This window comes from Oryctolagus cuniculus, chromosome 17 (genome assembly GCF_051225735.1).
Source record: "Oryctolagus cuniculus isolate XC-2025 breed Fujian yellow rabbit chromosome 17, ASM5122573v1, whole genome shotgun sequence".
NCBI lineage: Eukaryota > Metazoa > Chordata > Mammalia > Lagomorpha > Leporidae > Oryctolagus > Oryctolagus cuniculus.
In genome coordinates this window covers 25,520,938-25,642,833 of record NC_142883.1, presented here as the reverse complement: position 1 = coordinate 25,642,833, position 121,896 = coordinate 25,520,938, and the positions used below count along the sequence as shown (strand labels likewise).

At 49.8% G+C, this 121,896-nt stretch overlaps 2 protein-coding genes and 3 long non-coding RNA genes across 11 annotated transcripts; 2 read left to right on the top strand and 3 right to left on the bottom strand.

The window, feature by feature from the left end:
• Nucleotides 1-1,111: 1,111 nt before the first annotated feature.
• LOC149121156 (uncharacterized) lies at nt 1,112-2,070 on the bottom strand. The gene is made up of 2 exons (XR_016224181.1): nt 1,889-2,070; nt 1,112-1,774 (listed from the first exon to the last, which is right to left on the bottom strand). It is a non-coding gene; the product is annotated as an uncharacterized LOC149121156 (long non-coding RNA).
• A 60-nt stretch (nt 2,071-2,130) lies between these two features.
• Nucleotides 2,131-79,320, top strand: SPOP (speckle type BTB/POZ protein). 7 transcript variants are annotated; one of them, XM_089318138.1, is made up of 12 exons: nt 2,269-2,426; nt 18,958-19,127; nt 44,364-44,414; nt 59,272-59,415; nt 60,105-60,226; nt 62,423-62,574; nt 62,978-63,105; nt 69,482-69,659; nt 72,745-72,800; nt 73,299-73,421; nt 76,725-76,867; nt 78,049-79,320. In XM_089318138.1, the coding sequence occupies exons 4-12, from the start codon at nt 59,338-59,340 to the stop codon at nt 78,191-78,193; spliced, it is 1,125 nt and encodes a 374-aa protein (XP_089174264.1). In that variant the 5' UTR covers nt 2,269-2,426; nt 18,958-19,127; nt 44,364-44,414; nt 59,272-59,337; the 3' UTR covers nt 78,194-79,320. The 7 variants fall into 7 exon arrangements, with proteins under 7 accessions (XP_002719349.1, XP_089174265.1, XP_051680839.1 ...); XM_002719303.6 differs by lacking the exon at nt 18,958-19,127 and having other exon boundaries at nt 2,131-2,426; XM_089318140.1 differs by lacking the exon at nt 60,105-60,226 and having other exon boundaries at nt 2,281-2,426.
• An 11,494-nt stretch (nt 79,321-90,814) lies between these two features.
• LOC149121155 (uncharacterized) lies at nt 90,815-95,372 on the top strand. Its single transcript, XR_016224322.1, has 2 exons — nt 90,815-91,087; nt 94,669-95,372. It is a non-coding gene; the product is annotated as an uncharacterized LOC149121155 (long non-coding RNA).
• Nucleotides 95,373-96,513: 1,141 nt separating this feature from the next.
• Nucleotides 96,514-99,735, bottom strand: NXPH3 (neurexophilin 3). Its single transcript, XM_070060026.2, has 2 exons — nt 99,550-99,735; nt 96,514-97,359 (listed from the first exon to the last, which is right to left on the bottom strand). Exons 1-2 carry the CDS (start codon nt 99,601-99,603, stop codon nt 96,655-96,657), a joined length of 759 nt encoding a protein of 252 aa, XP_069916127.1. The 5' UTR covers nt 99,604-99,735; the 3' UTR covers nt 96,514-96,654.
• Nucleotides 99,736-109,449: 9,714 nt separating this feature from the next.
• On the bottom strand, nt 109,450-110,153 carry LOC149121154 (uncharacterized). The gene is made up of 2 exons (XR_016224213.1): nt 109,946-110,153; nt 109,450-109,764 (listed from the first exon to the last, which is right to left on the bottom strand). It is a non-coding gene; the product is annotated as an uncharacterized LOC149121154 (long non-coding RNA).
• Nucleotides 110,154-121,896: the final 11,743 nt, after the last annotated feature.

Here is a 121,896-nt window from a genome sequence, read left to right as displayed (position 1 = left end):
CCCGATAGGCAAGAATAGCTCTTTGTCTTAAGTGGGGCAGACATGGTAACCACATCACTGCAACATTTAAGAGATCTCCATTTTTCTTTTTTTTCATTATTTTGGATGACGTGCGGGTTGTGCCAGCTGTAGGCGTGTTTGGACCATGATTCCTGGGGAATTTTAAGCTGTGGGATTGTAGGGTCTGCTTCTGTGCTTGAAAGTGGAAGACAGCCTGGCACTGTCAGGGGATTCTTTCCAAAACCCCCTGTGGCTTTGCCTGTGGGCTCCCAGCCTTCCCCACTGAACAGACACCTGGCGCCAGGACACACGTGGCAGGAGGCAGTGGGTACCGTCTCCTGGAGATAGTCCCACAGGCCTGGAGGCAGCACGGCTCCCGGAAGCCGTTCCCAAGGCAGGGCCCACACCTTGTCACCTGTGTCAGGGTTCAGCAGGTTGCATCCTACGCTGGGTGCACCTGCATCATGTATGTGTATGTCTGCAGAATGACCGAGACGGTGCCTGCTCTGCAGTTTCTGGCTTCATTCAGTAAGGCTAACTTTTCAAAGTTTGAGCTAAAGGAAAGAATCGTAGCAGTAACAAATACCCCATCACTGCCCCTCTAATAGGGAGGCGACATTTTCCCTCCCAGGGCCATGACCTCTGAGATTTGCTTTTTTAAGATTTATTTGAAAGGGGAGTGAGAAAGAGCGAGCGAGCGAGCGAGCGCTTCCATCCACTGGTTCACTCCCCAAATGGTTGCATCCGCCAGGGCTAGACCAGGCCCAAGCCAGAAGCCTGGAACTCCACCCGGGACTCCCACAAGGGTGCAGGGGCCCAAATACTCAGGTCATGCTCTGCTGCTGTCCCAGGTGCCTCAGCAGAGAGCGGATCAGAAGTGGAGCAGCTGGCGCCTGAGCTAGTGCTAATATGGGGTGCACGTGGCCCAGGCTGCGGCTTAACTTGCTGCACCACAACCCTGGCCCCAGGTTTTTCTCTTTCACTAACATCAGGCATCATTTTATCCCGTCGGGGAGCTAGGAGAGACCGGGGCCAAGCCAATGGTCATGGAACTGCTTCCTTCCAGCGAGGCCACCTAAAGATCCCGCTGCCTTTCCCAAAAGAGGGGTCCTTTTTTTTTTTTTCTTTTTTAGAATATTTATTGGAAAGGCACAGTTAGAGAGAGAGGGAGAGACAGAGACATCTTCCCACAGGCTGGTTCACCCCCCCCCAAACAGCCTGCACCGCTGGGGCGGAGGCAACCTTGGGAGAGACGCCGGGTTTCATCCGGATCTCCCACGAGGGTGGCAGGAATGCCAGCTCTTGGGCCGTCTTCCGCTGCTTCCCTGGAACGTCAGCAGGAAGGTGGAGCGGTTGGGACTCAAAACGACGCTCGAATGGGATGTTGGCGCTGCATGCAGCAGCTTACCCCGTTGTGCCACAACGCCGGCTCCTTCCTCTTGTTTCCAAGCGCTAACTTTCAAAGGAGGCTTGGCTGGCGCCGCGGGTCACTAGGCTAATCCTCCGCCTTGCGGCGCCAGCACACCGGGTTCTAGTCCCGGTCGGGGCGCAGGATTCTGTCCCGCTTGCCCCTCTTCCAGGCCAGCTCTCTGCTGTGGCCAGGGAGTGCAGTGGAGGATGACCCAAGTCCTTGGGCCCTGCACCCCATGGGAGACCAGGAGAAGCACCTGGCTCCTGGCTTCAGATCAGTGCGGTGAGCCGGCCGCAGTGGCCATTGGAGGGTGAACCAACAGCAAAAGGAAGACCTTTCTCTCTCTCTCACTGTCCACTCTGCCTGTCAAAAAAAAAAAAAAAAAAAAAAGAGGCTTAAAAGGACCTCTAGCATCACCCTAAAGTCCCAAACCGATGTTCCTGAAAGGGCTGGTTTAAAGAAAATGAGCTCAAGTACTTGGCAAACCATAAACTGCTTGCAAGTGGAAGCTGCTGTTGTGAGCCTTTCTCGTTCCAACGACGCCCTGCCCCTCCACTTGGTTTGTCTCTCTTCGGTCCTCGCGCCTTGCCACGTCCTACCGCGCAGGGCACGCGACCCCCGCCGAGTTCCCGCCTCTTTCGACCCAGGCCCCTCCTCCCCGTCAAGTCCCCGGGCCTGGGCGAGGCCGCCGGGACGCATGCGCGTTGGGGGGAGGAGGCGGAGTCTTGAGGAAGCGGGAGGAGGGGCGGGAGAAGCCAGGGAGGGCAGGGAAGCGGCCCGGAGGGGAGGGGAGGCGGCCGCGCGGGGTGGGGCCCGGCGGGTACGCGTTCGCTGCGTCGACGTGCTGACGCCAGGACGCTCCGGCCGGTGTGTGTCGGGGGGTATGTGTGTGAGTGTGCGCGTTCCGAGTGTATGTGTATTTGTGTATCGGCGGTCCCGCAGGTCCCGGATGTTGCGGACAGTATGAGGCGAGCGCAGGGGGACGGGGACCAGCAGCTGTCGCCGCCGCTCTCAGGTGAGTGGGGGGGAGGAGAGTCGAGGGAGGGGGTTGTCGTGTCGGAGTCGGGGGGCGCCTCCCTTAAGAGGTGATTGACCTCCCACTCCCCCCCCCCCAACACACATATGCTCCTCTCTGCCCCATTTCCTGCACCGGGTTACTTGGCTCGCGAATGCCAGAGCCTAATCAACCGTCCTTCTCCTTATCCCAAGCATTCAGGAGACACAAACGCGCCCCCTGCCTTCGGCACCCCCCCCAATCATTTCCCAGCCCCATCCCCCTTGCCAAATAGTGAGCTGTCGCCTGCGGCGAGATGGGTGACTGCGCATGCGCGAGTGTGAACGAGCTTGGGGTGCCTTCTCGCTGCCCTCGGGGCGCATGCGCATCGCGGTGTTGCAGGGACCTGCGGGATAAAGAGCCCCTTGACCACGCGCCCGCCTTCTTCCTGGGCCGTGCGCGAGACTTGCCCGACTGTGAGCTCGTGCTCCTATCCAAAAGGGAGAATTTAAATTATGCGAGGGACTTGGAGACAAAGCCCTGTTCGCATCTGTGTTTCCCTAGAGACTCCCGGGCTACAGACACCTCCCGGAGCTGGCGTGTCCCACGCTGACCCTGCTGTTGAAACTTAGCTGCGACTTGCAAGTTACTTTTCCTTTCCTCGACTCTTAGGAACTTCCCCTGTGTTTAGGAGTAGACGCCCAACCCATTCAATTCTTTGCGCAGGGATTTTGGTGGCCTTGCTAAGGAGGCTAAAGGTCATAGGAAAGAAACTTGAGTGTGTGTCGGAGGGTTCCTCTTGGTAAAACTCTGGTTATCTTCAGAGAACCAGATAAAGTGGAGATGCAGAGCCTGCAGTTGGAGGCGTTGGGAATCCAGACAAGGTTCTCACCTCCCCCTACCTGTGTGACCTGTGGCCCCCACCTTTTTTTTTTTTTTTTTTTTATTAAAGATCTCCCTTAGCACTTTGGTTTTAGCTGTACATTATTGAAGCTCTGTGATCATCACATGAAAACAAAGACAGTTAGAGACTAATGGTGGGCAGGAACTTGACCAGTGGAAGTTTTAAGTAATAAAAATGACTTTTCTTTCATTTTGGCAAATAAAAAGAATTAAAAAACTTTAAGCACCGTGGGATTTTAGTGAGCTGGGACCTGGGTTTCCAGTTGGCAGTTCAAACGTGGTCCTTAAGTGTGCTCCCGTGTTGCCACTCTTCTGTTTACCTTGTAGCTTCTTACTGCTGCCATCAGGACTCTATGAGGAAAAGAGAAACTTACCAGCAAAAGGTTTGCTCAGTAGCTTTGGCAGGAATAGCTCGATTGTTGTAGGAGGGACAAGGGAAGAGGGAGGGGCGTTTCTGTGTGTCGCAGTTTGCCTTGCCAACCCTGAGCCCCAGCTGGACCCCTGAGAATGGGACATATTAGTAAGCCTTGTTTCCTGTTCTCTTCCCTTCGCATTCTGCTTGCTTCACCTCCTTCGGTAAAGGCATTTTTGGCTGCCATTCATAACTCCAAGACTTTATGTTCTTGGACCTTAAAGTGTGTGTGTGTATTTTTTCTTTCTTTCTTTTTCACTTACCTATTTACCCCGGCCTTTACATAGTTCAGCTGTCTTTTGTGGTGTTTCCAGTTGTCATGGTTATAGGTGGATCCAACAGATGATGTAGGAATTCGGGGTGCATGTATCCTCCTGTGTCCTGGGGAGGAGGTGGAAACGTTTTTCTCCACATGCATACTAAGGAGTTTAAATTTACTGCGACAGCTCCACACGTAGGATCAGGGCAGTAGGTGTTGGTACTTTGGTGGCTGCTTCTAAAGCTCTTCATAGTAGCTTGTCTGGTACCTGGGAATTTTTGTTTGTTTTTATTTATTTGAGAGACGGGAGTGTACGAGCAAGCGAGCTCCTGCTGGTTTACTCCCCAGTAAATCCCTTGGGCAGGCCAAGGCCTAGAGCTGGAACTCCTTCATGGGGAGCAGAGACCCAACAGCCTGAGCCATCACCTGCTGCCTCCCAGGGTGCGCATTAGCAGGAAGCTGGAATTTGAAGTGGTGTTCCAGTTGGCATAGGGGTATCCTTAGCGGTTTCTTAACCACCAGGCCAAACACCTGCCCCTTAGAGATTTTTAAATTTTTATCTATTTATTTTCATTTTATTTGAAAGACAGGAGGAGGAGAGAGAGAGAGAAGGACCAATCTTCCATCCACTGGTTCACTACTCAAATGCCTGCACCAGCCAGGTCTGGGCTCCATGGAAGTCAGGAGCCTGGAACTCAGTCTGGTTCTCTTACGTAGACGGCAGGGACTCAAGCACTTGAGCCATCACCTGCTGCCTCCCAGGGTGTATGCCAGCAGGAAGCTGGATCGGAAGCAGGGCCGGAATAGAGCCAAGCACTCTGATATGGTACACAGATGTCTCAAACAGCATCTTAACTGCTGTGCCACTTATCCCTTGATTTTAAAACATTTTAAAAATGTGTTTTCATTTTGTTTGAAAGGCAGAGAGACAAAGACAGATAGATATCTTCCATCCACTGGTTCACTCCCCAAAAGCCTGCAATGACCTAGGCTGGGCCAGGCTGAAGCCAGGAGCCCAGAACTCTGTCTGGATCTCCCCTGTGGGTGGCAGAGATCCCAGTACTTGAGCCATCATCCACTGCCCCCCAGGATGTGCAGTATTAGGAAGCTGGATTGGTAGCAGAGCTGGGACTCAATCCAGACATTCTGATGTGGGATATGGGCATCCCACACAACTTAACTGTGGATCCAAACACCTGCCCCCTTGGAGATTTTTAATGTTGCCTATGTCTGGACTTGGATCACTTTCTGGTAAAATCTAGAAGTAAAACTATTGTGGTAATAAATGCCTGTCTTTTCTTCTCCATAGGTGTCTGTCTGCTAGGATACCTTGTTCTTTTTTTTTTTTCTTTTTAAAGATTTATTTATTTATTTGAAAGAGTTACACAGAAAAAGAGAGGCAGAGAGAGAGAGTGAGCGAGCGCGCCTGCTGTTTTCCATCTGCTGGTTCACTCCCCAATTGGCTGCAACAGCCGAAGTTGTACCAGTCTTAAGCCCTGTGCAAGGAGCCTCCTCCAGGTCTCCCACATGGATGCAGGGGCCCAAGGACTTGGGCCATCTTCTACCACTTTCCCAGGCCATAGCAGAGAGCTGAATCGGAAGTGGAGTAGCCAGGACTTGAACCAGTGGCCATATGGGATGCCAGCACTGCAGGCAGCAGCTTTACCTGCTATACCACAGCGCTGGCCCCAATACTTTGTTCTTATCTGGAAGCATTTCACTTAGTTGAATTCACCAAAGCCTCATTTAAAATTTTGACAATACAAAGGCATGAAATGCTTTTAGGATTAAGATGAATATCATTAAATAATTCATATTGGTACAGTACAGAGCATAGTTTTAAAAAATCACTCTTTAAAATGGGAAGCACGTACATATGAGACAACATTCAGAAAGTACACAGCACGGGGAGTGACAGGTCTTCCTCCTGCCAGCCCCCTTCATCCACGTAGTTCTCCTGCCCACAGGGAACGCTCTTGTTGGTCCTGCTAGAGGTAGTGTGTTTACGAGCACGTACGCCTGTGTGTTCTTTGGTTTTTGTTCTACACGGATGGCAACGTGCTACACCTGGTATTCTGTACTTTTCTTTTTGCACTTATCTTGGTGATCACCCCATGCAGTGTTTACAGTACCTCTTCCTTTTTGAAAACTGTTAGATATTCCATTGTATTGACGGGCCATCATCCATCCAACTTTTATTGGACATTTAGGTTTCCATATAAGTATGGAGTTCCATGTGTAAGTGCTGGGCCAATGGCAGTGAACATTTTTAATGTTTTAGATATTGCTAAGTTGCTTCCCACGGAAGCTGTCTCAGTTTATGTGAGTGTTCCTGCCAGCAGTGCGAGTCTGCCTGTTCCTCACCACCAGTGTTGCCACATTTTTTGACCTTTTATACAGTCTTTTTATCTAAGATTTCAAAGTTCATTATGAGCTTGTTAAGAGGAGCTGTGGGTAAAAACCGCCACTCTTCTGCAGACGAGGGGATGGTGGAGGGTATTGCTGAAATGAAGAATAAAGTCATATGCCTGGATAGCACAGCAAATCCACAACAATGCTAAGAAGTCATAGAACCTGCATTCCAATAATTGCCTTTAATACTTAGCTGCTAGTTTCTATGTGTGAAATTATCTATGCCCATAAGTGATTTAAAAAATTTTTTTTTTAAGATTTATATATTTATTTGAAAGGCGGAGTCACTGAGAGGCAGAGGTGGGGGGCCACCTTCCATCCATTGATTCACTCCCTAAATGGCTGCAGTGGCTGGAGCTCTACCGATCTGAAGTCAGGAGCTTCTTTTGGGTCTCTCACATGGGTGCAGGAACTGAACTGAAAAGGTAACACAGTTAGTTAAGGTATTTTACTGAGTGCTGTCTCACTACAGAATATTGATACTGGCACTTTAATCTGTTGATGAGGCAGACATGGTGTGGTGGGTTAAGCCGCTGCTTGGGAAGTCTGCATACCATTTTGGAGTTCCAGCTGCTTCATGTCTATTCCACTTCCTGGTTCTGCATCCTAGGATACAGGATGTGATGGCTCAAGCGCTTGGGCCCCTGCCCTCCGTGTAGAAGAATCAGATGAAGTTCCAGACTCCTGCTTCAGCCTGGTCCATCCTTGGCTATTGTATGCATTTGAAGAGTTAACCAGGGGCCAGCACTGTGGTGCTGTGGCATAGGTAAAACCGCAGCCTGCAGTGCCGGCATCCAATATGGGCACTAGTTCGTGTCCCAGCTGCTCTACTTCCAATCCAGCTCTCTGCTATGACCTGGGAAAGCTGTAGAGGATGGCCCAGGTCCTTGGGCCCCTGCACCCATGCAGGAGACCCAGGGGAAGCTCCTAGCTCCTGGCTTTGTATTGGTGCATCTCTGGCCATTGTGGCCTATTGGGGAGTGAACCAGTGGATGGAAGACCTCTCTTTCTCTGCCTCTTCTCTGTGTAACTCTGACTTTCAAGTAAAATAAGTAAATCTTGAAAAAAAAAAAAAAAAAGTTAACCAGCAGATAGAAGATCTCTGTCTGTGCTTTTCAAGTAGTTGAAAATAAATAAACATTTTTAAAAATTCAACCTAAAAGTTTTTAAAACATCTACTGGGGGCCAGCGTCGCGGCGCCGGCACCCCAGGTTCTAGTCCCAATCGGGGCACCGGATTCTGTCCCAGTTGCTCCTCTTCCAGTCCAGCTCTCTGCTGTGGCCCAGGAGTGCAGTGCAGGATGGCCCAGGCCCTTGGGCCCTGCACCCGCGTGGGAGACCAGGAGGAAGCACCTGGCTCCTGGCTTTGGATCGGAGCAGCGTGCCGGCTCAACATGCCGGCCATAGTGGCCACTTGGGGGGTGAACCAATGGAAAAAGCAAGACCTTTCTCTCTCTCTCTCTCTCTCTCTCTCTCTCTCTCTCTCTCTCTCTCTCTGTCACTCACTGTCTAACTCTGCTTGTAAAAAAAAATTAAAAAAAAAAATCTACTGGTTAGGGACAGATGTTTGGCTTAGTGGTGAAGGCACCATGGTCAGGATGCCCATGTCCCATATCAGAGGGCCTGGATTCAATCCCTGGCTCCGGCTCTTTTGTTAGCTTCTAGTTAATGCGGGCCCTGGGAGGCAGCAGTGATGGCTCAAGTCACTGAATTCCTTCCACCCATGTGGGAGGCCTGGATTGAGTTGCAGGCTCCTAGCTTTGGCTCAGCTCAGCCCAGCCCCAAGCTGTTCCAGCATTTGGAGAGTGAACCGCTGGATGGGAACTTGCTGCTCTGTCCTCTGCTTTTTTCTCTCTGCACTTCTGCCTCTAAAATAAATAGTTACTACTTCCAAAAAAAAAAAAAAATTTCTGTTGATTGCAGAATACTTCACTATGTGCTGCTAAGAAATAGAAATTAAAAAGATGTCTGTGCCTGAAGGAGTTTACAATCTTGTTGAAATACTAGAGCAGCTGAATATATGAAATGAGAACAGTTAGGAAATAGTACTCAAACTGTAATAAAACACTGTGTTCCACGCTAAGAGGATTTTGCAAAGGTGTGATTAAGGGTTAGAGGCGAGTCCATTTGGGAGGACTTCCTGGAGGAAGTGCATGTTTTTACAAGTGTTTGAAAAATTTTTAAGCCTACAGAAAAACTGGAAGAATAGTATAGGTATCTCCTTTATACTTGTCAGATTCAACAATTGTTCTTATTTTGTTACATTTGCTTTATACATGTTTAGATGTATAGTATGTACATTTTTTTCCCTTTTAAGATTTATTTGTTTATTTGAGAGGCAGAGTTACTGATAGAGGGAGAGACAGAAAGAAAGGTCTTCCATGTGCTGGTTCATTCCCCAAATGGCTGCAATGGCTGGAGCTAGGCCTGTCCAAGGGCCGGAGCCAGGAGCTTCTTCAGTTCTCTCACATGGGTGCAGGGGCCCAAGCACTTGGACCACCTTCTACTGCTTTCCTAGACACAGTAGCAGGGAGCTGAATCAGAAGTAGATCAGCCAGGACTGGAACTGGCACCCATATGAATGCTGGCACCACAGGCAGAAGCTTAACTTACTGTGGCACAGCTTTGGTCCCTAGTATGTACATTTTAATATTGAAAACATCATGATGCTTCCTTCTTAAATACTGAGATGCAGCCCTTAAAAATGAAAACATTGTTTTACTTAATTGTTCTTAACAGTACTCAACACAGTTAAAATGAATCAATGGTAATTCTTTTTTTTTTTTTTTTTAATATTTATTTATTTATTTGAGAAGTAGAATTAGAGAGGGAAGAGGAGAGACAGAGATCTTCTATCCACTGTTTTACTCCCCAGATGGCTGCAATGGCCAAGGTGAGCCGATCTGAAGCCAGGAGCCAGGAGCTTCTTTCAGCTCTTGGGTGCAGGGATCCAAGCTTTTGGGCCATTCTCTATTGCTTTCCCAAGCCATTGCAGAGAGCTGGATCAGAAGAGGAGCAGCTGGGACATGAACCAGTGCTCACATGGGATACCACAGACAGATGCCTAGCCCACTGTGCCACAGTGCTGGCTGTAACAGTAATTCTTTAATATCGTCTGATGCCTAATACATGTTCAAATTTTCCCAGTTGTTTTAAAGGTTTTTAGTTTTTTAATTGTTTGTATTTTTTTCTTCTAAATATATCTCTTTTTAAATCTAGAACAGTTTAGAAGCTGTGTGATACTGGTTTGTTTTTTGAGTAGACCAGGCCATTTTCTTATAGCATATGTCACTTCTGGAATTTTCTGGTTGTTTCCTTATGGTTTCATTTAAGTTGTCTCCTTATACCTGTTTTTTCCATAAACTGGTATTGAGCTTTAAAGGCTTAGCTGGATTCTAGTGAAATATGTTGGTAATAATAGATGTTGCTCTACTTCTCATTGCATCGTAATAAGAGAAACAGTGTCATAATGTCCCACTATTAATGGTGCTGAGTTTGATCATTTGTTTAAGGCAATAAATTCCAGATCTCATCATTGTTAGCTCATTTTTTCCTTTGTTAATTAGCAAATTAACTGTAGATTGGTGTCGCTTTGGCTCCATACTTCTCCAACTTTATCTGGTGATGGTGAGCCTTGCTTTGTATCAGTTTAATTTATTGGTTGTTGCACAGTGGTGATTTTCTAATTCTAGCATTTCTTTCCATTCCACTAGCTTTCAACCTTCTATAAGGACTTCCCTCATCAGGAATAAATTATAATTTGTACTAAAGAGTTGAGGTAAATTCTGAATTATTTTTCTTAACACTTTTCTGTTTAAGGAGATGGTATATGTAATAGTCATCTCTCATGTCAGTGAATGAATTGTTTTCATTTCTCTGTTTTAGTGTCATCATGAACTCAAGGATTTTAGTTTTTCTTCCAACAGTTACGGAGATTCTTTTTGGTGCATACCGTGTCTTGGCCTGTGAGGGCCATCTACATTTGGTGTATGAGTGCTTGATTTGTTCCTGGCTCAGAAGTGGATCCCTCACCTTGTCATTATATATATATCACATTTCTTCCCTTTCTATACATTAGGTTGCTCATTTGCCTTATGGAGCTTCTGGAGCCAAATTTTAAACACTAAAGGTGGCTTTATTTTAATCAGTGTATCTTGTGTTTGGATCACTTCTCTGACACTGGCATTGCTGAATTCTAGATCTTAGAACCACAGCTTCCTTGTCTTAAATGTTCTTCATGAAAAACAGGCAGTATCTCAGAGGAGAGCATTGTGCCAACCCCCCTCCCATCACTCATGCCTTAATGTAAGGTTTGCTGTAGAAGAGATTGGGGAATTTATTCTCTTATGAGCAGCCTTGCTTTTTTCTGAGATGAAAGATAAACAGTGCAATTTGGAGACTGAAATTATGTTTAGAGGCTTTGTTGGGAGTGTGGGTTTTTATCATTATATAAAAACATGTTTGTGTATATATGCACAAGTATCTGTCTTCCCTTTTCCTCATTTTACACACATCTCTGCACAGTTGGAGGGTTATGTAAGATTATGCTGTAATAGCATATTTTTTTCATTATCACTAGGTTTTTATCATTAAAAAAAGGTTAAGACAAATTGTTCTTAATTAGGGTGGATTTTCAGCTAGGCCATGAACTGTTATGTCTAGCTGTCTTAACTCAGGGTCTGGGACAGTGTTGAATCCTGTGGACTTGAGAAACGTTGGTGTATCCACTGTGTTCTCTGAAAATCCACCCCGCTAATGAAGTCAATGCAAATGGAAGGTACTGTGCAACTGCATTGTAAAGCTGCCTTCAGGGACTGGACTAATTCCTGCCTTGTGAAAAAATGTTTTGTTAGACTCCTCTCATGTAATGGTGTTTTGCGTAATCTTACTGACTTCAGGTTACTCAAAGCCAGACAATAACAGTATTCTGACATTTATGTGAGATTCATTTTTCAATTTCTTTCTACCATCTTGTCATATTTACAAGGTTATTCCCATCCTGGTTTCATAACATTACTGGCCCCATATTAAATTCTGATTGTGTATTCAGGGAAGCGCACCTGTTTCTTGTGTTTGTTTTCAGGCGTGGCGAATCACTCTGAAATGAAAGGCTGTGCTGACACATTTGCTAACAAGATCTAGTAGCTTCTTTATATTTTTGTTTTTGAAAAGCTCCCGTTGCAGGAAAAAATTCTAAAGTACACACTCTTAGGAAGTGCTTGAGCCGTCATTCTTCCAACCACGGTCATATTTTAATAGAACTGACAAGCAGTTACCTAGGTGCTTTGTGTGGCAGAGATGGTCATGCAGCTTTGAAAGAGCCGGCTGCAGACTCAAAATGAGAATTTAATATTCAGACAGGAATTCTTGCTTGACCATGAAGACTAGTGTTCTTGGCTGTTTCTTTCTAGGAAGCTGTTGGCATAATTCTTCCTGCCTCCGTCAGTGAAGGCCTTACAGGGATTCTTTGAAAGGCTCTGGTTCCTCCTATGTATACATTATTTTGTGAGAGGAAAAATGTGTGTGTAGTCATTTATCTCTTGAGAACTGAGTTTTATATACTTCTTTACTTAATATATTTAGAAACAGGTGGCCATGTAGAAATTTGCTGTAAACAAAAATGAGTTTTTCCATGTATAACATCATTTATGCTACTTAGGTTTTAATTATTTATTTTTATTTTGTTTGAAGAACATAGAGACACACAGAAACAATGACAGAGATCTTCCATCCACTGGTTCTCTCCCCAAAGACCTGCAACAGCCAGGTTGGGCCAGGTCAAAGCCAGGAGCCTGGAACTCCATATGGACCTCCCACATGGATGGCAGGGACCCAAGTACTTGAAGAGCCACCATCTGCTGCCTTCCAGGGTGTGCATTAGCAGGAAGCTGGAATTGGAAGCAGAACCCATCTGGTTCTCATAGACCCAGGAATGGAATATGAGCATCCCAAGCAGCATCTTAACCACTGTACCAAACACCTGCCCCTGCTTACAATTTTCAATTATGAAATACCTTCAGCATACAGAAGGAATGGGGGTTTGGCCTAGAGGTTACACTGCTGTTGGATGCCTGCATCCTCTGTTGGAGTGCCTGGGCTTGAGTTCTGACTCCAGCTCCTAATTCCAGCTTCCTGGTATGCACACACTGGAAGGCAGCATATAATAGCTCAAGGAGTCTGATTTCTGCCACTTGTGTGGGTTGGTCTCAGCTCTTGGCTTCGCCCTGATTCAACGTTGGCTGTTGCTGGCCAGCAGGTAGAAGCCTTCTGTCTATCTGTCTAATATCTCTGCCTCTCAAAAACAAAATAAGAATGATATTACTCATATACCCATCTATATCAAATCTTTTTTTTTATTTGTTTATTTATTTGAAAGTTACACAGAGAGAGGAGAAGCAGAGAGAGAGTGGTCTTCTATCTGCTGGTTCTCTCCCCAGTTGGCCTCAATAGCTGGAGCTGCGCCTATCTGAAGCCAGGAGTCTCCTCTGGGTCTTCCCACGTGGGTGCAGGGGTCATCTTCCACTGCTTTACCTGCTACGCCACAGTGCAGCCCCTATATTTAATGTTAATGTTGCTATGTTTGTTCCCAGGATTTTTCTTTTCTTTTAAATATTTATTTTTATTCATTTGAAAGAGAGTTACAGAGAAGTAGAGACAGAGAGAGAGAGAGAGGTCTTCTATCTGCTGGTTCACTCCCCAGATGGCTGCAATGGCCAGAGCTGCGCCGATCCGAAGCCAGGAGCCAGGAGCCTCCTCTTGGTCCCCCACATGGGTGCAGGGGCCCAAGGACTTGGGCCATCCTCCACTGACCTCTCAGGCCACAGCAGAAAGCTGGATCAGAAAAGGAGCAGCCGAGACTAGAACCGGTGCCCATGTGGGATGCCGACACTTCAGGCCAGAGCTTTAACCCACTGTGCCATAGTGCCGGTCCCTGGAATTTTTTTTCTAATAAATTTTTTTCATATTTAGGTCTCTGATCCACCTGGAATTTATTTTGATGTTTGGTGTGAAGTAAAAACAGTTTTTTTTATTAACGTAAGGATATCCTGGATTATAGGTCTAATTGTCTTCCATAGGAAGAACCCAATGCCTCAGCATCATCTGTTGAATTGTCCATCTGCTCCCTACTGTGTGATACATTTACGTGTGCCTGTATGCCTGTGTGAGGCTGTCTTTGTTCTGTACCTTGGGTCTTGTCCTGGTACTGCACTGCTTTAATTACAGCTTTGTGATAATTGTACATACCTGGTAGGGCAAGTTTCACTACCTTGTTCTGTTCATCAGAATCCCTGAAAAGCTGTTAGACTGGTATATTTTAGTGAAGCCACTTATATTAGCTAAAATGTATTCATGTGCTATATGATAAGCTTCTCCAAAAGAAAAAAAAAATTATACTAGGTCTTCCTTATTTGCAAATGAATAGTTGTTCTGAATGGTGCTGTAATTTGTACATAAATTTTAGTTTTGTTGGAGTGATTTTTGATTTTTTATGATCTTCAAATGGAGGAGAACCTTATCATAATTTGGTGTCTTGAGTAAGGACACCTAATAAGACTGTTTTGGTAAAGCATTGAGGCTGTATGGTGTTAAGGTCTTCTGGAGCATAAGGAAATGAAACCCATTTAAAGTGGCTTATGTAAAAGAAGACTTCTCAAAAGTAGCTGCTCAGAATGGAAGGGAAAGCTGAACCGCCAGGCCTCAAAGGGCTGCAGCCAAAACAGCTCCAGGAACTTCAGCAGACAGAGTTAATGGACTCCACTGTCCCGCTATAAATAGACTTCAGTCTCCATGAGGCTCAGTTCAGGATCCTTGATGTCCCCCGGGCCAGATACCTGCCTTAGGTTCAACTCCACTTGTGGCTGGAGGAGGTTTGGGACAGACAGAGCAATTTTGGGGGTGACTGGAATCAAAGGCAGGTTTTCTCAGAGCAGTGGTATCAAGACTGCTTATACTCTTAAAAGTTATTGGGGACCCTAAAGAACATTTGCTTATGTGGCTTATATCTTGGTAATCATCAGATTAGAAATGAAAATGGAAAACATTAAAAATGTTGCTTAAAAATAGTAAACCTATCACCTGTTAACAAATTTTATGATTTATATGAAAAATAACTTCAGAGATTAAGAAGTGTGGCATTGTTTACATTTTTGCAAACTTCTTAAATGTCTGCCGTAATGGAAGACAGATTCTATATCTGCTGTGTTCAGTCTGATGGATTGTTTAGATTGAAGTATGTGAAGAAAGGAAGGCTTCAAAAGATATATTGTTGGAAAAGGGGAAAGTATTTTCTAGCTTTTTTCAGATACTTTTATGTATTCTGATACTACACCAAAACTTGACCAGTGTTAGTTTCTTACAAGCTAAGCTGCTGTGAGGAACCTGAAATCATAGTGATGTTACTGTTATATTAAAATCCATTGGTCTGGAGCCGGCGCTGTGGCTCAGCAGGTTAATGCCCTGGCCTGAAGCGCCGGCATCCCATGTGGGCACCAGTTCTGGTCCCGACTGCGCCTCTTCCGATCCAGCTCTCTGCTGTGGCCTGGGAAAGCAGTAGAAGATGGCCCAAGTCCTTGGGCCCCTGCACCCACATGGGAGACCCAGAGGAGGCTCCTGGCTCCTGGCTTCAGATCGGCACAGCTCCGGCTGTTGCGGCCAATTGGGGAGTGAACCATCAGATGGAAGAGCTCTCTCTCTCTGCCTCTCCTCTCTCTGTGTAACTTTGACTCTCAAATAAATAAATCTTTAAAAAAAAAAAAAAAACCCATTGGTCTCTTTCTCACTTGAAAGGATCTTTACCTATACATGGTTTTATATTATGTATTGTTCATTTGGGAAACATCTCCTCGTTGAGTTAATAAGCAGGTCATCCAAATATTTGGACAGTTCATAATACAATATTTTTAAAAACCCACACTAATATCACCACCCGTTTCATCAGTAAAAGTCTGTCAGTATTGGGAAGCTGACAAGCAACTACAAATTTTCCAAAATTGTGATTTTTTTTTTCATTCAGAGCTTGGATTTTATCATTGGCAACAAGTGCTGTCAGTTGTTTTCCTCGAAGTGAGAGACTTACTTCATTTTCCGCAAATGTCTGCTGAATATTCATATCTGAATAGCCAGTTTGTTCTTTGTTCCAAGTAAGAGTAGTGTTCCGAGAAAAAAGTAGCTAATTCAGCTCACAACTTAAAATCCCAAGTGCTTTCCCTTGAGACATCTAGTGCTTGACTAATCTGCAGGAGTGCTGTGTGCACGCTTCCCATTTCCTTACACAGAACATTTAAATGACCTACACTTGCATTCAGTTTTAATAAAATTAATACTTTTTATTTATCAAGAACATTTTTTTTAGAAAAATATTTTATTTTGAAAGAGTTCCAGAGAGATAAGGTGGGAGAGAGAGAGAGAGCGAGCGAGCGAGCAAGCGATATCTTCCGTCCTTTGGTTCACTCTCCCTATGGCTGCAGTGGCCAGTGGTGGGCCAGGCTGAAGCCAGGAGCTTCAGCTGAGTCTCCCAAGTACCTGAGCCATCCTCTGCTGTTTTCCCAGGCCATTAGCACAGAGCTGGATTGGAAATGGAGCAGCTGGGACACGAATTCATGCCCATGTCGGATGCCGGTGTCGCAGGCTGGGCTTTACCTGCTATGCCGCAATACTGGCCCCTATCAAGAACATTCTTAAGTGCAATGGACTTTTTCCCACTAAACACCTATAAATGGTGGTGAAAGACACAGTGACTATGGTACCATTTGATGTCCTTACCTTGATTTATGCTAAGGCACCAGGAGTTCTACCTGTTACTGCTTTTGTGCCATTAGTTTGAATGTCAACACTGAGAAAAAGACAGTTTCTTAGTATAATTGAGAAGATAGTTCTGACTTCAAGGACCCTTTGAAAGAGACCTCCAAGGAGTTTTAGACCCCCACTTTGAGAACCACAACCTTATGAGAGGGTCCAATCAGCTTGAAGGTCACATAGGCTGTAGCTTTCCTGATGGGCCTGGGCCACACCCAGGAGCAGTTTACCTGATTGGTGGGGTGGGAGGGTGGGGAGAAATGTGCTTGGGGCTCCCGCCACCTATCAGCAGCCAGGCAGCGGGATCCCTCCCAGGAGGTTTGGCACGCCATGCCCTTTAACCTCCTGCATGGGCAGGGCAGGCAGACTCCCTATCAGGTACAGGATCAGCCAAATCCCGTGGGATAATTTTACTGCATTACTTATACAGTCACTTGGCACCACATTTAACATGTCCAAATGGAATGGGATAACTTCTAGTTAAACAGAAATGTTTTTCTAGAAATTATTTTCAAACAGCAGAACTTAAGGCATTGAGATGTTCAGCCAGTTATTTGAAATATATGATAGTCTTATGATAAACTATGTCTTTTAATCACATTTTCCGTGAACTTTAAAAAATATATAGTTATTTGAAAGGCAGAGAGAGGGGGAAAGAGAAAGAGCAGGAGGGAGAGCGCAAGCTTCCGTCTGCTGGTTCGCTCCCCAAATGTCCACAATAGCCAGGACTGGGTCAGGCTGGAGGCAGGAGCCAGGAACTCCATCCTGGTCTCTCACATGGTAGCAGGGCCCCAAGCACTTGTGCCATCTTCTGCTGCCTTTCCAGGCTCATTAGCAGGAAGCTGGATCAGAAGCAGAGCAGCTGGGACTCAAGCTGGCACTCTGATGTGGAATGCTGGTGTCACAAATCCCAGTTTAACCCACTGTACCCACAGTGCTGTCCCCCCGATGCAATTCTGAGTGCTGAAAATATGGTTAAGGAACAGAATAGACAAAAATCCTGTTCTCATGGAGCTCATATTCAGGCAGCAAATAAGATAAATAAAATACATGGTATATTTAAAAAAAGTGTTCGGGCCCAAGGCAAAAAGTAAAACCCGGGAAGGGGATAGGGAGGGAGCCGGTGTTGCAGTTGTAGGTAGGATGGCCAGGGAAGCCCTCACTAGGGTACTGCAAAGGCAATGCTTGAGTAAGTGTCTGAAGGTGAAGGAGTGAAACAGTGCTCCTGCATAGGGGAAGCAGGGGCAAACGCTTGGCGGCATGCACAGGCCTGGCCTTTCAAGGAACCAGCAAGAGAGCCGGCATGGCTGCAGTTCAGTGAGCAAGGGTCGAAGTGTCGAAGTGAAGTCAGAGAGGCTAATGAAGTCCACGTCCTGCAAAGCAGCGGTTCTCACCTGTAGCTGTTGCTTAGACTCACCTGGGGGCTTTGAAAGCCGAAACCGAGGCTACACCTGTGCCACTTAAATAAGACTCTGTTCAGGTGGGATTCGGTGGTAGAGGAGATATAGAGAAATGGATGTATTTGAGAGTATGGTAAAGAATCCATTTAATTATAGATGGAATGTGGGGGTTGAGGGAGAGGAAAGTGTCAAGAATGACTCGGGTTTCTGGCTCCAGCAACTGGATGGGTAGAGATGTCACTTACTGAAATGGGGGTGGGAGATAAAGAGAAATGGGAGCAGTCGGTGTGGGATTGGAGGCAGGAAAGAAATGAGTTCAATTTTAGACATGTTAAATTTGAGATGCGAATGAGGCTAAGTATAAGTATGTTAGGTAGGCAGATATATGAATGGAGCTTCAAGTGAAGTCAGAGCTTCAGTTAATAAGTTTGTTTATTGGTGGTAAAAAAAAAAAGAAAAGTTTCCAGCAGCTGGTGTTGTGGTAGGTACAGCGCGTTAAGCCTATGCCCATGATGCCAGCATGCCTGTGAGTGGCAGTTTGAGTCCTGGCTGTTCCACTTCCAATTCAGCTCCTTGCTAATGCATCTGGGAAAGCAGCAGAAGATGGCCCAAATACTTGGACCTCTGCTACCTGTATGGGAGACCCGGATGGAGTTCTCCCTGGCTGCTGGCTTCAACCTGGCCCAGGCCTGGCCATTGTGGCCATTTGTGCAGTGGACCAGCAGAGGGATGATCTCTTTTAATCTCTCTCCCTCTCTTTTTCCCTCCCTCCACTTACCCCCCTCCCTCTCTCTTTTTCTCTCTCTCTGTAATTCTGCCTTTCAAATAAATAAACTAAATCTTAAAAAAAAAAAATGTATCCTGTGGCCTGCATTGTGGCATAGCGGGTAAAGCCACTGCCTGCAACTCTGGCATTCCATATGGACTGTTTCATGTCCCGGTTGCTCGACTTCCAATCCAGCTCCCTGCTAATGGCCTGGGAGAAGCAGCAGAAGATGGCCCAAGTGTTTGGGCTCCTTCTGCCCATGTGGGAGATCAGGATGACGCTCCTGGCTCCTGGCTTCGGTTGGCCCATCCCTGGCCATTGTGGCCATCTGGGGGGTAAACCAGCAGATGGAAGATATTCTCTGTCTCTCTCTCCCCCTTATTCCCTCTCTTCCTCTATAACTCTAACTTTCAAATAAGTCGTCTTCTTCTTCTTCTTCTTTTTTTTTTTTTTTTTTTTTTTTGACAGGCAGAGTTAGACAGTGAGAGAGAGACAGAGAGAAAGGTCTTCCTTCTGTTGGTTCACCCCCAAAATGGCCACTACAGCCGGCATGCTGCGCCAATCTGAAGCCAGGAGCCAGGTGCTTCCTCCTGGTCTCCCATGCAGGTGCAGGGCCCAAGCACTTGGGCCATCCTCCACTGCCATCCTGGGCCACAGCAGAGAGCTGGACTGGAAGAGGAGCAACCGGGACTAGAACCCGGGGTGCCGGCGCCACGGGTGGAGGATTAGCCTAGTGAGAGCCGCAGCTCCGGCTTCAAATAAATCTTAAAAAAAATGTAAGTATCCAAATGGCATCACATAGGATAAATTTGGTGCGTAAAGAACTGAAGGTGTGGAAACTAGTTCTCCTATTTCAGTAATCTGAACAAAAATTGGTGCTAACATGAACTGAGATAGTGGCAGTGGGACTAGATAAAGACTAGATTGGAGGTTTGAGGATCTGTGGCCCCTGTGTGTAGTGGGAGTGGACGATCAGTGAAGAATTAAAGACAACTTTGAGACATCAAGCTTGGGTGAGTGATCGGTCATTAGCAGATATAAAACAGTCAAGAGGCGCTGGTTTGGGAAAAATGATGGTGTTTGGCTTTGGGTGTGTTGACATTTAGGAGAGGCTGCCTAGCAGGCAGGCTGTTGAGTCTGTTGCACTGAGTTTCATAAGAGCAGATGAGGTTCAAAACACAGATCTAGACACTCATTTCCATACATTAAAAATGAAACGAACTGATTTCATTTATACAAAACTGATTCAGATGGGAGCAGCAAAGTTTATGAAAATAACAACATCCGTGGTCTTACCTAGGACCTGTTAGACCCTCTGTGATTTGAGTCCTTGCCTGTTGACATAGGTCCTGTATGAAATAGGCCCTATATGAAATAAGTCCTTGCCTTTTTTTAGATGGTATATCGTATGTTCCTTTCATAACGTGTTCGAGCTGCACTGCGTCTCTGTCACTCCAGTATACCCACCTGGGTCTGTCTTCAGGGCTTTTGCTTTTCTTGTTTTCTTGTCTTGCCTTTTCCCTTCTTGGTAGAGGGATGAGTTCAGAGAAAAAAAAAATCAGAAGTTGTTATTTGGGAAGTAGATAGAGAGATCCTTACTAAAGAACAGGACTGTGGATGAGCATCTGAAATGGAATGGCTTGAAGTTGAAATCCTGTCAGCACAAAGACGCAGAGCGCTGTGTTGGTCTTAGTGTTCCCCAGCACTCAGGTCCACTGACCAGAGCCGCTGACGTGGTGGTGGGTCCCCTCCCCCTTGGGGGTCTGACGAGGGAGTGATGGTGTTGGAATATGACTTGACTTGGTCTGGACCTGACTCATTGCCCTCTATCCTGCCTCACTTGTGGAAACATCCTCAATGTAAGCGGGACACTTCCTTTAGTGAAAGTTATTGATAAGTTACTACAGAAAGCCCTGGCTTGAAGAAACAACATAGAAACAGAAGGGAATTAGTTGTGTGTCCACTCTAATGCATTGCTGGGCATGACCACTCTCTATGAGGGACTGTGTCACTATTTAAGTGATGATGATAGTAAACAGGAGTATTGCAAGATACACGAATCTTTAAACAGTTATAATTTAAACACTATTTGTTTCCCAGAACAAAAGTATCTTCTTTAAAAAAGAAAAGTATCTCCTTTTTCTGATAATAAAAATAATTCTGGGGGCCAGCACTGTGGCATAGTGAGCAAAGCCACCGTCTGCAGCACCAGTGTCCCATATGTGTGCGAGTTCAAGTTCCAGCTGCTCCACTTTTTTTTTAAAAATAAAGATTTATTTTTTTATTTGAAAGGCAGAGTTAGAGGCAGAGAGAGAGAGAGAGAGGAGAAGTCTTCCATCCACTGGTTCACACCCTAGATGACCACAACGGCTGGAGCTGTGCTGATCCGAAGCCAGGAGCTAGGAGCTTCCTCCATGTTTCCCATGTGGGTGCAGGGGTCTAAGCAGTTGGACCATCTACTGCTGCTTTCCCAGGCCATAGCACGGAGCTGGATCACAAGTGCTGCATGCAAGACTCAACCACTGCCCATGTGGGATGCTGGCACTACAGGCAGGAGCTTTACCTGCTGCATCACAGTGCTGGCCCCCTTTGCCACTTCTGATCCAGCTTCCTGTTAATGCACCTGGGAAGGCAGAGGAGGATGGCCTAACTGCTTGGGCTCTTGTACCCATGTGGGAGACCTGGCTTCTGGCTCCTGGCTTTAGCCTGGCCCAGTCCTGGCTGTTGTCATTTTGGGAGTGAACCAGCAGATGGAAGATCTCTGTCTCTCCTCACCCTCACCCCCACCCCCATAACTCTGCCTTTCAAATAAATAAATAAATCTTTAAAAAAAATAATAACTCGGCCGGCGCCGCGGCTCACTAGGCTAATCCTCCGGCTAGCGGCGCTGGCACACCGGGTTCTAGTCCCGGTTGGGGCGCCGGATTCTGTCCCGGTTGCCCCTCTTCCAGGCCAGCTCTCTGCTGTGGCCAGGGAGTGCAGTGGAGGATGGCCCAGGTGCTTGGGCCCTGCACCCCATGGGAGACCAGGAGAAGCACCTGGCTCCTGCCATCGGATCAGCGCGGTGCGCCGGCCGCAGCGCACCGGCCGCGGCGGCCATTGGAGGGTGAACCAACGGCAAAGGAAGACCTTTCTCTCTGTCTCTCTCTCTCACTGTCCACTCTGCCTGTTAAAAATAATAATAATAATAATAATAACTCATGGAAAAACCAAAGAAGTATAAAGGAAAGCATATGTACCCCAGTCCCACCACACAGAGTTAACTACAGTTAATACTTTCTGAATCTTATTGGGCATTTCTCTAAATGTGTATGTGCATGTAGATATTTATGTCTTTAAAAAAGTTGGATTATTTGTGTTGTAAAAATTACTATGAAATTATATATAACTTATATAAAATATATTTTATAGACCTATTTTCATGCCTGTAAAAAAAGTACATAAAAATCTGTTGTATGGATATATCACATTAGGTTTTTCTGTTAATGAGCTTTTTTCTCTAGTTTTTGTTTATAAATTAGGCTATGATGAACATCCTCGTGCCTAAATCTTTGTACACTGATGAAATTGATTCATTAGGATTGATTCCTGAAGTGGAATTGCTGTGTTAAAGGATGTACAATATCACATTTATTCTCATCTGATGTTTTGTTTTTTATTGCTTTGTCTCACTAGACCTACTAAAGGTGAATTTTGTAGCAGGGGAAATACCGAAAAATTACAGTTCTGGGCATCCCATGTTAACTGGCAACAGTGACTTAAAAATAACATTTGTTAACTTCAAAGAAAGGGATAATTTGTGTGATAGGAATTCAGAGAGGACTGGATAGCAGAGTAGACCTTAACCTGGATCTGGAAAGACACGCAGATAGAAGTAGGAAGACATTGCTGGCCTTCAGAGTGTGGTATCATACGCGTGAGAAGAACATGCCGTGGAATACACGAGCTGACAAACAGGCTGGTGTCAACTAATTGCAGAGGAACATTCATGTTGTGATGTCGTGGAAAGGCTTATATAGAATTTATGTTACATGGATCCCAGAGGACTGATTTTATTTTCAGTACATCTGAAGTTGTGCAGTGTGTAATATAAAACAGATACATAGATATAGCCTAATTTTAGGCAGACTGGATACATTAGATTTTCTCTTCTTACATGAAATATAAGAGGAGGATTACTTATTTAAATGTTAATTATATAATTAATAAACTTCCCAACATTTAAATATTTATTTTACAATATAATTTGACAGACGTAATTTTTGTGGGATCTCAGTTTCTTCTGTAAAATCACAGGGATTGGGGTGGACATTTTGCACAGTGGTTAAGACACTGCGTGGGGCTGGCGCCACAGCTCACTAGGCTAATCCTCCACCTGCGGCGCCGGCACCCCGGGTTCTAGTCCCGGTTGGGGCGCCGGATTTTGTCCTTGTTGCTCTTCTTCCAGTCCAGCTCTCTGCTGTGGCCCGGGAAGGCAGTGGAAGATGGCCCAAGTGCTTAGCCCTACACCCGCATGGGAGACCAGGAGGAAGCACCTGACTCCTGGCTTCGGATTGGCACAGCACACCAGCCGTAGCAGCCATTTGGGGGTGAACCAACGGAAAATGAAGACCTTTCTGTTTCTGTCTCTCTCTCACTAACTCTGCCTGTAAAAACAAACAAACAAACAAACAAACAAAAAAAAACACACACACCGCCTGGGATGTTGACAATGGTATCAGAGTCCTGGTTCAAGTCCCACCACTGCTTCTAATTCACTTCCTGCTAATGCTCACACTGGGAGGCAGCAGATGATAGCTTAAGCACTATCATGGGTTCCTGCCACTCATGGAAGACCTGGATTAACATCTGGGCTCCTGACTTGGCCCAGTCCTCGCTATTGTGGGCATTTGAAGAGTGAACCAACAGATGGAAGACCTTTCTCTCTTTCTCTGCCTTTCAAAGAAAATGAAAAAAAAAAAAATGAAGAAGAAGAAGAAAGGAGAGAGACATTCATGGGCCATAGTGGACACTCATTAAATGATAGTTTGAAAAAAAAAATCAAGGGGGTTACAGAGGGTGGTCTGTAGAGTTCTCTCTGGCACCAAGACTGTTACATAACTTTTAAGAGCACCTCCGCTTTGCATATATGAAGTAAGGTAGCCTGTAGTCAGGCTGGTACCTGCTCTGGCTCCATAGGTGAAATAGCATCTCCCTGTCTGGGAGCAAACTTCTCAACTGAATGATTCGCTAATGGACTCCAGGCCTAGACTAATTCACCTTTGGAATTTGAGTTGTTCTCATCTTTTATTTCTAGGTGACATTTAGAGGTTTTCATTTGGAAGAATTTTATAGCTAAGACTGAGCTGCAAGAGGATGCTGTGAGGTCAAGAGGAATTATTATATAACAGTTGTAAATTATCCTCATGCATATTGTTAGTTCAAGTTCATCTCATGTTGGCTTCCTCATTTATCTTGAATTCAAGCCCATGATATCTTTAATGTATGTCTAGGCTATGTAAATATTATTATTAGTTCAGCCAAGGTATAATTTTGAATGTAAATCTATAGGAAAAGTTACATAATACATCCCAAAGTCAGATGTTAAGAATTTATGTTTTGGCCGGTGCCGCGGCTCACTTAGCTAATCCTCCGCCTGCGGCGCCGGCACCCCAGGTTCTAGTCCTGGTTGGGGTACTGGATTCTGTCCTGGTTGCTCCTCTTCCAGTCTAGCTCTCTGCTGTGGCCTGGGATTGCAGGGGAGGATGGCCCAAGTACTTGGGTCCTGCACCTGCATGGGAGACCAGGAGGAAGCACCTGGCTTCTGGCTTTGGATCAGCGCAGCGGCCATTTGGGGGTGAACCAACGGAAAGGAAGACCTTTCTGTTTTTCTCTCTCTCTCTGTCTAAATCTGCCTGTCAAAAAAAAAAGATTTATGTTTTACCATCTGTTTTGAATTATTACTTTTTACCTCCCTTAGTGTAGATAATTGAGAACTGATTAGTCATTTTCTAAACTCAGGGAATTGAAAGTACATAATCATGTTCAGAGCTAATTAGTGGCATAATTTAAGTTTCTGCCTCCTACCGTCACATTCTTTTAACTAAATTATACCACTTTTGACCAAAATCCTGCATTTTAAAGAGAACCAAGTCAAGGTGTCCTAAACTGAGCTACAAACTCTTCAGATGGTTGCCCTCAGGATGCTCTGAGCTTGCTGGGGTCTTCAGGATTGCTCAGTGTTGCACATAAACTCAGTCTCTTTGTCACCGCATTTGATTGGTCTCAGGGAAAGTAGCTAACCTAACACACAGAGGCCAGCAGATAAACCAGAATTCTATTTTATGAATGTACATTGAGAGGTAGTCTTTACCATAACCTAGAAAACATGTCTGTTCAACCATTCCCTTCCTACTGTCAGTATTATTTAAGAAGTAATAATAGCTCCTGCTTACTAAGCGTATACTATACAGGCATCGCTCTAAGCGTTTTATAAGTATTTAACTCATGTAATCTTTACAGTGCCCTTCTGAGGGATGTATTTTATTTATTTATTTAAAAGGAGGAGAGAGAGAGCTCTCCCATCTTTTGGCTCACTCTGCAGAAACCACAAGAGCTGTGGCTGGGCCAAGCTGAAATGAGAGCAGAGCACTCAGTCACCACATGGGTGGTAGGGACCCAACGACTTAAGCTGTCATCTGCTGCCTCCCAGGGTGTGCATTAGCAGGAAGCTGGAATTAGTAGCAGAGCCAGGACATAAGCCCAGGCACTCTGATATGAGATGCAGGCATCCCAAGCAGCATCTTAGCTACTAGACGAAACGCCCAATCCAGGACAGTATTCTTATCTGTATTTTACAGTTGCGGAGTCGAGGCACAGGGAGTTTTTTTTTTTTTTTTTTTTTTTTTTTTTTTTTGACAGGCAGAGTGGACAGTGAGAGAGAGAGACAGAGAGAAAGGTCTTCCTTTGCCGTTGGTTCACCCTCCAATGGCCGCCGCGGCCGGCGCGCTGCGGCCGGCGCACCGCGCTGATCCGATGGCAGGAGCCAGGAGCCAGGTGCTTTTCCTGGTCTCCCATGGGGTGCAGGGCCCAAGCACCTGGGCCATCCTCCACTGCACTCCCTGGCCACAGCAGAGGGCTGGCCTGGAAGAGGGGCAACCGGGACAGAATCCGGCGCCCCGACCGGGACTAGAACCCGGTGTGCCGGCGCCGCTAGGCGGAGGATTAGCCTACTGAGCCGCGGCGCCGGCCACAGGGAGGTTTTAAAGTAACTTTTCTGAGATCGTACAACTAGCAAGCATACTGTGCTTTTTTTTTTTTTTTTAAGATTTATTTATTTATTTGAAAGAGTTATACAGAGAGAGAAGGAGAAGCAGAGAGAGAGAAAGAAAGAGAGAGGTCTTCCATTGCTGGTTCACTCCTTAGTTGGCTGCAATGGCCGGAGCTGCGCCAATCTGAAGCCAGGAGCCAGGAGCTTCCTCCAGGTCTCCCATGTGGATACAGGGGCCCAAGGACTTGGGCCGTCTTCTGCTTTCCCAGGCCATAGAAGAGAGCTGGATTGGAAGTGGAGCAGCCGGGACTCAAACCAGTGCCCATATGGGATGCCAGCACTGCAGGTGGCGGATTTACCTGCTAGGCCACAGCGCTGGCCCAGCATACTATGCTGTACTCATCAAAAAATCACTTGGTAAGCATGGAACCTTAGCAAAGGAAGTACAAATCCTTGAGACCATTTTGTGCAGATTCCAATGTAATTACTCATTCCTTTTTCTTTTTTAGAAAATTTTAATTTATTTTCACTTTTACTTGAAAGAGATTTTCCATTCATTGCTTTACTCCCTAAATGTCCACAAGAGCCAGGGCTGGCCCAGGCCAAGGCCTGGCACCCAGAACCCAATCTGGATCTCCCAGGTAGGTAGTAGGGACCCAAATACCAGAGTCATCACCAGCTGCCTCCCAGGGTGCCCATTACTAGGAAGCTGGATCAGAAGTGGCGTGAGGATTTGGACAGGTGCTTGGACATGGATGTGGGTGTCTCAGGTGGCATTTGACTGCTGAGCCAAATGCTCGATTTCACTCATTCCTTTTCCAAAGATGTATTATGCACTGACTATTTGCTATGTACTGCCTAGACACCAGCTAACCACAGTTAATAAAACACAGTAAGTGCCCTCTAGAGACTCTCAATATCTAGTGAAAAAGAAAAATAATTACAATAGCTAGAGATCTGCACATTGAGAGGGAGGAGGAAGCATTTAATTCTTTTTGTAGAGATTGGAGTAGATGTTTACAAAGATGGAAGAATGGCATTCTAGGTAGAGGAAACATTATGTTAAAAGATGCCATAGCAGAAAACAGATTTCTCTATTTTCAAGAATGGAAGCCTTGCAGTTCAAGCAATAATGCAGTGTACTAGTGTGCCAGACTAAGCTTGTTGGTGGTTGTGGGTATAAAAGGAAACAGATGAGTTTGGAATGTATTTCTGAGGTTAAATTCACAGGAGGTGGTGATTGGAGTAGAGGTGGGAAGTAGAGGCAGGGGTGGTGAGGGAGAGTTGGGAGTTAAGGTTGACTCCTGGACTTGTATGAGCACTGAGATGAATGAGTAGGGTCACTGGAAGATGTGCTTCCATCTGTGTTTGCGGGATAGCCATATGGACATGGCTTACAGCAGCCAGTTGGTTTGCAGTATCGAAGAGATAGGTAGCCTGTAAATGTGACTGAAGCCATGGGAATTAGCAAAAATGAGAGAGAGTGGAGCTTTGGCTGTTGTGGCCATTTGGGGAGTAAACCCGCAGATTTGGGGAGCAGCCATTTGGGGAGTGAGCCAGCACTCTGACCCCATTAACTCTGCTTTTCAAATAAATAAATAATTTTTTTTTTTTTTTAAAGAAATGATTTGAAGAGGGACAGATAATGTGGGTCAGTGGGTTGGAGCACTGCTTTGGACATCCACATTCCATGTCAGAGTGTCTGGAATCAAATTTCATCTCTGCCTTCTGATCCAGCTTCTTTTTCCTGCTAATAGGACTGAGAAGGCAGTAAATGATGGCCCAGTTACTTGGGTTCCTGCCATGCATATGGGAGACCAGGCTGGGTGCCTAGCTCCAGGTTTTTGCCTGGCCAAGTCCTGGCTATTGCAGCCATATGGGAAGTGAACCGGCAGATGGAGGATCTGTCTCACTTTCTCTGCCTTTTGAATGAGTAAATAAACCTTTTTCTTTTAATGAAAGGAACTGATGAGTCTACAAACTGGGTAGGAGTCTCTGGACTGACCTCAGTCTTTGTTTTTCACAATAAATCATAAATGATTTCACCATAGATAATCTATAGCTTGCTCTAAAATAAATTTATTGAAGCTATTTTTGAATGTTTTCTATTTCCTTTATGGTAAGAATTAAAATTGTTGTAATACATTCCAGAATAAAGAATGAGGATAACAGTATTATCTTTTTTATACTTTTAAGATTTATTTATTTGTTTGAAAGATAGAGATCAAGTTCTTTATCAACTGGAGTCACTCCCTAAATGACTGCAGCAGCTGGGTGGGGCCATTCTGGGACCAGGCTGAAGCCAGGAGGTGGAAACTCTACCTAGTTCTTCCGCTTGAATGGCAGGAACTGTAGAATTTGAGCCACTATCCATTGCTCCCCAGGCACATGAGCAGGGAGCTGGATTGGAAGCAGTGTAGCTGGAACTCAGACTGGTACTTTTATATGGGATTTGATGCCTTAACCCGCATGCCACAATGCCTGTCCCAACAATATTAATTTTATTGCCAGCTATATTATTTTGAATTAGTTAAATTAACATCAGTTGTGAAAATCAAAGTTTCTAGACATGGATATCTGTAGAAATGAGTTGGTTAATTATAAATAATAAGAAAGTCTTAAGAACATTGGAAATCAGTTTCAAACTGCTTACTTTTGGAAGTTATTTGTATTACATGATCTGATTGGATAAACTTTTCTGGCAGCTGTCTGTAACCAATCATGATCTATTACTTTCTTTTATGTCACAGTAATTTGCCTTGTAACATAGCAACTCAACCGATGCTTTAGTTTGTTCTTGACAATATGAGCAAGTTCAGTGTTACATTGAATGTCTCTGGATTTGATTTTTGGATTAATTTCAAGTAGTCATTTATTTTTCTCTGCTTGATCTGTTGCCACTCACTACCAATCTCAAGTCCAAGAAACAGATTCTTCTGTTTTGTAAACAGTAGATTATATTGAGAGATGTAACGGTTTCATCTCCATTTGAGGCCTGCCTCTTTGTCTGATTGAAATACTTTTCTTTTGCTTAAAGTTTTTATTCAAAACCCTTAACCACAAGTTTTTATCTGCTAATCCGTGTGATTCAGTCTGATAAATGGGGTGCTGAATTCTATTATGTAGAATTTCCCAGCACATTAGAGCACTTTTTCTTCTGTTGCAACCAGTCAAAGCACCTGCCCAGATTACATTGCAGCAGGTAAGGGTTTCTTCATTAGTGATAGAAGTTCAGGACCTCCTGAAATTTTTGGGCAATCCTCAGTGGGACCCTTGCCAGGTAACACTTATATTTGACTTGCCATCCCATGTAGTTCAACTCTCTATACCTTTTTCATCTGATACCCTGTTGAATGGCTGGAACTATCTGCTCTGAGCCCAGTGTCTACAGTTGGGGCCCCATCAGTAAATTGTATAGTCAAAGCGGGGCTAGAAGACTTTTCATTTTGAAAGAGATTTCTGACCTTTAGCATGGGACGTGTGCTTGGTTAGTTTTGCATACATAGAAGTGTATGTGAGGTCAGATTAGACTTGATACTTAGTGCTTCCCTGAATGCTTAAATTGATAAGGCTTGTGTTTCAGTGATCTCCGATAATAAAGGGGGGAAGTTTTCTTAAGAGGTTTAGTGTTAGGCTGGCGCCGCGGCTCAATAGGCTAATCCTCCACCTGCGGTGCCGGCACTCTGGGTTCTAGTCCTGGTTGGGGTGCTGGATTCTGTCCCGGTTGCTCCTCTTCCAGGCCAGCTCTCTGCTGTGGCCCGGGAGTGCAGTGGAGGATGGCCCAAGTGCTTGGGCCCTGCACCCGCATGGGAGACCAAGAGAAGCACCTGGCTCCTGGCTTCGGATCAGCGTGGTGCGCCGGCCGCAGCGGCCATTGGGGGGTGAACCAACGGCAAAAGGAAGACCTTTCTTTCTGTCTCTCTCTTACTGTCTAACTCTGCCTGTCAAAAAAAAAAAAGAGAGAGAGAGGTTTAGTGTTGGCTATAGTTGGTTTTCTTGGGTGAAGAGAGGAAAGAATGTGTTGGGAATAGTCTCATAATGAATATTCATAAATTGTATTTCCATTTATAAAATTACCGTGTTTCTCTGATTCCAAATCAGCATTTTCCCCATATTTCAAGGTTTTACTTTTTGTTTTTCCCTCCAAAACTTGATGGCATGCTGTGGTTGAAGATTTAATAAATATTTATAATAGCAAGTTATAGGAAAGTAAAATCAGAACTTTGTGTCTATTTACTTTGTTTTTGGAAATTCATGTTCCCTTCTCTGCATACACACACACACACACACACACCCATACTGCTGGAGTTGTCTGGTGTTTATATGGTTCTTTAAAATAAAAACAAAGATGATAATTTTCAAAGTGATGCCATGAATCAATTTAACAGTTACTTATTGGGTATCTGCTACATGCCAGACACTATATCAGTTTTTTTAAACAAGAATTACTTCCTGTGTGCTTTATTAACACATTTTTCTCTGGAATTATGCACTGTCCCATTTAAACCTGGGAATAAACAGCTGAATTGATAAAGATCCTTTGCTAGTGACTGAAGGAACTAAATTGACTTTCACTGTGTTAACCATTTCTAGGTGAAAGTGGCCTGTGTGGGAGGAATTTAGCCCTGTATCTTCTTAGATACACGTTCTGATCTCAGATAGAACTGGGCCTTCTTGGAAGGCATTGACTTTGCAATGCTGTCATCTGTTTCTTTGAACAGAAACTTACTTTTTGTCAATATCTCCTTTTACAAGCACCGCAGGGAATCTTGTACACAAACAACAAACAAGCACCACGTATTATGTCTGCTGTGTTTTGGGTTGGAGTTTGTATACTGACTGAATTCGCAAAAGACATTCCTGGCCTCATTGTTTTGTTTTTGCCTAAATATCTCTGGCTCTCTTAGTTAAAGGTTTATATCTTCATATCTGTGACTCTCTCTGGTCCTCCCAAATGGATAAGGTGTCAGGAGAGGGGATGCTCAGGCCTCATTTTCCTGCACATCTTAACCTCAGACGCTGCGAGTCCTGACCGTGGGACTCCCAGAGGCACCATTTGAACCATCGCAGTCTCCCTTTCTGCTCCCCCACCCCCAGTCATTGAAGGCCTTAGCCCTAGTGTCTGAAGAATCCAGAAGGCTGTGAGTAAAAGGTCCTTTGTGAGACCAGTGACAACCCAGAGATTCTTATTATGCTGCCTAATCCTGGTGGCCACCCCACCTGCAGTGCCACACCACCCATGTCCCCGCAGGTGATGTGCACCTCAAAGCCACAGCGATGTGCACCTCAAAGCCACAGCCATCTTGCTGGGTCTAACTGTATCTGCTGTGAAGGCTCAATCCTGAGCCCTTGGCCTGGCCTTCAAAGCTCCTTGGAGATCATTCCAAAACCCAGAAGCCACCATCAGTCCTGCCACAGGACTTACTCTGTCCTCTCCACCTGTCAGGACCCAGTGTCATTGAAGGAGGAAATGGCCCATGCTGTAATCAACAGATTTTTTAAAAGAAATTCCAGATTCAGTTCAGCTTTGGTGTTGCACACATTTATTTGTGTCACACCTCTTCCACTCCCTACCTAATAATTCTAATCCACTTATAAAACAAACAAACATGGGATCAGCTTTGTGATGCAGCAGGTTAAGCCACTGCTTGTGAGACCAGCATCCCATATCTGAGCTTGGGTTCCAGTCCCAGCTGCTCCACTTCCTATCAAGCTACCTGCTAATGTAGCTGAGAAAGCAGTGGAGGATGGCCCAAATGCTTGGGCCCCTGCCACCCATGTGCAGATCAAGATGTCTACATGGCTCAGCCATGGGTGTTATAGCATGAATCAGCAGATGGAAGATTTGTCTCTCCCTGTCTTCTGTTGCTCTGCATTTCAAATAAATAGGGGTGGGAGGGATAGATGCACAGCTGAGAATCGCATTGGAAGTATATGTATGTACATTTGGGAGGGCAGTTTGGCAATGTCTATCAAAATAAACAATGTTCTGGTCCTTGGGCCTGTTGGTACTTATGTTCTAATACACTTATTACATTGTTTGCAGTAGCAAAAACCTGGAACCCACAGAGCAGGGTACAATGGAACTCTGCCCTTATTAGAAAGAGGTATAGGTGTGTCTACAAGGAATGTATTATTCACTGGTACAGGTGTTTTTTGTTTTTGAGGATACCAAACAATTAATTTTTTAAGGTTTTATTATTTGAGAGGCAGAATTACAGAGAGGGAGAGACAGAAAGGTCTTCTATCCGCTGGTTCTCTCCCCAAATGGCCGCAATGGCTGGAGCTGGATCAATCTGAAGCCAGGAGCTTCTTCCAGGTCTGGCATGTGGGTGCAGCGGCCAAGCACTTGGGGCATATTCTACTGCTTTCCCAGACCATAGCAGAGAGCTGGTTTGGCAGAGGAGCAGCCAGGACTTGAACTGGCACCCATATGGGATGCTGGCACTGCAGGTAGAGGATTAACCTACTATGCTACATTGCCGGCCCATGATTTTTTTTTTTTTTAAGATTTATTTATTTGAAAGGCATAGTTAGAGAGATCTTCCATTTGCTGGTTCACTCCCCAAATGGCCATAGCAGCCTGAGCTGTGCCAGACTGAAGTCAGGAGCCAGGAGCTGCTTCTGGGTCTCCCATGTGAGTGCAGGGGCCCAAGCACTTGGGCCATTTTCTGCTGCTTCCCCAGGTGCATTAGCAGGAAGCCAGATCCAAAGTGGAGCAGCTGGATCTTAACTGGCACCCATTTGTGATCCTGGCCTTGCATATGGCAGCTTGCAAGCTTGCAGGTATACCTGGTATGCCACAGCATTGTCCCCAATTAATTAATTTTAAAAAGCAATCATGTCTTTAGGCTAATTTAGAGAGGAGTTTGGGAGTCTAGAACAAAACTTTTAGAGCCTCCAGTAACTTTTAAATTATGTTGTATATGTATTGCTTTTAATTTTAGAAAGCACAAATGAAGAGAGGCAGATTCGGTTTTATATTTTCAAAGGGGCATAGAACTTTAGCACTGGAAAGGGACCCTAGTCCAGTTGCCATCAATGTAAAGATAATTCAGATCTTGGAAGCATCTGCAATGCCTGCACTGGAGTTCAGGCCCCGAGGACAGCAATGTCTTATGAATATCTTGACTTGTTCTGTTCTGCTAGCCGTCAGTTTAACTGATGACTGTTTCTCATTGTGAGGAATTGATTTTGGATGACCTAATAAAATCTTGACCTTCGCAGGACAGTTTTTCAAGTTACTCCAGGCAATAATGATAAAGTGGGGGCAATGCTAACTCTTCCCCACATTTTGTAGTTTTGAGGAACCTGGTCCCTGAGAAGTGAATTTATTTATGAGTTCCTTAAGTATTTTTTGAAGTAATTTTCTGTCTAGAGTCCACAGCTTCCCTTTTGATTTGAATACCTACCTGACTATTCTAGATTTTTTAAATCAGTTTTTATATGTTTTTGTTCCATCTGATATCCAGAGCTGAACAGATGGAGTCTTAGTAATTTCTAATGGCTTTCTGTTTTAAAGGCAAAATCTATAAGTAAAGGAGGAAATGATAAAAATTGCAGAGAAGCTCCCAGTTCTTGAAAATATGAGCAGTTCTTTTAACTATGAGTTGAGTCTTTTCCTGGCTGTTCTACTCAGACCGAGGAAGGAAATTGGTAATGGGAGGATGGCAGTTCAGCATGGAACTGGACATTCAAACCACATTCAGTGAGGATTTTTTATGGTTGATTGGCTTTAGAGCTCAAGCAGTAGAAACACAATTACTAGTGTTAGGATTAGTTGTTAGATTTAGGATTAAACCTATCTTTACCTGAGACTCTACTAGTATCGATGGGGAAAATTTGTTCTTCTAAATTTAAGTGATTCATAGGCTTGTCTCAAAATGGGTTCTCTAAATATTTGATAATCATTTGATTAGGATGATAGGATGAATATTTGTTTTAAAGGAATGAGGTTTCAGGAAATAAAGAAGCCTTTTCACATCTTGAGCATTTGAGTCCAATTAACATCTGTGCTATTCTAAGCAGTATATTTTCAAAGGGGCATAGAACTTTAGCACTGGAATTCAAAGGGGAAAAAGGTTATAAGGACTAAGAACAAATAGCATCGCAAATTTATCTGAGTAACCCTGTATCCTTAGGGAGGGGTCCAGTTTGTGTAGCCACTTTAATTTGTTGTGGATGTAGACTGACCAGTGGAATTAGGTAGCTCAACAGTTGACTTAATACCAACAGTTGTATTAGATAGGACTGGAGGCCGGCGCCGTGGCTCACTAGGCTAATCCTCCGCCTTGCGGCGCCGGCACACCGGGTTCTAGTCCCGGTCGGGGCACCAGATTCTGTCCCGGTTGCCCCTCTTCCAGGCCAGCTCTCTGCTGTGGCCCAGGAGTGCAGTGGAGGATGGCCAAGTACTTGGACCCTGCACCCCATGGGAGACCAGGATAAGTACCTGGCTCCTGCCATCGGATCAGCGCAGTGCGCCAGCCGCGGCGGCCATTGGAGGGTGAACCAATGGCAAAGGAAGACCTTTCTCTCTCTCTCTCTCTCTCACTGTCCACTCTGCCTGTCAAAAAAAAAAAAAAAAAAAAAAAAGATAGGACTGGAATGCTGGGTTGGGAGATGTCAGTACTCTCTGTGTTTTCTGATTTGCTTCTGATGTCCTGTTTCATAATGGTGAGAATTTGGTTGGTCTGTTTGGACTTTAAGGGTAACTGTAGTGCCTCCCCAATGTGTTTCTTGCCTTGTTTCAATTTATTGCCATTGAACCCAGTGTCTAATTAGAGTCTGATTATAGTTTTTTTTTTAAAGGTTTATTTATTTATTTGAAAGAGTTACACAGAGAGAGAGAGGAGAGGCAGAGAGAGAGAGAGGGAGGGAGAGAGAGAGGGAGGGAGGTCTTCCATCTGCTGGTTCATTCCCCTAATGGACACAACAGCCGGAGTTGCGCTGATCTGAAGCCAGGAGCCAGGAGCTTCCTCCAGATCTTCCCATGTGGGTGCAGGGGCCCAAGGACTTGGGCCATCTTGTACTGCTTTCTCAGGCCATAGCAGAGAACTAGATCAGAAGGGGAGCATCTGGGACTTGAACCAGCGCCCATATGGGATGCCAGCACTGCAGACAGCAGCTTTAGCTGCTACGCCACAGCACCAGCCGCTTGTTTTTTTAACCAGTGCATTGTTTTTCATTTATCCACATTGAATGTCTTGAGCCTAACATCTCCTTTTCCCAACATAACTGAAGAGAGAGAGTGTGATAGCCTGGATTCTGATGTGTCAGCCCGACTGCTGCTTTCTGTCCATAATATTTCAAATTGGGTAAGCTGCCAGGCTGCTTTGGGATTCAGTTTCCTGATCTGTGAAACCCAATCATTTGGGTAGTATTAAGTCATTTTATGTTCCTAGAATTATTTTTATTAATTCCTTTATTAAACATTTATGATGGACCTTCTATAAAGAAATGCCAGGCACAATACAGGATGCTCTGGGTACAGTTACCTGATTTATGTTTTAAAAGCTCAATGTTACTGCTATGTGGATAATAGATTGGGCTATAAAAGAATATGGGAGATAAAGTAAGAACCAGTTAACACGGTTCAGGTGAGAGAATATTGCAGCTTGAACAGATACAGATAATATGGAATATGTGACAGCTTACAGGATTTGCTGGTGGGATATGAAAAGGTAGGGTTTTTGGCTTGAGCAGTTGGGGTGAAGATGGTAACAATATTTTAGTCATGTTAGACATCCCTAATGAATATAATTAAGGAATGGTGGAAATTGTGCTTTTGAATTCTGTAACTTGTTGGCAAAGGAGAGAAAGATCTCTAGGGGGAAAGACGTTGAGTTTTTAGAAACTCAGAAAATTCTCTAGCATATTAATTTGACTTGTAGTTGTTTTTTTTTTTTTTTTTTTTTTTTAAATAATGATGATGATTAGGTACCAAAGCATGAGAAGTCTTTCTGAAAGAATTAGGACATAGGATTTTGTTCCCTGTTTCCGGTGATGGAGAAGGAGGCATGAATCCATCAGTGATTTGCTGAGTCTCCATTAATCATGTTGCTCAGAATTCATTAGAACACAAGAGTAAACTTTTCGACAGAGCTGAAAATGAAATCAGAATTGAAGGTTAGGTTATAAAAATATTTTTTCTCTGAGATATTTTTCCAATCCTACATGTTGAGTAAAAGACCATGTCTGATCTAAGAAGCACTGAATCAAAGGAATTACAAAGTATTGGATTAGGAGTTGAAAGACTTGAGTTCTGAACTCAAGCCCCTTAATCACCATGTGACCATGACAAATAGGAACCTCTGAGCTGTTTCCTTATTTGTGAAATACTTGCTCTGCAAGCCTCACAGAGCTGTTAAAATCCCAAATAAGATCCTGACTGTCAGAGTCCCTGAAGACTGTGAAGCCTGGAAACAGTGCTGCTCTTGAGGGAGTGGTTGTATAGCCTAAAGCCAAAAGCGTTGACCTCAGAAGGGCCTGGCAGGTCCTCTAAAAGAGACCAGGAGGATGGGCTGGGAGTGCACAGCCTGTGCCTCTTCTGTGAATGCTGACATTGCGGTGTCCATTAGCCTGTGGAACTCAACTTCAGCTCTTTTCTCAGTGCCTGTGGTTCTTAACCAAAGGGCTTTGTGATACAGAGGATCCTGGGTAAGCTTTGTGCCATAAAGATGATAAACCGTCCAAGTCAATTGGATTTTGTTTTCGGTAATTAGAACTGTATTCCTAGCCATAGTGCCAAAATGAGAAGCAGCAAAATATGGTTAGTATTTTTTACTTTTTAAGTTTTCCCCTCTATTTGACCTTTGGGCTGGAAGGAGTGGGGCTTTGTTTTGTTTATTGGAAGTACTTTTTCCATTAAGAAAAAAGTATAAATGTGTCAGAAACTTGCTGGCAGTTAAAAGTAGCCGGTGGTCAGAAGGAGAATGAGGGGAAAAAATGAGGTTGGGAACGGAGAAAGTAAAGGAAGGAGAGGAAATTAAACTATATTGGAGAGAGGAGAAAAAGCTCACACCATTTCAAGGAGAGAGAGAAAAAAGAAATCTCAAGTGTTTGCAGATATTAATATTTGAGGTGATTTTAAAAGGAGGGATTTGTTCTTAGAAATAAATGTAGTTAAGGCAAAGGAGAACCAGCTTCTTGGTTAGAAAGGGGAGAGGGGGCCATGTGGCGCAGCGGGTTAACACCCTGGCCTGAAGCGCCGGCATCCATATGGGTGCTGGTTTTTGACCCAGCCGCTCCACTTCTGATCTAGCTCCAGCCAGTGTGGCCAGCTGGGGAGTGAACCAGCGGATGAAAGATCTCTCTCTTTCTCTCTCTCTCTCTCTCTTCCTCTCCCCCCACCCCTCTGCCTCTCCTCTCTCTGTGTAACTCTGACTTTCAAATAAATAAATATATCTTTAAAAAAAAAGGGGGGGGGTATGAGAAGGTGCTCTAAGGACACTGTGTTATTGTCAGTATTATTTTTATTTCAGACATACTTTCTTACTGAAGTCCATGAAGTCATCTCATCTCTCTGCTTAAGTGACCCCAGTGCTGTGCAATATCCATCAACTATAAGAAAAATACTTTGCCAACCTGGATTTTCACTAGTGAGATAATCTGAACTGAATTCTCATTGGCTTGATTCAGACTACACTGTTGTCTATTTAAAATATTACTCCATTGTTATTGTTGTTTTTCAAGCTTCTTAAATTGACCATTTTTCCTGAATTCACAGATTGGAAAGGCTTCAAAAGAGAAAGACAGGATGACCCTGTCAGCTGAAATCCTCTTCATTCACTTTCTCACTTGTGTTTCCCACCCTTGCTCCACACAGAAAACCCATGCTGTGAATTAGTGTGTATCCTAGTCCAGTGCATTGTAGATGTATATGCAGATATACAAATATATTCCTTTATGTGCTTAACTGTTGCATGACAAATGATATGAGAGTTTTTATGTTTCAGTTTTTATAAATTCTCTAATAGTCACAGTTTTCATTTATTCTTGTGTCCTAGACCCTATGTATGTTGGTACATACAGATCTAGGTCTTCCATTTTAGCTTTTATTATTTTATTTTTTTAAGGATTGATTTATTTATTTGAAAGGCAGAGTTACAGAGAGGCAGAGAGAGAGAGAGGTCTCTCAACTGCTGGTTCACTCTCTAGATGGCTGCAATGGCTGGAGCTGCGTGGATCCAAAGCCAGGAGCCAGGAGCTTTCTCCAGGTCTCCCACGTGGGTGCGGGGGCCCAAGGACTTGGTCCATCTTCCACTGCTTTCCCAGGCCATAGCAGAGAGCTGGATCAGAAGTAGAGCAGCTGAGACTTGAACTGGTCCATGTATGATGCTGGCACTGCAGGCCTCGGGCTTTATCCACTATGCCAAAGTGCTGGCCCCTTAGTTGTTTTATTTTTATTTCATTATATGATTATGTTTAAATTGTTTGCAGGGCTGGTGCTTTGGTGCAGCGGGTTAAAGCCCCAGCCTGCAGCGCCAGCATCCCATATGGGCACCAGTTCAAGTCCTGGCTGCTCCACTTCCAATCCAGCTCTCTGCTATGGCCTGAAAAAGCAGTAGAAGATGGCCCAAGTCCTTGGGCCCCTGCACCCATGTGGGAGACCTGGAAGAAGTTCCTGGCTTCAGATCAACTTAGCTCTGGCCGTTGCAGTCATTTGGGGAGTGAACCAGTGGGATGGAAGACACCTCTCTCTCTCTCTGGCTGTACCTCTCTATGTAACTCTTTCAAATAAATAAAATAAATCTTAAAAAAAAAATAAATTGTTTGCATCTTTTGGCTATTACCTATAGGACTCCAGTAAACAACCTCTTTCATACCCCTTCTGGCTTTCTTTTTTCTTCAGGAGTTTGATTACGCTCTAAATATCTCATTATTTTAATTCTTCCTCTTGGCACAACACTTTGGTATTTACAAGTCACTATTGAGGGAGGGAGAATGAGGGAAAATATTTCATGATTTCGAATACCAATCTTTTTTTTTTTTTAACCAGGGCAAGAGGCTCTGAAATTTCTTTGCTTGTTGATTCTTTTTGGAATCTGATAAATTTGGCAACTCTGCATTTTAATATTTTGTGTTTTTATTGTCTCATATCCAATAGCTGTTTTTCATAAGCTTCAATAACTATTAACCTCTTTTCCTCCTCTTAAGTTTTCTTTTACTACTTTTTAACTCTCAGAATATTTTCCACTCTAAATGTGGAACTGCTCAGGGATCTCCAATCCAAGGCAAGTCTTGTGTTACCTTATAAGTTCAGCGTGATTCAGACTTCGCTGATATTTATGGAAGAGTTCCTTGGAGCATTCTTAGCCAAAGGAAGCATTTTTAAAATATGCCTTTGCCTTGATAATCAATTAAAACTGTTACATATAAATTTGGCCATTGGGCCATGTGTTTCAATGACCAGTTGTTTTCATTATTTATTTATTCTGCAGTTTTTAGTGTGCTTTATTCTTATTGTGAGGTTTAGTATATTTTTAATTCTTATGCTCCATGCCTTTCCCCTTTTAAACCTGGATCCTATTCAGAACTTTGAGCACTTGCAATCCTGAAGTGTTACAAATGAAAACTGTTACTCTTCTCTAATGACATACTCTGCCTGCTGCAAGCCTTTGAGTATGACTTCCTTTCTTAACAACTAGTCTGGGCAGCCACCTGTCTCCTGAACATATGAACTATCTTTAAGAATTTGAGAATTTTTGTACTGAGAATTTTTTAAAACATCCAATAAGACCTTAAAATGGAAATCAGCATAATAAATATAACTAGAATATCAGATGCCTGAGAATTTTCTTTGAGATTTCTTCTTTGTACATGATTCAGGTCGTAAGAATTGTGGCTGGAAAGTTACCTTTATATCTAGGTGTACTTTGATTTTCATGTAGATTAATTATCCTCTCAGAAGTATAAGTGTGTGGAGGGCCGGCATTGAGGCACAGTGGGTTAAGCTGCCACCAGTTTTGGTGCCGGCATCCTATATCAGATTGCTGGTTCAAATCCTGACTGCTCTGCTTCTGATCCAGATTCCTGCTAATGAGCCTGGGAAAGCAGTGGTGATGGCCCAAGTACATGGGCCCCTGCACCCATGTGGGAGACCAGGATGGAGTTCCAGGCTTTGACCTGGCCCATACCCAGCTGTTGTAGCCATTTGGAGAGTAAATCAGCAGATGGAATTTATCTCTCTCTGTCACTCTGCCATAAAAATAATTTTTTTTATTATAAGCATTATCTTATACTCAGAAATCGCTGTCATGGCACCCTGTAGGCATTCCTGTTTAGCAAATCATCTTCCTTACACGGTCGTAATCATTGAATTTGAATGGGTTTGGTTACCTGCTCTTTGTCATATCAGCCTCACATTTTATGCCATGGAGAAGTGTTCCTATTTTGAATCTTTGTTTAGAAGAAAAAACCATGTTCTTATATGGAACACTAACACTGTAGAATTCTCCTTTCCCTTCCACTCTGGAAACACTATTATAAGACTTTTTTTAGTTCTTAAGTAAAAAATATTATTTTTCCTTAACTGTAGTCACCCTCTTGGGATATTTCATTTGGGTATATAACAGAGGCCTTTATTGTTTCTGTGGCAGTCAAAATATAATTCAGAACTTTCTTGTGGAAATTTTATTTTGTTTGCATAATTCATTCTTTAAAAAGCTTTTTTTCTACTTGAAAAATAAAGCATGCTCATTTTTTGGAAACTTAAAAATAACAAGAAGTATAAAGGAAGCAGGCAGTCAGTGCGAGTGGTGCATGTGATAGGTAAGCCAGTTTACATAGCACCAGCATCCGTGGGAGTTTTTGTCTCTTTGTGCCCTCAACAGCATTGTTATTAAAAACAGATACTGCACATTTGTTAGGGAAAATGTAATTATGTTTGTATCAGCTTTTAGAAGCCTTATCTATGACTCATATTAATAAGGCATAAACCTAAAACTTGTTAGTAAAATAAACTTTGTTAATTTGACACACAGAGAGGGGAAACAGTCTGTCTTTTGAGCATGGAGAGTTACTGTCTAAACTTTCAAGAATGAAAAATCCACAGGAAAAGATTAATTCAATCATTTATTAAATAAATATTTGTTTCTGGCCTTCCGTGTGCCAGACACTGTGTGGGTGCAGCAACAAAACAGACAGGAATCTGCCTTCTTGGAGCTGCTGCTCCCAGTTACAGGAGACGGGTCGTAAAAGATACAACATGGTATGTGCTGTAGGGAAAAAAAATAATGAGGCAGGAATAGGGTTGTGGCTGTGGAGGGGAGAGGATTACATTTTTAAGAGTGTCAGGGGAGGCTTCACAGAGACGGTGACAATTAAGGAAAGACCCAGCCATGGTGAGGGAGAGGACCCCGCAGCCTCTAAAGGTGGAGTAATCCAGACAGAGGGCAGAGCCCCGCGGCAGCACGGGGCCTCTTCTGTCTGAACAGCCGCCACCAAGGGGCAAGCTCTGGGAACGCAGATGAGGCCACGGGGATGGCAGAGTACAGCTTGTGCGGGGCCATGTGGCCATTGTACTCACTGCGGCTTGTGCTTGGCATGTGGTGGGATGTCACCGGAGGTTTCAACAGAGACCACATTCAACTAGTGCAACTCCGAAGTCCTTGGGTCCCAGCTGGGCTTTTTCAGAAGCATTTCTTTCTTACAATAATTTGGTTATTAACTAATGACTCCTGGTGAGGAGTCATATGTAGATTGAAACATTTGTGTCAGTACAGGAAATTCCCCGAGTTACAGACCTTCTGCTGATTTAAATTCAAAGAAGACAAGTATAATAGGAAGTCCTGTCTGTAGGTGTTCATCCCTGGGTGGTCCCGCTTTATTACTGAGTTCTCCTCCTGAATTCTTTTTAAGAAAGAACTCACAGGTGGAGTCTGTGCAAGGCATTGTATTCACTCTTAGATTTGGGAGGCTAGATAGGCAATGGCCTCTGTGGGTTTTTTTTTTTTTTTAATGTATGAAATATAGCAGAAAAACAAAACATGACCATATAGTTTAAGGATTAATGATAAAAAGCAAGTAGTTATATAGCTATCAAGTAGACCTAGAAATACATCACTGCCAGTGCCCAGAGGCAGCCTGCTGTGTGTCCCTCTTGAGATCATAACCCACACCGTTGCTCAGTGGCAAGCACTCTTCTGACATTTCTGATCATTTCCTTATTTTTCTTTATGAATTTACACCAAGGATTCATTCCAAACCAACATATTTTAGTTTTGTCGGTCCTTGAATTTTTTCTAAGTGGAATAATACAACATGTTGTCTTTTGTGTCTTCTTTCATCCGTGTCGTTACGCAGAACCACACTTCAATTTCATTGTCAGAGGAATGTGGTGTGCCACAGTCGCTCTGTCCACTTGGATCATGCCTGGTTGCTAACTGTAGACGTTCCCATGTGCATGTGCTGATAGATAATCAGGGCTTCCTCTAGGCCGTTTATTTGGGAATGACATTGCTGGATCTTCAGTTTTATTAGATAATCACTGTTTGCCCAAATGGTGGTACCCAGTTTGGCCTCCTCCCAACACTGAGTGTATCCCTGCTCCTCCCAGCCCTTGCTAGTATTGCCAGACTCCAAATTTGCAAGTTCATTGGCCAGAAAGTATTAATTCTAGCAAATTAGCTGAGAAACAAAACCTTAAGCTTGGAAAAAACTAGAGAGTGAAGGACTAAAGATACTGCTTTGTGCTTCAAGAATCAGAGATCCCGAGCATTTTCTAGAGTGGGTTGATAAGTCTGCTGCCTGGGAATAGTTACGTACAAAGTCCTGAAGGGATTTGTCTTTGTACAGGCAGAGGTCAGGAGCCTTATCTGTCTCTTTCGTCACTGTGTCTCAGAGAATGCCTCGCACACCTGACGGCCAGTAAATATTTGCTAAATGAATTCATCCTGGCCCCTGTTACCCTTAACAACTCGGCAGTTTTGTCAGCTTTATTCTCTGGTATCTGATGGAGACTGCCCTGTTCACAGTTTGTGGTGATGGCTCATTCTGTTACTGCTAGTAACTGGGAGGGGTTTACCAGAATCTGTTTTAGTCTAAGAGAAGCTTGTTTGTACTAGTGTACTAACTTAGTTAATGTTGGCATGTACATATCAGGAAGAGAGTCGGTTTTTAAAGAATCATATACCTCACGATTTTGACAGGATTTCATTTTCCCACGAGAGGGGCCTTAGTACCAGGATTTTCTGCCTAGGTTCTGCTCTGCGATGCTTCCCAACGATTCTTGTCCCTGTGTCTCTGGGGAACCCTTTTGTAAGATACGGCAGTTCACTGGAATCGTAGTCTTAATCCAGTCTTTGGGGACTGCCCACCCACCCTTCTCAGTATAGCAGCTGTTTATTAAAAACATGGGACACACAGTTGTGTTTAAATGTGTTTCACTTTTGTCTTCTTTGTACTCAGAGCAGTTTTTAATTTATTTATTTGAAAGAGATGTCCCTTCTACTGGTTCATTTCCCAAATGCTGGCAACACCCTGGCTAGGTGAGGCCAGAGCCAGGAACCAGGAGCACAGGCCTGGTCTCCCAGGTGGGCCTTGTCTTGCTGCCTCCCAGGGTGCACATTAACAGGAAACTGGAATCAGAAATGGAGTTGGGACTTGAACTCAAGCACTCTGACATGAAATGCAGGTATTGGAAGCAAAGTATTAAACATTGTGCCGGGTCGGCACTGTGGTGTAGCGGGTAAAGCCGCTGCCTGCAGTGCCAGCTTCCCATATGGGCACTGGTTCGAGGCCTGGCTGCTCCACTTCCCATCCAGCCCCTCTGCTATGGCCTGGGAAAGCAGTGGAAGATGGCCCAAGGCCTTGGGCCCCTGCACCTGTGTGGGAGACCTGGAAGAAGCTCCTGGCTCTTGGCTCCTGGCTTCGGATCAGCACAGCTCTGGCCGTTGCAGCCAATTGGAGAGTGAACCAGCGGATGGAAGACCTCTCTTTCTGCCTCTCCTTCTCTCTCTGTGTAACTTTGACTTACAAATAAATAAATAAATCTTAAAACACACACACACATTGTGCCAAATGCCTGCCCCCAGAGCAGTTTTTATTTATTTATTTTTTATTTATTTACTTAAGAGTGAGAGAGACAGAAAGGTCTTCCTTCCATTGGTTCACTCCCAAAATGGCCGCTATGGCCAGAGCTACACCAATCCAAAGCCAGGAGCCAGGTGTTTTTTCCTGGTCTCCTATGTGGGTGCAGGGGCCCAAGCACTTGGGCCATCCTCCACTGCCTTCCCAGGCCACAGCAGAGAGCTGGACTGGAAGAGGAGAAACAGGAACTAGAACCCAGCACCCATATGGGATGCTGGCACCACAGGCAGAGGATTAACCAAGTGAGCCACAGCACCAGCCCCCCCAGAGCAGTTTTAAGAAGACAATTTTACATAAAGACTTAATAGTAACTCAGCCTTTTATTAGGGAGCTGAGCTGGCAAAAGTGATCACTCATCTCTGTTGACATGGGGCAAGTCATTTACCTCATTTTTACTGTTCTTATAAGCCTAGTTATTGGAAGAGCTTGGATTTTCCAACTCTGATTTCTAATTATCAACATTTAGAGAAATAACTAAAAAATAGTACATTCAGAACTAGTGACAAGCTGTAGGAATGGTAATTTTGACTAGCAAATCATTTCTTACTAGGCATTTCTCTGCAGCTGTATCACCTGTTTTTTTGTGAGTTTCCCTTTTACGATAACAGCCAAAGTAACTAAAGACTTGTATGAGGTTCTGAATTTAAGTCTGATTCATCGGTTCTATTTCCAACAGAGGTTTCCTGTTAGAGAAGACAAATTGGAGTTTTCCTACTGACTTGATTTGGTGAGTTTTTACTAAGTTTTATTTTAAATATGGTTTAATTATTTAAAAAAACAGAATGAGATGCATAAAATATTTACCATGACTTTTAAAAATGCACATTTTGAGTGTAATCTGTTTTATTTCAGTGTAAATGGTAGGTAAAGTTGAAGTTATAGTAAAGTAAGCATGTAAGATTTTTCTATTAATGAGCATTACAAATAGTGCTGAAATGCCTTTCAAAAATGGTTCATAAAAAGTTTTATTCTAAATATCCTGGCTGCTGGCTTCAGGTTGGCCCAGCCTAGGCTGCTGGCAGCCACTGGGGGATGAACCAGCAGATGGAAGATACCTCTCTGTCTCTCTCTCTTTCTGACACTCTACCTTTCTGATAAACAACAACAAAAATCTTACCTGATATAAACCAGAACTGTTTCTTTGGATTTAAACTTCTGATCACTGGTTAATAATGCATGATATGGAAACTAAGTGTAGTAGTAGTATTCTCCCTAGAAAAAGTCTTCAGGGTAATTAGAATTATAGTTTATTAAAAAAGATAGTAAAGTGGGCTTCATTTTACTTTGAAAAAGGAGTTTGATTTTGAGCAGATTGCATGAGTGTCTTGCACCTTACATCTCTTCTCTCTACAGGTAACAAAAACAGGCAGGCACTTGCTGGCAGTTAAGAATCTCATGTCCCGAACCACATTACCTGGGTTCGATAGCCAGCGCCAGCTCCTGACCCTGGCTTACTGCCAAAGCAGACCCTGGGAGGCAGCAGCTGTGGCTCAAGTTACTGAGCTACATGGAGAGACCTGGCCCGCATTCCTGTCTTCTGGCCCAGGCCCAGCCCTGGCCATTGGAGACATCTGGAAAGTGAACCAGTAGATGGGAAGCTCATGTTCTCTCTGCTTCCCAAATAAATAAAATTTTAAAAAATTTTTCATCAAATAAATTTTTGAAAAATCTTTCTAGCATTTTGGATACCACCTTAAAAGTTTTACTTTGTGATTTAAGATTTTTACCTCAGATGCTTCTAGAATCTTGTTAGGTAAAATAGGTGGGTAAAATAGGTGTTGGTGCATTTAGTCCTAAGTCCTAATACAGATTGTCAGGATCAGGAAAGTCTGTTAAAACAGACGTTCTGTCTAACTTTCCTGTTTTGTGTGCCAGTGTGGTTTTACTTTTTCCTTGAGTCATGAGTTTTGGAATGAACATTTAAATCTGAGCACTTCTTGCCTATCCTTTGTTCCAGTTAGTTTACTTAGAACCTTAACATTAACACAGAGTTTGGCTTATTTTTACTAGCTTTAGGAGTTGGGGGAAGAAGAGGGAATTTGTTTTCTTAGGTAAGGTCCATGCGTGCATAGACCTCCCTCTGTCTCATCTGTCTCAGTCACAGGGAGGTCTGAGTGCTTTCATAAAAAGAATCATTTCCGGGGAATAGTAATTCTGTACTGCTAGATAGTAGATAGTAGTAATTTTGAATGTAATTGGTTGCCTTTGTTGTAGATCAAATTCTCTCTGGCAGGAGGGCCTTTTCAATGTTCAAGTTAATGCATTTATTCCAGATTGTATACCTTAAGACAATTTAGATTTTCTCTTTTGAAATTAATTTCTTGGGCCCCTTCTGTAGCCAGATAGTTGTTAGCAAACTGCTCTGAAGGAGCCAAAGTTGTGGCATAGCAGGTTAAACCGCCTGCAACGCTGGCATCACATTATGGGTACCCATTCAAGTCCTGGCTGCTCCACTTCAGATCTGTTTCCCTACCAGTGCACCTGGGAAAGCAGGGGAAGATGGCCCAAGTGCTTGGGCCCCTGCACCCATGTGGGAGACCCAGAAGAAGCTCCTGGCTTGTACAGCTTGGCCTAGCCCTAGCCATTGTGGCCATTTGGAGAGTGAACCAGTGGATGAAAGCTCTCTCTCCCTCTCCTTCTCTCTCTCTAACTTTGCCTTTCAAATAAAAAATAGACAAACATTTTAAAAAAAGAAAATAGCAAGTGCCTATAGACTTATTAAACAAAAACTTCATAAAAAAGATTTTGAAATGGCTTGACTGAAGTATAGAAAGCCAAGGAGTACACTCCACCCCTCACCCCTGGTTTGGCTTCTGCAAGGCCTCCAAGGTCGACAAGGTCTTTTGGGTCCAAGGTCGACAAGGTCTTTTGGGACTTGTGGGGTTATGCAACCTCTCCTGTTTGTTTCATGAAGTGACTGTTCTGTATTTGAATTCCTCAGACTGGACATGCTTAGGTGGTATCAGGGCTGCCTCTTTCATCTGTTTACCATTTACTGCTTATATTTTATAAGGTTCTTAATCATAAACGACAGGGTAGAAGACCACAGCCTCTCAACTCCCAAAACAGCTTTGGGAATATTCATTATACAACAAATAGAATCTTAACAGGGTTTCCCCTCTTCTTTCTCTTTCCTCCCTTTATGGATTCTTTTTCAGCTCTTGTTTCTATTAAGTAGATTTTTTTCAACCTAGATGAGAAATTTTTGATAATATGTGGGATGTGTTAACATATTCATCTTTCCCAACTTTGCTCTTCGTGGCCCTAGAGATTTGTGCCCAAGCTATTCCGTGGAATCAACACATGATTCTAATTTGTGAGAATGAAAAAGTTGCTGATTGTTTGGTTTTGCCTTTCTAAATTCATTCCTAAGGATGTTTTCTTTTGGAACGGAGACCCACTTTGAAGTGAAATAGCCCCTTTATAATCACGTTTTGTTTCCTGGCTTGGATCATTGTAGCTCTTTTTCGGATATCTCCCAAGTGATGGGTTTTGAAAGTGATGCGTGGAAAAGCTTAATCTGATGAACCCTATCTGCTGGTTTTGTTTTTTGTTTTTAAACAGCTGCAGGAGTTTTTCTTCCTAGCGGGGGCTCTGTTATTAGCAGCAGCAGCACATCACCTATGAGACCTCTACTTGTGCAGCCATGGTTGAGTCTGCTGGGTCCTCCACCCAACTGTAGATTTTTTTTCCCCTCTGATGTTATGGGGATATATTTAGCTTAGCAGTCACTTGTGCCTAAATTAGAAAACCAAACAAAAAGTCTTCAGAAAGATCTAAGGAGTTGCAGTCCTGCAAGGTGATTAAGTGGCATCTGCCCCTTTCCAGGACAGATGTCTGCGTGTGGAGCAGAGATGTGTTGCAATCTTCCTGGACAGATTTTGGGGTAGAGAATCGTGCTGATATGTCTGTATCAGTAGCTCTTACATAATGAACAGCTTTTAAGGAGAAGGAATGATTTCCCAGCTTAATTTAAATTGGCAATAAATTTTTCTGCTCTTTGTTTTTGCTAACTAAAAAAAAAAAATGCATCCACAGTGAGAATTATCCTGCATTTTAACCTTTGAGCTAGCTGCTAAGGTCTCCTTGGGGACAAGGACAGTTTGTAGTTATTTATAACCTGTAAGAAGGGCAGTAAGGCAGCAAACAGCCAGCACACACTGAGGCTTGCGAGGCAGGGGGAGCAATCTGTTGTTTTCCTACTGGATGTGCCTCCTTGTTCGTCTTCAGCTCGACTTTGCCTGGATGAGCTTTGCTAGCCAGGCTATTTCTACAAAACACTGTGTCTTACTATCTTCTAGCTGTACTCTGTCCTTAGATCAAGAAGGAGGTTGAAGCCTGTTTATATACAAAAAAGTTTCTAAACTTCTTCATTTCAGCATGTCTACTGCATAAGAAATATCTGTGAGCCAGGGGCACTGACTTGCACAGGAAATACCAGTGTCTGATTTGTCCTTACGTAAAACCGTTGGGAAAGCAACTCAGAAATATGTTCTGTGCATTAGCTTCGTATAGTTGTGTCTGTGTATATTTTAAGATATGTCTACATATTTACATGTTTGAATTGTGTGTATATTAAATGATAATTATCTGTTCTCCACTTGGCAATTTTAAGGGACTCAAACCCAGTGTCTGATATGAAAATCATAAGTCAAATCTAAGAAAATGCTAAAAATCTGCCTCAGCTGACTGTCAGCATATTGAAATTTTATTATATAGAATTTAACTTGAGATAATTTAGAGGTGTAGCCTGGGCTCCTGGCAGCTGCTGTAATGGTACTTTCTGTAGCCAGAATTGACTTATTCCAGGAAGTGTGCTTCTCTCACTTTATCTTTTGGTTTCAGGAACTCCCCCATACCCCTTTCAAGTTTCCCTTCTCTTCCAAGTTTTCTTGAATTAAAAAAAATTTTTTTTAAATTAAGGAAGAGTGTAATTTTGAAATGTATTTTAAATTGGAGTGAACTGAACTGATAATTTTTTAAATGTATTGTTTCAAAAGAATGCTTAGATTCCTATAGTTGCATTCATTCAACTCCCATTTTAACTTTATAACTAGAACTCATTAAGGAAAAATATGATTTCAAAAGAGAAAATCTATTTATTCAACCACAATTTCATTGACCAGATTTTTGTTTAATTAATTTATTTATTTGAAAGTCAGAGTTGCAGAGAGAGAAGGAAGAGAAAGAGGGATCTTCCATCCCCTCTGGTTCACTCCCTAGATGGCTGCAACTGTCAGGGCTGAGCCAAAGCAAAGCCAGGAACCCAGAGCTTATTCCAGGTCTCCCACATGGATGCAAAGGCCCAACCACTTGTTCCATCTTCCACTGTTTTCCCAGGCACATTAGCAGGGAGGATCAGAAGTGGAGCAGCTGGGACACAAACCAGTGCCCAAATGGGATGTCAGTGTTGCAGGCAATGGCTTCACCTGCTATGCCACAGCACAAGCCCCATGAATTTATTGAGTGCCCATTAGGATTCCATCCTGGTCACTGAGAATGGTGTCTTGCCAGGTAGGCATAACTTCTAGTCAGGGAGACATAAGGGAAAAATCAAAGATCATTTCAGATAGTGGTAATAAGAGAGGCAGTGTGATGGGAGGAGCAGGCCAGAAGGGGGTACTACAGGTTGAGTGGTTGGGGAAGACCTCTCTGAGGATACTCCACTTGGAGGGAGAGCTAGATGACAAGAAGAGCCACTGTGAAAAGCCCTGAGGGAAGGAAGAGCTTTCAAGGGTGAGGAAAAGTGCCTGATGTGGCCAGAGAGCAGAATTCACCGCTTGGTAACTAAGTGGAGGGCTGGCAGTGTCGGGGAGGCGGAGGCAGTCCTGATGAGGAGGTGGGCCCAATTCAGATAGCCATGGAGCCACTTGAAGAGCTCCACTTTGTCTCTCACGTGGTTCTGACTTATGAGCCTTCCTACAACTTGGGAAGTTTGTAGAGGAATTATCCTCCTAAATGTTTTTATTTACTCCTTGAATAGGTGATAAATTCACACAATTCAAAACTGTAAAGTACCAAACTGAATTTTCCTTCCTAGGAAGTAACCACCGTCCTTAGTAATACATTTTCTATTTAAAAAGTAGAAATAACTTCCTTATTCTTTTTTTTTCTATAGATGCTTATTCTACCATTGTTGATGGACTTTTAAGTTATGTCCTATTTTGTATGTTTACAAATAGTGCCACAGTGAAAACCCTTTGATTCTTGTCTTGTAAAATATATCAGCAAGGTTACATTTGTAGAAGTGGGATTGCTGATCAGAGGGGGTGTACATTTCTTATTCTGAGACATTGCCCTTCACAGGGATTGCAGCAGTTTATTCTCCAACCAAAAACGTTCTCCTTACCCTGAGCAAGTGTTACCAAACATTTTGATCTTTGCCAATTCAGTGGGTGAAACAGTGTGTGGTTTAATTTGCATCTATCTTAGTATGAATGAGGGCTGAACATCTTTTATATATCTAAGAGCCACTGGTGTTTCCATTTCTGTAAACCGTTGTCTCCCTCTTCCCCCGTTTTTCTGTTAGGCTGTTGCTTTTTTTCTTCTTAATCTCTAGATTCACTTAATATTGCTAAATCCCACTATAGGTTTATTGTTTAAGAATTTAAGAAATGAAAAAAGCAGTCATCTTTATCTTGTAAAATTTTACAAAGCATGAAGCCGATGAGAGACACAAGAGAAAAACCCACCCTTTCCCTTGCTGCTTGAGGACTGTCTCCCTTGTCTTTGGTTCCATTTTAAGAAGTGTCTCTAAATTTAAAAACAAAAAAGGTGCGTTTAGTATTTTGTTAGACTAGATTGAACTACAGAAATTTTACTCATAACAGATGTTCAAACAGCATTCAAACCTTGCAACAAAAGAAGTCAGTGTGACCTGTAGTAACTGTCCTTGGGGTAATGAGAAAGCAATGTTTACCTCCTGGGCTGTATATGATTGAGTACACTGTAACAGAAGAAACACAAAGCTCCTTTTAGATCACATTAGTTTCTCAAAAATGAGTATACCCAAGTCTTTCATAGTTTTTTTTTTTTTTTTTTTAACCAACAATCTTTTTGGCATCTTCTTTTTTGGAAAATGCAAACGTCTCTCAGGTTTAAAATAGTTATAACATTGGGATTTGTTTTCTTACTTGGAAACGGTGCTAAGCTTTAAATGAAAAGAAAGAGAGAGAGAGGCTTTTAAAAAGTCCCTAACCAGAGTGGTGATGTGGTGCCTCCTGTGGCGCCAGCACCTCATATGGGTACCTGTTTGGGTCCCAGCTGCTCCATTTCTGATCCAGCTCCCTGCTAATGTGCCTAGGGGGGCAGGTGAGGATGACCCAAGTGCTCGGGCCCTTGCCACCCATGTGGGAGGCCTGGAGGAGGCTCCTGGCTCCTGGCTTCAGATTTGTCCAGCTGTTGTGGCCATCTAGGGAGTGAACCAGTGGATAGAGGATTTCTCTGTTCCTGCCTCTTTTTCTCTGTGGCTCGGCCTTTCAAATAAATGAGTAAGTCTTTTATTTTTTTAACCCCCTAACCATTCTCTAGCAAGAAGTTCCATTTTCATGCTGTGCATTATGTCGAACTACTTGAAATTTCCAGTATTGCACTGTTTATGCCATATGAAACAATAGTTTCATGATTCAATCTCATATCTTCACAGTCTTGTCATTTAAAAATTGATGGCTAGGACTGGCGCTGTGATGCAGCTGGTTAAAGCCCCAGTCTACAGCGCTGGCATCCCATGTGGACACCAGTTCAGGTCGTGGCTGCTCCACTTCCGATGCAGCTCTCTGCTATGGCCTGGGAAAGCAGTAGAAGATGGGCCCCTGCATCTGCGTGAGAGACCTGGAAGAAGGTCCTGGCTCCTGGCTTCGGATCAGCACAGCTCCAGCCATTGAGGCCATCTGGGGAGTGAACCAGTGGATGGAAGACCTCTCTCTCTCTCTCTCTCTCTCTCTCTCTCTCTCTGTGACTCTGCCTTTCAATTAAATAAATAAACCTTTAAAAAAAAGTGATGGTTATCAGGCTGACTCATAGATACCATGATACACAGGCCTATCTGTGTTAATTGATTTGTCTTTTAATTCTCTGGATGAGTAGATTAGATTATGGAAGAATGTACTTGGGAAATAAATGAAAGGTATTTTAAAATGACTACACAAGCTGTCAATATCACACTTTTTCAGAGTGTTCAAGCCTAGTTGAGTATACTGCAAGATAACCTATTGGAACGTTTTCTCTTATTGCACAAGAAATTTATCTTCTGTCTTGAAATCTTGAAAAAATTCTGACTATGGAAGAGTTTACCTCAAATTAGTTACTGATTTGTGTTGTAAAAATGAAGGAAATTATAACTGGTCCTTCCTCTCTGGTTGAATGAAGATTTAACACTGAATGAACTACTTACCTTTTCCCAGATCTTGGGCTTGAGGTACCAGGCTAAGAGTTTGGGCCTTGTATATCACTTATCTGAAAGAACAAATTAATGGTTTTCATTATATTACAGATTTGATATATTCAGCATTGTTCAGAGGGCTGCTTTAGAGATACATGAAAAAAAAAGTTAATGAAATTGAATGCAACTGGATAGGTGTTTCAGGCATCAAAATATTTTTACAAACCAAAGTATGAATACTTTCCGTTGCAGGCAGGCTATACCACAAAGACCAGTTGTAAATTCTGATGAAGCAGGGCCGGCGCCGTGGCTCAATAGGCTAATCCTCCACCTTGCGGCGCCGGCACACCGGGTCCTAGTCCCGGTTGGGGCGCCGGATTCTGTCCCGGTCGCCCCTCTTCCAGGCCAGCTCTCTGCTGTGGCCCAGGAGTGCAGTGGAGGATGGCCCAGGTGCTTGGGCCCTGCACCCCATGGGAGACCAGGAAAAGCACCTGGCTCCTGCCTTTGGATCAGCACGGTGCGCTGGCTGCGGCTACCATTTTGGGGATAGACCTCTCTCTGTCTCTCTCTCTCACTGTCCACTCTGCCTGTCAAAAAAAAAAAAAAAAAAAAAAAAAAAAAAAAAAAAAATTCTGATGAAGCAGCTTAACGTGCACTGGAAGCAGTAGAAGTGTTCATACAGTAAAAGAAGGCACGAGAGAAGTGTAGGTTCGGTTGAAAGCTTTACCTATGCAACATGATGGCGTTAATACATTTCCTTTTTCACTTCTTTCACCCCCCAAAGTTTAACCCTCTAGTTAGAGCTCATATTGTATTGATTGACTTGAAACTCTAGTCAGAAATGGTTGATGACTGCAAGATCTCATAATACCTGCTGGAGATGAGCGTATTGCTCTTAGTTGCTAGCTGGTGCTGCCTTCATTGTTATTTAAGCAGGATTACAGTTGACAGAGGTCTTCTGGAGTATATACCTTGATGTGACTCCGAGATATGCATCCTCATAGGTTGGGGTTTAGTAGAGCAAGCAGGAAAATAAGCAGTGGTAGCTAGATACCAGGTATGTTCAGCCTCGGAGTCGTCAGCATGCTAGGAAGGTTGGTAAGCTTTGGAAATAAGTTTCTCCTTAGAGAACTTGGACAGTCTTGTCTTAACTTGTTTGAAGCCAGAAATGATATATCTTAGCTCTAATTGTCTCCTACAAAGGTTCCCAAACTATGACCCTCAAATAGATCTCTCCTTTTCTGAATTGTTTTTCTACTGCAGCAGTCGGCATGAAGTGCTAGAGAGTTGATGCAGCACCAGGGTACTTTGCTGATGAACACTTGGCCTATGGTGCCTGCTATGAGTGAAATTAATTAACTTGTGCTATCCTAGTCAATTTCCCTCCCAGCAGGTTCTGCCCTTACAGCTGCTCCATGCTGGACACTGGGTTTCCAGTTCAGCTGCTGGCTTGGACATTTTTAAAAATTGGAAGATAGTTGATATATATAAAAAAATATAAATGAAAGACTTGGCTACAAACTAAGTTAAAAGCAAAACAGGGCCGGTGCTGCGGCTCACTAGGCTAATCCTTCGCCTGTGACGCCAGCATCCTGGGTTCTAGTCCCGGCTGGGGCGCCAGATTCTCTCAGTTGCCCCTCTTCCAGGCCAGCTCTCTGCTGTGGCCCAGGAGTGCAGTGGAGGATGGCCCAAGTCCTTGGGCCCTGCACCCCATGGGAGACCAGGAGAAGCACCTGGCTCCTGCCTTCGGATCAGCGCGGTGCGCCGGCTGCAGTGCACCAGCCACGGCGGCCATTGGAGGGTGAACCAACGGCAAAGGAAGACCTTTCTCTCTGTCTCTCTCTCTCACTGTCCACTCTGCCTGACAAAAATAAAAAAATAAATAAATAAATAAATAAAAAAAGCAAAACAGATGAGAAAAAATGGTCAAGACCAAAATTATTTATTTATTTTTTCCTGGTTGCAGTAATGGGCAAGATTCAGTAGCCACAGTTAAGGCATTAAAATAATCTTGTTTTAAAAATAGGCCTTTTCTTGGCCTTAGAGAACTTGTAAATTGTTAAATAAATTTAAAGGTTTTTTTTAACTTAAAAACAAGAAAGTAGTATTTCATGATGTTTCACTGTAGAGCTAAGCTTCAACCCACACTTCCAGAGCCAAATTTTAACTAATGTGTAAAATTCACATCTTCAGTTCTACCTTGCCTAAAAGTAGGGATTTTGAAACTTTTTCTGGCCAGTAGTGCTAACTGGAAATAATAATAGATGCTATTTATGAAACTCTGAGAGGTGTATTTATCTGTTACTGGACATATAAGCAGTTCTGGGAGAATATGTTTTTCTGTCAAATGCAAACTGCCTTGAAGGTGATCACAGAAGCATTTGGTATGTGAATCCCATGAACCAAGAAGCCCAAATGCCAGTGCAGTGCTTAGCTTGCTTGAGAGAGCACACCCTGTGTATAAGGCTGTTATCCTGTATCTGTGATACATGGGATGCTTCAATTGTAAATGCCTGTAGGATAGTGTTTATGACTAATGGGGATGGCATTTAATTCCATTCTTTTTTTTTTTTTTTTTTTTTTGACAGGCAGAGTGGACAGTGAGAGAGAGAGAGAAAGGTCTTCCTTTGCTGTTGGTTCACCCTCCAATGGCCGCTGCGGCCGGCGCGCTGCGGCCAGCGCACCGCGCTGATCCGATGGCAGGAGCCAGGTGCTTTTCCTGGTCTCCCATGGGGTGCAGGGCCCAAGCACCTGGGCCATCCTCCACTGCACTCCCTGGCCACAGCAGAGAGCTGGCCTGGAAGAGGGGCAACCGGGACAGAATCCGGCGCCCTGACCGGGACTAGAACCCGGTGTGCCGGCGCCGCTAGGCGGAGGATTAGCCTAGTGAGCCGCGGCGCCGGCCTAATTCCATTCATTAATAGTAATACTCATTGATGGTACTACTATATTTTATTAATCTTCTCCGTTTCCTGTTGCTTGACTAGTCAACAAATGTTTGTGAGCTGAATTACTATTGAATGACTGCTTTTATTATTACTTATTCAGACCTTTTTCTGCAAAGAATTTGAGGCAAATTTCAAAAATGCATAACATGTAAACAGTTGATGGAATTATAGCAAAGGGAATACAGAATAAGTATATTATATATATATATAATAGGGCTTATAGAACAGCCCTTTTTTTTTTTTTTTAGATTTATTTATTTATTTGAAAGAGGTACAGAGAAAGAGGAAGAAACAGAGGGAATCTTCCATTCTCTGGTTCACTTCCCAGTGACTGCAGGAGCCAGAGCTGGGCCCAGGCCAGAGCCAGGGGCTTCATCTGGGTCTCCCACCTGGGTGGTAGGGGCCCAAACACGTGGGCCATCATCTGCTGCTTTTCCCAGGCCACTAGCAGGGAGCTGGTCAGAAGTGGAACAGTTGAGACACAAAATGGCGCCGGTATGGGATGCTGGCATTGCAGTTTGTGGCTTTACCCAGTGCACCACAGTGCCAGCCCCAGGACTAAAGTTTGAAGAAATAAGAGTCCAGATTTGTCTCTGGACTTCTAGTAACCAAGTGAAAAGGGCAGCATGATCAGTTTTTATATTGCCTGCCATGGCTGAAACAAACCAGATGTTCAGAAAAGAAATTTTGTACATTATAAAGCACAGTGTGATAAAAGGGAACATATCCTTACACTGTTACTTCAGTATTTAAAAAAAAAGTACAAAGAATGATGCATACTCAAGTACCTAACTTAAAGATATTTGAGTTGTTGTTTTTGCCTCCTATTATCCTTATTTTAAAAGAAACATGAGGCCGGCGCCGTGGCTCAATAGGCTAATCCTCCGCCTAGCGGCGCCGGCACACCAGGTTCTAGTCCCGGTTGGGGCGCCAGATTCTGTCCCGGTTGCCCCTCTTCCAGGCCAGCTCTCTGCTGTGGCCAGGGAGTGCAGTGGAGGATGGCCCAGGTGCTTGGGCCCTGCACCCCATGGGAGACCAGGAGAAGCACCTGGCTCCTGGCTCCTGCCATTGGATCAGCGCGGTGCGCCGGCTGCAGCGGCGGCCATTGGAGGGTGAACCAACGGCAAAAGGAAGACCTTTCTCTCTCTCTCTCACTGTCCACTCTGCCTGTCAAAAAAAAAAAAAAAAAAAAAAAAGAAACATGAAAGAGAAATTTGGAATGTGTTACATTCTTTTCCCGGTCTCATTCTCCCTCCTTCTTCCAACATGAAACTGATGCATTACTTGTTGATTTTTCATTTGTACTGTATGCATGTATCTGTAAGTAATATATAAATCTTTAATTTGCATAAGTAATATACTGCACATGTCATCCAAAACTTGCTTTTTCATTAACACTGTGCTTGATGCTCATGGTGCTGTAGATTGAGTTCATTAATTTTCATTCCTGAAATATAGTTTCCCATGTCATGGAAATAATAGTTTAGTTATCAGTTCCTCTAGCACTGGATTTTTAGTTTGTTTCTAGCTTTTCCCTGTTATAAACAGTGTCAGATTGAGTGACCTTGTCTTCTTGGCCCGAGTGCAGGATTTCTCTAGGGCAGTGGTTCCAAGACCAGCACATCAAGATCACCTGGAGAGGCTGCGTGTAGCGCAGCAAGTTGAGCTGCTGCTATGATGCCAGCTTCCCATGTCAGAGTGCTGGCTTTAGTCTCAGCGGATCCAGCTCACTGCCAGTGTGCCTGGGAAAGCAGTGGAAGGTGGCCCAAGTGTTTGGGCCCCTGCCACCCCCTGGGAGACCAAGGTGGAGTTCTAGGACCCTAACTTCAGCCTGTCCTGGCCCTGGCCATTGTAGTCATTTGGGGGAGTAAACCAGAAGATGGAAGATTCTCTTTCTCTCTCTCTCTCTCTCTCTCTCTCTCTCTCTGCCTTTCAAATAAATAAATAAATAAATACACCTAAAAAAATCACCTGGGATTTTGTTAGAAATGCAGACTCTTGGACCCATCCCAAACCTCTGAATCAGAAACTCTGGGAATAGCGCCAGTTAATCTGAACTGATTCTCATGTAGTCTAAATTTGAGAACCACTGTCCTAGTACATACATAGTTAAAAGGAAACATACTATATCTTTAGGTACATGTACTTTCAACTATGGCCAAATTCCTATCCAAAATATGCTTACCTATTTATGGTGTCACCAGCAGTATAGGAGAGTTCCCATTTCCACATACCTAGTTGTTTGTTTGTTTGTTTTTTAAGATTTATTTCTTTGAGAGGCAGAGTTACAGACGGTGAGAGGGAGAGACAAGAGAGAAAGGTCCTCCATCCGCTGGTTTACTCCCCAAATGGCTGCAACAGCCAGAGCTAGGCCTGTCTGAAGCCAACATCCAGGAACTTCTTCCAGATCTCCCATGTAGGTACAGGGGCCCAAGCACTTGGGCCATCTTCTACTGTTTGCGCAGGCCATTAGCAGAGAGCTGGATTGGAAGAGGAGCAGCCAGTACTTGAACCAGCACCCATATGGGATGCCAGTGTCAAAGGTGGAGGCTTAACCTAATATACCACAGTGCTGGCCCTGGTTGATTTTTGTGAAATGTTGAAGAGCTATTTTTTTTATAAGTGATACTTTATAAAGTAGTTGACCATTAGGGATTTTATAGGAACAATTTAGATATCAGTTTTTATATATTAATAAAATTATCCCTTTGTTGTACATTGCAAACTTTTTTTCTTTCAAATTTATCTTTCAGCTTTGTTTTTAGTGCTTAAAAACTATAACCAAATTCACCAGTTTTTTAATTGCTTATATTTAAGGGGCATGCAACATTGTGTCTTGATCTGCATGCATATAATGAAATGATTACTACAGTCAGGACAGTGAACATACCAATCATCTCACAAAAGTTACCTGGTTGTGTGCATATATGAGAGTACCTGGAGTCTACCCTTTTAGCAAATTTCTGATATACAGTACTATTGTATTAGCTGTAATTTATGTCGTGCACTAAATTTTTTTTTTTTTAAGATTTATTTATTTGAAAGGTAGAGTTACAGAGAGGCAGAGGCAGAGAAAGAGAGAGAGGTTTTCCAACTGCTGGTTCACTCCCCAAATGACTGCAACAGCCAGAGCTGAGCTGATCCAGAGCCAGGAGCTGCTTCTGGGTATTCCTTGAAAGGTGCAGGGGCCCAAGCACTTGGGCCATCTTCCACTGCTTTCCCAGCCCATAGCAGAGAGGTGGATCAGAAGAGGAGCAGCCGGGACACAAACTGGTGCCCATATGGGATGCCAGTGCTGCAGGTCGGGGCTTACCTTGCTATACCACAGCACTGGGCCCCCCATCATTTTTTTTTAATATCTTTTGTGTTTAGAAAGGCCTTAGAAGGAATAATTTTGAGTTGGATTTTATTTGCTACTGGGACACCCCATTGTGATGTATCACACTTATTTTAAAACAGTCTGAGCTATATGAAAGACGTGAGAATTGGAGAGATTTGGGAACCATTTGTATAAAGGCAGAAATATGGCACTGATAGGATGGATAAAATTGCCATAAAGAGAATGTAGTTTGAGAAAATGAGGATTAAGTCATGAGGAACAATAGCAGAAGAAGAGAACCCAATAAAAGAGATGGAGGGATGATCAGAGAAAGCAAAACATCTGGGTGAACAGGTGGAAAGGGAGTGTATGCAGGACCTTACTTCTGATGTTGCAGAGAAAGGAGTGCATGGCAGAAAGGGTTGAAAGTGCTGCTTTTCAAGAGAGCAGCTCAGGGTGAATTGGGCAATTAGATGGCTACTCTTAGTAAATATGCAGTGAAGTAGAGGAGGAGAGGGGACAGGATTAAGAGGGAAACTGGTCATTTTGCTTTCAGAGTGGAGTATTTACACCCCAAGGGAAGGAGCTACCTGGCAAGGTTGTGTCCTGTGAACTCTGCACATCTTCAGGCGGCCTTTCCCTAGATTACTTTGTATACCCTTTGGGTAGATTCATTGGTAAGGTTAGATTGAGAATTGTACAAAAGATTAAAATGGGATGACATAAAATAGGATGTGACTAGAAGAGTGCTTTAGATTAACTTATCTTCTCTGAATTTGACATTTAGATTTAGGGCCTGAGTGTTAGGGAACCACTGGAACGATCAGGATAGGTGTTCCAGGCAGGAGACAGCATTTCCAGCCGGGGAAGTCCAGACAAGCGTAGGATGGTATATTAGTAGTCTACAAAAGTCTTCTCGCATCTTGGGCCTGAACAGGGTGAAGAGAGAACTGTCATCTTTGCCTCCTGACTTCGGAAATTTTGGTTAACCTTCAAACTGGCGATGTCAAGAGTTCCAAGTCCTCCACCTCCGGCAGAAATGTCGAGTGGCCCTGTAGCTGAGAGCTGGTGCTACACACAGGTGAGTTCACGTTTTTTATCCTGTGACTCTTGTGTCTTGGAGGGATTTGGCATGTGAACGAAATAGGATTGCTCTTCTGCCTTGAGTTTCTTGCTTTCTCTGGGATACAACTGCCAAATAGCAGGTAGATAAGGTGATTGTCCACCTTGGATTTCTTGGTTTTCTACATGGAATCGAATGCCCTGGGCTAGTGTTTTTCAGTGAAGGTTGGAGTCTTTCAAACTAGATCTGCTTACATCCCTCTTGATGGAAATATTCTGTGAAGGCCTCCTGTTGGGGAAACCAGGTTTGGACTTTGCAACCCCAGGTGGTGCCATCAGCATCTCCATCGCAGAGGCTCATTTTAGGAATGATTTTTATCATCTGTTTTCCCAACTGTGTTTTCATCTTTTTTTTTTTCCCTCTTTGTTTTTGGGTTAGGGGTGTTCGTGTTGTGCTCACTTTCCATGCAGGTGTTTCTGAGAAGCTGAAAAAAGTTATAAAGCCAGTTGATCAGTGTGAGATTTCTTAAAATGTGGCTAAGGGACCTAAATAAGGCAAGAGAAAGCTGAGCCTGGGTGCTGGCTGAGAGTGCTGGTGTCTGTCGGGGTCGCGCCAAGGGAGGGCGGGGAAATAATGATCTGACCTTCAGCCTGTTTCCTCAGGTTGCCCACTTCACATTTAATTGCTTCCTGGTTTTCTGTCAACAGATCAAGGTAGTGAAATTCTCCTACATGTGGACCATCAATAACTTTAGCTTTTGCCGGGAGGAAATGGGTGAAGTCATTAAAAGTTCAACCTTTTCATCAGGAGCCAATGATAAACTGAAATGGTGAGGAAGAATACCTCTAGCTATAAACATTTTTCTGAAAGTTGCCTGGTTTGCTTGTTTTTATGGGACACTGACTAGACTGCGATGCATTCCTTGAAGGCAGGGACTTTGTTTTGTTCTCACTGTATTCCTCAGTGCCTAGAACAGGACCTGGCATGTAACAGGAGCTCGTTAGATATGTGTTGGATTCATTCGATGCGTGTATCAGGGGTCAGCAGAGTTGAGCTCGAGGGTGTGAACGAGTGGAGTGGGTCAGTGTTACGAATGAGATCCTTAACCCGGTGTGCGTGGTAACTGCTCAGCAAACAAGTGTGAGTGTCCTTCTCCAAGGCGGGGCAGCTGCTGAGCTCCAGCCCGCTGTAGCTGTGTGTGAATCAGGACTGGCTGCTGCCATGTTCTCTGTTGGGTTTTTTTTTTTTTTTTTTTTTTTTTTTTAAGAAACGCCAGAAGTCTAAATTTTAGCATAGCATCTCTTAAATCACCTGCTTTTAAGCAGTAAGCATACGTAAGTGGCCGACGAGAGTGTTAGGCTGGTGTAACTTGTTCATCCTGTATGCAGTGGTTACATCGAAGACCCCATCTCTCTCTCTCTCTTTTTTTTTTTTTTTTTTTTTTTTTTTTTGACAGGCAGAGTGGACAGTGAGAGAGAGAAAGGTCTTCCTTTGCCGTTGGTTCACCCTCCAATGGCCGCCGCGGCCGGCGCACCGCGCTGATCCGATGCCAGGAGCCAGGAGCCAGGTGCTTTTCCTGGTCTCCCATGGGGTGCAGGGCCCAAGCACCTGGGCCATCCTCCACTGCACTCCCTGGCCACAGCAGAGAGCTGGCCTGGAAGAGGGGCAACCGGGACAGAATCCGGCTCCCCAACCAGGACTAGAACCCGGTGTGCTGGCGCCGGCAACCCCATCTCTTTATGTGCTGCCCGCTGTCTATGCTGCAGACATCTAAAGTGTTGCTTCTTTTGTGTTTGAAGCACGCGTGACTGGCATAGCAGCAGGAATAACCCACTACATACAGACGTTCTTGAGCCTTCTGTGAACTGTGTGACCAAAGATAAGCCCCACGTGTGCTGGTGGGTTAATGTCTGTGTTCCCTGAACTAATCCCTATGGCAGAAGGAGTCCTGGCTGAGAGTGGGGGTCAGTCCCAGTTGTCTTGAGGATCAGGCAGTCAACAATACAACCATAAGCCCACTGTGGAGACCAAAACACAGGCTTCTGAACCACCAGTTTTGACCTCTGACAACCCACTGACATTACTTTTAGTTATTCATTTGGTCTTTGTTGGATGTGCACATGCAGCAGTGTACTACTTTGAATAAACATTTCCCTCAAAATGTTTATTCTTGTGCATTGTATTTAAATCCACATCTTTAGCACAGTGTATAGTAGTGAATGTAGCATATGTGCCCTGGAAAGGCACTGGATTAGGCCACCTGTTTGAGAGAGGTGCCGTAATCCTGGCAAGACCTAAGGGTGCATATGGTCTGTGTATTATATATGGGAGAAACAGTGTCTGAACCACATGTGGTCCAACTAATGACATTTACGACTTAACTCATTTGAACCTACTGAATTCTGCATGAATTTTGTTTTGATTCATCTGTAACAGATTGGCATCTCTAACTCTGTTTAGAAGTCTACCTTGGAACTCTGTGCTGTGTAATGGGAGTTTACTTCTGTCTGAGCTTTCTCCACACTGCCTTCTTTATTTTCATTTTAGTGTATTGTTGCTACATTGGTAAAATGTCCGTAAATGATTATTTACTAGTCGTATATTTCTCTAGACTATTTTTCTCTCCATGGTGACTTGAAAGGATGCGTTGACTTTTTCTCCATGGTTTCTTCATGGAAAAAATTAGGAGCTACCTTTCCTGAGATTAAGGATCAGAAAAGAGTAAGACTAGACTGAATTATAAAATATCTGTGAGGTGGGAAGGCGAGTGATTTGGGAGATTATGGAGGAAAAGGCAGAGGTGTGAAAGATGTGTTAGCAGATTCTAGAATGCCCCTGTGACCCAGATTGCTCTAAAGTAGTTCCCACATAGTCAGTGTGCCGAACCTTCATCTCTTCATAGGCAACTTGAGTTTTTTAAAATCATCTCCTCTTGATTCTGATGTTCCAGTTCTGTTCTCTCACTTCACAAGCCTTCAAATGTGGATGCTTTTGACATGTTTTTCCCCCTGTCTGTGTTGGGCAGGTGTTTGCGAGTAAACCCAAAAGGGCTGGATGAAGAAAGCAAAGATTACCTGTCACTTTACCTTTTACTGGTCAGCTGTCCAAAGAGTGAAGTTCGGGCAAAATTCAAGTTCTCCATCCTGAATGCCAAGGGAGAAGAAACCAAAGCTATGGGTAAATGTTCTCTAATTTTTTTTTCCCACTTTATTTGAAAAACAGAAATCTTCCATCCACGTATTCTTTCCTCAAACGCACAGATATAGCTGGGGGTGAGCCAGGCTAACACAGGAGCTTGGAACTCAATCTGAGTTTCCCAAGTAGGGAGCAGGAACCCCAAGTACGTGAGCCATCACCTGCTGCCTTCCAGGGTTCACATTAGCAAGAAGCCGATGGGAAGTGTAGCTGGAACCAGGCACTGCAGTAGTATCCAAAGAGATACTGTAACTGCTGCTCCAAGCACCTTCCTCCACGTTTCCTTTGTTCAACTGTTTGACATCCAGCAACTTCATACACTGACAAATTGTAGATTTGATCTGGTTTTTGAGTAACTAAATATGACCTTCTTCCCCCCACCCAGAGAGTCAACGAGCATATAGGTTTGTGCAAGGCAAAGACTGGGGATTCAAAAAATTCATCCGTAGAGATTTTCTCCTGGATGAAGCCAACGGGCTTCTCCCTGATGACAAGCTTACCCTCTTCTGTGAGGTGAGTCCTTTACCCTTCTGTGTGTGGCATGAGCCACTCCCGGGACCGGCTGGAATCAGTAGGCTTCATTGTGTTGCTTCAGGGATATGCAGTGAGAAAAATCCCCAGTGGAGAGGTGCTGCACAGTCATTATTTAGGTGCTTTCTTGAGTTCAAGGTTATTAAGCATCAGCTTTCTACTTGTTACTGTTCTTCAACACAAAGGTGGTAATGCCATCTTGGTATGTGTCAGTTTTGAGTTGCTTGGGTCAGGATTCATGGTGGGTTTTTTCACATGGTATTTGATAGGACTGTCAATTCAGGATGAAGAAAATGGTGAAATGTGTTACCTTTCCTCAAACTTGCTAATCCCTCGTTGAATGTTGAGTCCACGTGTGTCTGACTGTGGGCCACTGGCCTCAGTCCTGGAGCTGGTTTGTCTTGCTGGAGAAATTGTGCAGTTGGAAGGTGAGAACACTTTTCTTCAGGGCAAAGGCCATGTGAAGCTCTCTCCCTCATGGTCAGCGAGAAGAGTCCTCTAACCAACCCCAGCAGAGCCTTTCCAGGTTTACAGGAGAAGCCTGGAAGTAAAAAGTGGTTTTGTGAGTGAATACAAGCTAGTGATTTCGTGCTGGGATCATACATTTATAAACACTCCCAAACACACAGTGTGAGAGAAGACTGTGACCTGCGGTCAGCTGGGGCGTGGCATGCCTGTCCATCGCCGGACAGCACCACTTGATGAGAATCCCTGCTCATGGAGGAGGTTCAGGCAAGCACTGCAGGCCTGGGCTCAGGAGTTACTAGCGGGGCCAGAGGCCTCTCACCCTGTGGAGCAGGGACAGGTGTCCCCTGAGAATCTGGCCCTTCTGCAGAAGAGGCCCAGCCTGCGGTAGCGGGCTTCTGTATTTCAACAGAAGAGTTGCTAATGATTAGAAAGCTTTGGAGGCATGGCTTATTAAAAGACCACACTGAATGCATAAAATACGGTTTGCATAATAGCTGTTCTCGTTCCATTTTAATTGCAAAGTAAAAAAATACTAGATAGCATCTATGTAAATACATAAAATGTGGCAGTTGTTTTATGTCTGATCTTGAAATCTGAATTCCATATAAGTCCCACTAGTCATAGATGATAATCAGATGCCTGAGTGAAGAAATGAGAATGATTAGGTGGTTTTGTGTGAAGTTAGTTATTATATAAACAGAGAAGCAGTTTTAATCTTCACCTATTTTGGAGACTAGTATACCAAGAGGAACTTAAAAGTAGTGAAAAATTCTAATCTGTTGGAAATGAAAGCTAGTCTTCAAACTGTTCTCAGAAGAAAATCTCTTCTAAATACTGCATCTGCTGTTTTAAGCAGTGCCATAACCTTTACTGCAACATGTAGAAGTCCAGAGTGAGTGCAGCCTTTTCTTATATGCTTCCCCGCCCCCAGTCCATCCCAGCTACGCCAGCCCTGCATTGCTGTTCCTGATATGGAAACTGGTTGACCTGCCCTTGCTTGGCAATCTCTTATCCTATGGTTTAGTCGAGGCTGGGTTCCAGCTCCCTCTCTCCCCTCACTTTCCCATATGAAATTCTCTAAGGAGAAATCCTGTGGTTAAGTTTAGATTTGCCTTACTGACTTAGAAGGGAAGTGAGATGACACTTTGGGAACGAGGAGATGTTGAACAGGGAAACGTCTGCTGGGTTCTGCTGATGCCATCGGTTTCTCACCATCGAACCAGGTGTGCCATCTGTTCCTCTCACACTTCTGTGTTGGCCACAGGTGCTGAGTGTTGCTTCTCATACTTGGGCTTGTGCCTAGAGAGACTTGTTTCTGTTCCAGCACTCTCTGTGGACTTAGTAGCATTCAGCATTGCAAGACGGTTGCGTGGGGGTGTGTACTGGATGTGTGGGTTTTAAAAATGTCTGCAGCTCATCCAAGTTCTTAGCACTTTCCATAGCTACATTGCTTTTGGTGCAGGTTCTATGCCCTTGACCTGTTGTTTCCTTTATAGAAATGGAATGTTTATAAACCAGTTTAGTTCATATTTGTGTTTTATTTATTGTTGGTTTAGTTAGTATTTTCTTATTACTTAAAGGCTTTGATGAAGTTGGTGTCCACATAGGAATTGAGACTGTGTAGCCCACTGTGCTCTGTTTCTCTCTCAGCCTTTGGCAGGGCTCTTCTGTCCTGTCTTGACACCGTGATTACAGTTGTTTAAGGATCTGGGTGCCCAGAGGCCACAGGAGGGCATCCTAGGGTGCAGGAGTGAGCTGCACACATTTGTCTGTTTGGCCTTTATTTCAGTGGCATTACCGTCAGTGAATGTTTCAATGAATTCAGATCACAAGCTCTGAAGATGCCGGGTGAGGTTGTTTATAATGTGCCACACTAGGTTCACTTGGAATTCTCAGTGTTTCTGTCTGACTACTAAGAAACGTGGCAGTTCTTCCAAGCTGATGCTGCTTAGTTAACCTCTTTGGAAGGGTTTCCAGAGCATTTCCTGGATTGTCCCTTCTCACAGTCCATGGTTTTCTTCATTTCTTGTTACGGGGAGAGAAGCACTGCCTTGGGAGGTCAGGTAATTTTTCCTAACATTGTGCAGCAAATTAGTGTCAGGGCCATGTCAGCGCTCCGTTCCCATCTCTGCTCTGCTGCACTGCACTCAGTGGAGCTGAATGCCATCCACCCAAGGAATCGCAGGCTTGCCCAAGGTTTTTTAAGAAGAAAGTATTTATTTTGGTAATGAATGAGACATGAAAGCATGTTTAAATTACACTTTTAATTTTCTATGTAATAATTTGGGCCACAGAAAATCTTCATGAAATGTTGCAGCTTCTGTTGGCCTTCTCTCTGATTTTTTATATTGAAAACAAGTAACTGTTGGTGACAAAGGTGTGTGTGTTCTACTTTGACCGTGTATGCCTGTGACAGGTGGAAGATTCCAGTGCCTCTCTGTGATGTTGCAGTTAAAGTTGGAATATGAAATACCCAGAAGCTGGCTAACTCTTTTAAAGCATCCCTTTCCTTTTCAAATATAGAATATCCTTTCATAGCCTAGGAACATGTATTTTTGCCAAATCTTAAATAAGTGGATCTATTAATTTTTCCCTTTTTAATAAGTGAGTTATTGGGATATATTAGTTGACATTGCATGGAAAATATTTGATTGTTCTTGACCCTCAGAACTGATGATTTAACTAATGTGTTGTGTCATACTTCCTCAGGCATGATGATGATGGACCTAGCACCCAGCCTCAGAATGTCACCAGTAACTTGGCACTAACCTGTGTCTGCTTCTCCCCATCCCAGGGCCTGGGCTCCCCACTCACAGGATGACAAAGAGCTGCTTTGCATTTTATGTTGCCATTTTCTGGTTTATTATTTATCTGCCTGAATAATGTATTATGTAGGTTTCCTCTTTTGGGAGCTTTATAAAACGGTGTCAGACTCTGTGTAGTACTCTAGGGCTTGGCTTTTTACACTGGGTTTCTGAAGTCTCCATCGTGGCTGTACCTGTGGGCCAGCGTTTTTGTCTGCTCCGGCAGGTGCAGTGTGTTCCCTCTTGTTGACAGACGTGCAGGCTGCTGTCCGTCCTCTGCTACTACGAGTAATGCTGCTGCTGTTGGGATCATTTGTATGCAGGGTCTGCGTTTTTTTCCTTGATTATTTTAATTATATGGAGTTTAAAAATATATTTCTGTGGGTTTTATTTCGACTTTATGTGTAGATGGAATTGTACAAGAATTGGCACAGTCTTTAGTTTTTCAAGAAATTTTCTCATTGAATAAAAGGAGCTGATTTTAAAAGTGAAACCCTTTTACAACTTGAAGTTTAGGGGATCTTACAATGTTCCTGAGACATTTTCATGCAGTCATATTTAAGACGACATAAATGTCACAGTCACGTCAACTTCACAGCTGCAATTCTCAATGAGTCTCCATAGTCAACTTTATAGGCATTTAAAAAAAACCTTTAGTTTTCCTCAAAATGGTCTCATTTTAGCATCATCATTTACAGAGGAAAACAATCCCTTTCTAAGTTAAAAGTTTGGGCTCTGAAGACTCATTTGTGAATGCCATTTAAAATTTATTTTTAATTAAGCATATTTAATGTTGGTACGAGGTGCCAGACACTCAGTGCTCTGGAGACTGCAAGCATCTGTATATCTACAGAACAAGACTGGCTCAGACGAGAAAGGTACATTCTCCTTCCTGCTGTGTTCCTATCTGCGTCCAGAGAGGAGAATTGCTCCAGTGAGAGGCGGCCCAGTCTTTGGGCCCCACTCATTACCAAGCGTGATCCAACCACCACAGGTCCACTGATAACCACAGTTGATGTGAAATTCAGTGTAGCTCTTGCCAATTCATTTTACTCAGGCTACTAAATTGCCATCAAGTGCTAATGACTTTGGGCTCCTGTCAACCTGGTTTAATTCAAGCTAGGAGCCCAGTGCCAAAAGCATTTTCCATTCCCTTCATTGGCCATCCCAGGAGATTTCTGCCTTTCCCTGTGAGGAAGTTGGATTTAATTGATCTTTTTTATTTCTTTTAAATCAGTATTTTAGAGCTATAAGTGCCCAGGCTACTTCCACCCACTTTTGGTGATATTCTTATCAAAGAAGTGAGGGTGTTAATATGAGAAAGTGACTGAACCAAATTGAAGATCTTACGGCGGACAGGAGAGAAATCTCTATGGGGTAGTTTGTGCTGGGTACTGGGCTATTAAAATAATATTACAGTCTGGCCCTGATAAATGCATGCCTAATGGTAAGCACATTCATAATTGATTAACTTGGCTGCTTTATTGCACAAGAACGTAACAGCTGGTTTTAAACAAATGAATAAATTTCTTGACATGATGGTAGATCTCTCACTCATGCACAGAGATTGCAGGGCACCTGGATGTGGCATTACTTTGCCTCTGGGTTTATGTGACATTGAAGGCATGACTTGCATCTTGAAGGTTAAAGGAAGTCTGGGTCACTAAGGAGGCTTCTAAGCCGCCTTGCTCATCAGGTTCTCAGCGCTTAGCAAGAGTTGGGAGCTGATTGTCCAGGTTGGTGACTCTGCCTTGATCATCACTCTTGTAACTTACTGTGACACAGGGTGGAGATGGAAGCATTTGTTAGGTGGATGACTGACCGCAGGGTCTTAGCTTCAGTTCGGCAGCTGACATTTATTTTATAATGTTATGTATAATATGTTATGTTATGTTGTGTTACTATTTGGTGCCCCAACAGATTAAGCTGAGTTTCACTGACCTGTCTAGGAGTTAGCTTGATTTCTGTCGAGGGTCAGCAGTTAATTCAACAGGTTAAAGCATGCTGCCGCTGAAGCCATAGTGGGAAGTTGGAGCTCTCTGTAAACTTGCAGTCATCACTCTGTCCCAAAGCTGTGAGTGCACATGCAGCTGCAAACAGCCATCTTGTATGTCACTGTCACTAACAACACAGGGTGTGAGTGCTTACCCATTCCATTGTTACTCCCAGAAAACTCATCCAAGCCCAGTACTTACTGGTAGAGGGTCGGAAGCCTGTTCATTAAACTGACATTTTTGAAGAAGTACCAGGTTTTTTTTTGTTTGTTTGTTTGTTTGTTTGTTTTTTTACGACTTACTTATATGACAGGTAGAGTAACAGAGAAGGAAAGGCAGAGAGGGAGGAAGGAGGGAGGGTTCAACAGCCGAGGCTGGGCCAGACTGAAATCAGGAGCTGGGAATTCCCATCTGTGTCTTCCGAATGGGCTCTAAGAACCCAGGTACTCGGGCCATCATCTGCTGCCTCCCAGCACATTAGGAAGCTGGATCAAAGGCCGAAGCAGGACTTGATCTGTGAGATGGGATACGGATATTGCAAGCGGCAGCTAAACCTGCTGTACCACAGTGCTCACCCCGAACTGCCAGTTGTGGCAGTGCACCATGGAAGCTGCCCTTGATCTGTGTGTTCCAGACCTAACTATACATAAGGAAAGTGGTTTAGACTTCAGTGATTAGCTTCCTTTCTCTAGAGAGTTTAATTTAAATGGTAGTATCTCTAGGAGTTCTTTGCATTTAACTTTTTGCTTAAGGCACACTATAATACAGATTCTTAGGTTTAGCAGTTGTTTCTGTCAGTCCCCCTGCCCCCCTAACACCTTTTCCACAGGTTTGTGGTACAGGAGAGGCTGAGTTTTTATTAGAAAGTGGAAAAGAAGCTTGTGGGGCTCTCGCCCCCTAGAGTAAGTGCGACTGCGCTAGGAGATTAACTGGATCTGAGGAGGAAGCCTTGATCTGTACAGGTAGTTTCAAGAGGCTGCCCGGTGACTGGCGGTGGTGTCTAACTGTTCTATAACAGTGGGGTTAAAGGTCATGTCTCCACCTGCTGGGAAGACAGCCCTAGTGACAACAGCTTTGGTTTGTCTTTCACAGGTGAGTGTGGTACAGGATTCTGTCAACATTTCCGGCCAGAATACCATGAATATGGTAAAGGTTCCCGAGTGCCGGTTGGCAGATGAGTTAGGAGGACTGTGGGAGAATTCGCGGTTCACCGACTGCTGCTTGTGTGTTGCTGGCCAGGAATTCCAGGCTCACAAAGCTATCTTAGCAGGTTGGTATTTGTCCATAGGGTGCTTCATAGTTTTGGTGATACAGGAAAAACAGTGACTGCCTAATTACTGTTGAACAATTTTGATTTTTTTAACTCAGCTGCAACAAAGACCATAAGTAAATACATTTTTATGTTGTGGTAATTTTAGTTCCAGTATTCCAAGAGTCTGCTCTCCATAAAAATGGCATTTTCCTCTTTGTAGAGGCCTGAGACCACCATTTTCAAGAACTGGGTGATGGAAGCACTAAGGAGGTGCTGAATGCCTTGTGCACTGGCTAAGAGCAGTGTCAGCTCTGGGGGGCTGCATGAACTCTCAGGCAGCACACTTCTTTTTTTTTTTTTTTTTTTTTTTTAAGATTTGTTTATTTTATTCGAAAGGCAGAGTTACAGAGAGAGACAGAGGACAAAGACTGAGAGATCTTCCATCCACTGGTTCACTTCCCAAATGGCCACAATGGCCAGAGCTGGGTGGGTTCAAAGCCAGGAGCCTGGAGCTTCTTCCGGGTCCCCCATGTGGGTGCAGGGTCCCAAGGGCTTGGACCATCCTCTGCTTCTTTCCCAGGCACACTAACAGGGAGCTGGATCAGAAGTGGAGCAGCTGGGACTCGAACCAGCACACATATGGGGTGCTTGCACCACAGTGGGAGGCCTAACCTCCTATACCACAGCGCTAGCCCCTAAAGCAGCACACTTCTCAATAAGAACTTCAGGTCCATCATTCTAGAGTGCACACCTCGCAGAGCCTCAGTCTGCCTCTGTCTAACCATCTTGGTGTTCCCCCTCTCAGCTAGGTATGCTGTGCAGCGCTGAAAATGTCATTAACTGTGAGGGTCTCTATACTGAGTGAGACCCTCAGTGCTGCCAGTATATCCTTCTATGACTAAGAGTCAGCTCCCCTTCTTTATCTGAACAATAGGTAGTTCAGAATTTCATTACTCTCTTTTAACTTCCCCTAGTTCCTACAAGAGAACTCACCTACTTCTTCCAAAAGAAAATCAAAGCCCTTTTATAGGAACACCCTCAACTCTTGCCTTTCTCCTCCCCGCACTCTCACTGTTCTTCCTTGTGTACAAAGCAGACTGTTTCTCTGCTTCTGCTGTTTCACATCCCATCCTGCCTGCTTAGACTGCTCTACCCATCACACTTTCGCTCTCTGCTGTCTTCGTCACCTCTCTTGCTGCCTATCCCCCCTCAGCCTGCAAACAGGCTCAGTCAATTCTCTCTCCCCCCTTCCTCCCTCCCTCTCTTCCTCTCTTCCCCACCTCTCCCTCTCCCTCTCCCCTCAGAGGTAAGTTTCTCCGGTTAGCACATTCACTCTTAATTCTTTCCACCCACTTATCCTTAGCTCACTTCCATGCTGCGGAAGCAGTTTTCCAGAGTTACACGACCTGCTAGTTCCTCCTAGGTTGGAGGGAGTCTGTCACTCAGATGTTGTTGGACTCCTCTCTTGGTTTCCTCCTGGTCTTCTGGCTGCTTCGCATGCGTAGCCTCCCTCCCTCTTCTTCACTCGACCCTTCATGCCCTGCTGAGCCCTACTGCACTGCCTCGGGTCTGTGTTCGCTCTGCTTGTTCTCCCTGGGCATCAGCGGCTATCTTCTCTAAGACATGGCTGCTGCTGCAGAGCCTTCCTTGCTAATGGAAAGCACCAGTCCTTTAGTATTCAACTTCTGTAGTAGATTTATTTAGTTCCTTATAGGCTATAGCTCTTCTGAGAGAAGAATGAGATTTTTTTTTTAATACAGAGAACCAGAGAACCTCAGTGTCTCTTAACTCCTTTTTTTTTTTTTTTTAATAGATTTATTTACCTGAAAGGCAGAGTTAGAGAGAGATCTTCATCTGCTGGTTCACTCCTCAGATGGCTGCAATGGCCAAGGCTGGGCCAGGCTGAAGCCAGGAGCTTCATCTGGGTCTCCTATGTGGGTGTTAGGGACTCAAACACTTGGGCCATCCTCCACTGCTTTCCCAGGCCATTAGCTGGGAGCAGGATCAGAAGTGGAACAACCAGGACTCCAACCAGCGCCCATGTGAGATGCAGTGTCACAGGCAGCGGCTTTACCCTCAGCATCACAATGCCAGCCCCAGAACAGTGAGATTTGATATTTGGTATAGATTAAAATATCAAGGTTCTGAGCTTTAAAACGAGTTCTTCCTAACATAAACTGTAGGCCAGAAGTTCCAGTTCCCTGTTAGTTCCGAGCTCCTGTACGTGGTCCGTCTGTTCCTCCACTCCTCGGTAGTGTTCAGTGTCATAGCTTTGACCAAACCCTGATTCATTCAACAGCATGCAAAACTCTGAGTTCTTGCCATTTTATTATTTTTCATGGTTGGAATCAAGTTCACTTATTTTTCCAGGTTGGTTGTTAGCCTAGAGTGGGTATGAGTTAGAGCACTATTTCTTGGCTTTTTTTTTTTTTCACTATCCCCATCTCTAAGGAGAAAAACTAGGTATAAATTCTCCCTAATGAGAGACAAGGAATACAAGGGAAATGATTTTATAAGATGGAGTTGAACTTTGAAGGGGCTACCAGCCACTGTAATATGCAAGACTCTTTCCCTCTTTGGGCTGATGCTGCCTGGGTTCACCCAGCTTGGAAGAAAGGACTGCCCACCATAAATGAGTATTCCCTTCTGTGGTGAACAGGTGCCTTCCAGCCCAGTTCTCACCCTTCCTGCTGTGTGGTCCCTGGAGAAGGGGAAGGTGTGAGTGTTCCAGGCAACCCGGACATTAGAATAGCCTGCTTAGCCACGAAGGCCCTCATGTTTGAACCCTCGGGTCTACACAGGCCCTAAAGCACCATCATCCAACGTGGATAACTTGAGTGATTCCCTTAAAATATGAATGGTTAGAATAAAGCTAAGAAATTATTTTGAAAGTAGTGATTTCTTCTTTTCTTTATGTGTTATAATTATTTACTCATTGGAATAATATGTGAAGAAAGGAATTCTATAATTCTGTAATTTGAGGCCTGGACCCTTTCCCACAGAGCTGGGACAGGCCAGCAAATGATCTTTCCTTCTGAGCTGGGAGGGTCCCAGAGAATGCACTGTGATGGCCTTACCTGTTGGTTTCCCTTTCGCTTTGTAGCTCGTTCACCGGTTTTTAGTGCCATGTTTGAGCATGAAATGGAGGAGAGCAAAAAGGTATGTGACTGAGTAGAGACGCGCCCTTCTTTAGCCAAGTGGCTAGATTCGGATGATTTCTAGCTTGGCAGCAAATTTATTTTCCTAATTATTTTTTCTTTACTGTGTGTTAACAATGGAGCACGATTTTGTGAACAGACCATTCCTGAGAGCAGAGAGAGATGGCATGGAAGCGTCCTAGGGGTGCACACTTGCTCCCGCCTGGGGCAGAGCATCCAGGCGGTTTTGGGTGAGGGGATTGGTTCGTGTTTCTACTCTGAAAATCCAGGCAAAGGTGAAAACGCAGATAGAGTTGTTCGGCTGGTGTAATTGAGGAAACAGAGAAGGCGCATGCACTGGAAGACAGGGTTGTTAACAGTCAGAGGGGGCAAAGGGAGATGTCCTGTTCGTGAGAGGTTTTAGATAGGCCTGTCTCCTCCCCAGAGCTGAGAATCAGAACAAAGGTTTAGGAACTTGGTTCTTTTGGAGTGTTTCTCATTTTCAGTTTTTCTGGCTTAGAATCGAGTTGAAATCAATGATGTGGAGCCTGAAGTTTTTAAAGAGATGATGTGCTTCATTTACACGGGGAAAGCACCAAACCTTGACAAAATGGCTGATGATTTGCTGGCAGCTGCTGACAAGGTGAGACGACTAGAAAAATCTTCTCAGGGCCAGGAGTTACCGTGACCCCTTGAGTTTGATGAGCAGGCATCTGTTGCGTTGGGGTGAAGTGAGCATCTTTCCTTTGCAGACTCAGCCAGCCCTGGTTTACATGTGAGGTTACAGCACGATTATTAATAGCACCCATTTTATTCTCAAAGAATCCTCTTGTGAATAGTAACTATATGGTCACCCTGAGTATGGAAAAGTGGAGTACGTTTGATGTTTTCTTTTCTTCCCCCATCTCAAATTTAGCCACCGTAATAGTAGATATTGAGACAATAGGAACAGTTGGATTGTGCTTCATAATTTGCAAGATGCTTTTGAGTTCATGAACTTCTTTAAACTTTGTCACTAAGAGAAGAATTTTTTCCCTTGTGTTAGCATTCTCTTTTACCTAAGTAGCTACAGAAATACACTGTGGAAATGTAAGACAATTCCTCTCCCTTTGAGAGGGAAGGAAAGATACTACAGTAAATGGTTACTTTTTATAAGCTACATTTCGATTTAAAAAATGTGAAAATATAAATGTGGATTTTGAATCAAGGAAACACGGTGATCACCTACAACGACTGACCAGTTGGTGATTCTCAAAATGGAGGGAAATGTGGTCAGGTAATAGGGTGGGGTGGGGTTAGGATGCTTGCGCTTTTGCTGCAGGACTTCTCAGGCCAGGCCCTGCCCTAGAGGGGCACGTGATGGTGGCATAGTTAACCTGGAGCTCTTTTCCCAGGAACAACCTGGAAGGAGCATTAGTCTGCAAAACACACGTGGGGAGCCCAACTTTCCTTGCCCGGCTCCATCAGAGGCTCTGTGGCCTGCTTCTGTGGAAACCCCACCTGTGGGTGGGTGAAAGGGTTGGCCCTGCCCCCAGGGAACACGAGGATGGTAAGCCCCGCCTGCTACTGGAAGTGCCCCGGCTACAGGCCCTGACACCCGCCCATCACACCCATTAGCGGAGAGAGTGGCCTCCGGCCCACAGGCAGCAGAGCCTCCCCAGGGATGGCTCCTGGCGGTAGTCATGTTCCACCTCCCTTTGCACCTGAGGACAGAGGGAAATGGCTGTGTTTACAGCGGAGCTTTAATCTTTATTGATCAGCTTTATGGAGTGTTTGTAGAGGGTAGGGCGTGCAGATGGGAATAACAACCGGAACATCCTCGGCCACCTTTCAAGACTGGAGGAGGAGGAGGAGGAGTACAGCTAAGCAACGCAAAAGTTCCAACCTCTGCCCTGTTCCTCAGTTCTAAGCTGGGGAAACTGGTTTTCAACGCGGACAGTAAGAAAACATTCATGCGAGCTCTGGGAAACCGAAGATCCAGCCCCCTGCCTGCTGCTTGGAAGGCGGAGTGATGGTGCCCGGCCTGCCGCCTCATTGTCCAGGAAGCAGTCCCTTAACCACCCAGGGGTCTGTCCCTCATCGCTAGCTTCCATAAGGATGAGGGGAAGCGCAAGGCCCACTTCTGGGCAGAAAAGCTAAGGCTCAGAGCTGTCCATCGTCATAGCCCAGGGTAAACCTCTGTCCTGAGCCAGAGATCCCGCTGCCAACCTCCGTAAGTGGACAGGCACGGGACTAACCTGCATTGCCATCTGCGGATGGGGCTTTGAGTGTTGTGTGGTAACTTTCCTAGATGATACAGCGAGTGTATCAGAGCAGTGCTTTAACTTCTGAATGAGAAGTAACTAAAGGCTGTGCTTTCAAATTCCGTTCAGATGCCCAGAGCCTGTTTGAAAACATTTTTACCTTTGTACCTTCTTGGGAGTTTTCGGAAAACAGAGTAAGAAATCTTTCATGAAAGGATCTAAACATCTAGAATTTACCCAAGAGACGGAAACAGCTTCTTCTGAGCTTTTTCCAGTCCCCTGGGGACATATGTAATTAGACCAAAAACAAAACAAAACATGGCGACCAGGCCTGGGAGAGACAATTTCAATCTCTCGGGTAAGTACTGCCATTAGGCAGGTTTTTCAGAAGTATAATTAAGACAAAAACTTTGTCTCTCAAGGGACAAGAATGGCTACTTTTGTCTAATTATGTGGTGGGGATCAGAGCTAGTCACAGGAAACCCCTTTTGGAAGATTGTGTTAGGGAAGACAGGGGAGCAGCCTGTGTGGCCCTGGACAGCACCGTGTGCACAGCCTCGTCCTGCCTCCTGCAGCAGAAACGCAACCTCGGATTTGCTCGTCCACTGTCATCCCTGTTGTCCGTGGAAACTGTTTTCCAGTTACTCAAATATAAAAAATTAAAGCAGCACCAAAACCAATAAAACTCTTCTCTGCTGCAGGAGATCGCAGAGCCAGCAGACAGGCCTCCTCACCCGGCATTCGTAACAATGAACTTGTCTTGGTTTGATTGCTGTGATTGAGCCTGGAGGGCCGTCGTGTCACTGAGTTCTGGGCCCTCGAGAATGGGGCCTGGAAGGTGACTGGACTGCCTCAGTGCAGACCCTTCTCCTGGGAACTGACCAATGGCATTTTGTGCCTCTTTTTTCCCATTTTTTCTTACCCCTGAAGTTCCTGAGTGAGTTCCTAATCTCGTGTTAGAGAGCTAGTAGTAGAGTTGCTTCAGAACCCATCAGCTGGGTCCGATGCACCCAGCGTTAACCTAGGCCTTCCATTTCCAGAGCACTTACGCCCTTTACTTGGAAAATAGAAGTTTTTAAACTGAAGCTGGATCCGGGGTCTCTGCTGCTCTGTCCTTTTACCTTGAGAATCTTAACCTCAACCCCAATCAGATAAGACTCCATGTATCCCTTTCTCTTGGAAAGGAGGCCTTTGGTTGTCCCTCATTCAGGAGAGCTGGTGGCAGAGATGCTGCTTCTCATCTGGTGGCCTGCCAGGCTGGTGACAGTGCCCGAGTAGACAGGACGGGGCCTCACCCCCGGCTGGCTCCAAGTGAAGGGCTTGCAGAAATGGTAAATGTAACATCCGCAAAGGCTTGAGGCAGATGTCTCGTTGTAAGATAGGCATGATGGGCTTCAGAAAGACTTCCAGATCGGGAGCTGGAGTCAGCTTTAGGCTAGGGGTCTACTGTGTAATTGCTGTGTTTCTAAAAGGTAGACATTAGACCCGGAATGGCAAGCCGTTCCAGCCGTCTGCGTTGCCAGCTTGCACACTGCACCTTCCAGGCGTGGCTGTGCTGTGTACCTGGGCGGTGGCTCTCCTTGGCCTGGGCGGTGCTGTTCTGGGAGCTGATGCACGCGCTGGCACTGCCAAGGCCAGCAGCTCCCGCAGCGGTCACCCCGGAGCTGCTGCTGCTCTGAAGACAGCGTGCTTGTGTTTTACAGTACGCCCTGGAGCGTTTGAAGGTCATGTGTGAGGATGCCCTCTGCAGCAACCTCTCGGTGGAGAACGCCGCAGAAATTCTCATCCTGGCTGACCTGCACAGCGCAGACCAGCTGAAGACTCAGGCAGTGGATTTCATCAACTAGTGAGTTGGCGTCTTCAAAGTCCTTCTTTCATAATAATTGGGATAGCCAAGGAAATGAGCAAGACTTTGAATTAGTGAGTAAAACTGGCGAGTAGCCTCATTAACCTTCCAGTAGTAAGTATAGAGTTGTCGTCTTTCCCTTCAGCTTGGCAGCATGGAAAATGGTTATGCTTTTATGCATCAGATCCTGTGGGTGAGTGGTCAGGATGGATCAGAACACTGGCTGAGAAGGCTGTGTGCCCCGGCAGCTTAACAGAAGTCTGGGGAAATGGGAGTCTGTTCTTCACGAGTTAATTCAAGGTATCTCCTGGGCAGTGCTGGGCAGTGGGGAGAGAAGGAGTAATCAGTAGCAAGGGGCTATCGGAAAAAGAGGTGTGCGTCCCGCTGGGTCTCTTCCTCCCAAGTGATCCACGACTGGCCATGTTACTTCCAAAATCATTTGAAGGGGCCAAGATGAGCTGTGACGTAGCACCCACATCTCGGTGGGCCTGTTGTGCCCCAAGGAAAAGAAGCAGGCTCTATAAAGCCCTGCCCGCAGCAGTTCTGGGATAAGACAGGCTGGAGGTAGATGCGGAGACGACACTCAGCAGAGGACATACCCAAAGGCAGGAGTGTCCCTAGGTTCAGCAGACCTCTAGGTCTGGCTGTGAGGTTGTTTCAAAGCAGAGGAGGGAGGGAGGAGGCCAGTTAATGTCCTGTTGAGTGCTCACTGTGCTGGACCCTTGCTTGGTGCTCGGTAGGTAGCATCTCAACCTTGGCATGCAGCCTGGTTTTTATCCCCTTCTTTAGATGACCAAGTAGGTCCCAGGCTATGAGCTGCCCCGTGGTTACAAGACGACCCAAAGGCAATGCGAGGCGGAAGTACAGAGCTTTCCCCAGAGGGAGCCCCAGCCCTGTCTCTGTTAGTGCCACCAGGGCAAGTAAAGAGCACCGACGGTGCTGGCAGGAGCCCGAGGAGCGGTGCACTTTCTGTGTGGGAGAGTGTGGTGGCTGGAAGTCCTGGCCCCTGGCGTGCATGTTGTCCAACAAGCAAGCTGCCGCCGAGATGCTGGGGCCTGGGTGCTCCTGACATGGACAGCATTGCACCGGGCGCTGGGGAGGCGGCTGCCGCGGCTGTCGAAGCTGTCAGGTGTGTCCTCTGCCCGCTCCCTCCCGTAACCTCTCTCTCTCTCTTTCCCTAGTCATGCTTCCGACGTCTTGGAGACCTCTGGGTGGAAGTCCATGGTGGTGTCACATCCCCATTTGGTGGCTGAGGCGTACCGCTCCCTGGCCTCAGCGCAGTGCCCCTTCCTGGGACCCCCACGCAAACGCCTGAAGCAGTCCTAAGAGCCTGCTGGTTGTGAGACTCCGTTTATTTCCAGAAGCAGCAGCCCTGTTGCTGCCACTGACCACCAGGTAGACAGCGCAATCTGTGGAGCTTGTACTCTGTTGTGGGGGGAAGACCGCATCGCGGCCGCAGACTTTGCAACAGCACTAACTAACTTGGGGAACCGGGGGGAGGGAAGGGCCCGCGACGCGGGGCTGTTCAACCTAACGAAAACCCTGTTGCTGCGTCACTGTGTTCCCTTTGGCCCGGCCAAGTTGGACACTGTGGGGATCCAGGCTGGGCGCTGGCCCCGAGGACATCCCAGCGGTGGTACTTGGGAGAAACCTGCCTGCATCTGAGCGAGCAGAGCAGAATCGTCAGGTGCCTGGAGCAAAACGAAAAAAACACGGACGTTGAGTTTTTAAGAGAAGGGAAAAGGAAAGAAGAAAGGATTTTTGCAGAATTTTTCAGAAACCAGTTTGTGGATTCCAGTAGTATTTATGTTGAGGGAAGCAAATTTTAGTCCTTCCAACTAACTGTGCTCAAACTTGGATGTTTGTGAAAACTCACCGCTGTGCAAGTACCAGAAGAGCGCTCCTGTGTTAGCACTTAGTGTTTGCAAGAACAGAACACGGGCTTTTGTCCTTTGACGAGAAATGACATGTGAAGGCGAGAGGAGGAGGAGGAGGAGGTTTTCTGACCCGGAAGATGAGTGTCCTGATGTGGTGGCTTTTGCAAAAATCTTCATCGGTGTTGAAAACTGGAAAAATAATTCATCCAGAATTCATACTGTCTTGACAAGAACCACGGTTCTCTGTTTTTAGATATTGTGGAAAATGTTTTTTGGCATTTTTCTCTGATTTTATTTCTCTTCCCTCCCCCCTTCTTTTTTCTAAAAAAAAAAAATTTAAAAAAATTAAAACCCAGAAAACACAGAAGGCAAAAACAGAACAAAAAGAAGAGAAAAGGAAATTTTACCATTAATGCTGTGTGGAAGACTCCCAGCCCTGATTGCTCAGCCATGTACCTGACTCGCCGCCTGCATAGGAGCCATCCCGTTCCCTTCTGATTAGCCCTCTTCCTACAGGGGGAAACTTCCAAATGTTAATTTTTTCTTTTTGAAAATATAAATAATTACTATTTTGTACCGTGTGGTGTCTTGGTCTTTTGTTTGACTCACCTGCCTTGTGTCGTGAGTCTGGGTTCCTTGGTGAAGGGACTGGGGCCCGGTCTGATCCTTCAGCTCGCAGGGATCACATTTGAAAAGTCTAATAAGCAGCAGGGACGTGTCGAGGCGCACAATGTCAAGTTTCCTGCATGAGCTGTCAGCATCTGCCAGTCTCCCGTCCTCCTTGAGTGTCTGACGGTGCACCTCCTGGGAGGAATCGGCAGTAACTGTGGTGGGCTTTTCTGCACCCCGTGCATTTGAGAGGCTAATGCGCAGTCTTCCCTTCTGCTAGCTACCTATACAACGGCCTGGGGAACGCGGACGTGGAGAGTGAGTCCAGGGCAGTCCTTGTCTCCGACGGGTCCTGTAGCTGACTTGGTGTTGTCAGAAAAGTTAACGTCTGAACCCCCAGTGAGCTCCCAGGAGTGCTCAGGGTCGCCCCGGCTGCCGTTTACACAGCAGCGTTAGGCAGGCAGGACCCTGGGATACACTGGGAAACACACTGGGCATTTGTCCAAAGTGTGCATCATGTGACCTTACGTGGAACCTCCACCCACTCTACCTTCCATTTCCTTTCGATGCCCTTTGACCTTTGTAGATTTTCCAACTTGACTTGTCTCACCTCCCCTAGAAAAGATGGTGGTGATCTACTATCCAGGTCATGAGAGGCAGGATTTGTTTGTTAGAAACCACTGCCCTCCGACCGGCACCGCAGCTCACTAGGCTAATCCTCAGCCTTGCGGCACCGGCACACCGGGTTCTAGTCCCGGTCGGGGCACCGGATTCTGTCCCGGTTGCCCCTCTTCCAGGCCAGCTCTCTGCTGTGGCCCGGGAGTGCAGTGGAGGATGGCCCAGGTACTTGGGCCCTGCATCCCATAGGAGACCAGAAGCACCTGGCTTCTGGCTTCGGATCAGCATGGTGCGCCGGCCACGGCGGCCATTGGAGGGTGAACCAGCGACAAAAGGAAGACCTTTCTCTCTGTCTCTCACTGTCCACTCTGCCTGTCAAAAAATAAAAATAAAAAGAAACCACTGCCCTCCTCCACAGAGCCACTCCGTGTGCTTGACCCTGGCTTTGCAGATCAGCACACAGATCCAGGGCCCTGGGCAGACACAAAGGCTCCTCTGCAGGTACTGTCTCTCAGATGAGCATCTACCTCTGTTCTGCAGCTGCCCTTCATCCACAGCATCTCGCTGGGGCTTCCCAGCAGCTGGCTGAGTTGACTAGGCCAGCGGGCAGCGTGTTTGCACTTCGTAGATGAGCAGGGACGGGTCTGAGGTCACCCAGCTGTCGAGCGCCAGCTTCTCCAAGGTAGCATCCTGAAGGTTCCATAATGAGCTGGACCAAGGCCCCTTTCTGAGGGGACAGCAAAGACCAAGCTCTGGTAGCCTGCTCCTCAGAGGCTCCCAGAGGACAAACCAGGCTTGAAGTTGCTCTCCTTTGCATTCACAGCTCTGGACTGGGGGCAGGTGCACTGGGGTGGGGGTGGGGAGCTGTCCCTCAGTGGGGTAGCAGTCCTGGCACCCAGATTCTGGCAGGATGAAGGTCTCTTTTGGGATTGTCAGTATTTGTGGAGTTTCCAGTATGGACTTGACTGTGAGTTTCAGGTGCAGGCGAAGCTGCTCAGTGCTTCTCCTGTCATTGTCTTCTTTCTGGATGTGTTTGTTTTTGTTCTAAATGATACAGTTGAAGCCATCTGGTTATGACAACATCAGAGCCCCAGCATACTGTTCATAAACCTCCCACTGCCACCACCCCTTCCCTTAGCTCCCCTACATCTGAAATTTAATTCAAGTTAACTCCACAATCTGGGGCATGTGCTGTCACTGCGGAGATGTCCGTGCCAGTAGAACAGTTGGAGGTTTCAATTCCACAAGGATATGGCTTATTTATCAAAACAATATTCAGACAAGTTGTCCACAGAACCTTTGGAGTTCGCAGTTTCAGGTCCAAGTGGAGCCTGGCACTATGCTCACCTCCCTTCCTGCCATATCGTCAGCCCCCCTGCAAATCTGGCCAGCCACGGAAGAAAGTTCCCAGCTATGTGGACATCAAACCTCTGTTCTGTTATTAGGCAGCTCAGATACATTTATGGGTCCCAATGATTCTAAGTAGCTAAATGCCTCTTTTCCGTTTCACAGCTAAGGCTACTGGCTTTTGGGGTTACAGAGAGATCCTTTCTCTGGCTGGACGACCATTCTAGGTGTGGGTTTTAAGATCTGGTTTAATCCTATGGTTGGGGGGATGGCACTGTGGTGCAGTGGGTTAATGCCCTGGCCTGAAGTGCTGGCATTCCATATGGGCACCGGTTCGAGACCCAACTGCTCAACTTCTGATCCAGCTCTCTGCTATGGTCTGGGAAAGCAGAGGAAGATGGCCCAAATCCTTGGGTCCCTGCACCCATGTAGGAGACCAGGAGGAAGCTCCTGGATCCTGGCTTTGGATGGGTTTAGCTGCGGTCGTTGTGGCCAACTGGGGAGTGAACAATTGGATGGAAGACTGACTCTCTTTCTCTCTCTCTCTTCGTAACTCTTTCAAATAAGTAAATCTTAAATAAAATAAACCTATGGTGGGGAGTGGCATTATGGTGTAGCCGGTAAAGCCACCACCACCTGCGATGTTGGTGTCCCATATGGGCACTGATTCATGTCCCAGCTGCTCCACTTCTGATCCAGCTTCCTGCTGGCTTCGACCTACCCCAGCCCCGGCCCCAGCTGTTGGCGGCCACTGGGGAGTGAACCAATGGATGGAAGATTTGCTCTCACTCTGACTTTTGAATAAATAAATGAATCTAAAAAAAAAAAAAAAAAAAAAGCCACCCTGTCATGGAACCTCCATATTGGATGAATGTTTGCAGATGCAAGGCAGCGTGTGTGCTTATGAGTAGAATAGCAAACGGGTTGAGCTGCACTTTGAAACTGACTCTTGCTTTGTACTGGCTCCTGTAAAAGACCAACCAAATTCCCCCAACCTGACTGAATTGGCTCCTTTGGTTTATCGTTGTCAAAGACCAGCTCTTGGCTAGAACCCAACCTTATTTTCCACAACTAATTATCTTTGTAATCAGCCTGGGCCCTGTGTGTTTCCGCTGTCTCATGCCTTTGCACTGAGAATCATTTCTAGTGGCCTGCTGACTAATCGAACATTCAGGTGAGTGTCGCTGGGCCGCTGCTCCTGACCGTGATGTGCGAGGTGGATGGTGCTTCCCCCATCTCGTTTCACAGGTGACCGTGCCACAGCGGGGCCTTTGACCCGTAGGTGGGTTCCTCATGGAGACAGTGAGCACGAAAGCAAATGTAGGACGATCAGTATTGGGGATAATGAGCTGGGAGAACCAGAAGCTTTGACCTGCAGTCGAGGGCAGAAGCTGGGATGTGTTTGACTGATGGGATCTTTATGCCTCTAAGCCATTAGCAGGATGATCATTCCCCCTCCATAAATCCCGTAATGCTGGAGTAGAAAGTGGCATCTGGAACTCTGTTTGATTCTGATTTCTGCAGCTCTAGGAAAAGAATTTTAGACTTGAGGGAATTCAATACAATCAACAGAAATGATGAAGGAGTTGAAGGGAATCAACTCCAGGGGGAAAACACTACCAAGATAAAATATGCACAGCTCAAGTATGGGAATGTGGCACCCGTACCCGCAGCTGACAGCTCTCCCAGGACGTCTGAGCGCTTGCCAGCTTGTCTTCTGCAGCTCCCATCCATTGCAGTTGGGAAGATGACGGTGTGACTTCCTCAAGGTCACTCAGCCTGGCTCTGAGCCAAGGAACAGCAGAAGGCAAAGGAGACGCTTTAGGGCTAAGGAGAAGGTGAGCATCCCAGCGCTCGCTGGGCAGTGCCGTGGACACGGAACTCCTGACGCTCGGCGGGAGCGAGAGCTTTGGTACTCTCACGAGCCTCCAGGGTGAGCCCTTCACAAACAAGGAGGAAGAAGGGGCCCCACCGGGGTCACCTTCTCGTGTCTGAGTGACACGCTCGAGGTCACAGAGATTAAACTCCAGCCATTGCTGCGCACCAGGGGGAGGCCCCAGACGTTGTACTAGTGAGGCCTAACGAGGAGGGTAGGGTTTCCACTCTGCTGACTCGGTCTCAGGGAGGAGACAGAAGCAGAGTAAGCCAGAGGGGCCGTGGAAGGGAGGACTAGCAAAGAAGCTGGGCCCAGTCAGCAGTAAGGAGGTCAGCGATCACCTCCGAGCAGTTTCGGTCACGTGGTGCAGACAGAGCCCCAGACTGATGAGAAGGTAAGTGAAACAGGTGGACCGTAAGCCGCTCTTTCTAGAAACTTCTAAGGGAGCGAGGGAGGTGCCACTCACTTTTAAGAACTCACGTCAGTCTAGTCAACACGTTTGGGTCCCTGGAAGCAATGGTGCACAGGTTGCATAAATATGGACACTTTAGCAACTGACACTTGTACTGAAAATTATTTGTCGAGTAATTAATAACCCTAAATTGAGAAAGCAGTTACCTTCAACCCTGATGCAATTTTGAGAATGATTCTCTAAAATCGTGTTTCTGTACTTCCTCAACCTGTCCACCTTCCAAGTAGAAGTTTGCTTCACACCTTAAAATGTTTTCCTGTTCCAGGGTGTGCTGCTAACAGGACAGCATTCAGTCCCCACACAGTGAGCCCTGACTGCCAGTGCCGGTTTGCGTGGTGGAAATACGCCCACCATGGCGCGTCTCAGACCCTCAAGGTGACACTGCTGAGGCTGGGAGAGGTGCACTGCACACCTTCCCTAGCATTAACCACGCACGCGCAACAGACATGAAACGGACAACAGTAAAATGCAAGGCAGAGAGAGAGAGTACTCAGCATCTTCACTCATTTCACATTAATGTAATTTTAGTAATGGTTTGAAGTCCGCTCTCACCGTCCCTGCCAGTTTGGCAGTTGGTTCTAGAGAGCCATTGTGAACCAGCTCCAGCACCCGTGGTGTGGTTCCAAACGTGACCTCCGACACCTGCGTGCTCATCCATGTCCTGTGATCCCATAACACTTCAAGGTGCACTCATGTAGTTTCATGGCAAAATGAAATACTGCTTTTCTAGAAATCTACTGCTACATTGACATTGATGCATGAACCAATAGTCATTTTACACATTTTAATCTCTCTGGGTCTATTAACACATTTTTTATTTCTATCTCTTCCCAGTATTAAAAAAACACTAATGAAAAAATAGTGTCAACACTTCTAACTGATCCAACGTAATCTTCAGTCATTCCCAGGGTTGTGGTTCCATAGTGCACCCTTCCTACCCCCAATATCTCTGAAAAAAGGGTTCTTTAAAGAAGAAAAGGGTGTTTCAGTGTGGTCTGTAGGCCCGTGGTGATCCTGGGGCATCTTACTCCCACCAAAAGCTGAAGAATCTCCACTTTAGTACGAATACAGACCATGAAAGTGGGGCCTCACTATCGTTCTGAGGAAAAAAATCTTCACTTTGGCTCAGACATTTTTTTTTTAAGATTTATTTATTTCTTTGAAAGAGTTACAGAGAGGCAGAGAGAGAGAGAGAGACAGAGATCTTCCATCAGCTGGTTCACTCCCCAAATGGCTGCAATGGCCGGAGCTGGGCCGCCCCGAAACCAGGAGCCAGGAACTTCTTCCGAGTCTTCCATGTGGGTGCAGGGGCCCAAGGACTTGGGCCATCTTCCACTGCTTTCACAGGCCATAGCAGAGATGCTCGATCAGAAGTGAAGCGGCCTGGTCTCAAACCGGCGCCCATATGGGATTCTGGCATTGCAGGTGGTGGCTTTACCCGCTGCGCCACAGCTCCGGCCCTAAATCGCATTCTTTTTTTTTTTTTTTTACTTTTTATTTTATTTATTTATTTATTTATTTATTTATTTATTTATTTTGACAGGCAGAGTGGACAGTGAGAGAGACAGAGAGAGAGAGAAAGGTCTTCCTTTGCCGTTGGTTCACCCTCCAATGGCTGCCGCGGCCAGCACACTGCGGCTGGCGCACCACGCTGATCCGAAGGCAGGAGCCAGGTACTTATCCTGGTCTCCCATGGGGTGCAGGGCCCAAGCACCTGGGCCATCCTCCACTGCACTCCTGGGCCACAGCAGAGAGCTGGCCTGGAAGAGGGGCAACCGGGACAGAATCCGGCACCCTGACCGGGACTAGAACCCGGTGTGCCGGCGCCGCAAGGTGGAGGATTAGCCTAGTGAGCCATTCTCATTCTTAAAAGGGCAAGCAGGGCCGGCACTGTGGTGTAGCCACCTGCAGTGCCAGCACCCCAGATGGGCACCAGTTTGAGTCCTGGTTTCTCTACTTCCGATCCATTCAGCTCTCTGCTATGGCCTGGGAAAGCAGTAGAAGATGGCCCAAGGCCTTGGGCCCCTGCACCTGCGTGGGAGACCCGGAAGAAGCTTCTGGCTTCAGATCGGCACAGCTCTGGCTGTTGCAGCCATCTGGGGAGTGACCCATCAGGAGGAAGACCTCTCTCTTTGCCTCTGCCTCTGTAACTCTGCCTTCCAAATAAATTTTTTTTTTAAAAGTTGTTATAGCCCTCTCTGTTTTCTTTGCTAATATGTATTTAATACACAATGTGCCAATGACCGTGCTAGTTCTAGGGATGGAACCTGTGAGTGAAACGGACCCTCCTTGCCCTCATTGGAGCTTGGTCCAGTGGGGATCGCGTGTTCTTGGTCATCCCACAAGGACCTGCTGTCAAGTCACGGTGGACACCCCGACAGTCACAGCACCGCCACAGCCTGTTGCCAGGGTGGGGGTCTGGACAGGCTTCCCTGAGCCGGCGCCAGTGTGGGAGGTGGGAGCAAGTTAGGAGTCAGGTGTGCAGCGCCTTCTCGGGTCACGTTTAGACTTCAGGGACTGTCCTAGAGCTGTGGGGAAGCCACGGAGGGGTTTTGGGCGGTATGCACACCGTGCTAAGCTCTCTGGTCAGAGCACAGAGCTGCAGCTGGGGGGAAGAGTGGGACTGGGAGTGGGGAGGTGGCCACGCCAGAGAGGAGCAGGTGCACTTGAGAGCTGCACAGGGGGCCGGGTCGGCAGAGAGAGGGCAACCCAGCTCGGAGCCTTACGGAACTTCCAAATTGAAAGGCCAGAAAAGGGAGATCTGCCACAGAGGAGGAGAAATGGCCGGCGATCAATAGGAAGAAAACAGAACCAGGGCAAACAATTATCACAAGTTCCAAACATGGTCAAGAGAAGGAGTTTTCAAAGGTACTCGTTGGAATTGGCAACGTGGAAGCCACGGTGCCTAGCCAGGTCCAGGAAAGGACCGGCCTGGGTGAGAGGTGAATGCGAGGTGGGCGGAGAAGGGGCCGGTCTTGGACGTATGGCTGCAGATGCAAGGGCAGAGCTAGGACAGGGACACGAGGCGCAAGTCGGGGAGAGGATGTTTGGGTTTTCCTCCAGGATGGAGGAGCCGGGGCATGCTGGGAGCCCACGGGAAGAAGCCCACCCGAGAGGCGCCCGAGTTCCGTGGGAGTGGACGCAGAGGCTCTGCGCATGCTCAGAGGGGCGGGGCTGCGGGGCGCCAGCTCCTGGCTCAGTGGGCTTGTGCAATGGCCGGAAGGCGTGATCTGGGAGCTTGGTGTTTGTCAGGGTTGAGTACGTGTAGAAAACAGGTGAGGGGCTGGGAGTTCAGGGCAAGGCTGGGGCTGGGGGCACGCCCTGCACCCGCTGTTGTGACGTTGCTAAGAGCGCCGGGGCCCTCAGAGGCGCCAGGGCCGGTGTTTGGAGAGTCCAGCATCTGTCCTCCAGGAGCCTGGTTCATCTCTTGGTCAAAGCACTCACCTTCTAAGCCTTAGTTTTCTCAGCTGTAAAATGGGTCTAATTCAGAGTTCTCACAGGGAGTTAATGAAAAAGGGTCACATCCTTAACTCAGTTCCTGGCATTGAATGGGACTGTGGAAAGGTGAGCTGTTACTAATGCTATTGTTATTTCTGCCCTTTGGCCACACGTGACCCCTTGAGTCACTTCCTTTTAGAATTTCCTGGACTGGGGCCAGTGTGGTGGTACAGCAGGTTAAGCCACCACCTGCTAGGCTGGCATCCCATGTGAGAGGCAGGTTCAGGTCCTGGCTGCTCCACCCCCGATGCAGCTCCCTGCTAACGTGCCTGGGAAAGCATCAGAAGATGGCTCAAGCACTGGGGCCCCTGCACCTTCATGGGAGACCCACACGGCGTTGGGTTCCTGGCTTTGGCCTGGCCCATCCCCAGCGGTTGTAACCATTTGCAGAGTGAACCAGGGGATGGAGGATTCTCTCTCTCCCTCTCTCTCTCCCTCCCTCCCTCCCTCTGAAACTCTTTCAAATAAATAAAATGAATCGGAAAGGAAAGAAAGGAAGAGAGGGAGGGAGAGAGGTTCCTGGACTGGCATAAATCTGAAATGGCACATGGCGGGCTGTGAGGCTCACCGGGCAGGAAGGAGCCGCCTGAGTGGCCCCGCTGCGGAGGGAGAGGCCACAGGGGCCCCGGGAAAGCGTCAGTGGGCGTGAGTCTCCGGGTCACCTGCGCATCGCTCTTTGGTCCCTCATTTGTGATCCTCACTGTGATTGCCCAAGGTGGGGTGCTGGGTGTGCCGGAGGGGAAGAAGGGAGAGGCGGGGCAGGCGCACTGTGGCCGCTGGTGTCCAAGCCGGGCTGGAGAGAGGCCGTGCCTGGGACCGGGAGCCCGCTGTTTTGGACTGTTGCTGCCTCCAGGGGCGCCGGGCCAAGACGGACGCGCCCTGCCCATCATTTCCTCTCTTCTCTTTGCCTCCTGTTCTTCCCTCCTTCTGGAGCATGGAAGCTTCCAGGTATTTCTCCCCTGTTTTTCTGGACATTGCTCTCCCTAACTCCAGTCCCGCTTACCAGAGTGACATCTTGAGCCTGATCCTGCCGCATTGAAAAAAAAAAAAAAAACAGCCCCGCCTCCAACAAGCCCTCCAGTTCTCATCTCCGCTGAGATGTGGCAGATGGCAGCGGCCCCTCCTCGCGCAGGCCCGGGAGCTGCCGAGCCTGCTAAGTGGGGCATCCATGCCCCTTCCACTTCCTGTGTTCCCATCCACTGCCCCCTGGGGTACCCCCCCCCCCCACAGCACCATTCTCATGACCAAAGAGCTGTGTCCCCTCCCCACCCCCACAACAACAGATGAGTTCAGAGTTCATCTGTGAACCAATAAGATCTCACCACCAGGCCGCACGTGTGTGTGTGTGTGTGCGTGTGCGTGTGTGTAGCCCATGCACTTGGCCCTTCTCAGAGCGTGGAAGGAACAGGTGGCACAGGCCCCGTCCTCAGAGCTCTCTTTGTCCTCCCCCTCCAGGGTACAGTTGGGCACAGGGGCCCACGTCACACACCCCTTCACAGGGAGTGCCAGCCAGGGATCCTCGGGCTGTCCGAGCTGATGAGAAGCTGGGTAGGTGGGCGAGGAGAGAGAGAAGGAGCTGGATTTGATCAGGCCACGGCTGGGGGCAGGAGCACGCCCTAGGCTCGGCCCGGAGAGCGCACTGGGCTGACTGTTCCCTGGATGGGTAGCTCTGCGCTCCTGAGGGAAGGCTCCTTGGCCACCTGCATTCTCTGAGCCTGCGTCAGCTGACAGCGACAGGTCAGAGGGCAGCCACTGCACCGGAAGGCGCTTCGGGAGTGACACTTCCTGTCCAGAACCCAGTGTCTTGTGAATGTCATCCTGTGTAGACATGACGGTCATCTGGCCTTCCCTCTGGGGTCTTTCCTGCACCTACTTCCTGCAGCAAGCAGCGTGGAGCCCCTCCCCCAGCCAGGCGTGGCCAGCATCCGGAAGGGCGGGGCCGTCATCCCAGCAGCTGCCCTTGAGCCCTGCCTCTGTGCCAGATACTTCCCAGAGCTGCATGAGTTCCTGCTCACAGCAGCATCTGAGAAGTAGGAGCGTCCCCATTTCACAGATGGGGGCCTGAGACACAAGGACGGTCAGCGACTTGGCCGTGGTCTACAGTGACTGGATTAGAATCCAGGCAACCTTGCTCCAGAAGTCTCTCAACAGCGACCCTACACAGCCCACGTGGTGCTCCCCAGGGAGAGAGCCCGCTTGTCTATCACAGGGAGCAGGGGACAGAATTGCCATCCAAGGCCCGCAGGGGCAAGGTGACCAGCTCCAAATCACGTGGCAGGTACGACGCAAACCCAGCCCCTCCAACACCACAGCTGGGCCGTGACCTGGCTTTGACCCCTGGTTAGTGACACCTGGGCTCCCTACTTCTTTCCAAGCTTGGAAGAGATGGGGCAAGGAATCCTGGGACAGTGGAGCAGAGAAGTGACCGCGCTGGGAGTCCGAGGCCTCGACTTTTCCTTCAAGTGAGCCATTCCAGATGAGACCTGCCTTCGCTGTGCCCCCGGGAGCTAAGCCAGCTGGCGGAAACCCTTCCTAGAGAAGACAACAGACAGGTGGGAGGAGCGCGCCGACCCCGGTGGGCTGCCGTCCTCACCTGCCTTCACCGCTCCCGCCCCGCCGCCCTGCTGCCCAGGGGGGCCTGGCAGGTGCAGTGCACACCTGTCCTCCTGTTGCTGTTTCCCCTCCCTCAGCACGTGTCTGCACACCGCCTGGTAAGCATCGCAGGCATGGCCCCATGTAGCCAGGTCACTCACTAGCCATGCCCCGGAGGAAGCACCATCCTGCCTCCCTGGGCGGTCAGCAGAGCCCAGGGGGAAGCCACACCTGCACGCTCTCTCTCGAGGCTGGGCGTGGAGGGGTGGCAGGAGGAGCAGGACTCCAGCAAAGAGACGGCTAGGGGCGCAGAGAGCAAGGCGCTGGGGCCTCGTCCCATAATGCAAAACACAGAACCTGGGCCTGAGATTGGGAGGCAGAATCTGGCATGGGCAGGGGCCCCGACCCTTCCCCCCAAGGCTCCCCTCCCCTACCTGGGGCTGCTGGCTTCAACCCCAGCCACTGACCTCACAACGCCTCCGACATCCTCTGTCCTCCTTTAAGGCTCTGGCCCCCGTGCGACCCAACACCTCCTCCCCTGAATCTCCCAGACTGCAGAGACCAGCTGGAACTTTCCAAGGCTTTTATTAAACAATATTTATTGAATGAATAAGTACCGAGGGTGAACAGAAGGGGTATTAACGTATGATGTCCACACAGCCTAAAAATAGCTCAGCTCACAAGTCCGGGTTTCTCAGCCTGTCCTTGCCTGGGCTTGGCAGGCTCCGGCCTGGCCTGGGCTCCTTCTGCCATCAAAGAGGAGTCAGCTGAGGTCCAGGGCCATGGAGGGGTCCTGATGAGTCCCCAAGAAATCACATGGCCCCTCTGGGCTCACCTAAGTCACCCTCTCTTATGGCCCCTCCCTGGTTGGTGACACCTTGGGTGGGTGCCAGGCAGGACTGGGGGCCCAGCTTGCCTTTGGAGGATGCAGAAGTACCCCTGTCTCCTAAGCCAGGCCACTCGGGAGAAATCAGAGCCAGACCTGCTCCTCCCCCAGTGTCCCAGACAGGGCCAAGTTCCGGAGAGGGATCAGACCTTGACCTTGAACAGGCCGTGCCAGATTTAACGCAAGCACCAAGCCAACACTGACAGCTTCAGGTCCTCTGCTCCCCAGGGCCTGGTTTGCTCCACTGCCCTGCTCGGCTGTGCCCCGTGGACCAAACCAGAAACCTGGCTGTTCCCTGCAGTCTGTGCCCACCAGGGCGGGAGAGGCCTGGGGACCCTGGGCTCCCCATGGGCTGAAATGGCAACCATGACTATGTCCTGTCGGCGGTGGCCCTGCCCATCACGGCCCCCTCCCACGTTGGACTCCTCATGCTGTGTTGTTGCAGGTAATTAAAGGGTTTTAATTAAATTAGGATCCCATCTGGCTGGGATCAGTGAGGCCCTTAACGAGGACTGTGTGTCACCAACATCAGAGCGTGTATGGGGACTCAGACGGGCGGGAGCTGAATTTGGGGACTGGAGGCCCTTCAGACAGGGACAGAGAATCCTACTGCGCCTCTCGGGGGCTCCCTGCAATGCAGCAGCAGCTCGTCCTGCCCCCCAAAACAGAGGCTGTGCATCAAGATGCGGGAGAGGAGGAGGAGGAGGACCCGAGCTTCCCCAAGTCTATTCCTGCCTACGAGTCCACAGAAATCTCTCAGCTCCACCCGAGAGGAAGCAGACCCACGGAAGCCCAGGGGCTCAAACCCAACTGCAAGAAGTGGAGACCTAATAAGTGGAGCTTAAATGAAAGGGGAATGAGACTTTCCTCTTGCATCAAATTTGCATGGGTAGCCGAGGGCTGGCTGCAAAACCATCCGGGAACCCAGGCTTGGCGTCGCTGTCGCTCACTGCTCCGCCCCTTCAAGGCTGTGGCTCTTGGCTCCACGGTCCAAGATGGTGGCCAGGGCTCACGGTCATGTGCATGTGCCGGACAGGATGGGGGCGGGGGGGACAAAGAAGGGGCAGAGGGCACTCATCCACTGTCTGCAGATTTCCGGAAGTTGCCATATAACCCTCTGGCTTCCAGGTCACTGGCCAGATGTGGGGCACTCGGGGGGCAAGGGGAGGTGGGGAGGGGTAGCATTTAGCTCACACAGCCTTGGGTCCAGCTGACGGGCCCACTCCTGTGGAGAAGGGGAAATGGACAGCATAGAACCTCTGGTGGCTCCTGAATGCATTGCTGGGCAGAACCAGCGCAGGAACCCAGGTCTCCTACCTTGAACCCTGGGCCCTGCCACTTGTCTACATCAGGAGCAAGGCTGAAGTTAGCAGAAGCCATCTCCAAAAGCAAAGAGAGGAGGGGGGTCACATGTGTTGCGCAATTCACTCAGCTTTCCCCACAATGCCATAGGTAGGCGGCACCGTGGTGTTTCGTAGAAGGAGACTGGGGGGGTTAGGGTGAGGGGAGGCCCACCCACTAAGAAATTAGAGACCCAGGCTGGAGACCCACAGGGAGCCTCCTGCAGCACCATGTTGCTGGGTCACGGGCAGCTGCTGCAGCTCGGGCTTGTTCCTTGGGACCAGCTGGCCAGGTGGCCCTGACATGAACGGGGGCATTGACCCAGGTAGGCAGGCCAACAGGAAACAGGGTCCCCTGTGGAGCCAGAATCCAGCTTCCGGCTGGTGAGGGCCAGGTCTGCTCCGGCATCCGTGCCTTGGTGATGGTGTCAGCTGCCATTCCAGGACTCTGGCGAAAGTGGCAGGTGCCGCTTCCACCCCCATCTTGCCTCTGCCTGGGGGGGGGCTGATGGTGCCTCCCAGCCCCCAATTCTCCTGGCACATTGGCAGGAACCCGTCTTTGGAAGTAACATTTCTCTCTCCCACCCCCAGCAGTGACACCAGATCACGTCCCAGCTCTGAGCGATGGGCTCCTTGCACCCCCCACAACCCCTACACAGACCCACTTGGTGATCCAGAGCCCTGGCCACCCCCCTCCCGGAAATACCCATCCCCCAGCCTCCCTCCCCACCCACCACCCTCATGCGTCTCTGAGCAATGGGCCTCACATGCAAGGTCACCAGCATTCCTGCCGAGGATGGGGGCCGGGGTGACTCAGTTCCCGCTTGCTCATCCCAGAGAAGGAGAAAGGGGGGAGGGCGGAGGCGCCCGGGGCTCCATTTGCTGCTGCCTTCAGCTCCAACCAGAGAAAGGCTCAGCTCCGATGTGTGTTCCCTCTGACTCGCTCCCAGCCTTCACCCCATTAGAGACGGGAACACCGAGGCCCAGCCAGTGCCTCTGCACAAAGCTGAAGGCAGAGGCAGCCCCGGAGGAGATTCCAGTCTGAGGAGGGAGTCCCCAGTCTGATGAAGGAGGCAGAAGCCCTGGCCGGAGGCACCATAAGCCGCATCCTCAAAGAGCCCCGGCTCTGGCAGGGCTTGTCCCAGAGGCTCCATTCTGACGGGAGGGGGCAGGGCCTCTCCTGGGGCGGCCGACAGCTAGGCACTGAGATCCCAGACGGTGTGAAGGGTGGCGGTGGGGAGGGCAAAGGCCTGGTTTGAGAGCATTCTGCCGGCCGGTGAGTGCGGCAGCAGGAGTGGGAGGCAGGAGTACTATGGCCACCAGGGTCCATCTCCACGGGGACGCCACAGACACGGCTCACCCAGGGGCCAGGGGAACGGGGTGGCCCCTTTTGCTCTGTGAGGACTGAGTGGCCCAGGAAGTAGCTGGCTCAAGGAGTCGGGGCCAGAGGACTATTCCAAAGAATTAAGATTCGTTAGCAAAATCCACGCCGAGAAGAGCAGCCTGGTTACTGGGGACGGCAGAGCAGGAGGGGCGAGGCGGCAGAGTGTGCGTGAGGGTGAAATGAAGTTATTAAAATGAACCCACCCCCTGTGCAGGCAGAACTGCGTGCCAGGCAGGCCGGGCCATCCAGCTGTCGGCAGCATCTGGCTCCTGGCAGGAGGAGAGGAAGGGAGAGGCGGGGAGGGGAGGGTCACCGCGCCCCGGCCGGGCTGCACAGGGGCCCCCTCCACTTGGCCCCGTGGGGGCTCTCCTGCTTGGTGGCCAGGGTGCGTCCGCAGGTGAGAGAACACTCCAGATCCTGGCCGCGCGTGGCAAGGCCAAGCCCCCAGCCCCAAGGTGGGGCGGGAGAGCGTGGGGTGAAGCCATCAAGGCGGGACTCAGGAGAGGGGGCCCCAGAAAGCACAATGCAGGGGAGAAGAGCTGCACAGGGCACGAGCTCTCTGGGAGTCAGTGCCCTGTCTGGGTCACTTCGTACAGACATGGTCACTGCAAGGTGGCATTTAGGCCCTGCCCAGCTCTCCCTGCCGTGTGTTCAGAGCTGGGCTGCACCCAGGGCCGGTGGGCAGCGAGAAAGGCTGGGGAGACGAGACCCCCTCCCTGTGTGCTTGGGCTCTCCTCACTGGGGTTACCCAGGCGCAGCAACCTGTGTGCTGCCCTCCCGGGAAAGCAGGCCTAGAATGGCCTCTAGAGGGGGCTGTGACCGTGGTTAGGGGGCTTCAGCCCTCCCCAACCAGGTCAGCTGGAAAGGCTGCCCTGGGCCCCTCTGCCCGTTCCATCCCAGCCTGCTCTTTCTATAGCAGCTCCTTGAATTGAAAAGCCACGTGGGGCTGGCGCTTTGGCATAGCGGGTAAAGCCATTACCTGCGGTGCTGGCATCCCATATGGGAGCCAGTTCAAGACCTGGCTGCTCCATTTCCAATCCAGCTCTCTGTTGTGGCCTGGGAAAGCAGTAGAAGATGGCCCAAGTCCTTGAGCCCCTGCACCCATGTGGGAGACCTGGAAGAAGCTCCTGGCTCTTGGCTTTGGATTGGCGCAGCTCTGGCCATTGCAGCCAATTGAGGAGTGAACCAGCAGATGGAAGACCTCTCTCTCTCTCTCTCTCTCTCTCTCTCTGCCTCTCCTCTCTCTGTGTAACTCTGACTTTCAAATAAATAAATAAATCTTTTTTTTTTTTTTTTTTTAAGAAAAAGAAAAGCCATGTCCCCGGATTCCCTGGAAGGACAGGTCCCCAGGAGCAGCCACGGGAAGTGCTGTGGGCCGTGGACATCCGAGCAATGCCCAAGGTGTGGTCCCTGAACCGTCAGCATCTGCCTGGCCCTGGGGAGAAATGCATATTCTAAGGCCTCGCCCCCATCTGCTGAGTTAGGAACTCCAGCAGGAGGCAGCAGTCTGTGTTTGGATGAACCGCCTGGGTGACCCTGATGCCCACTCCCATGGGAGAACCACTGGACCAGGCAAGCTCCTCGTGTGGCAGTAGGACAGCCAGAGAGCAGAGCGGACGTAGGCACGGCCACGCAGAAAAGCCACACCAGAGAGCTGGGCACGTGGCCCAGCAGTTAAGCTGCCACTTGGAATGGCCACGTCCCTCTGAGAGTGCCTGAGACCTCCGCTTCTGGTCCAGCTCCCTGCTACTGTGCATCCTGGGAGGCAGCAGGTGAGGGCTCAAGTCCTTGGGTCCCTGCCACCCACGTGGGGGACCTGGGTGGAGTTCTTGGTTCCTGGCTGTTTTCTGTTGCAGGCATTTGGGGAGTGAACCAATGGATGGAGGATTGCACTCTCTCTCTCTCTCTCTCTCTCTCTCTCTCTCATTCTCTCTGCCTTTCAGATACAACTGAAAAATAAAAAAGGTTTTAAATGTCTTAAAAAAAAAAAAGAAAAGAAAAGAAAAGGAATGGCAGAGCTAGGACCCCTGCCCGGGCCCTGACAGATGGTGATTCAGCGTGGGCAGTGCACGGCCTGTCTTTGACCTGTTCTACCACGAGCTCTTCCTCCCGCTGCTGCCCCACAGAGACCCCCCCACCCCCGGCACCACCCACAGGCTGCTCGGGTTTCCTGGTGCTGGCTCTGGTGGCCTGGGAAGAGGGCTGGAGAGAGACGCCCTGGAGCCTTCAGTCCAGTGCTGTCACAGCCCTGCCGCCATCTGAGAGCCGCGCCCAGGGCCCTCTGCTCCCGGGACGACTTGGACCCCAGCGTCCCTGGGAAACCTTTATTCCCTGCTCCCACAACAAGACTCTGCACACAGAAGTCAACAATCGGGTGATTTCACAGACCCCCCCCCCCCGCACCCCACCCCACCCCCGCCCACAGACACGCACTAGGGGACTGGTCCGGGACCTTCCACAGGGTGGTCCCAGCCAGCCCACCACCCAGAGGGAGGCCACAGCCCTGCCTGGGAGAGGCTGACCATTGAGGGACCACGCTCTGTGACAAGGATGCTCCCAGAGGAGCCAGTAAGGGATAGAGTGGAAGGGGGACACGTGGCACACTGGAGACCTCCACTCGTGGCCACAGTGGTCTCCCAGTGGCCTCAGCTTATAGATGGGTGTGCATCACAGGAGGGTGGGGAGGAGGGGGAGTGCTGGCAGGAGGGGGACTCCAGAAAGGGGTCACCTTGCTGCTGACGGGTGGCCCATGGGTCAGGACCTCAAATACCCCGAGGGTCACCACTTCAGCCCCGCACTGTGCTATGGGCAGGTCAAGGGCTCAGGGCTGCCCACTGGACTGAGCTGAAGAGGCCCTCCTGCCTCACTCCTATCTGAGCTCCCATGAGTCCCTGTCTCAGTCCTGAACCCTCAGGGGACCACCTGGCGTCCACTCCCTGACGCTGTCCTCACTCAGGATGGCAGGAGGGAGCCAGGGTTTGGGCTCTTCACTGTGACTCGATCAGGGCCACCCTGGACTTCCTGCCCAGGGATCTCAGGGCCCCAGCATCTGCCTTGGGCTCCATGGGGGCGCCCCATGGGGCTGCACAGGATGCCCGCTCCTCCACCAGTGCTCCCATGCAGCAGGTGCACACAGCCCAGGCTGCGGCCAGCACTGGGGACCCCGGCCCTGATTGGCAGCTCCTCTTTACCACCCCCCTCTCTGCCTGAGGCCCAGCCCTGCCCTGCCCAGCGTCCAGACAGATGGCCTCCTGCACGGGCAGGCCTGTCCTCCGGCCCTACCCAGGGTCACCCCGAGGGATAGTAGGGGGTTTCGCTGTGGTAGTTGTAATCTGGGCACACCTTCTGGACCAGCCGGTAGTCCGTGCTGTAGAAGGCAATGTAGACGCACACGACCTTGAAGGGCTGGGAGCAGCTCCAGGTGGCGGAGCTCTGGGCGTGGTCTCGGGAGCAGGTCTTGGCCGGGTCGTGGGTGCAGAGCGAGGTCCTGCGGCCCCGTTCCACCTTCTCCCACTCCATGCGACAGTTGAAGATCTTGGAGGCCTTGGCTTCGATGAAGATCTGCTGCTCCTGGTGGAACTCTACAGCTTTGCTGGGGGGCACGAGACTGATGGAGATGTTGCCCTGGCCCGTGGCGTTGTGGCGGAAGTGGACGCTGAAGGTCCCGTTGCCGTGGTCCACTATCTTCCCCGTGACCAGCAGGTTCAAGGCCACCGTCTTGATGTTAGAGTAGAAGTCGCCCCAGCCAAAGATTTTCTTCACCTTGGCCGAGGGTGAAGGGCTGTGGCTCGGGCGGTTGGGGGGCTGCCCAAGGACCCCCCAAGCTTCTCCAGGAGGAGCCAGCAACCCTAGGAGTGTGGGGTTGGCCACGGGGCGGGACTTCGGTGAGATGTGGCCCCGCTTCCGAGGCATCCGGGGCCGGGGGTGGCCCTCGTGGTCGTCGTGGTCAGGGTCCTCCGAGCCAGGGGGGCCGTCATCCTGGCCACAGATGACCTAAGGAGGGCATTGAGAGTGAGAGCCTTGTCCTAGGCAGGGCCCAGTGCTCTCCCACCCCCGCTGGCAGCCTCTCCATTCTGATTTGGGGAGGGGGGGCGCATGCTGGGGTCAGGTGCGCGCTCTGGCTCAGGTCCTGGTCCCGTCTCCTGTTCTGACACTCAGGTCACCCCACCTCTGCTTCCCAGAGCCCTGTCTCAGGCCACTGGTCAAGGTCTGAAAGACTGGGAATTCCCTCCACTGGCCTGTGGTACGAGGACACATGGCCCCTACCCTGGGGGAACTCCCAGTCTGATGGAGGAGGCTCACTTCCTGCTCTTGGAAGAGTCCCCATCTGATGACAGACGCATCATCCCTGAGCTTAGAGTCCCCAGTCTGATAGGAGAGGCAGTGACTCTGCCAAGGTGAAGTTCGTAGGCTGATGGGGGAGTTAGGCTCTCTGCCTGCAGGAGCCCTGAGTCAGATAGGGGAGCCCCAACCCTAGGCTGGGGGAGCCCCTAGTTTGACAGGGGGGGAACAGCTCCTGCTTTGGGGGACTCCCATCCCTACTCCAGGATAACGTCTACTCTGGGATACCAGGAGAAGCGGCAGACAATGACATAAAAAGCAGTGAAAAGACGAGGGAGAGACCAGGAGTGAACCCGCGCCCGGGCCAGCCGCGGGGTGGAAAGACAGACGCTTCTCTGGGGAGCCCTGACCGCGACACGATGCTCCTTGCAGCACAAGGAAGGAGTCCTTGCTGTCCCCACTTCCCAGCTCCATCTCTCCGAGGCTGAGGTCACATAGGGTCAGCCCTCCCAGTAACACACACTCCGGCCTCATGGGCCAGATGCGGCTTTTTTAAAAACCGAGTTTTATCCGAGCCCTGTTGCCTTGGCGTCTCTTGGAAACTCAGCTGACAGGTCCCACCTGGGAAGGCTGGAGCAGCGGGCTTGACAGAGCTGAGCTTGGGGACAGCTCTGCAGGGCGAAAGGGACTTTCCTTCCTCCTGGGGACGGTGGCCTGGTTGTGTCTTTGCTCAGCTTTTCAAGGAGTCCTGGCCCTCTGGTCTGTGCTTCCAGCACCAGGGCATGGCGCTGGGCAGCAGGCAGTGACCTTCGGGTGTGCATGGGGGGTGTGAGGGGTCTTCACGCCCCTTTCTGGCTTTGGCTGTGCCTGCAGATGTATGCTGTGGCCCAGCGGTCTCTGCCCCCACAGCCAGGGCTGGCCTTGCCTCTCAGGCCCCAGCACTGGGCCCGGGGGACAGCGGCCAAGGGAGGCTCTTGGGGCTGGGCTCCCGGCTGCAGACCTGTCTGTACGTGGCCCGGGAGGTCACAGCGGAGCGCTGGAGGACCGAGAAAAAGGCCACAAGTGGGGACAGGAGAAGGGGAGGGCTCTCCCCACGGCGGACCGCAAGGCGGATTATTGTTTTGAGAGCAGGGGCAGATCCAGATGTGCCGGTAGGGCTTCTCCATGGCAGGACTGGGGCGGGAGGTGGAGACGGGCGTTGGCGGCCGCTGGGTCGGAGGGGAGTGAAGCCACGGGCAGGGGTCGGGGTGGGGCTCCCCGGCGTCCAGGGCCGCCAGGGAGCCGCGAGCCTATGCTCGGGGAGCGCGCTCTGGGCGCTCCGCTCCGCTGCCGCGAGCACCCGGGGCGGGAGCCGCCTGCCCGGGTCCTGTGGGGCTCGGGCTGCGCGCAGCCGGGAGAGGAGAGGAAAACAACAGGCGGGGAGGGCGGGAGCGCGAGGCAGGCGGGCGGGAGGGACGCGGGGCCGCCCCCGCCTGGACCCGCCGCGCGCACGGGGGCACCCAGAGCCCGGGGGTCAGGGGAGAAGCCTCTGCCCCCGGACGCGGCAGGTCCCCGGCTCCACGCCCCTCGCCGCCCGCCTTCCGCGCGTCCCGGGGCGCCGGGCAGGGGGGTCGAGCAACCCGTGGCGACCCAGCTTCGGGCCTTTCCCGCGGCGCCTGTCGCACCTCCCGCCACCAGGCGCGGAGTGGGTGGGCCAGCCACGCACCCGCTCCCCGCCCCTATTAACCCTTTCCGTCCAGCCTCCGGCCTCGGACCCGCCCTCTCCCCCAGCCGCCTGTCCTCCCCCTCCGTCCCCGGGATGCCGGGGGAAGGGAGAAAGTTTCAGGGCTCGGCAGCTTCCCGCGCTCTCCCCGGATCGTGCGGGCCCCCGCCCCTCGGCGCAGCTCCCCGCGGGCCACTCACCAGGTACAGGCTGCCCTGCACTAAGAACACGAAGCAGCAGCGGGTCAGTTGCATCTTCCTCCTTGCTCGCCTCTTCTGCCTTCGGGGTCCCAGGCGCCGTCCTCCCCTTCCTGCGCCTTCAGGCGCGCCGGCCCATGCTCCGGGTCCCGGCGGCTCGCGGCCCTCGGCTCAGCCAGTAGCCCAGGACCGACCCCGCCCCCTTCGATCCAGCTGTGCAGCCGCCGCCCCCTCCCCAGGTCCAGCTGCGCGCGGCGCGGGCCCTGCTCGAAGTCCCAGATGTGCGCCCCGAGCGCCTCGAAGGGCCCCAGCTGCTCGGCGGCTCCGCCGCCCCAGCTCGGCGCTCGGCGCCCCCCTCGGCTCCAGCGGCGCCGCTCTCGCCCAGATGTGCTGGGGACCTGCGCGCGCGCCCGTCCCCGGTGCTAATTCCCCAGACCAGACGGCCCCTCCCGCCCCGTCGTGGCGCGCCCCCTGGCGGACGCCCCGCGCCGCGCTGCGTCCCTGTCGCCCGTTCCCCGCGCTGCGCCCTGCCAGACTGGAGCGCTCTGGGCGCCCCGGCGACTCCCGCTTCCTCGTCCCTCCCACCGGCGGCGGCGGCGGCGGCAGGTACAGTGAGCCCAGCCGGTACCTCCGGAGTTAACTCCTCCCCTGCCGGCCCGCAGCACGGGCGCCTAGGACACTGGCTGTCCAGCCCGAAACGGGCAGGACGCCAGGCCGGGGAAGTCTTGGCCGAGGCAGGGAGAGGACGGTGGCCGGGGTGGTAGGAGCTCTACCTTTTTCACGCTTCTTGCGGGTGGCCCATTCTCCCGTGGCGGGCATCGGGAACCTGCTAGCCTGCCCCCCCACCCCCACCCGGCGCGCCCCAGGAGTCCTGGAATTTGGACAGATCCGTTTTTCCAAACCCATTCTAAGAGGTGAATAAGGGCATCTCCCTGATCCTGGCCTGTTCCCTCAGCTACGTGTCCATAGGACTTGCTTTCTTGCAGAGGGAAGTTCTCCTAGGTGTCTAGCCTGCTCTCCTTTTGCTGTCACGTCCGTTCCTTTCCTCTACCTTATTCGGAGGGCCCTGGAGAATCCCTGGACCTTCGCAGACCAGTGGCCGAGGCAGGAAGCATGTGGCTGGGGCCCTGGACTCTCTCTCTCCAAGAGAGCTGCTCTGGGTTCTGGGACCGGGGTTGGGGCTGGCCTCTGGAGAAGCTGGGCAGGGGCGGACGGGGGGGGGGGCGGGCAAGGGCTCCTGGGCCGGCTGTCCCTCCATCCCTCATGTGACATGGACATCACCCGGCTGAAGGGGGCCTGTGTCCCCGTGAGTTCCTGGATATCTCTGGGCTCTGCAGACCACCAAGCCAAGGAGGAAGAACAAGCCTCTGACCTGGGGTCTTCAGAGGTGGGGTGGGGGTGCCTCCTCCTCCTCCCCACTCCTCCAGGTCTCCTTCCTGGAATTCCAGGGTCTCTTTAGTCCTTAGAAGAAAAAGTCAAGTCCCAGCACCCTTGGAGGCTGTGAGACGAGCAGGTACCCCAGCATCTGGCTTGGTTTCAGCCTGGGTGGGACCCTCGGGGCCCAGTGGGCGCTCTGCCCTGTGGCCCTCCAAGGCCCAGCTTGGTCCCTGGCTGCAGCCCCCAGCACACACCCAGCCTCCTCCCCCACCATCTGCCAGGCGGGTGCGCTGGGAATGCAGATGAATCTTAATATCAGCCTGGGCCAAGTGCGATGAGGGAGACAGAATCTGCAGAACCCAGACAGCACCGCAGAGCCCCCTGCGTTCCCAGGCCCCCGGGGCCACACCAGGGTGCAGCAGCAATTCCCTGGTGTTGGCGGGGGGGTGGTCCAGCCCCAGACATCCCCCCCCCTCCAAGCCAGGGGAGGAAGGAACAGGTAAATCCTTGTGTGGCCTCTGAGCCTCTGGTCCGGCTGGGAGGAAGGAGCCTGAGCGTGGGCAGCTGGGCCGGCACTCAGCCAGGCAGAGGCAGAGCGGGGCCCACTCCTGTCCATTCCAGAAGGTCCTGTCCCCAGGAGGGCGGTGTGGCCCGGCAGATAGCTCAGTGTTCAGGCCAGACAGCCCCCGATTCCATTCCACACCTGGACCTGCTGTGTGACCTTGGGCAGGTGACTGAGGTTCTCGGATGCCAGTTTCCTGATCTGTTGTTGCAAGAACAGAGTGGAGACAAGATGTGCAAACGAAGCGCAGGCACAATGGCTGGCAGGCAGTCGTAGGAGTTCTCGCTTTGCCACTTCCCACACATTTGCTCTGGCTGCTCCTCCTGCCAGACTTGCCCTCACGCCCCTCTTGGCCATTCCTGGCTCTCACTTCCTTCAAGTCTCAGCTCCGCATTCATCCATCAAACGCTGGCTGAGCCTGTCCTCCATGCCAGGCGCCAGGCCAGGGGCTGGGATGCAGAGATGAATGGGACACTGAACCTGCCCTCCAGGATCTCACCGGCTGGTGTGGAGCAGAGACATGAAATCGATCATTATAATCCGCAGTATGTGGAGTAGCAGGTGCTTGAGGTCCTCGTACAAGGCATCATGGATGCTCCATGGAAGGTGGGGCCAGGGAGAGGGGGTCGGAGATGGCTACCTGGAGGAGGTGGCACCAGAGCCGTGAGGGCTCAGCCAGGCAAGGACTACGGCTGGCAGGGGGCACAGGATGAGCCAGGGATGGGGGCCGAGAACTGAGAGCAGTTTGCTGTTGCTGGAGCCAAGAGTGGGGAGGGGGTCAGCTGAGACAGGGTCAAGGGTTTGGGGCTGCTGTTTAATGAGACACCTTTGATTTTTTTTTTTTTTTTTTGGACAGGCAGAGTGGACAGTGAGAGAAAGAGACAGAGAGGAAGGTCTTCCTTTTTCCGTTGGTTCAACCTCCAATGGCCGCTGCAACCGGCATGCCGCGCTGATCCGAAGCCAGGAGCCAGGTGCTTCTCCTGGTCTCCCATGGGGTGCAGGGCCCAAGCACCTGGGCCATCCTCCACTGCACTCCCGGGCCACAGCAGAGAGCTGGCCTGGAAGAGGAGCAACCGGGACAGAATCCGGCGCCCCGAATGGGACTAGAACCCTGTGTGCCAGCGCCGCAGGCGGAGGATTAGCCTAGTGAGCCATGGCGCTGGCCGAGACACCTTTGAATTTTAAGGGGGCCGGTGGTTATCATCAGATTTGCATTTTAGAAAGCTTTTAGAGCATTCACTGGTAGGGTGAGGGTTAGACATCAGAGGGAGGGAAAAGAAAGGAAACAGGAGATAGATGCAGTGGCCTAGGGCAGGGTGGGGGACACCCAGGACCTTGCGTACTGAAGCCACCAGGGCGGGCCCTGCCAAGGCAACCACAGGTGGGACTCAAAACTCAACACATCAGTAGCAGGCGAGTGTTTCAATTGATAATTCTGTATGGCCCGGGAATGATGCTATAAATAGCCAAATGGCCCTGGACTGAGCAAAGGTTCCCACGCCCGGCAGGGCAAGGAGACCCAGGAGACTGAAGGTGTCTTTGCGAGGTGACCGGTGAGGTGGGCACCACAGGTGGGGCAGGAGGATGGGCTGGGGGAGAGGGCAGGGGTCAGCCATGGGCACTCCAGGGAGAAGACCCAGCCTGAGGTCTGGAGGTGGGAGGGTCCGAGAGGAGCAGCAGGCATGGATGCAGGAGGCCAGGGCCGCTGGCATTTCAAGGGTGAGCAGGAAAGGGGAGCCCCCAAAGGACCCCCAAGGGGAACAGGCAGCCAGGGGCAGGTGGGGCAGCCTGGGAAACTCAGATGTGGGCAGTCGGGGGGGAGGGCGTGAGCAGCAAACACCACAGAGACCTGGCAGGCGGGAGACACTGACGGGACCCCTGGGTTTGGCTGAGATTTTTCCAGCAACCGCACCCAGTCCTGGTCCCTCCAGCTGCTCCCTGGGGGGTGGGGGCGGGGCAGACAGGCCACAGGCACAGCACACTGTGCACCCAGCGCCATGGCAGCCGCGCCGGCCACTCAGGAGCACTGCGCTGCCTCCTCCCCACTCCTCACGCAGTGGATGCCCAAGGGCGGGGAAGGACCAAAGGCGCAGGTGCCAGCCCGCGGCCCCTGCCTCCTCTGCACCTCCCGGCACCCCGGATGGGACTGTCGGGCACCTGCTTGGCACCTCAGCTGATTTCCCCTGCTCCTGTCTTGCCCGTGGAAGCAGCCTCTCTGTATGGCTCCGCTGGTCCCTGCCTCCTGGTGTTGCCACAGAGAAAACAGCACAGTGGGCACCCGCTCAGTGCTGGGCGAATGAATGGCAAATGGGGTCCCCCGATGGCTTGAAAGGCAGACACAGGTTACCCTTGAGCCGGCTGGAGCGGAGAGGTTGGGGCCGAGGCGGGGCCGCCGATCAGGATCGCTAAGTCTCTCGTGGTAGCCAGCTGCGCTGCAGGTGCCGACTGGCGCTCCATGCCTCTGGGGGCCCGAGGAGACGCCCTGCCTGCAGTGGGTCCAGGGAGATCCGTCCTAAACGCTGTGGGGATTGGCCCAGGTGGGCGAGGAAGGAAAGAAGCTTCGAGGCAGAGGGAGGACCTCATGCAAAGGCCGGAGATGAAAGCTGTCTGGGAACGGGGCTCTGATGAAGCCGAGATGAAAGGCTCATTTGTTCTACAAATAGTTATCCACGGTCTGCCTTTCTGTCCGGCCTGGGCCGGGGTGCGGCTGCGAGTGAGAGCCTGCGGTCTATTTGCATGGAGGAGAGACAGGGCTGAAAGAACCTAGCACACGGAAACACCAGCTCTGCCATGGCGGCAGGTGGTGTTAAGGAGGACAGGGCGAGTTCCGAATGACAGAGAAACTGGGGAGGGTCCTAACTGACGGGGAGGGGTCCTAGGGAGCCCTTATGGGGACCCCACACTGCACCCAGGCTCCAGGGGAGGAGGGGTCTCGGGCCAGCAGAGAGCAGGGGGAGGAGCTCCAGGCAAAGGAACAGCACAGGCTAAGACTCTGAGCCTGGGAGGAGCCGGGGTTTGGCTGGAACTGAAAGCAGCAATGAGAGAAGCCAGCGAGAGAGGCGGGCAGTGGCCAGACAGGGCAGGGCTGGGCTTCATGTCTCTTGCCAAGGGCTTGGGCATCTTGTGATCCAGGTGTTTTGTGTTTGATTATGAGTTTCAAACAGGGATCAGATCTGCGCTGTGGAAAGATCATTCTGTCAGCAGCGTGAAGGTGGATTTGAGCGTGTGTGTGAAATGAGGCTGGCAGGGGACAGTGGCCCATGTGAGGACAGTGACACCAGGGATGGCCTTGAGAGATGCTGAGGGGTGACCAGGAGGAGTTAGACTCCAAGGTGACCCCTGGATCCCTGGCCTAGGGAACATGGGAGTGCAGGAGACATGGCGCCCCCACCTGGACAGGTGGCTGGGCAGATGCCCGAGGGAGCTCAGTGGCAGCAGGCGCAGAGTGGAGGCAGACTAGGAGGTGGGCATGTGGGAGACAAAGGGCAAAGGGCAGGGTTGGGGAGGCAGGGAGTGCCCAGAGCCAGTCCTGTAGGGAGAATTGGAGAGAAGGCCCCCTGGCAGGGGCGTAGTGGGGACCCCCTAGCGCAGGAGGTCCACGTGGAGCCCGGCGGCCCTGGCTTAGGCGTGTGGCTGAGACTGGCAGCCTGGGTGCTCAGCAGTCTCCCCTCTTGTACAGCCTCAGTGTCCCCACATGTAAAGGGAATCAGCCAGGGACCGGCGCTGCGGCACAATGGGTTCAGCCACCATCTACCGTGCAGGCATCCCATAGGAGCACCGGTTTGAGTCTCGGCTGCTCCACTTCCGATCCAGCTCTCTGCTATGGCCTGGGGAAGCAGTAGAAAATGGCTCAAGTGCTTAGGCCCCTGCACCTTTGTGGGAGACATGGAAGAAGCTGCTGACTCTTGGCTCCAGCCAGGAGGCGTGTGGGGGAGTGAACCAGCAGATGGAAGACCTCTTTTTCTATGTCTTCCCCCCTCTCTGTAACTCCGCGTTTCAAATAAATGAAATTTAAGTCTGTCTTTAAAAAAAAAAAAAAGATCACCCAGCCCATCTCACGGAGTGCGGAGGTGGTGAGCTGGGGAACGTTGGGTTGCTATCGCCGCCTTTCATCAGAGCGCGGCTGCGGGAAGCGCTTTGTGAACCGCGAGACCCTGAACAAAAAGGAGGCAAGCCAGCTCCTTCCGCCTCCGTTTCAGGATCTTCAGAGGTGCGAAGCAAGGGTGGGGGGTGGAGAGGGCCTGAGCTGCCTCTGAACCGCTAGGCAGCTGGCGGGGAGCCAACACCTGGCACGAAGTCAGCGGCGACCCGCCTCGGCCACCTGTCGGCTTGGACCCGCGTCGCTGTGGTCCACGCCAGCTCCTCAGGGGGCGATGGAGAGCCTGCGCTGGTGTGGTATGGCGGAGGCCAGCGGGTCAGCGCGCCGTCTGCTGGGGGCCCGGGATGCGCGGCCACACGCGCCTGCCGCGCGCCGCGCCGCGTTCGCCCTTTTGCAAGGTGCTGCGCCCTTCCCGCCTGGTGCAAAGAAGCGCTTGATAAAGGCACTAAAAAAAAAAAAAAAAAAATTTTTTTATGTGTGCCACGCAGAGGCGTAGTCACGCGTTTGAGCTCTGGCCAGATCGCCAGATTCTGGATTTTGGATTTGCCAACGTGTCTTGGGTCAATTCCTTCACCTCTCTGTGCCTCAGTTTCCCTGCGGGGAAAGGCACGGAACCCACACAGAGGGTTGTGGAGAGCAGCACCCGGCACGCACCGGCCATCGTTCGGTTCGCATCCGTGCGCTCATCCACCCATACGGTCGTGCCGGGAGCGCGCAGGGCTGTGGCCCTGGCGGTGACCACAGCCTCCACCGGAGGTCTTCGTGCAACCTGGGCTCTCCCGCACTGCTGGCCCTCGGGTGTGTTTCGTGAGTCGCGGCCACACCGGCCGGAATCCTCTGGATCCCCGATGGACTTGAAGGCCACAGAGAGCCGGGGGGCGGCCACCTCCGGAAGCCGAGGATTCCCTCCGCGAGCGTCCCCGGTCACCCCGCCCCGGCCCGGGAGGACTGTCCCTCGGGCGCCCAGAAGAGCCTGGCAGCGCCTTCCATCTGCAGGCTGCTGGCGACACCTGGCGGCGGCGGGGAGCATCGCCGCCACCTTCCCTCCCGGGAACCCACTCCGAGACCCTGGGCTCCGACGGGTTCCGCTGGGAGACATCAGCGGGGAGCAGCAGACGCATTCAGCCGTCGAGTGGGCAGCAGAAGGGCTTCCCGGAGCAGCGCCGACCTGCGCTTGCCCTGGAGAGGCGGCAGCCAAGGCTCAGCTTGGAGGAGGAGGAGGAGGAGGAGTGCGGGACCCCGAAGCTGGGGCAGACGTGGGGAGGGGGGCGTGGAAGTTCCGAAGGAAGCCTTGGCTACTTTCCTCCCTCCGCGCCATTTGTGGTTATCCTTTGTTCCCTTGGGGTGCCCCAGGGGCGGGGGAGAGGGAGAGAGGGTCTGGGCGGGGGGCAGTCCAGGCGGCTCCCGGTAGGCGTCAGCTGCAGACCCCTGTTCACCCTTGCATCAGCCACACCCACTTCATGCAAACCCAGCCCCGCCTTGGAACCCCAGGGTGTGCCGCTCACTCCTGACCTTGACTGCCCAACTCAAGGTCTGCAGACCCGCACTTGGCACATCCTGTCCCACTTGTCCGCCTCCTCTGTGCTCCTTGCCCCGTGCAGGACTGTGCCCTCCCCCTGCGAGGATCTGGGTGCCAGGTTTAGGTCCCCAACACCCAAGTGCACCTTCTCCCCAACCTGTGTGGGCTTCAGGGCTCCCGCATGGCTGGGTGAGAGCACAGCGCCCTCCACTGGTCTCCCTGGGCCTTCCCTCCTGTCTTTTTTTTTTTTTTTAAGACTTATTTATTTGAAAGAGTTACACATAGAAGGAGAGGCAGAGAGAGAGAGAGAGAGAGAGAGAGAGAGAGGTCTTCCATCTGCTGGTTCACTCCCAATTGGCCGCAAATTTCTTCTGGGTCTCCCACATGGGTTCAGGGACTGGATCAGAAATGGGGCAGCCGGGACTCGAACCGGTGCCCATAAAGGATGCAGGCACGGAAGGCGGCGGCTTTATCTACTACGGCACAGCGGCACAGCGCTGGCCCCAGAAGGAGAAGATTTCTAAGATGTGAGGTAGGTGGTGTCCCTTCCCTGTGTCAGTGCCTGGAAGGCACCCCAGGCACTCTGCCTGCAAGTGCACAGTCTGATGAGGTAGGTCCCATTGATGTCACATTTTACAGATAGGACAACTGAGGTTTAGCAAGATGAGGCAATTGCCCCAGAGACCCACAGCTGGGGCTGTCCAGAGCTGGTATTTAAACCCAAGAGCCTGACGCCCCGAGAGCAGGCTTGCACCCAGTCAGTGCTCCCTTAAGTGAGGCAGGGAGAGTGCCCTTGTTTATTTTTAATAATAAAGATAAACATTTTGAATTTGAATAGAGGGGCCAGCATTGTGGCCTAGAGGGTAAAACCACCACCTACATTCCGTATGGGCACCGGTTCAAGTCTGGCTGCTCCACTGCCAATCCAGCTCCCTGCTAATGGCCTGGGAAAGCAGCAGAAGATGGCCCAAGTCCTTGTACCCCTGCACCCACGTGGGAGACCCGGATGGAGTTTCTGGCTCCTGGGTTCAGCCTGACCCAGCCCTGGCCGTTGTAGCCATCTGGGGAGTGAACCAGCAGATGGAAGATCTCTGTCTCTCCCTCTCTCTCTCTGTTACTCTGCCTTTCAGATAAATAAATAAATCTTTTTAAATGAATAAATGAAAATAAATTTGAACAGAAATATGGAGCAATACAAAACGTCCTTTTAAAAAGCATTTGGGGGAGAAGAAAAGCCCCCAGCGCAGGACAGCAGGTGGGGGAATGTGGAGGGGCAGGAGCGCGTGTGGGCTCACTCGCCGCAGCGCCCGGCTTCTCAGGAGGGAGCCCGCGCCACGCGCCCGCCGCCGCCTGCCCCTCCCAAGGTGGCTCCCTCTGCGCCGGCCGCCACACAGCAGGCTCTGGGTACTGGCACCAATCTCCCTTCCTCCTTGGCTGTCCCCATTCAGGCGTCACCCCTCACCCCTACCCTGGGAAGCTTTGCGGCATTGGCATAGATTCCCCCCCCCCCCGCACGCGCGCGCATTGTCCCTCCAGTCGCCTGTCCTCAGGCTTAGTGACAGGTTGTTCTCCTTCCTCCCCTCCTCCCCCCGCCCCCAGCTGTGAACTCTGGTCCAGCACCTGACACCCAGCCAAGATCACCAACCACGTGCGCAGCGCACGGACGCCGTGGGCAGCCAGGTGGGGAAAGGGCTGACTCCAGATGCGAGGCCTCGGGCCAGACCGGTGCGGCCTGGCAGCAGCAGGTGGGCGTGGCCCGCGGGGCTGTGCGGTGATGACAGCCGGGAGAGCTGGGGACACCGCCTCCCGGAAGCAGAGCCAGGCATCTACGAGGGGAAATGTCAGTTTAGTTAATAAACGATGTTGCCACATCAGCAACGCATCTGGAAGGGGTAAAGCAAATCCCCTTTCCCAGCTGACAGCACCTGCAAAATAGATCCCAGATGGATGGGAGATTTATGGCAAAAAATGGAATATGCTAGAAGAAACTAAAGACATGAGAGGAAACTTTAGAAGAGCAATTTCATAACCTTTGGGGGTGAGAAAGCTCTTCCTAGATACGACAGGAAATCAAGCAGTGGGGGTGGGTGGGAGAGATTTGGTTATGGAAAAATTATTTCTGAGGTTCCAGAAACAAAATGAAAAGGTAAACAATCAATTAAAAACCATGTACAACAAGTATAACAGAGAGTTAATATCCTTCCCTTTAAAAGAAATCTACAAACCAAATAGAAAAAGTACTAAAAAAGTAAAAAATATGCAGGGGTGTAGAGAACAGTAACAGAAGACCATGTCTGGGAAAGCTGCGGCAGGCGTCGGTGGACAGAATTTACAGACAATGAGATGTGCATTTCTTTAAAGTTTTATTTTGCTTTAACTTCTGTTATTTTTTGAAAGATACTATTTATTTATTTGAAAGGCAGAGAGAGAGAGAGAGAGAGAGAGGCTGAAACAGGGCTGAGCCCGGCTGAAGCCAGGAGCCAGGAGCTTCTTCCTGGTCTCCCACATGGGTGCAGAGGCCCAAGCACTGGGCCATCCTCCACTGCTTTCCCAGGCCATAGCAGGGAGCTGGATTGGAAGAGGAGCAGCCGGGACTCGAACTGGTGCTCACACTGGATGCCAGTGTCACAGAGACAGCTTAAGCCCCTGCACAACGCCGACCTGGAGAGGTGTAGACTTTAGTTTTTGGACCACGTTTACACTTGCAGAAAGCAATGAGCAGATGGTGTCGAGTTCCTGCGTGCTCCCCTCCGCCCCGCTCTCCCCTGCTGCAGCGGGGGAGCCAGCGGTGAGAGAGAGAGACTGACGGAGGCCGCGTTATCCCGACAGCCACAGCTTTTACCTGCTGCCAGGACACTTGCTTCCACTGAGTCAGCGTTTCCCCCCAGGCTCCTCCTGGCTGCAGCCTTCCCTGGCCGGTGGCGACCTTGGCAGTCTGAGTCGCGGTGCTGCCCTGTGGGAAGCTGCCTGGTGTTTTTCCCACCGACCGGGCCCTGGGTTTCCAGAGGCGGGAGCAGCACCGTTTTCACCCCAGCACATCCGGGGTTCCTGCTAGCAACGCGGCTGTGACGGCTGACGGTGACCTTGGGCGCCCGGGAGAAGCGGTTGGCCAGGCTCCTGCCTTGTCACCGCCTCCCCTTCAATGCTCTTTAGAACAAGGTCATGTGTGCAGCCCGCAGGGAAGGCTGGGGAGTCCTGTTCCTCCACTGTCGGGGGAACCTCCATCTGGAATTCTGAGCGGGATCTTCGTCTTTTCTCCTTCCCGGACTGACTCGTTCAATCTGCGTGGCCCCAGAGAGCATCATTTTATACTTCGCCTTATAATCCATACTTTACTTTGGTTGCTCAAATTGTTGGGATTTTTTTAAAGATTTATTTATTTATTTGAATGGCAGAGTTACAGAGAGAGAGAGGGAGAGAGAGCGAGCGTCCCTCTGCTGGTTCACTCCTCATATGGTTGCAATGGCTGGGGCTGGGCCAGGCTGAAGCCAGGGGTCAGGAGCTTCATCCCAACCTCCCACATGGGTGGCAGGGGCCCAAGCCCTTGGGCCCTGTTCTGCTGCTTTCCCAGGCCATAGCACAGAGCTGGATCAGAAGTGGAGCAGCCGGGACATGAACTAGCACTCATATAAATTGCTGGCATCGCAGGCGGCAGCTTAATCTGCTGTGCCACAGTGCTGGATCCAGGAGGTATTTCTTTTACCCTCTGGATTGGAAAAATTAAAAGACTGATCGGTTGGGGCTGGCGCTTTGGCGCAGCAGGTTAAAGCCCTGGCCTGAGGCGCCAGCATCCCACATGGGCGCAGGTTCTAGTCCCGGCTGCTCCTCTTCCGATGCAGCTCTCTGCTGCGGCCTGGGAAAGCAGCAGCAGATGGCCCAAGTATGTGGGGCCCTGCACCTGCGTGGGAGACCCAGAGGAAGTTTCTGGCTCCTGACTTCGCATCAGCACAGCTCTGGCCGTTGCGGCCGTCTGGAGAGTGAACCAGCAGATGGAAGACCTCTCTCTGTCTCTGCCTCTCTCTGTAGCTCTTTCAAATAAATAAAATAAATCTAAAAAAAAAAAAAAAAAAAGACCCATCGGCAAACAGGGCTGTGGCCCAGAGTGTGAGCTGCGACCCCTTTGGAGTTGGAGCTGCACGGTCTAACCTGGAAGGGTAAGGACCAGGAGCAAAGCAGTGAGTGTGGTCTGAGCCCATTTTCAATTTGCAAGAAGGAATCTATTATTTATCACCTTTCACCCATCTATCTATCATCTATCAATCATCCATCATCTATTATCTATCACCTATCTGATTTGTCCCGCTGCAGCCACACTGCCCCGCCCCCGGCGGAGAGCGGAGGTGGGGTGGGGGGTGCGGTGGACCTTGGACAACACCATCAGATCCCGGCCTGCCTGTCTGATGCGCTTAGTCACGTCCAGGCGCCTTCTGGTGGCCCACAGCGCCCTCTATCGGAGCGCCACTCGCACGTCCCTCCTCAGCGAGCCCTCCTCCCGCAAAGCCGCCTCAGCCTGGTCCAGTCGTCTCCCCTCCGCACCCACCCCCATTCTTCCCTATCTGAACGACCCTTCCCCTCCCTTCCCCCGCTAGATCGAGCCCCATGAGGGCACCAGGACACCGCGGCTGCTGCCTTGTTTGCAGCGGCAGCCCGGGCTCCGTGCAGCTCTCCGTACTTCTCAGTGGGGTCAACGGGTGCAAAGCCAGGAGATCGCAATCAGCAGGTGTTAGCGGCGGCGGGCGCCAGCCGGGCAGGGAGAGGGGAGAGTGCCCCCTTCTTGTTTCCATACCTCCGGTTGGTTTGAGCTGTTACAAAGGAACATGTAGTACTATGGTTTGTAATTAAAAAGAAAATCCAATAAAGTTCATTAAAAAAAAAAAAAGAAAACAAAGTTTTCATTTCCTGGGGCAAAATAAGATAGAAGCCAAAGGTTCAAGTGGGAAATTGTTTGGTGTGTGCTGGATCGAGGGAAGAACTGGTATTCTCCCGAGGCTGGGAAGTGGAATGGGGAGAAGAGGGCGGAGGGGTTGGTGGGGAGACAGGGGGTCTTAGAAGTGGAGTGGACGGTGGGGTTTGCAGCCTGGGTGGGAGGCAGAGGTGAGGGGTGTGAGACCCTCTAGAAACTGTGTTTGTGCAATTGCTTTTGTGAAGGTTTATTTGGGGTTCAGGTGATTAGCGGGTCTCAGTCCCCCTCCACACACCACCACTGGGATTTGGGGTGGCTGGTGGGGACAGTGGCTGGGGAGAGTGATTAGGGGGTCCCAGCCCTCCTCCTCCCCCTGCACCACTGGGACTTGGACAGCTCCATAGTCCAAACCCTGGCCCCAGCGCCCTTTGGAGCCAACCAGTCCCCTTTTTTTGGCTTTAGTTTTCCCAGCTCGGATGACGGCCAATGTGTGCCGACTGCTGGGGACCCCTGGGACCCCAGATAGGTCTGCAATCTTGCGGAGCAGCGCAGGTCCCCTCCCCCTGCCCCGCCCCGGACAGAGGCTCCGGAACAGGCGCCGCCGCTCCGCCGCTGGCCAGCAGAGGGCGCTGCAGCACCGCCGCAGCCAAGCTCACCATGAAAGTGAGAAGTCCGCGGCCGCCGAGGCCTCGGCTGTGCCCGCTGCGCCGCCATCCCTGTCCTCGTGGTCCTCCCGGGGACCTCCGTGACGTCAGAGAGGCCGCGGGACTCCGGGGCCCGGTTCTCCGGGCCTGGAACCCGCACTGAAAGTCATGTTTCCGACGCCCCTGCCTCCGGCATCCGGGCAGGCTCTCCATTACCCTCGGTGCTGCGGGGAGCTGGCCTGGACAGCCCAGGGGGTGGGAGTCGGTCACGACCCCAGGGCCCCAGCGGCTCCCAATAAATATGCGTCCCCTGTCCCCACCTCACCTCTCAGAGCGGAGAATGCCCTAAGTGGGAGCCCCAGGTTGGGGTGGGCAGGTGGGAGCACCTGAGCGAAGAGGCTCCTGGGATCCCCATCACCATGGCCCAGAAACCTGGAACTGGGGAGGAGGCTGGGAGAGGGGCCAGCCCCCTGGTGCATGCCTCCCCCTGTCTTTCCCAGGCTAGACCCACCCCCACCCCGACAGCCCTCCCTGGCCCCTGCAGCCTCCTCTGGGGCTCTCCCCACTGTGAACCCTCCACATCCCAGAGCTGGCTGGGCCCCAGCAGGGACATCCCTGGGCTGGATCGGCCTCTCTCTCCCACGCTTTCCTTCATGTCTTCCCCAAGTTCCTCCTCCCCCATTTCCTGCCTCCTGGGCTCCATCCTCCCAGGCCTGCAGGTCCTGTCCTGAGCTCAGGGGAGGTTCTGCCACCTCTAGCACACCCGGTTCCTTCCTGCTGGGGTTCTGCCCATCCAGCTGCCCTCCCTGGTGTGGGGAGCAACTGGGAGCAACCCGGACTAGACTAAATTACTGGAATTAAGACTTGTTCTATGCATCTTCTCTCCCACAATATGGCGCTGGGAGAGGAGAAAACAGCTTCTACCCAGCTGCCTCCAGTTCAACCAATAAACAGCAGGACCTGCTCCTGATTGGAGGAGAGCAGCGTACTCGGCGTGTGGGCAGCCGAGTTGGGATTGGCGGAGGAGGACTATAAAGGAGGAGAGAGACGGCATGCACCAGGAACATCTAAGGGGAACACCTGTGCAGCCCCCGAGAGAGCCGGCCGGCGGTGTGCCGCTCCCCTGCGGAAGTGGGGAAAGTGGCAGGGGGAACCGCCCTTCCACGGAGGTGGAAGGGACAGTAGCCAACCCGGGAAGAACCAGCAGCAAACCCGGGGAGGGCCGAGCAGACGAAAGAACAGCGCAGGGTCCTGTGTCGTTCCTCCATGAAGAGGGGGAGCGACACCTGGGACAGAGGGAGCACAGCACAGAGGTACAACCAGGCCCCCAACAGGACATCCGGGGACTCTGGCCGCCCGGTGGCCAAGCGCCCAGTTGTGCCAAGGAGAGGGGCTGCAGGCTGACCTGGCTGTTGCCCGGATGCCAAGGGGAAGCCCCCATGTCCTGTCTCCCTGGTGCTCTGCACCCACAGCGGGACTGAGGGCCCGCTACACACACACACACACACACACACACACAACACATTTGGTTGATGGCCCAGGGTCTGAGTGGGCTGCCGGGAAATGTGTCCCAGGACAAGCCCCGGGAGGCGTGCTTGGCACTCTGTGGCAGGTGTGGAGCGGAAGTGTCTCCAGTCAGGTGCCCGGGGCTGGGGTGCCGAATGGATGTGCTGAGGGAGGGAGAATGACCGATGCCCGACCTCGCCGGGCCTGGCTCTGGGCCCCTGGGGGAGGCTGAGTGTGCCCATCTTGGGTGTCGAATGCACTGGAGGCTCTGGCAGCTGTGGGTACAGAAGTGTGGACGCAGGTGGTTGGTGGATTGGGGGGTATGGGCCGCCGTCTATGTGAGTGTGTAGGCGTGTGCTTCACACGTCTCCGTGGGCACGAGTGAGCATGTGCAGGGGCAGGCACACAGGACTGCTTTTTTCTTTTTAAAAAAGATTTATTTTATTTAATTGAAAGGCAGAGTTACAGAGAGAGAGAGAGAGAGAGAGAGAGAGAGAGAGGTCTTCCATCTGCCATCCTTAAATGGCCATAACAGCCGGAGCTGGGCCGATCTGAAACCAGGAGCCAAGAGCTTTTTCCAGGTCTCCCCCACAAGAATAGGGGCCCAAGGACATGGCCATCTTCCACTGCTTTCCCAGGCACATTAGCATGGAGCTGGATCAGAAGTGGAGCAGCTGGGGCTCAAACTGACACTCATACAGGATGCCGGCAGATGGCGGGTTTACCCGCTGCGCCACAGCACCGACCCCACTTGCAGGTGGCTGTGCTCTTGGGCATGTGCACAATGGTAGGTCTGTGAATGCAGGGCTGAGCTGTGTGTGTGTGTGTGTGTGTGTGTGTAACAGTTCCTTAGGAGGTGTCTGGGCCAAGGGGAGATGTGAGAAAAGTCTCAGCATCCTGTGAAATTGGACTCCAGTTGCTTAGAGATGCCCAATCAGTAGGCGCATGCAAATGAGATGCAAGCGATATGCAAATGAGCACACTTCTCTTTGCTGGCTGTGCTGGGGCCCCAAGAGTCCTCCTGGGTCTCTGGGGGCAGGAACCATGGAAGAGTGGCAGGGACATAGTTCTTTTGTCCCCTTAGTCCCTTCCAGCCTGTGGGTTAAGGCTCAAAACCCCCAAGACCCCGTGGGATGCTTTCAGCTGCCACTAAGCCCACTTCCCAGCTGTGGGGGCCGGGGTGTGGGGGGGGGCTGGTTAGGAGCTCCCAGATCCCACCAAGGAGAATGGATGTCACAGTGACAGCTGGCCTGGGCCCAGTTGTTGGGGCGCCAGGGCGAGGGATCAAGGGCAGACAGAAGTCTTGGAGATGGGCGGGCAGGGCCCCCAGGGCTCAGAGCGCAGACACATGGACGGGAGAAGTCTCCCGCAGTCCTCGGACCCCTCCCTGCATGCAGGGGACCCAGGACCCAGCGCAGAGTCCTGGGGCCAGGGCTGTGCCCACGCTTCCCTCTCCGGGTGGTGTTTGTCCCTCTGCCAGGGCGGACTCGGCCTGACACACGCACGCACGTGCCCTGCACGCGCCATGCACGCGCCTCCACCACGCCCCGCCTCTCCACACAGCACGTCCATGAGACCCCAGGACCATGGGCCTGGGCACACGAAGCTCTAGGCCGGCGGCCAGCACCTGCCCACGCCTGCGCCCGCAGCCCGCGGCGGGGCTTGGTCCACTGGCCCCCTTGGCTTAGGTCCAGGCGCGGGGCTGACAAGCCCAGGGCTCCCCCAGAGCCACACTCCCATTTCTGGAGCCTGCCTCTGTCTCTGCTCCCCACGGCTCCTCGTCCAGTGTGAGGCACAGTGGGCAGGAGGTGCCCAAGGCTGCCCGGGCTGAGTCCCTGCCACTCTTCAGCCAGATGGAGCCTTGGAAAGCAGCAGCACAGGGCCCATCCAGGGCCGCAAGTCCCTTCCTTCCAGGAAGTCCTTCTGAGTGTCCGCCTCAAATCTCTCATGTTACAGTATTTTCCCTCACTTGGCTTCCTGGGGCTCTGCTGGAGCGGGGTGAGGGGAGAGTTAGCTCCTGACCTTTTGGTTTTCCAAAAACATATTGTCCTTGTTGAAATGGGAGTGCCAGAAGAGACCACGATGACCGCCTCAGGCCTATCACCTCCTGGGTAAACTGAGGCTGACAGAGTGGCTGGGGCTTGCCCAAGCCCCTCTGGAACCGAAGACGGAGGCAGGGAGCCCTGACGCCCAGGACTCGCTTGTTCTTGGGCCCTTCCTGCAGCTGTGCCACCTGCGCCTGCCCTCGGGCCCCGCTCGGCAAGCGGTCACCCCAGCATCAGCAGCCAGGGGAGCTTGGGGCTGCGAGCCGCCAGGGGGCAGGGGCAGGGCAGCGGGGGCGGAGCCGTGGCGCAGAGTCCTCTGAGGAGGTGGTGTCCCCGTGCCTGGCCAGACCCCGGAGGAGCCTCTGAGATGACACGGTGGGCTTAGCTGGTGAGGGGTCCAGGATGGCGGAGCCACACCCCTCTGCCCTGGCCCCTCTGGTGGTGTGGAGAGCGGGCGGGGCCTGGAGGGGGGACCACGCCCCAGCCCTGGCAGCAAGCAGACCCTCACTTAGGGAGTGCCTAGGGAGCGTCCACCCTGCTCTGACCTCAGGCCTCTCCGCCGTGGGGGGCGGGGACCCCACCCCTCCCTGAGGGAGCACAAGGTCAGAGCAGATCGCCCTGCACCACTTTTCTTCAATAATTCAGGAGCGTCACTGCCGCTGTAATCGCTTCTTGTCATTTGCCCCGGCAGGCTGGGGTCTTTGTGCGTTCCCAGCTCCCGCTCCTACTCTCTTTTCCAAATTTTATTTATTTATTTCAAAGACAGAGAGACAAGCAACAAACAAAACTTCCACCATTGAGTCATTCCCTGTAAATGCCCTCAATAGCCAAGGCTGGATGAAGCCAAAGCCAGGAGCCAGGAACCGACCTTGGTCTCCCACATGGGTGGCAGGAAGACAAGGATGTGGGCTCCTAGAGCACAGATCGGCCGGGAGCTGGAGCCGGAAGCAAAGCCGGGAGGACGCACACCAGGCAGTGCGATACGGGACCCGGGGGTCCCAAGCCGGCTCTTAACGCCTGCGCCAAAGGCACGGCGGCGCGCACAGCGTGGCACAGAGCGGCTGCTCACAGAGAGAATCCAGCCATGTCCCCTCACTAGGAGCTGCTACCGGTTTCCTCCTCGATCCAGATTTGACCCGTGCCTGGCTCCCTGCCTCCCGCCAGGCCAGCCCTTCCCATCAGCCCTCCTGGCAGCCAGAGTGGCCCTCGCAAAGCCCACGTCCACTGCCCAGCCCAGAGCTGGGTCCCCATGCCGGACCCCGTGCTTTCAAACCTTCACGCCTGGCCTCCCGGGGACCTCACCCAGCCTAAACTTTCTCCCTCTCTTCTCCCTCTGCCTCGCAGGTCCCCTGCTCCGGGATCCTGTCACTGTGTGTCTCCCAACCCTGGTCGGGACTGGGGGACCTGGGGTGGGGGAGGGGCGGGCACCTGCCTTTGACCCTCTGTCTTGTTTCTGTAAAAAGCAGTGAGTGCGGGCATCTAGCTCCACGTCCAAGGGCTGGGGTTAAGCACCCCCCGGCCAAGCTGCCTGCTCAGGCCTCCCACCGGTGTGTGCTTTGGCTCACGGAGTCCCGTATGTTTATCCAAGGGGTCCCTTCTCTCCCCTGCCTCCGGGGCTATTGGCAGGCCCGCTGTCCCACAGCTGTGCAGCTGTCTGGGGCTGTGTCTGGGGCAGTGGGGCGTGAGAACATCTGGGGCTGGGCGCGTGGAACAGTGAGGCCTGCTGAGGGTGGTACAGAGGGGCAGACCTGCCCGGGGAGCTCCCGCCGCCTGGGCAGCCACAGGTGGGCCTGCTCAGTGGGTGCGGACCAGCTGCCTGGGCGGGGGATGCCAGCTCGGAACAGGCACCCAGGAGTCCCTGTTGGTGGCTGGCTGCTCTGTTTCCTCTGCCGAGGGCGACACACCAGCACCATACTGCCACCCCCGCTTCCCTTACAGCCCCTGCAGCCCAGCCCGAGCCCCGAGGACTCGCCACACGAGGCCCTACCCCAGTCTTTCCTTTCTTTGTCCAATTCCAGATGCGAGTGATGACTTGATTCATGTCTGTCCCCGACTCATCTCCAAGGCCCCCAAGGTCCCCTCTGTGGTCTCAGTATTGCATTCTCGGCGTCCAGTGGTGTCTGGCTCATGGTGGGAGGCTAGCAACGGAGAAGGAGGCGGGATTTTGAGGAGGGGTCCCGGACAAGGTACCCTCATGTCCTGACCTGCTCCCTGATGGGCACCCCTGCGCTGGTTTCCAGTCTGATCTCCCAGCCCCACCATCGACAGCCACATTGGTCCCCATGTCCACTTCACTCAGCCGCACCTTGGAAAACTGCCCTGTCTCCTATCCCCACCCTGGTCCTTCAAAACCCCACCGGGCTCTACTCAAAGTACACCTCCTCCTGGAAGCTTTCCTGGATTCCCCTAGGATCAAAGGTCACTTCTTTAAAAAAAAAAAAAATTATTTATTTGAAAGACAGAGTTAGAGAGCGAGAGCGAGAGAGATCGTCCATTTGTTGCTTCAATCCCCAAATGGCCACAATGGCTGGAGCTGGGCCGATCTGAAGTCTGGAGCTTCTTCCGGGTCTCCCACATAGGTGCAGGGGCCCAAGGACTTGGGCCATCTTCTACTGTTTTCCCAGGCCATAGCAAAGAGCTGGATTGGAGTAGAGTAGCCGGGACTTGAACCAGCACCCATATGGGCCTCCCCAGTGAGCCTGGGGGTCCCTGAGCCCAGGGCCGTGGCCTCACCAACCTGCAGATTCCCAGCATGCCTGGTGCGCGCTCCAGGGCCTTTTGCTGAGTCACAGCTGGAGGAAGAGCCCCTGCCTGGCGCCTCCCTGGGCTGCGGCAGGCTCGCTGTCTGCCGGAACCTGTGCAGGGAGAGGGAGTGACGGGACACTCACGGATGGGTGGCAGAGGCCTAAGGTCACCTCCTGGGAGTCACATCCTTGTATGAGCCCCTCCCCTTGAGTGAGGGCAGGGTCTGGGACTTGCTTCCTGCAGCTTGGATAGGTCAAAGGTGAAGGGGGTTTCGGGTGTTATCTGGCCATGGACTTGGGCAGGCTTGAGAAGACGCAGCCTCTTGGAACGGCGGACGGACAGGAGCACCAGCGGCGAGAACCCCTGGGAACAGGAGGCTGGGTCCCGGCCCACACACACCGCCTGCCCTGGGTTACCCGGCCCTGCCCCCAACTCATGGCTACTGCAGGGCCTGGCCTCACACGGGGTGCGTGGCTCAGTGAGCCCCTGGGGAAACCAGCTGGGTTCAGTGTGCAACTTGGGGGGTACACGGCTTGTGACTCCCCGCTTCTGTGTCTCCTTGTATGCAGCCCACCCCAGACACCCACCCTGACCCTCATACCAACTGTAAGGCCCCAAATCACCCAGAGGCAGGTGAAACCCGGACCCTCCACCCTCGCTGCCCCCGCTGAGCCGGCGCCCGCATGGCGCACGCAGCTGCTGCTCCTCCCGGCTCTCGCCGTCGCCACCAGGCTTGCCGCCGGGGAAGAGTTCACAGCCTTCATGGCGGCCGGCAGCTGGGGCTCCAGATGTGGGGGAGCCGGGAGCCCAGGGATAGAGTTACACCCGAGGCGTGGCTGCGCTGCTCCCTCGGAGGGCAGGGATGTCAGGGTGCGTGGGAAAGGAGACACACTTCCTACCCGGCTCTGCAACCCCCCCCACCCCCGCCGTGTGGGCCTCTCAGAACCAGCCTAAAGGGGGTTGGGGAGTGGACCTGGGTACAAACAGCCACCCGCTTTGGGGTCTTTCCTGCCCTGGGGAGAGGGAGAATCTGGCCCAGATGTCCCTGACCCTGCCGGCATCCTGCAGCCGGAGCAGCTGGTGAGAGGAGCCGACCCCTCGGCCGCCTCCTTTTGTCCGCAGTGAATGCACTGGGATTTGGTTTCTCTGCTGACCCCCTTCTCCCCCGGCCCGGCCCGGCTCCCATCCATCCTGTCTCCGCCAGGCCTCTCCGGAGGCGGCGGACAAAGACAGCCTCTCAGGTTGCCTTGTTGGGCGCCTGCCCTTTGATCTGCCCTGTCCTCCGGCCTCCGGGGGTCCTGCGGGTGCCCCAGGGGAGGCTCCTTCCAGGGACAGGTACCAGAGATAAGATCGGGATAGGAAGGGGCCCAGGGCACAAGAGGCTTTAAAGGGTGCCGACAGCACCCCCCCTAGCTGCCCGGCTCCGCCCCAGCCCGAGCCTCCTGTTCTCTCCCCAGGCCCTGGACTCCCATGGGACGCTGCCTGGGTGCTGCTCAGAGCACTGAGGCTGGGGGCCCGTAGCTGCACAGCAGATCCGTGGGGGAAGGGCGCGCTCAGTGTGGAGCGATGTCTCCCAAGTGGACGCGGCCCACCTGCTGCCACAGGTTCACCCGGGGGCTCAGAGCCCACACCCGCTGAGCCCCAGCCTGGGAGGCCTGGGCAACTGCCTACTCAGCAAGTCCCCAGCTTGACACTTAGGGCTACACCTGCCCCCTCACCCAGAATCCTCAGGGGCACCGCCCTGGAGCCACTCCCGGGAAATCAGAGGCAAGCTCTGGGCTCCTAGGAGGCCTCTAGGGGCTCGCCTCCACCCCCTGGAGGAAGTGATCCCCCCCAGCCAGGGCAGACCCAGCTCTGCCTTCCCCTGCGCTGCTCCCTGGGGCTGTGAGCCTCAGGTGGCTCCGTCACTGGGTCCCCTGCAGGCTCCTCTGCTTCCTTGGCCGTCTTGCCATTTATTTATTTTATATTTATTTTATAAATCTCGGAGCAGCAGCCTTGCAGGGGTTCAGAGTGTGAGCTGGAGCTGTGAGCCAGCATGTGCCCTGGGGTGACTGCATGACTGCCCCCTCCTCTCCTCCCTGCAGCCCTCCACCTGCCATCCCCTCCTCCCCCTCCAGCTATGGACTCTCTCTCTCTTCCTTGAGTCCACTTCTCTTCTGTTTCTTACTGGCACAGCCCCAGTTCTCACTGCCTTCAGCGCCCCCACCCCATGCCCTACCTGAGTCATTCCTGCCTCCCCCCACCCTTCCCCAGCCCATATGCAATGAGACAGCTTCAAGATCTTGGACACAGGGCCAGCACTGTGGTGTTGTGGATTAAGCTGCCACCTGTGACACTAGCATCCCATATGGGCGCTGGTTCGGGTCCCAGCTGCTCCACTTCCCACCCAGCTCCCTGTTAATGTGCTTGGGAAAGCAGCAGAAGATGACCCAGGTTCTTGGCCCCCTGCACCCACTTGGGAGACCCAGATGAAGTTTCTGGCTCCTGGCTTCAGCCTGGCCCATCATCTACTGTTGCAGCCATTTGGGGAGTGAACCAGTGGGTGGAAGATCTTTCTCTCTGTCCCTCTCTCAGTCTCTCCCTATTTCTGTGTAATTCTGCCTTTCAAATAAGCAAATAAATCTTTGATATAAAAAAAAGGTCCTGGATGTGATGCAGGGGGGGCGGGCAGAGGGGGAAATGTGGGTGCAGGGGCCCAAGGACCGAGGCCATCTTCTACTGCTTTCCCAGGCCATAGCAGAGAGCTGGATCCGAAGTGGAGCAGCCAGGACTTGAACTGGCGCCCATATGGGATGCCGGCACTGCAGACAGAGGCTTAAACTTCTTGGCCACAGCTAAAGTGCCCTGGGCTTGTTTTGAACTAGAACAGGGGAGGACCTTATAGAACAACCACTTAAGTTGCCACTTGGGAAGCCCTCAGCCCACATGGGAGTATCTGGTTCAAGTCCCA

Bases quoted from the DNA above. Each gene is read 5' to 3' on its own strand.
- SPOP (XM_002719303.6), top strand. From the start codon at position 59,338: ATGTCAAGAGTTCCAAGTCCTCCACCTCCGGCAGAAATGTCGAGTGGC. The intron at 62,575-62,977 runs GTAAATGTTCTC...CCCCCCACCCAG, and splicing joins AGAAGAAACCAAAGCTATGG to AGAGTCAACGAGCATATAGG. The intron at 72,801-73,298 runs GTATGTGACTGA...TTTCTGGCTTAG, and splicing joins AAATGGAGGAGAGCAAAAAG to AATCGAGTTGAAATCAATGA.
- NXPH3 (XM_070060026.2), bottom strand. From the start codon at position 99,603: ATGCAACTGACCCGCTGCTGCTTCGTGTTCTTAGTGCAGGGCAGCCTG. The intron at 97,360-99,549 runs GTGAGTGGCCCG...TGCCCTCCTTAG, and splicing joins TGCAGGGCAGCCTGTACCTG to GTCATCTGTGGCCAGGATGA.